Consider the following 138,895-nt stretch of genomic DNA (forward strand, 5'->3'; position numbering starts at 1 on the left):
TCTGATTTCCTTAGCCTCCTTGTATCTATTGAGTTCGCTGTCCTTCACGAACCCACCTTCTCATGCTGTGCGTGACAGCGCAGAGCTCCAGTTCACCTGATTTTCTGACTCCTCCGTGGGTTCCTTCAGTGGTTTCTGTTTGTGCCTCTTAATAACGGGTATCTGCGAAAAGTTGTTCTGCAGTGGTTGTTGTGGTTTACGGGCTGATAATCCCTCTTAGCGTTTATGCAGTAGATGCTCTCAAACATGTACTGTTCCAAATATTAGGGTAATGGCTTTAACTCACCTTTAGCTTTAAGTAATTTCTAGGGCTTGGTTGCCAAAAAAGGACAACAACAAACAAACACGCACACACACACACCTGGCCGGACTTATCTTTAAAAACGGCTGTCATTGGGGCATTCTCATAAGAAAACCACCAGCATTCGTCCACTCACCAAGCATTCGTCAGGCATAGTCTGTGTGCCAAAAACCATGCCAGGAGTGGAGGGCTCGGAGGGTAAAGACTTTAGTCCGTGACCTCCAGAAGCTCAACGTCCAGTGAAAACACTGGTGGGTGCTGTGATGGAGTAGTGCGGACACAGCATGGGAGCAGTGGTGAAGAAGGGGCTCTGGGGCTGGCTTTAATCCTGGGTCTGCCACTTACTAGCTGTGCAGCCTTTGCACAAATGCCCTAAACTCTCTAAGCCAACATGACCAGTAGAAACATAATGCAAACCACATGTGTCATTTAAAAGATTTCCTAGTAGTCATGTTTAAGACAAGTAATGAGAAACAAGTAGAATTAACTTTAAGGATATCTTTCATTGAATCCCGTATGTGTAAACCTTTTTAACACGTAATCAATATAAAAAGTTATTAATGGGACATTTTCCTTTTTTTTTTTTTAATCTTCAAAATCTGGTGTGTATTTTACACAGAGTACAGCTCAGTTTGGCGTGGCCATGTTTCTGGTGTCCAGCAGCCACACGTGGCTAGAGGTCGGTGCACAGGGCTTTATGGGTTTATGCCCCTTCCCTCACTCGTAAAATGGAGACAAAAATAGCTTCTACCCATGGAGTTCCAGTAAAGGATAAGTGATTAAATACATGTAAAGTACTTAGAACAGTGATTGTTCAAAGCATAAATGCTTGTTAAATATTAGCTGTTATTATTTGTAGGAACAATTATTTTATGATGACAGAGGCTAAGAGAACATAGATAAGGAGCCTAGAACAGGTGACGTTAGAACTGAATCCTGAAGAATGAGCAGGAATCGGCATAGCAAACAGTAGGTGGTTCAAGGGCAGTTCTGGACAAAAGATCAAGTGCAGGGAGACGTGAGAGACTTGATAAATGCTAGGAAGTGGACACAGGGTGGCTGGAGCGTAGGGTGTGTGTGAGAGTGACAAATGGTGAGGCTGACTGGTGATGGGTCAGCTCACGAAGGACCTCCATCTCAAAAGTATGAGAAGAACTTAAGTATTTGGAAAAAATTCACACCGTAAGTGGTATTGAGGACTGGAAAGAGGCCAGATGGGAGGGCTTCCCTGATGTCACACAGATAGTCATAGAAAAGTGGGATTAAAGCTCTGGATTTTCTGTGTCTTTAGTCTTTACCCATTATCCTCTGCTCCATCAGGCAGCTCCCTAGGGCAGCAGAGATTAAGATTCAACTCTGGAATTCTGGCTTATGTGTAACTTGAGGCAAGTGACTTCAGCACCCTGAACCTCCCTTAAAGTAAGATCCTGTTTTCCACCTCACAGGGTTTTTAGGAGAATTAACTATGTCAATATTGTGGGTCAGCTCGGAATAAATTCAATAACTGTTAGCTCCACAGCCAAAAGAGTCTTCCAAGTTTCTTTCCCCCCAAGACAAGAAACGGTAACCCTGGAGACACAAATATGTGCACATCAGACAAGGGGTAAACAACAAAAGGCATGGCTTTTAGGTATTGAAATTAGAAGTTGAAACAGTACAGTAAATATTGTGGGAGATCCGGAAAATGGGAGTTAAGACTGTCATGGGGCTTATGTAATTTGAGTGGGGCTCTAAAATATGGTCAAGATTTAGGTGGGCAAAATCAGGAAGGAAAGAAAGACTTTGGGGGCAAGAGAAGGAATGATGGGTTACATGAGGAATGAACGTTGAATGTTGGGAATACAGTTAATAAGACCACTAATTCCTTGTGTTTAATGCTTGCCTGTGATATGCCGTGATCACTGAAAACAGACGTTTAAGTGAACAAATCTGCTTACTATCCCTTCTGGGGAACCTTACCAGCCCAAAGTAAAAGACTGCATAGGTGCTAACACTTGGGGGTCATCTAATGAAACAGCCAAGTCCGTGCCCAGCAGTCCTGCGATGAAACCCATCATTTATCATGTCCTTACACACAAGCACTTAACTTTCAACCAGCACATCGGTAACTCAGTCTTAAGCATGAACCCATAATTAAAAACTACTTCTAGGCACACTAACATAGAAGATGAAGGGTCATCTCTCTTGCTTGTCTTCTATTCATAGTGTTTCTTGTCTTTCTGTCCATGACTGAGAGTAAAAAAGAAATACGTTGTCCTTGGAAAGCCATGAGAATTATTTTTCATTGCAAAAGAGTAGATTTCTCCCTATTCAAACTTTCCTTTTCTTTCCCTCTTCTTACATTAAATGTAAAACAGTAATGTCAGTAGCAGTTATTCACCAAAGGGGAATTAGGTAAAAGTATTGTTTTGTGTAAGTCAAAAAAACAAATTTAAAAGAAATGTTTTTGTTGTTGTTGTTTTTAAGCTTTTCTTTTTTTTTTAATTTTTTTTTAACGTTTTATTTATTTTTGAGACAGAGAGAGACAGAGCATGAACGGGGGAGGGTCAGAGAGAGAGGGAGACACAGAATCGGAAGCAGGCTCCAGGCTCTGAGCCATCAGCCCAGAGCCCGACGCGTGGCTCGAACTCACGGACCGCGAGATCGTGACCTGAGCCGAAGTCGGCCGCTTAACTGACTGAGCCACCCAGGCGCCCCTTAAGCTTTTCTTTTTATGTAATCTCTGCACCCAACATTAGGCTCAAAAAGAAAAGTTTTCTTTTTTTTAACGTTTATTCATTTTTGAGAGAGAGATAGAGTGCGAGTGGGGGAGGGGCAGAGAGAGAGGGAGACACAGAATCGGAAGCAGGCTCCAGGCTCCCAGCCGTGAGCACAGAGCCCGACACGGGGCTCAAACCCACGAATCGTGAGATCATGACCTGAGCTGAAGTCGGACACTTCACTGACGGAGCCACCCAGGCGCCCCAAAAGAAAAGGTTTTTTAAAGAGACATTTACAGAGCTCTTAACGGGCTTTGGGATAATAGTTTCAATGCTGACTAAGTACTTTTCTCACAGAAGACTCCCTAGAAGCCATTTCTCTTTGATCACAGTTCTCCTTTCCTAATACCTCCTCATCTTCATGTTCTTCTTTTTTGTAATCTCTTCAGTTTAGACTTTTCCTGAACCACCTTCTCACCTGACCGTGTTTGCTCCATTCCCTTCGGTCACTTTGATTTAGCTCCAACCCCTTCACACCACTAGCATTTCCTCCCCAGAGAGCAGGTAATATTTACATCCCCCTGTTGTATGATCTCAGTGTTTACAGCTTCATTACCCCATTCCTCACAGAGCAGCTTCTTATATTCCAGCTTTGGACTTTCATGTCTTGCAGATGGCAAGTCTGGACCTGGAGCCGAGAAGTCAACACTACAGCAGCAGGACATTTTCAAAGAAATTCCATCCCGAGGAATAAACACGGAAGAACTTACAAAGATAAAGTCTGTATTGGGAGGTACCTGGAGACCCAGAGAACAGTTTAAGAATCAGCACATCTGGGGGGCGCCTGGGCGGCGCAGTCGGTTAAGCGTCCGACTTCAGCCAGGTCACGATCTCGCGGTCCGTGAGTTCGAGCCCCGCGTCAGGCTCTGGGCTGATGGCTCGGAGCCTGGAGCCTGTTTCCGATTCTGTGTCTCCCTCTCTCTCTCTGCCCCTCCCCCATTCATGCTCTGTCTCTCTCTGTCCCAAAAATAAATAAAAAACGTTGAAAAAAAAATTAAAAAAAAAAAAAAAAAAAAAGAATCAGCACATCTGGGACAAGACAAAGTCACCTGCATGGAAATTCCTGCCCAAGAAAGAGGTATAGAAGCTAATGAATTTGGAAAAGCTGTCACTGTACAATCAATAGTTTCGGAGCAGTGTGATCCTGCAGAACAGCGTGTTCGTGAACATGCTACATGTGGGAAAATCTTCCAACAAAACTCAGACTTAATTATACAAAGGGAGTGTGATGGAAAGAGACCTTGTGAATGTAGTGGATGCGGGAAAGCCTTAAGAGACCACACCACTCTTATTCAACATGAAAGAACGCATACTGGAGAGCGGCCCTACAGATGTAACGAATGCGGAAAGGGATTTAACCAGAGTTCCCACCTAACAAACCATCAGAAGACTCACACAGGGGAAAAGCCCTACAAATGCAATGAATGTGGGAAGGCCTTCAGTTATTGTTCAGTCCTTATTCAACATCAGAGAATTCATAGTGGGGAGAGACCTTATGAGTGCACTGAATGCGGTAAGACGTTTAGTCGTAGCACATACCTTACTCAGCATCAAAGAATTCACACTGGTGAGAAACCCTATAAATGTCTTGAATGTGGAAAGGCTTTCAGCCAGAGCACGCATCTTACTCTACATCAGAGAATTCATACTGGAGAGAAACCTTACGAATGCAGTGAATGTGGTAAAACCTTCAGTCAGAGTGCACATCTTACTCAACATCAAAGAATTCATACGGGAGAAAAGCCCTATGAATGTAATGACTGTGGAAAAGCCTTCAGTGATCACTCCGCTCTTACTCGACATCATATCATCCACACTGGGGAGAAACCTCATGAATGCAATGACTGTGGGAAAGCTTTCAGCTACTGCTCCGACCTGATTCAACACCAGAGAACACATACTGGAGAGAAACCATACAGGTGCGGTGAATGTGGGAATGCCTTTAGTGACTGTTCAGCCCTCATCCAGCATCAAAGAATTCACACTGGGGAGAAGCCCTATGAGTGTAGTGAATGTGGGAAAGCCTTTGGTAACTACTCAGCTCTCACTCGCCATCAAAGAACTCATACTGGGGAGAAACCCTATGAATGTAAGGAATGTGGAAAAACCTTTAGCAGAAGCACATACCTTACTCAACATCAGAGAAGTCACACAGGAGATAAACCATATAAATGTCATGAGTGTGAGAAAACTTTTGCCCAGAGTTCATTCCTTACACAACACATGAGGGTTCACACTGGAGAAAAACCCTACAGGTGTAATGAATGTGGGAAAGCTTTCAGTGACCGCTCAGGGCATATCCAGCATCAGAGAACTCACACTGGTGAGAAGCCCTATGAATGTAATGATTGTGGGAGAGCTTTCAGTTTCTGCTCAGCCCTCATTCAACATAAGAGAATTCATACTGGAGAGAAGCCCTATAAATGCAGTGACTGCGGAAAAGCCTTTAGTGATAGGTCAGCACTTATTCAACATCAGAGAACTCACACTGGAGAGAAACCCTATAAGTGTAACGTATGTGGAAAAGCCTTCAGTCAGAGTACGAACCTCAGAAATCACCAGAAAACTCATTCTAGTGAAAGATCCTATAAATGTAGTGAATGTGGAAAAGCCTTTAGTTACTGCTCAGGCCTCATTCAACATCAAATCATTCATCCTGGAGAGAAGCCTTATTATGCATGCAGTGAAATGTGGCAGAGCCTTCAGCCGGGGGACAGACCTTAAAAAACATCAGAAGACTCATACTGAAGAGAAACTCTACAAATGTAATGAATGTGGAAAAGCCTTTAGCCAGAGCACGTATCTTACAAAACACCAGAAAATTCACAGTGCAGAGAAAGCAAATATACATACTGCCTGTAGGAAAACCGTTAAGCAAAACTCTTCTGTTCAACGCGAAAAATCTCACACTGGAGAGAAATCCTCTGAACGCCTTGAGAGTCTGGCTGCTGTGGAGACCAGGGAAACAGAAGGATCATGAAAACTGTCAACTAGAGTGGCCACATGGCTTAGTGGGAAGAGCGCATTTATGGGTTTTAGAGGTCCTGGGTTCTAATCTCAGCTCTATTACTAACTAAGTGCATTACTTACTTGAGGGTAAGTCACTTTACCTCTTTAAACCTTAATTTACTCACCTGAAAAATTTGAAGGTCTAATTGATCTTTAAGATCCACATTTATTTTATTTATTACCAATGTAGGCTTTTACAGAGGTGATTCTTAAATTGTGACCTATTTATTCTACAACAGTTCTGATTTACATTGTGAGGATGTGGCCGTCATTATGGACTCAGTAAAGATACGGCCTACACACTATTTATTACCATGGGTCCTCCAAAATGAAACATACTATGAATATTCAAGGAAATTAAGAGATAAAGTAATATGAATTCTGTTAATTATTGCAGTAGGAAGGTTGGGATCTTTTCTTGATTAAGAATATGGTGTTGGATAAAACCTCAAAAAGAATGAATCAAATTATTGGTAAAGCCTGGGTTACCTAGAATCCACCCAAACTTAATGGTGCAATATAAATTTTCTCTATTAAGTTCAATTGGTTGCTATCATGTCCCAAGTGAAAAAGAACTGGAAAGCAGTTCTAAAGTCTTGAGCAGATTTCTAAGAACAGATGAAATTGGAAAGTGTATTTGCCATTTCCACCTAAATATGTAAAGGCCACGTGAATGAAAATGAATGTTGATCTAGGAAAGTCCGTTGGTCTCTGGTCTTTTTCCTGTGATTACAGAGACAATAGCCTGAAAATAGGAAGATTTATTTCAGAAGCCTGTGATACTAAGTTGACCATTTAATTTTTTTCCAGATTTTCTGTCATGCCTGTGCATTGTTTTATAATCAAAGAAACAATATTTAAAAGGAATTTGATAACTAAGCAAATTTAATGGTTTTGGAATAGGAGACTACTTTAGCAAATTATGCAATGGATTTAAAAACTCTGAGCACAAGTTTAAGACTGTCATAAAGCTGTTTTGTGGCATATTTGTTGTTGCTTTCTCAGCCTGTTTCCCCCTGCAGCAAACATCGCTTTCCCACTCTGACCATGTGCTAACTGCACTTAGTATACCCTTCTTGTTTACCTTTCTCAGCCCTGTCTCTTTCAAGCTTCATCTTATGGCCTGGCACACACAGTGTCGGGTGGTGGTGGTGATGGTGGTGATGATGATGGTGATGACGATGGTGATGATGGGGTGATGGTGGTGATGGTGATGATGATGGTGATGACGATGGTGATGATGGGGTGATGATGGTGATGGTGGTGATGGTGATGATGGTGGTGATGGTGATGATGGGGTGATGATGGTGATGGTGGTGATGGTGGTGATGGTGATGGTGATGATGGTGGTGATGGTGATGATGGTGATGGTGGTGGTGATGGTATGATGATGGTGGTGATGACAGTGATGATGGTGATGATGCTGGTGATGATGGTGGTGATGGTGATGATGATGGTGATGACAGTGATGCTGGTGATGATGATGGTGATGATGGTGATCAGCACTCATCTCTTTTTTCTTTGCATTTCTGTAACATTTATTCACATGGACTTTTTAGTACCTAGTGGTTCCTTGATGCTCAGTAGGAATATGGAAAGTAGGTTCTATACCTTAGTTTTGAACCTTCACAGAAACTAAGTCAAAGTAGAAATATAGTAGATGTTCAATAATCTTCATTGATTGAGGAAGGGAAGATGCTGTTTACCACTGACTAAAGAAGGGCGGGTACCATGGGAGCACTGACGGAGGGATGGCGGGCCCTGTGGGAGCACTCACTGAGCAAAGGTCGATGCTGTGGGAGCACAGAAGGAGAGAGGGCGGGCCCTGTGGGAGCACTGACTGAGGGAGGATGGATGCCATGGGAGCACTGACAGAGGGAGGGTGGTGCTGTGGGAGCACTCACTGAAGGAAGGATGAAGGGCACCATGGGAGCATTGTCAGAGAGAAGGAAGGTACTATGGGACCATTGAGAGAGGGAGGGTGGTCACCCTGGGAGCACTGACGGAGGGAGGGCAGCCACCGTGCGAGCCCTAATGGAGGGAGGGTGGATGTTGTGGGAGCACTGACGGAGGGAGGGAGGGTGCTGTAGGGGCACTGACTGAGGGAGGGCAGTGCTCGGGAGCACCGCAGGAGGGAAGCAGGTGCCGTGACTCAGGAAAGGAAGGTGCTGTTTACCGTTGACTGAGGAAGCATGTGTTATATGTGTTATACCTAGATGATTTCCTTTATCAACCCCTTAGCAACCAGGTTTGGCTCGGTATTCAGAGAGTTTGCATTTGTTAGGATTAGGGGTGTCTCTCATAACAGACCCAGACCAGTGGTGGCCCACAGATTATGCACATGAGCATGGGGGCTCCCTGGGCATGGGAACTCCAAGATGGCAGGAACACAGGCTTTCAGTCTCGTTGCCCCATCATCCTCGCTGTGTGCCTTGGCCTTGACATCCAGGCATCTTCTCCCTCTTCAAGACGGCAGAAGTGAAAGGACATCTCTCTCCCACTAGAAGTGTGACCTAATCTGGAAGTTTTGTGCATTATATTACTTATATCCCACTGACCGTAAACGGGCCATAGTGATATGGGAACAAAGGCAGGAGGAAATGGCAGGTAAAATCAACTTTCCTTAGAACCTGCAGCCCTTTGACAAATACTCAGGCAAAGACAGAGTACAACATTCCTCCAGGAGCTCCTACTGTCTTAATGCTAATGCTTTGCTAGAGGGGAAGACAACCTTGGCTTGAGGATAGCTGGCTCTCCTGCATCCTGTGAGTCTTCTGTGGGTATGAAAGTCCCGCTGGAAACCTCCCCGTGACTTTACCTCCCCCAACCCCATAGTATATAATCGTCTCTGCTCATGGTCCTGGGACAGTTCTTCCTGCCCACATGTCCTGTCCCCGAGCTTTAATAAAACCACCTTTTTGCCCTGAGGACACCTCAAGAATTCTCTCTTGGCCGTGGGCTCTGGACCCCAGCACCACTCCCAGACCCCACCGCTGTGACCTCATGTCCTGCAGAAGGAGAAGGAGCAAAGTCATGTGTCGTTCTAAAGGGGAGAATGGTAATAAACAGCCAGCTGTGATCTCAGAGTGGTTGTGCTCCTTGTCACTGACATTGCAGTAGAAACGCCCTGGCTTCATAACGCAGGGCCCAGGAGTTCAGTCTGGAGGGCAGGCTGGCAGGTGGCTCCCTAGGGCCGCTGGGGAACAGGGGAAGTAGGGAGACCGGTCTGCACAGGCCAGGCGCTCTCAGGAGGGGCAGGCCGTGCTCCCCATCCGCAAGGGGAAATTCAGCTGATTTCTAGATGCATTAACGTTTACTATAAGGCCTTTCTTACCACGCGGTGCGCCCAGAGCTGAGCACCAAGCCAAGTGCAGACACCCCCAAAGCAGGCACGTGACCAAGGATATCTCAAACGGGTTTCAAGCCGGGTGAAGGTCTGTGTTGGCGTGGGCTCGTGCGCTCTTCGCACAAGTCTGTCCAAGAAACTGGAGCACTGGTTTTCCTCCAGCCTATCTGGAAACCAAAGCGATATGGCCGAAAGAGACCCAAAATCCAGCTGAGCGGAGCCCTCCCCAGCAAGGGAGGAAAAGGCCAAGGCGGGCGGGCAGGGGAGGGGAGATGCGGTTTCACCCGAGACCCCCACCTCCAGGGAGCAGACACAAACCAGGAGGCACCTTGAGGGCGGGGGTTTCTCCCTGAGCAGGGAGGGGCGTGTGTCCCACCGCAGGCACCCCTGAACCTGGGGACCTGTGCTGGGGCGGGGACGCCCCTAGAACATCTGGCTTGGGGAGCAAGAGGCGCTTCTCTCCGGGGGCCCCAGGGGCTCTGGGGCCTGAGATACCCTTGTTTTCAAGGTCCCCGGGCTGACTCCTCCAGAGCTGCCTGGATTCCTTGTAAAGGAGATCACTGCTAATCTCACGGCGGCTGCCGGAGGGGCAGGGAGCAGTTGGGACTATCTCCAGATGATGGAGGTGCTGGTGAGCACCGTCTCGTGACTTCAGGGGCACAGGGGAACACTGCCACCCCGAGTGCGGGTCCCCGGCACCCCTAGCCTTCATCACCTGGGCTCCCGGGAGCCCCTCGCTCAGCCCTGGGCCATGCTCCACGCGGGTGGAGGGAACCAAGTCAGAGAAGTGCTGTCTGATCTCACTTCCTGTGCTTTCTAAAACACAAAGCAAATGAACACACAAAACAAAACTCACAGATACAGAAAGCAGACTGGTAGTTGTCGAGGGGAAGGGGAGGGGGCTGGAGGATGGGTGGAGGGCACCACTTGTATGGTGATAACTTCCTATTGTATACAAATACCAAGCTATTATGTGGTGCACCTGCTACTAATGTTATATGCCAATTTTTCTTCAATGAAAAAAAAAAACCCTCCCTCTAAAACCTCATGAAGGCACACAGCGTGGTGTCCGTGCAAGGACGGACAGGTGGATCAATGGAACAAAGGAGGAGCACATTCTGTATTTAATAAATGGGATGCAGAGGAGTACGGAGAGGAAATTGTGCTGGCGTAATTACATATCTATATGAGAAAAATATACACCATACCTAAGAGCTAATTCCAGGTGCATTAATGCTGAAATGTAAAAGACAAAACTATAACGCATTTAGAAGAGAAGATAAAAAATATACACTGGGGACTTTCGGACAGGAATAAGGAATAGGACACAACAGCACTAAACATAGGAAAAGCGGGGGCTCCTGGGTGGCTCAGTCAGTTAAGCGTCCGACGTCAGCTCAGATCATGATCTCATAGTTCGTGGGTTGGAGCCCCTCGGGCTCTGTGCTGACAGCTCGGAGCCTGGAGCCTGCTTCAAGTTCTGTGTCTCCCTCTCTCTCTCTCTGCCCCTCCCCCGCTCGCACTCTGTCTCTCCCTCAAAAATAATAAACATTAAAAAATTTAAAAAAATAAACATAGGAAAAGTGGATTGACTTAACGAGATTAAATTTACAAATTATTTTAAGAATAAGTGAAATGAAGAATTTGTTCATCAAAAAGCACTACGAAAGAATGAACCAAACTCACAAAATGGGAGGGGATGTTTGTGACGTAAGTAACCTACAGAGGACTAGCGTGAAAACTCAGAATTCAGAAAGAGCCTCAAGGACTATGAAGTCTGTGACTCCCAGAGAGAGAGGGAGCCAGGCAGATGTTTAGTCTGAGATGTCACCAGTGTCCCTTCTGCCTCACTCAGAGATGAGCCACCAGAGCCCCCGGTCAAGGAGAGGGAATTTGGACCACTTTCTGCGGACCCGACAGACTGCCAAAGAATTTGTGCACATACTTTAAAACAACTACAGCAATCAACCTTGTTAGAAAATTAAGAAAAGGCAAATTTTTTTTTTTTTTAATTTTTTTTTTTTCAACGTTTATTTATTTTTGGGACAGAGAGAGACAGAGCATGAACGGGGGAGGGACAGAGAGAGAGGGAGACACAGAATCGGAAGCAGGCTCCAGGCTCTGAGCCATCAGCCCAGAGCCTGACGCGGGGCTCGAACTCACGGACCGTGAGATCGTGACCTGGCTGAAGTCGGACGCTTAACCGACTGCGCCACCCAGGCGCCCCTAGAAAAGGCAAATTAATCCTGCGATTAGATGCTACTGATCTTCCACCAGAATTGCTAAAATTAAAAAGACAAGAAATACTAATTATTGGCAAGGATGTGAAGTAACAGCTTCGATCACTACTATTCAGAGTCTAAACTGACACACATACCGTGGGAGACAGCTGGAGTTCTGTCAGTTGAAGATACACATACCGCGTTATCCTAGACGTATCCCCGGGAGAAACACGTGCACACAAACAGCAGGAGATGTGTATCCGAATTTTCACAGTAGTGTTGTTTGTAGAGCCACAATTGGAAACAACCCGAGTGGACATTTGCACCAACGCCAATAAACAGTGTCAAACACTATTCAGCAGCTTACAACAGATCAGAGCTACAGAGAAGGATACGGATGAACCTTACAAACATAATACTGTGAAAGGAAGACACAAAGGAAACATTTAGTACAATTATACTTATGTAAGTTTCAAAAGGAGACAAAATTAACATATGTGCACGTGGTGAAATGTATTAAGAATGTAACTACGCAGTTACTGTAATGCCGACAGTTTCCAAAATGTAGTTTGAAGTATCAAAAGCAAGGCCCATGGCACGCCTGGGTGGCTCAGTGGGTTGAGTGTCCAACTTCGACTCAGGTCATGATCTCGAGGTTCATGAGTTTGAGCCCCGCGTCGGGTTCACAGCTGTCAGCGTGGAGCCCCCTTTGGATCCTCTGTCCCTCCCTCCCCCACCCCTCTTCCACTCGCGCGCTCTCTCTCTCTCTCTTTCAAAAATAAAAAAATCAGCGGCTCAGGAGTCAGGGTTTATTCCTTGGTGACCTAAAGGTTTGGAAAGGGGGAGAACTAATGACCACGGAGACGACGTGTGCAGACAGGAAGTCTCAGGTGTGAAGTCCCATCCCACCACAAGCTGTGGCTCCTGCACGAGCACCGACCAGCGCGGTCAGGCCACATGATTAGACAGAAGACCCACAGTCGGCAACTCAGGTTGAGACCCACGACCAGGAGCCATGTAAGCAGAGCCTAGAACACTCTACCTAGGAAAAGACCATCCGTGTCCTCTTTCGGTCTTAAACTCTTGAAATGTGTTCACATGTCCTCCTGTAGGAAGCTTGTTTACTGCGTGCTTCCTATGTGGCTGGTAGGCCATTCGTTCAACACGCACTTAACGGATTCTTAAGGTGTAGCGGCAGAGGACATGCGTTCCTCTGGACCCCGGGACGACGGCTGTCAACAAAATGGGCAAAAGTCTCTGTCCCGTGGAATTCGCATGCTAATGGGAAATTCAGACACATGAGTGAAAAAGTATGTAGTATATGCACTTATAAAAAATAAAGCAGGGGGGCGCCTGGGTGGCTCAGTCGGTTAAGCGGCCGACTTCAGCTCAGGGCATGATGTCGTGGTCCGTGAGTTAGAGCCCCGCGTCGGGCTCTGTGCTGACCACTCAGAGCCTGGAGCCTGTTTCAGATTCTGTGTCTCCCTCTCTCTGACCCTCCCTCATTCATGCTCTGTCTCTCTGTGTCTCAAAAATAAATAAATGTTAAAAAAAATTAAAAAAAAAAATAAAGCAGGAAGATGATGGGGACAACTTTTAAAAAGTGGTTTGAGGGGCGCCTGGGTGGCTCAGTCGATTGAGCGTCTGACTTCGGCTCAGATCATGATCTCATAGTTTGTGGGTTTGAGCCCCGCGTCGGGCTCTGTGCTGACGGCTCAGAGCCTGGAGCCCGCTTCGGATTCTGTGTCTCCCTCTCTCTGCTCCTTTCCTGCTCATGCTCTGTCCCTCTCTGTCTCTCAAAAAATGAATAAACGTTAAAAAAAATTAAAAAAAAAAGTGGTTTGAAATTTTACGTATGCTGAGCAGGTAAGATTTCACTGAGCAAGAGCTATTTGAGCAAAGGCCTGAAGGACAGGAGGAAACGAGTTGGGCGCATCTTTGGGAAGAAAGGGCTTTCGGGGCAGAGCACACAGCAAGGGCGAAGGCCTGAGCCCGGAGCAGGCGTGGTTCGTGCCTGTCTGAGCACCAGCAGGAGGCGCTGTGGCTGGAGAAGACGGGGAGGGGAGGGAGGTCACTAGAAGCAGCTGGGCTTTTATCCGAATGAGAGGGGAGCCCCTGGAGAGTTCTGCCCTCATTCTGTGTAGACAGGAAGAAGGCAAGGAAAATTGAAACAGGAGACCAGTGACGAGTCTGTTGCACAAATCTCGGCGGCAGGCAAGGGAAGACGGGCGTTCCAGTGGGACAGCACCGCACAGACGGGTTATAGTTGGGGAAGACGGGTGAGGAGCCAGACTGGGGAGGGGGGTGGGCAGGAGTCCAGTTTCGGACGGCGGCAAGTGTAAAATACCTGTGCAGGAAGCGGTTGCATCTGTGAAGCTGGAGTTAGAAGGCAGAGTCCGAGATGAAAAGAGGCATTTGCACATACGCGGCCTTTGAGGGCTGGGCCCCCGAACATGGCCATGCCCCGGGAAGGGACAAACCAGGGACTGATACCACATCGTGTAACAAGTGCTGTTAATAACACGGAAATAACCCCAGGAATCCTGGGTGTATTCCGGGAGCTGCAAAGCCAGTCTTGAGGCGTCGGCAAAAGCTTCCAGAAGGAGGTAATGGGTGGCGTCCGAACTGAGATCCAAAGCACAAGCAGGGGCTGGCAAATGGGGAAAGGGGAAGGAGTTCTAGGGTGACGGCGCCTGCAAAGCGGAGAAGCAAGGGAGGACGTGAGACAACAGGAAGGTCACTGTCCCCGTGCGCTCCAGCCTCGCTGTCACACTCTCCTGCTGGAGGACTGGGTCTCTTCCACGATTTCTTTGGGGGGCGATGAGGGGGAGGGGGGGTAACGAATTCCACATGCTCGTCCGTTACATCTCCCACTAAGGCAGGTGCAAATAGAACACAACCCACAGGGGGTGTTTTTAACACAGATTTGGGGTCGCAGGAAATAACATCAGATTTCAATGCTTATACCTGTCTTTGGTTCCTAGAAGCGTATGGTAGGAAGATCAAGAAAGACCAAATGCAAAAAGACAGTATTGGGATAAAGTTCCATGGGAGACATGAAGTGGAAATAACGAACTCAAGGGGATAAAGGATCCAAGTAAACTCTTCCACGGAAGATTAAAGAAGGGGTCTCTCTCTCACAAGGGATATCGCTAAGTATGTTTTTAATGCTTATTTAATTATCTGTGAGAGAGACAGCGCAAGCAAGGAGTGGCAGAGAGCAAGAGAGAGAATCCAAAGCAGGCCCCGCTGCCAGCACGGAACCCCTTGCGGGGCTTGAACATACATCCTGTGAGATCAGGACCTGACCTCAACTCTGCCACTTAACCAACTGAGCCGCTCAGGTGCCCGGAGGCATGTGGCTAAGTATTAAGTTACCTTTTAGATTTCTTTGATACAAGTCACAACACCCTTTGCAAGAATTTAAACATGTGAAGAAAAATGTTACATGTCCACTGAAAAAAATGCAACAGGGAACACTAAATTGCCAACATTCTTTCAGGGGTTAAGAACACCAGCCCAGGGTACAAAGTAGGGCCACTCACAGTCACCACGACATTTCTCTTCCTTTTTAATGACTCATTTTTTTCTTACACCAAGAAAAAAAAATTGGCAGATGTTCCCAAATTTCTCAGATTCTTACCATCGTTCTCCCCTGGTTGCTTTTCACATTTCTTCTCTTGTTCTTTGTTAGTTATTTATATTTTTATTGTGTCTTTGTTCCTCTTTGTATCCTTTTTGGTTATTTCTCGGTGCCCCGTAAATAAGGGGTTAAAGATTTCACTAAGCATTCCATAAATATTTACTGGAAACAATCTTATGCATCTGGACAGAGCTATGCTCCAAGAGCCTGGGTAGCTCAGTTGGCAGAGCATCAGACTTTTAATCTGAGGGTCCAGGGTTCAAGTCCCTGTCCAGGCAGTATGGCCCTTGCTTTTCCCTAGGGGTCTGAAGATCCCCAGCTTTTTGTCCTTCAGAGAAGGAAGTTTGGGTTCAAGTTGGACGACTTTTACCTGTCCCAAGTAAAACCTTACCCAGTAGCCAAGTTTGCTATTTATTCTATTCCAAGCAGAAGACAACTTTAGCACATTTTAATAGATTTCCCAGGAACACAGTACAAAATGTTCAAAAGTCCATGGAGTGTAAGAAAACTATCCTCTAGACTTGGGTGTTTTAGAAAAGGAACTGGAAACCATATTTACGGAGTAAGGTGTTCACCGTGTCAAAACCCAAGACCTTCAGATTTTCTGTCCTTTGTGCTCACAACTGAGCCCCTTGGCAGGTGAGGAGAGTCTCTGCCAACCCCCCCTGACGTCACTTTGTTGTTGTTGTTGTTGTTGTTGTTGTTGTTGTTGTTGTTGTTTTTAAGTAGGCTTCACACTCAGCACGGAGCCCAACACGGGGCTTGGGACTCATGACCCCGAGATCAAGACCTGAGCTGAGCTCAAGAGCCAGGTGCTTAACTGACTGAGTCACCCAGGCGCCCATGTCACATTCTAATGATAAACAAAAACGGTGTGGAATTACTCGTCCGATACTGCAGTATGGTCTTAGGTGACATACTTATCCGACCCAGAAACACCAGGACACTTTGCATTTTGCAAAAGTGCATTTTGTTCATTTCTACAATTTTGGCAAAGTGCGGGTTGATGGTGCTGTTGATTGCTCAGTGGATTATATTTTTCTCCAGAAATACACATTTCCCCCTCCCTCTCTGCCTACAGATTGTACTTCCCATTCCACTTGAAGATGTTATGATGGTTCCATAGGAAATCCTAAGGAAACTAAAAACAAACACAAACGTCCTAGAACTAATAAGTATGTTCAGCAAAGTCACAGAATACAAGATCAGAATACAAAAATCCATCGTATTTCTATACATTAGCAAGAAGCATGTGGGCACCAGAACCAAAATACAGTACCATTTAAATGGTACTTAAAAAAATAACTTAGCTTCAAATCTACCTGGATATGTACATGCAGAAAAACACAAAACTGCAAAATGCTGTTGAAACAAATCAAAGACCTAAATAAATGGAGAAATATTCTGTGTTCATTTGATTGGAAGACCCAAAGACGTCAAGTCTTGTCAAAGTTAGATACAGGTTTAACAGGATTCCTACCAAAATCCGGGTGAGTTTTCTGTAGACATGAACACAACTATTCTACAACGTATATGGCAAGGCAAATGAGTTAGAATAACTAAAACAATTCTGAGAAAAAGAGAAATAAAGTGGAAGAAATCAATCTTCTTATTTCAAGACTTATTTTACAGCCACGGTAATAGAGACCGTACATCATTGGCAGACAGACGTGTACATCAAAGAAACAGTAGAGAACCCACAGATCGCCACATACAAGTACAGCTAAGTGATTTTTGACAAAAGTGCAAAAGGAATTTAGAAGAGGAAGGAAAGTCTTGGTCTTCTCAAAAAAAAATGGTGGTGAACGAATTTGATATCCATAGGCAAAAAAGCACAAACCTCAACCTAAACCTCACACCTTATTAAAAAAGTAATTGGAAATGATAAGTAAAATACAAGGGGCGCCTGGGTGGCTCAGTCGGTTGAGTGTCTGACTTGGGCTCAGGTCATGATCTCGTGGTTTGTGGGTTCGAGCCCTGCAACGGGCTCTGTGCTAATAGCTTGGAGCTTGGAGCCTGGAGCCTGCTTCGGATTTTGTCTCCCTCTCTCTGCCCCTCCCCCCTCCCCCCACTCTGTTTCTCTCTGTCTCAAAAATAAATTTAAAAAAAACATAAAAGTATAAAACTTTTAGAAAAAAATAAAATCTGGAGGACGTCGGGCTTGCAGAGTTTTAGACATGACACCAAAAACACATCCATAAAAGACAGATGTGACTAATTGAATTTCATCAAATTAAAAGCTTTTGCTCTGGAAAGGACCCTCTTAAGAGGATAAACAGGCAAGTTACAGTTGGGAGAAAATATTTGCAAACCACATATCTGGCAAAAGACTCATATCTAGACTATGTGAAGAATTCTCAAAACCCAACATTAAAACAACAACCAACCTGGATGCCTGGCTGGCTCAGTGGATAGAGCATCTGACACTTGATCCCAGGGACTTGAGTTCAAGCCCCATGCTGGGTGTGGAGCCTACTTAAGAAACAAATAAATGAAGGTAGGCACAAGACACGAAGAGACATTTTACCAAAGAGGATATACAAATGGCCCGGGAAAAGATGTTCAATATCACCAGTCATTTAGGAAATGTGAGTTCAGACCATGATGAGGTGTCACCGCAGACCCCTCAGAAGAGTTACAATAACACAGTTTAGTTGTGTGACCCTGCTTAAGACTGGCCAGGGCACACAGAAACCGCACAGACTGTCACCCATGGCTGACGGGAAGGGAAAGTGGTGCAGCCGCTCTGGAAAGCAGTTTGGTCGTCTCTTTCAAAAAGCTACACACAACACTGTATGCAATCCAGCAATTCCACTCCTGGGCAGTTATCCCAGGACAATGAGAACTTATGTCCACACAAAACCCCTACATTCTTACTCAGAGCAGCTTTGTTTGTAATAGCCCAAACTTGGTAACAACCCAAGTGTTTCCCAGTGGGTGGTTGGGTAAACACACTGTGGTCCATCTATTCTATGGAATACAACTCAGCAGTAAAAACAAACAAACAAACAAACAAACAAACAAACAGCTCTTCGAGGTATTCACAGAAAACGGAGGGCAGGCTGAATCTCTCCAAAGCCTTTGGATTCATGGGTCCTGCCATTTGAACAAAGGCCGGGAGCAAATCCTATAGAGGTCAGAAGTAAGAATTCTCCAGGTAGAGGGGACCATCAGAACAATATGTTGGATACGGTAAAACAGAGAAAAACCCCAGCGGAATATGCCCTAAGAGGCAAGAATGCTTCCACAGATGAGGGGACAGAAACCGCCTCTCAAATGTAGGACAGAGGTGGGAAAGCTGACTCAGAGAGGACAGTGTGGCCCGTGTAATATCCCTTCACCTGCCACAGGAACACACATACAGGGAGGCATCTGGAGTGTAGACCCTGACAAAGTTCACTTGTTTACTGTGTAATACCAAACGGAAAAGCTGCTGGAACCAGAACCTTTTCCCTAACTCTTTGACTACTGGTCCCCTCCAATATGAAAAGGGCACTGTCTTCCACTCCATTGTTTGACTCCAGGGGGACAAAGCCATTTTTTATTACCATTATACAGGTGACAGTGTTTTTCAATGTACCATGTGTCTCAGAGGTGTAGAAGTGTAAAATCAACAGCGAAGAAAAGGCCAAGACTGGTATTTTAATAAATGAAATAGAATATCAAGGGAGTGGGAACTATCCGAATAAACCCCATGTAGTATAATATTGTGTGATGGAATTTGATTTCTCTTCCTTTCTCTCTCTCTTTCTCTCTCGATTGAAAGATAGATAAGCCAGTAGACAGATTGTTTGCATACTGTATTGAGTTGTGATTTAACATGTATTTCTGACTCGGGGGCGTGCAGTCCGAAAGTTTGAAGACTGTGCGCCCGCGCCCTGCTCCGGGGAGGGCCGTGCGCGCCCCCGCTCTGCCCCGGGACCGGCCGCGCGCGCCCCCGCTCTGTCCCCGGAAGGGCCGTGCGCGCCCCCGCTCTCTCCCCGGAAGGGCCGTGCGCGCACCCTCTCTGCCCCGGGACCGGCCGCGCGCGCCCCGGCTCTGGCACAGGAGCAAGCGTGCAGAGGCCGCCCCTCCAGTGTCCCTGCGGTCGGGCGTGGGGCGAAGGGGAGACGAATACCTGCAGCAAGCGAGCGGCGGCCCCGCGAGCTCGTTCACGCCCGTCGTCCCGAAGTTTCCATCAGCGAGGATCCGAGGTTCTCAGCGATCGGGACGCGCCCTCGGGCCTGGCGGCCTCGCGGGGGCAGCGACGAGCCAGGGCGGTTGCTCCGGGCCGTGCCCAAAGTTCTGCTCTGATCGGAGCCAAGGGAATGCAGCTCCTGTCTCTATTGGTGTCTCGTTTTTTATTTCCGACGGCGTGTGTGAGTGTGACTGTGCGCGTGTGTGTGCGTGAGTGCGTACGTGCGTGAGTGCGCGCGTGAGTGCATGCGTGTGTGTGCGCGTGTGTGAGTCTGAGTGCGCGCGTGCGTGTGAAAACGGCTCCCGGCGGGATCCAGCAGAGACTGTGGCCCCCGTGCAAGCCCGGGAGCACCGCGCTGGGTGGGTCCCCTCTGTTCCCGGCGCGCCGTCCCTGGGACAGTCTGCTTCCTTGCAGCACAAACAGAAAACCTCCCTTTCCTCCTCGCGACGGACTGCGAGCCTTTTGGAGGGGAAGCCCGCGCGGCGGTGGCACGACTCCTCTGACGGCGGCGGGTCCGCTCCGCTATGACTCGGATCGCGATGACTGGGATCGCGCCGAAAAGGCCGCAAGGAGTTGCTCAGCGCACTTTCCCCCGCGGCTCTCTGAGCGAAGAGCGGCTCCTGGAAAGTAAATCAAGTTAAGGTGGGGGGGCAGGGGGGGGAAATCCCGAGCTTGCACACTCTTGAGCTGGTTGGACAAGCGCGGTCCCGGAGGTCGGGGCCCTTGGCCGCCTGGTCGGGGGAGAGCGGATCTCCCACACGCGGAGAGGAGGGTGGCAATCCTTTCGAAGGGAAGGAGACAGAAAAAAAAAAAAAAAAAAAAAAAAAAAAAAAAAAAAAAAAAAAATATATATATATATATATATATATATATATATATATATATATATATATATATAGCTCAGCTCCGACAAGGTGATGTTTGTCATTAATAAAAAGAACAGCAGAACCAGCAGGAAAAGCAGAGTGGCGCAGCGGAAGCGTGCTGGGCCCATAACCCAGAGGTTGATGGATCGAAACCATCCTCTGCTACGATCCTTTTACGCATGCCTTCTCCTGCAGCAGTTTTACTAAATCAGGCAATGAGCCCAAAGAACAATGGGAAATACTCCTTCGGTTAAGGTGGTCGTATATATGCTCCGAGATTTCATGGAGAAGGTGACAAACTCCATACTTACTTCTGCCATATCTTCCAGCAAAGGGATTTCCAAATGTACTAACATCTACCGGTGATGTGTTGATTGCATTGCATAAATGCAAATATAACTCAAGCCAAAAGAATGAATTATGATACAGATGTGTGGTCCTATCAAACAGCAGAGTTGCAGATTGTGATATTTATACTTACATTTAGTGCAGGCTAGTGTAACAGCATGAGCAAAGGAGGACTTGAAGTAAATATACATTATATACATAAAATCTGCATAATGTATACATTATAGACAAAAATCTTTTATATACATAAAATATACATAAAATATACATAAATATACATAAAATCTGCATAAACTCATTCAAGGAGAAAGAGAATCGAATATAAAATTTCCCTTCATAGAAGGGCATGTTTTTCTATTTTTTAAAGGGCTTTTGGCCGGTAGTCAATCACTATGGTTTTTAGACTCCATTTAATGTGATAAAGGAGTGTGATGCCAGACCTCAAAAAACAGTGAAAAGTTTACGATATGCCAGTCATTACAGTCTTCATGCATATCTGATGAAAAACGTTACGTATTTGTTTACAAAGTACATGTGGGCAAAAAATAGTTTGGAAGGTAAAATCATCCCCAAACTACTGAAGTTCAGGGCACAAAGCAGGGTCACATTTGCCAGGACATTCCCTTCCCTGGATGCTTCATTTTTTTTTTTTTTTTTTTACATCAAGAACTATTTGGCAAAACGTAGTAATAATTCCAACCATTGCTCTCTACTGATTGCTTTCCCCTTCTCCTACTTTGTCATTAGTTTTGTTTTTTCTTGGTCATCCAGAGAAGACCAGTGACCATGATAAGTGTTACTAAATATATTCCAAAGACAATCAATTGGTTCCACTTTTGAGTCTCACCCTTACCAACTCTATGTCAATAAGTAAGGGTTGTTGTGTCGATGCTATCTACTTCCTTCTACGGAAACCGGAATGGTTTCTCAGACACGGTACAAACAACGTAGAACAGCTCACTGGTGACTATGACGTAGCACTCAGGATACCTGAATACACTTCCGCTCCGTGAATTCGTCCCATGGACTTGAGCCCGTTTCTTCAACAGTCTTCCCTGAGTCCAAGAATGCATTTACAATACTCATCAATAGCAGCGATATTTGCTGAAACCATTTCTGTATATGAATAAAAGCTACTTCCTGGGGGCCTATGGGGCTTGGTTGGTAGAGCCAGAGACTTTAAATTCTAGAGTCAAAGGTCCAAAGCCTCCTCCAAGTAAGAGAGTATTTTCTCCTTTGATGCGCAAGGTTCCTTTCTTTGTACCTGAAGGAATATGTTCAAGGTACCGTACCCAAGGGACTTCATACCCATGGATTTGATTTAAAGGCTAAGTTCTGGGACCTCTGGGGCCTCTCGGGACCTGGTGAGTGTGTTTTGCACAAGGGAGTGTCGTAGATCACTGGCCAGAGGCCAGACTCTGGAGGCAGCCTCTAAGATGACCCCAATGATCTTTACCTCTTAATGTTCTTGCCCTTGTATAGCTCCTACACCATCGTTTCAGGGTTGGTCTTTTGTGGCCAAACATAGTGGTGGTTGTGGCTCTCGGGGAAGCCAGGTGCCATGTCCTGAGCAGCCCCAGGAAGAGGCCCATGTGGGGAGGAAGCGATTCCCCCAACCAGTACCTTTGGGAGAGCTTGGCACGGGACCCTCCTGCCAGAGTTACGCCGTAAGATGGCTGGAGCTCTAGCTGGCATCTTGCCGGCAACCTTAGGAGGGACCGTGAGCTGCAACCACCCAGAAAGGACACTCCTGAACTTCCGACCTCCAGACCTCATGAGATAAGTGCTTGTTGATTGTTTAAACTACTAAATGTGGAATTGTTCCAGTAATAGATCAGTAATACAAACCTCAAACTCTGTTTGTGACTTGCGGCTCCCTGAACTACTCGGGAACTGCATCTAGGAGGCCTGTCCGCTCAGAGGCCCGCTTTGGGGCTTTGACTTCTTAGTAGTGAGGATGTTTTCCATCTCTTCCACTCCACAGCTCCCAGAGGGACAAGACCATTGTTCCTGGAGTTCACTGGGAGTGGGGGCTGAGTTTTGTTTCTAGGTCATCGTTAGATGAATGTGTACCAGGAGGGATGTGCGATAACACAGAGTGATCCTCTATTTGCAACAGATCCCAATGACGTCGCCTTGCCTCAATTTAGAAGCTGCCAAAATAGAAATGCAATTTTGCCTTACTCAGGAGTAAGAGCCTTAAAAGCAAAAGCAATGTGGTGCCCTAAGTGCTCTCCTGCTCTGTGTTTTTCCTTTTAGATTCCATTTTCACATGTCCCTTAGGTCTCTGCAATGTTTTATTATTTTCATTTTCTAAAATGAACTCTCAAAGAACGGATTTGTAACATATGTATTGATTCATAACAGTCCTTAAGCTTTTAAAGAATTGGCTTATAATATTTTAAATCACACAATTCATATGGATGGCGGTAAATAAATTTTCACACAGAAAACCCGCGAGGAACCGCCATCTAGATCAAGAAACATTTGTTTTAAAGCAGGTTCCACGTCCAACGTGGGGCTCAAACTCACGACCCTGAGGTCAAGCGTCACACACTCCACCAGCGGAGTCAGCCAGGCGCCTCTAGATCAAGAAATACAATATTACCAGCACCTCAGAGACGACCGCGAGGCCACCTGTCAGGCACTTTCCTCCGAAAAGTAATCGCCGCTCTACCTTCTAACACCAAAGTTTAGTTTCCACTGTCCTTAAAATATATGTCAGTCCAGTCCTCTTGTCTATGCTCCTTTGTGTCTGGCTTTTTTAATTCAATTACGCCTGTAAAGTAATCTATGCTATTGAATGTAGCAATAGCGTTCTTCATTTTCATGGCAGGAAAGCATTCCATTGTACGTATATTACACAACTTACCTGTTTGGGACGACTACAAGTAAAAAACCAAAAAAAGGAACATTTTTGTATATGTCGGGGTCTGAGTCTATATACAGAGGCGGAATGTTGGATCAATGAGATTCGTTGACAGGTCCAACACTATAAAATGTTGCCCAACAGACTTCCAAAGTTGTAACAATTTACACTCTTTAATTTTGCCATTCTGCTAGGTGTATGGCTGCAAGTCAAACATCTTAATTTGCATTGCCTTAATTAGTAATGAAGCCAAGCATATTTTAATACGTTTATGGGCTTTCTGCGTACTTTTATTTTGCTAAAAAGCCTTTTCAAATTTTTGTGCTTTTTCTACCGGGTTGTCTGTTACGTTTATTATTGATTTGTGGGTGTTGTTTACGTATTGTGGATAAAAGACTTGTGTCAGTCAGATGTGCTGGAAACATCTTTTCCCACATTACAGTTTGGCTATCAACTCTCTTAACGACGTCTTTTGACGTAGAGAATTTCCTAATTTCAATTTAACCCAGAATATCAATATTTTCCTTTACGGGCGTGCCACTCCGTTTTCTGTTTACGGAATCTTTGCCTACTCCATGCTCGTGAAGATATCCCTTCATGTTAGCTTCTAGAAGCTTCGTTTCACCCTTCATATTTAAGTCTAAGATTAATACGGTATTGATTTTTGTTTATGTGATATAAAGACAGGATTTATTTTTTCAGTATTGTTTATTGAAAAACCATTCATTCCCCCACTGCTATATAGTGCAATCTTTTTCATAAATTGTGTCTACAAATGTTTGGTTCTGTTTCTGGACACTGATTGCACTGATCTATTTTTAGCATACTGTCCTATCAGGGCATTCGATAAGCCTTGATATCTGTCTGTGTACATCCTCTCATTTTGTTTTTTTTCAACAGAGTATTGGATTTTATATTTCCATTCCAAGTATAGAATGAGCTTGTCAATTCTCACAATACTGTCTTTTAATTTTAATTGCATTGAGTTTATAACCAATCATTTTAAGGAGAACTACAATTTTACAATACTGATTCTTTGATTCAATAAACACAGGATATTGTTAATCAGGTTTTCTTCACAGTCTCTTGACAATGTTTTATTGCTTTCTGAATAGAGGTCTTCCCACTTTGGTAAGATTTATGTCTCCAATGGCTTCAAGTCACATACGCACACATGCACACCCTATGTGTGTGTATGTAACTATATATATATATATATATATATATGTATATACACATATATATAATATAATACATATGGGGATGCGTGTATATGTAACTATGTACATAATGTATATGGGAGGTGCATGTGTATGTAACTATATATATAATATAATGTATATGGGGGCGTGTGTATGTAACTATGCATATAATATTATATGGGGGTGCGTGCGTGTGTAACTATATATATAATATACGTACATTCCTCTCACCCTGTTCTAATAATCCTTAGTGGGAGAGTTGATGAAAAGCTAGTCAGTTATGCCCAGAAATGATTTTCTTTCTTGGATGTTAGCTTTTTAGTTCCTACTAGCTTATAAAGTATTTTATAATTTTAGGAAAAATTTTAAATTTAATGTCATTTAGATTAGGAATATTCAGTGAGAGGGTATACTACACGTGGAACTAGAAATCTGTTCCATGATTTCTTCTGGAAATCATAAATCTAACCAACTCTATAAATCTAATGCAAAATGTGTGCAAATAAATGATTTACAAGACAGTATGAAAATGAGAACTAATCTGCTTATTTAAAAATGTATTTATAGGACATCTTGGGCACATACAAATGTTAATAATAGATACATAACCCAATCTAGAAATAAAATATTACAAATGAAAATGTGGTTCCCAACTTTTTGCATCTTCTACCAAACCCCTTAAAGATAACACTCTCTTGGGGCACCGGGGTGGCTCAGTCAGTTGGGCATCTGACTTCAGCTCAGGTCATGGTCTCACAGCTCGTGAGTTCGAGCCTCGCCCCGCGTCGGGCTCTGTGCTGACAGCTCAGAGCCCGGAGCCTGCTTTGGATTCTGTGTCTCCCTCTCTCTGCCCCTCCCCTGCTCATGCTCTGTCTCTCTCTGTCTCAAAAATAAATAAAAACATCAAAAAAATTTAAAAAAAGATAACACTCTCTTGAATTTCATTTTTACCATTAATTACATTTCTTTATTTTTACTGCATTGTAATTTTTTATCAATATAGTTTTCCACGTTTTTAGAATTTATATGTACATTATATTGTACGTATTCATCCACAATGTGCTCTTTTATTCTTGAAGAGATTTTCATAGATTGAATCGAATGGATTCATATTTCTCAAATTTTTTACCTAGATGTAATCAAGACTGCTGTCTAATACTCATAATAATTCTAGGGGCACCTGGGTGGCTTGGTTAAGCGTTGGACTCTTGGTTTCAGCTCAAGTCATGATCTCACTGTTTGTGGGATCGAGCCCTGTGGGATGGAGTCCTGAGTCGGGCTCCACACTGACATTACAGAGCCTGCTTGGGACTCTCTCTCTCCCTTTCTCTGTGCCCCTCCCCTGCTTGCTCTCTCTCTCTCAATATAAATAAACTTTTTTATTAAAATATTTTTTAACGTTTACTTATTTTTGAGGCAATGCGAGAGGCACAGTGCAAGTGGCAGAGGGGCAGACAGAGGGTGACACAGAATCCAAAGCAGGCTCCAGGCTCTGTCAGCACAGAGCATGACACAGGGCTCAAACTCACGAACCATGAGATCATGACCTGAGCCAAAGTCAGACGCTTAACCCACTGAGCCACTCAGGCGCTCCTTGACATAGGTAAACTTTTAAAATCATACCAATTCTAACACCGTGTTCTCTTGCAATTAAAACAATTTTTATCAGTATTTTTTAGATGCAGTAGAAATCCCAGTTGTGAGCAAGGGAAAATGATCATATTTGAAAAGGCACAGGCATATCTGGAAACCCTATTACCATATTTAATCAACACCAAAGCACAGACCATTGGGTAACAAGACAAGAGAAAACTAGTGATGCTCTCCCTCTCCGGCATCAGGTTTTTCTCATAGAAAGAGCCCATATAAATGGAAAGACACATGCTAGCCCCGTAAAAGAAAACAAAAGCAGCTTACTAGCAAGAGGGCGACGTGGGTGGCTTTTGTTTCGGGGAAAAGATCGTGGCGAGAGGCTGGTACCGTGAATCCGTAGGGCTGTCTTGTGGTGCCTGAACAGGACGGTCACCATGTAGAAACTGGTCCAAATCATGAGGAACAAAAAGAAGAAATCTTGCATAAACATGACAGCTCGCAACAACATTGCCTGATGGTACGCGAACCGCCTTGTTTTACAGAACTTCAGGGAATATACGGGTCCGACCCCAGCGGAGTTGCCTGTGACCACAGTGCTTATGATGACCCACGTGTTGATTAGCACCTTGCTGGCCCCGGAGTAAACCAACAGGGGCAGGATTTGTGCGTAGATCTTGGACTTGAGCCATGCCCACCTGGAGCCGGCAGGGCTGATCATAAGGGCCTGAAACGTGCTCGGAAGAGAAGCAGCACATATACAAACACCCCGCGTCACTCTGTGAATGCACAGCACAGCTTTACAAATGTTTTGGACAGCCTCCAAAACATCCCTGACTCCGAAGGAGGACGTTATATACGGGACGCCCCTGAAGGTGGCTGTTGTCACATCAGCCAAAGTTAGATGAACGAGAATCGCATCTAAGGGCTTTTTCTGATGAGGTCGAATGGATGCGACGTGCAGATATACAACGGAGAGCAGGAAGTCCCCCAGGCGCCCAATGCCAGTTTGAAAGGTAATTAAAACCCCCCAAATTACGTCAGTTGAAAAGAAAACTTGCATGATTGTTTGACGGAAGCAGCGTCACTTAAAGGGTCACGTAAATCTATTTCCAGTATGACAGCAGGCGCGGGGGCCCTAGAACGAATGTTCAGGGATCCACAGCACATCTGTGCCGTCTCCAGAGGCTCGGTGTCGTGCCCCGTTCACACTCCTGGAGGAGCGTTTCCCTGTATGGACCAGTTCAGCTTCGCGTGCACACCTTGATCCTTGTTCTAGGCCATTTTCCAGAGGGGGTCTGTTCTACTTTAAAGACAATTCTGCAAAAAGCAAAAAAGAAAGAAAGAAAGAAAGAAAAAATAAGGACAATGTAGAATATAACAAAAGGCAATTTTTCTTCAAATTCCAACATTGTTTTTTTTTTAATTCTAAGCTTTAATTTTAAATATTTTGTCCCTTTTATGGACAACAGTAGTACAGGTGGGGCATCTGGGTGGCTCAGTCGGTCGGACGTCTGACTCTGGATCTCAGCTCAGGTCGTGATCTCACGGTTGGTGGGTTTGAGCCCCGCGTCTGGCTCTGTGCTGACAGCTCGGAGCCTGGAGCCTGCTTCGGATTCTGTGTCTCCCTCTCTCTCTGCCCCTCCCCCCCCCCCCTCTCTCTCTCAAATAAACATTTTTTAAAAACTTAAAAAAATGGTAGTACATGTATAGAATTCACTTTTCAGAATAATTACCGCACGCTGCTGCGTTACGAATCATAAAACATATTTAGACCATACAGTTAAAACTCCTGAGTAGTTTCTGCGGTTAAAATGCTAATTTTGCTTGTTACGACAAATTTCCTTTGCTTAGAGAACACATTTCTCACGTTTACAGATGCCGTGAGGGTCCCACGGAGGTGAGTAAAGGGATCAGCTGTATTCATTAAGGTACCAGACAAATTCGCTTTCCAGCCACCCAACAGAAACGACAAAGTCTCTGTCATGTAATTAACAAACAGCCCTTCTCCTGACACTGACCTAGAAATTGTAGACCTCTCCTTTTCTTCACAAGGTATATGTAAAACTCTTGGCAGAAGACTGAACGGCTGGTCACCACCCACCGCTCCCACATCCTTGCTACTCCTCGTCTTCTGCTGTCCCATTTCTCATTCAGCTTCCTTTTCTGACCTTCCCCCCCGCAGGCCTGTTTTCCGATCCCTGCACCTCCGCGTTTCTCGTGGGTTCTGCCCTCACTCCGTGCTCTTTCCTAGCAATCCCATTCACTCCCACGATTTCAACCTCAACTTAACCATCCTCAATGCCCAGCTCAGTCGGTGGAGCGTAGTACTCGATCTTGGGGTTGTGGGTTCAAGCCCCACGCAGGATGTAGAGATTCCTCAAAAATGAAATCTTCAAAAATATGTATCTTCAACATCTAAAGCAAAAGAAATTACACGCGGAGAGTCTTAAGGAGTTTGGACAATCCTGTAACATGTAGGAACTTGCAACGACTCATTGTTATCCGAGTGATGGTTTCTGGCCAAGACCTTCCTCCCGAATTCCAGAACTACTGACCGCATACACATTTGCCACACGCTACTCACGATTTTACACTCCAAATTTGTTTCTCCTCTCTCAGGCAGGAGCATTAATTGAGTTTAGAGCTGAAAGTGGCATCATTTAAATCTTTTTTTACAACTCCCCCTTCATAGGGGGAAGAAATGTCATACTGATTCTATGTCCTACAAATAAGCACTATAGCCCTCCTTTCCTGGCTCGTTCTTCCAAACTTTTTTTTTAAGTTTTTTTTTTATGTTTATTTATTTTTGAAAGAGAGAGAGACAGAGCGTGGGGGGTAGGGGCAGAGAGAGAGGGAGACACAGAATCCGAAGCAAGCTCCAGGCTCTGAGCTGTCAGCACGTAGCCAGACTCGGGGCTCGAACCGGTAAATCGTGAGATCATGACCGAGCCGAAGGCTTAACGGACTGAGTCACCCAGGCATCCCCCAAACTTATTTTTTAACTCATGACTTGAAAATCTCTTTTCTGGTGTTCTGTGGTGCATTTACAATTAGTTCGATTTTCTTGCTTGACTTTGCCATTCAACATATTTATTTTAATTTTTTTAACATTTTTATTTATTTTTGAGACAGGGAGAGACACAGCATGAATGGGGGAGGGTCAGAGAGAGAGGGAGACACAGAATCTGAAACAGGCTCCAGGCTCTGAGCTGTCAGCACAGAGCCCGACGCGGGGTTGAACTCACGGACCGTGAGATCATGACCTGAGCCAAAGTCCATGCTTAACCGACTGAGACACCCAGGCGCCCCTCAACATATTTAGTATGTGGAAAATAATTACATTCTGTCTGATGGCATCACATTCTTGCTTAAAATTAATCAGGCTATTGGGGCGCTTGGGTGGCTCAGTCGGTTAAGCATCCGACTCTTGATCTCCACTCAGGTCATGATCTCATGGTTTAGTGAGTTTGAGCCCCACGCTGGGCACTGGGCTCACAGCGGGGAGCCTGCCTGGAACCTCCTTTCTCTCCGCCCCTCCCCCACTCGTGCTGTCTTTCTCTTTCTCTCTCTCAACATAAACATAACATAACATAAACATAACAATTAAAAGCTGCACGTTGTCAGGCAGGATAAAAAAAAAAAAGAAAGCAAGAGCCAATTATAACGTACCTGCAAGAAACGTCCTTGACCGGTGAACACACAGGACGTCAAGAAAGTGCCAGAGTAGGGGCTCCCAGAATCACTCCCTCCACGGGAGCAACCAATAAACCGGCCACAAGGAACAGAAGCAACTGTTCTGGAACTCTGAGCCGAACGAGAAAACTCACAGGAACGGGCGCCGTGCCCGCCCACCGTCCAGTTCCATGACCGTGGAGACGGCAGGCTGTGGTCGTGGTGTGGCTTGTCGGAGGGAAGGGGAGGGGGTGTGTGCAATGCAGACAGCGTTCGTCTGTCGTTTTGTGTCGCGACCTGCTTGGTGGCTGTCGGAGGGAATGGCTCAGCCGCCTTGGTTTTGCAAGCAACCCTTCCGGTTGGGGTGCCATTCTGGGTGGCGTCTGTTGAAAGCGTTTAGAAAGGCACGTTATGCAAAGCTGCTCTGGAGAAAGCGAGGGCAGAGGGGACAAGCAGAGGACGGGTCCTGAGTCCCGAGAAGGAGGAGACTGAAGAGGAGACTGAAGAGGAGACGTTCACAGGGAGACGTTCACAGGGAGAGAGCTTGGAAGGGGAGGGGGGGGGGCGGTTAATTTGAGGTGTTGACTTGTCTAAGCGACCTGTGTCCAGGTATTTATTTGGTCAAGCACCAGTCTGGATATTACTTGAAGGTATTTTTTTTAGATGAGACTCATATTTAAATCAGTAGATTTGGGGCAAATCGGGATACCCTCCCTACAGAATGTGGTGGGTGTCATCCAATCAGTAACAAAATTCTGCCCCAGACTGCCTTTGGGCTGGAACTGTGACAACTCTTCCCTGCGGCTCCAGCCCGGCAGCTCCCCCTGCAGAACTGGGACTTGTCAGTCCCCACCGAGGGGTGAGCCAGTTCCTTAAAATTTCTCTCTCTGTCTCACCCTCTCCAGATGCCCTTTGTTCCGTTTCTCTGGTGAACCCTGACCAATCCTACAAAGACAAACTGAGGAAGAAGAAAATACAGTGAACACAACAATGTGAAAGCGGAGGTGTGTAAACCAGCACGAGGTTTGCATCAAGAAGGCCTAAAACATTAAAGAGAAGCCCCAGAAACAAAGAAAAAATTAAGCAAACAGGCAAGGCGCAAAGATAATGGATAAAAAAAAAAAAAAAAAGAATGCCTGGGTTTCTAGACAACTATATACGTACAGATATTAAAAGCTAAAAGAATAATTAAAGGCATAATTAAAACAATACTGGAAATCTTGATTGACATACAAGGATTAAAAAATAATGGGGGAAAAAACCAAGAGAACACATTTAATAAGAAAATGAGCAAAAATAAAGAAGGGAAAGAAGAAATTAAGGGGATCCGTGGAAAGAGGACTAAGAATGAAGAAAGAGAAAATAAAAATGAAATGTGTAAACCAGCGGCAGCAAAGTGGAAGACAAGAGACAGTTGCTATGGTAACGAGAGTAACGATGCTCCACGGGGCTACAACATGAGATGAAAGGAGAATGCTAGACTTTGAAGAGCTGTAGGTAAAGAAATTTTGAAAGGCTCCCGGCAGAAACAGGAATAAAAGCTACGCACGTCCACTGGTGAAATCAGAGAAAATCAAAATCCACTTGCAGAACGATAGAGTGAGTCCCAGGAAAAAGGAGAAAAGCTTGGTACATAAGTGGTTGCAAAAAGCATAAAGAAAATATGTAGAATGTCTGGACGTATGCAAAGCCCCTTAAATGCGAAAGAAAGGGACTGTAATAACGATGAATCAAATATAAGGCAGGGGAAAAAAAAGCAAGCATACTTATAACAGAAGACAAGAGGTTACTCAGCAAAGGGGATTGAGACTCGGATATTTTGTCTTTTGTTTTTATTTTAAGCAGTCTCCACGCCCAGCGCAGCGCGGAGCCCCAACTCACACAGTGAGACCAAGAGCTGAGATCCAGAGTCAGATGCTTAACCGCCTCCTGGGAATTGGACCTTTTAAGTAACGTGAACGTGGAAAAAGACGCTGAGATGGCCTTGAACGCAGGAAGTTTACCATAAAGGTAAGAGAAGACGACTTAAGTATTCGATAAACACTTGTTCAGCGCTCACTACGTATAAAGTTGCGTCCTAATGCTTCACAGAGACTCACTTTAGTTTATTCTCACAAAATCCTCCGAGGGCCGAACGGGGACCGCTCCTACTTTACAGACGAGGACAGGCAGAGAGTCTCGCCCAGGGCCACCCGGCGAAGATGCCGCGGGGACTGAACCGAGGCCAGGCAGTCCGCCTCCTGGATCCGTCCTGCCGAGCGCTGCTCGGGGACAGATGGAGCAGACGAGGAAAAGAGACATAAGGGAAGGGAGCGGGGGGATGAAGAGAAAACAAAAAGACAAAGAGTCGTGGGAAAACATGAGGGGTTTCGAGAAGACGACCGGAAAGGCGCTGAAGCAACGCAGGGCCCTTCCGTCCCCGCGAAGCGGGCGCTAAGTGAGAACAAGAAACGCCTGCAGGAGTCTGCGAACCTCCCTCACGTTCTCAGAGCGGGAGGCTTCGCGGAATCCTCACCGAAGGAAGCTTCCGGGGCCCGCGATCGCAGGCCGAGGCTCCCCACGCGGCGCCGGGAGGCCGGCACCGCGGCGCCGCTTCCAGCGAAGGCCCCGCCCCTCTGCCCCCGCCGCCCTCCGCGAGCGCCCTCTGCCGGGCGCGCCCTGCTCGGCTCGCTCTCCCAGAGGCCGCGCCCTCCTGGCACGTCGCGTAGACTCGTTACCTACAATCGCACCGCCACCACCTGGGCCCGCGTGCTGTCGTCAACGCCCACGATGCGTGGAACCTTCTGTTGGGTTCCCCGGGGCTGCGGGGCTCCGCCGGGGAGATGAGTCGCTTCCGAGCTTCAGCCGGCTGACACACGGAACCGCCACGCGGCTTTCACGCGGGCCTTCTTGCAGCTTCCCAGAGAAGTTTTTCCCCCTTTCGGACGCTGCCGTGAGAGCAAAACGTTCAGCGTGGGTTCATATCTCTGAAGTTTTCTTAGAAAGCGATCTGAAACGCCGTGTTCTGTCCAAGGAGCTAAACCCCCAAACTTTAATAGAATCCCTAGTCCCTCTGTTAGTGGGTACATACAAGATGATTTAAGATTAAAAAAAATTTTTTTTTTTTTTACTGTACCTTAATTGCTTTCAACCGCATAAGATTGACCCGGATACACTATATTCCAGTGTGAAAAGTAGACTGCATAAAATCACATACCCGTCCAAAAATGCAATATATAGAAATAAGTCAGCCAGAGAAAGACAATTAGCATACGATTTCACTCATGTGTGGAATTTGAGCAACACAACCGATGAACATGGGGGAAGGGAAGGAAAAATACGATAAAAGCAGAGAGGGAGGCAGACCGTCAGAGACTCATAAATACAGAGAACAAACTGAGGGTTGCTGGGAGGTGGGGGGGGGGAGGCGCTAGATGGGTGATGGGCATCGAGGGGGGCACTTGTTGGGGTGGGCACTGGCTGTTGTATGTAAGTGACGAATCACTAGATTCTATTTCTGAAATCATTATTACATGATGTGTTAACTAACCTGGATTTAAACTTACAAAACAAAGCCCCCAGATGCATTATATAGAGTAAAACGAATACACCGATTTGCACAAATCAGAGCCTGCCTGGGGCTTTAAAGCCTCAGATCGCTCCTCCTCGATGCCACCTTTCCACCCAGAGGCGTTGCTAGTGTGTGTTCACCATTCTTTTGCGGTTGTTTATAGACGCGCCACAAATCTAGGCGTGGCCAGACACGTGGTGTGCCCGCTTCCGACCTTTACGCAGGTGGTGCCAGCGCGTCCTCGCCTGCTCGTCAGGCGGAGCCGGGGCAGCAAAGCGTCCTCGACTCCTTCGGCGGCGCCAGTGGGACCCCGAGGGGCTGGAAGCCTGGGGGCGGGAACGGGGACTTCTCGGTCCGCGGGTTCCCCGCTGCCGTGCGGCGCACACTCACTCCCGCAGTAGGTTCCGGGAGCACCTGCGTCTTCCAGCCCCTGGGGGTGTTTCCCGCACCCCCAAAACCAGCCCCATCCTAGAGCCTCAGGGAGCACGGCTCCGCGGGCCCCCAACGTCTCCTGAGGGACCTGGGCACCCTCCTCCGGCCTGTCCTCCCTCCATCTCCCACACCTGTCGCACGCGCGTCCCCCTCGGCTGCAGCCTGGGTCACGAGGCTTCCTTTTCGGTCAGGCACCCTGGCTTCCTGGCAATACAGTCCCGGGAGACAGGAACTGAAGCCACCACGTTCTCACGGCCTGAGTCCGCGAATGGGCACCACCCCGCCCCCCAGAAACACATACAAACGTTTTTTTAAAATATAAGTAGCATCATTCTCTATACAGAAACTGGCACTCCTTTTAGAAGAATCTTTCCCTCAGAGGTCAGAGCCTGAGCCGCCGCCGCGCCGGCCCCACGGTGCTTTCTGCCCCAACCTGCCTTACTCTCCAGCAACTCTGCCCGCAGGGCCTGCCCCTCGCCCCCCCCCCACACCCATCCCGGCCCCCTGCACCCTCCCTCTCCCCAGGTCTGCCTTGGTCTCTATCACCCTCACTCTGGAAGCTGCCCTGACCCACCACCCCATCTTCCTAGGCCGCACCCCTCCCGTCTCTCTCTCCCGGAACGAATTTCAGTTCACCCCAAGGCCCTGGCCCCAGATCCCGGGGAAGGGGATCCGGCACAAGGGCAGACAGGTAAAGTGAGCTGCGCTAAACTTTGGCTTGTCAATTTCGCCGACGAGAACTGTCAACAATTGCCTTAATTTCCCGCGTAACTGACAATGTGCTGAATTAAGCATTACTTGCTTAAACAACAAAATAGCGACGCACCTGTGATTTACCTAGTGTGTTAAGTAAATCCTAAGGCGGTTTTAAGGGGACTGAGGCATGGAGTCCAAGCGCCAAGACATTGCAAATTTCATTTTTTTAATAAGTGATTTATTTATTTTTGACAGAAAGAGAGCACAAGCAGGGAGGGGCAGCGAGAGAGAGAGAGAGAGAGAGAGAGAGAGAGAGAGAGAGAGAGAGACCCAAGCAGGCTCCACACCGTCAGCCAGCGAAGAGCTCCACACAGGGCTCGAACTCACGAAGCCATGAACCGTGAGATCAGACCTGAGCTGAAGTCAAGTGTTGGAGGCTAAACCGACTGAGCCCCCCAGGCGCCCCCATTTTAATTTTTAAAATTAGCAGACTTTGTATCTTTAAGAACAGTTTTAGGTTTGCAGAAAAAATGGAAGAGAAAGTACAGAAAGTTTTCTTACACTCTCTCCTCCCCCTGCTTCCACTCCCGATTCCCCTCCCATCCACATCTTCTTGGTGTGGTACATTGGTTACTACTGGTGAATCAATATTGGTACATTATTATTATTAACTAAAGTACATAGTTTACATTCGGGTTCACTCTTTTGTCCTACATTCTATGGGTTTTGCCAAATACACAACATCTTGTGACCACCGATGTGGTTTCACGCAGAATTAAGTCCCCTGTGCCCCACCGATTTCCCCACTTCTCGAAACCACCGATCTTTTTACTCTCTATAGGTTTGTGTTTTCCAGAATGTAATAGAGCGGGAATCAAACAACACGTGGCCTTCTCAGACTGGTTTCGTTTGCGTACCAATACAGCCTTAAGGTTCCTCCGTGTCTTTTTCGTGACTTGATAGTTCATTTCTGTCTGGTGCTGAATAATATTCCACTGTAGGAATGTGCCACGGTTTATTCCTCTAGCGAAGTGCTCCTTGGTTGCTTCCAATTCCTGACAACTATAGATAAAGCTTCTACCAACATTCATGTGCAGGTTTTTGCATGGCCAAAACTTTTCAGCTCCTTTAGGTAAATACCTAGCAGTGTGGTTGCTGGATGGCAAGGTAAGACCATGTTTTCTCTTGTAAGAAACTTCCCACGTGTCTTGCAAAGTGGCAAGTATTCCCCGGTTTGCATTTCCACCAGCAATAAGTGAGACTTCCCGTCGACCCACATCCCCACCAACTTTTGGTGTTGCCAGTGTCCTGGAGTTTAGCCATTCTGATACGTGTGCCTTGATATCTCACTGATGCTTGAATTTGCGATTCCCTAATGACGTCCAATGCCAAGCACTTCTTGCTACATCTGTCGGCCATCTGTACACCTTCCACGGGGAGTTCTCTGTTCAGGTCCTTTGTCCCTTTTGAAACTGGGTTTTGAAACACTCATTGCGAGTTCTAACAGTTCTAGGTATATTTTAGAGACGAGTCTTCCGGCAGATATGTTTGGCAAATATTTTCTCTCAGTCTGTGGCTTGTCTTTTCATTCCCTTAACAGTATTGTGCAGAGCAGAAGGTGTTGTTGTTGTTTTTTTTAATTTTAATGAAATCCAGTTGACCCATTTTTTCTTTCAGCACCAAGAGTTGTGACGCTTTCTGTCTCCTTACCTGGCAGGGACCTCTAACTCAGTTATACTGTCACGCCATCGTGCACACAGGAATGTTCCAAGTAGTCTTCTATTCTCCCCTCTCATTCTCCCTGTGCCTCAGCCAGACTGTTGTCAAGGATCATAGTCCACCTCCCTTTGACTGGATTCCTGACTCTTCCAATGGCCCCCTGCTCATCTCCTGGCCCCAGACACTGAGTTCAAATACATCTTCTTTGCAACTTTTTTTTTCCTTTTTAGCCTTTCTCTTTGAAAATGGAAATTGTTTGATTTTTTATGAGATGTAATCTTGTTGAAAATTTGAAACAGGGCAGGAAAACCAAAAAGAATTCCTTCCAAAGCCACTCTATTACCACCCCAGAGATAACCATTATGTTACTAGTTTGGTCAATATCCTCCCTTCCTCTCTGAGCACATCTTTATCTAAAAATCTACCGGGTGGCTCAGTCCCTTAGCGTTTGGCTCAGGTCATGATCTCACCAGTTGGTGGGTTTGAGCCCCAGGTCGGGCTCTCTGCTGACAGCTCAGAGCCTGGAGCCTGCTTTGGGTTCCGTGTCTCCCTCTCTCTGTCCCTCCTCCACTCAAGCTCGCTCTCTCTCTCTCTCTCTCTCTCTCTCAAAATAAATAAACATTAAAAATCTATAGCCACACTTTCACACCCAGAAAGCCTAGTATTTAAAATTATATGAGATTAAAAGAACCTTATGTATCATGGACATAGTTACACGTGGATACATAAAGGTCTGACTTAACGTTGTTGTTCTATTTTATAGCTGTACCATAATTTATTTAACTAAGTCCCGTTTTGGGACATTCAGGTTATTCCTATGTTTACTTTCTCGTAAAGAGTCCTCGCACAGACCCACCCTGTCCTAGGCCCAGGGAGCTGTGCTCTGTTGTCGGCCCTCCAGAGTCTCATCACTTGCCCGGCCTGCCCCCTGAACCCAGACCCAGAGCCCAGTCTCAAGGCCCTCTCAGTCTGGTCCCTCCCCGGCTCCACTCCTCCGAGGCTGACCTCCTGCTGGGGGCTCTCCCCCACCATCCCCTCTGCCTCCTGGGGCCATGAGCTGGGAACTTCGAGAAGTAACCGTGGCTCACTTGAACGCTGGGGTCGGGAGCCTGGGGCTGACTCTGGTCTCTCCGTCTGTGAAAAGGAGCCTCTGGCATCTGGTTCCGGATGGAGCCTAGAGAGGTCGGCAGCGCATAAACCCTTATAAAAGTGCTGATCTGGAACCCTCCAGGACTCTGGGCGCCCAGCACAGGGGCCGAGAGCAGCCCGGCCTTGACTCGGTGGCACAGGACCCCTTCCCCTTCCCTTGTCCAGGAGTCTTCTGTTCAGAACCTTGTACTTTTAACTTAAGGCAACGTGGAGAATTCTTTCCCGGGGGCACTGAGGTCGTGGGCAGGGGAGACTTCAGGGGTAGATTCATCCACAGACAGTCACGAAGGGCTCAGGAAGGGATACTGTTGGGCACCCGGGAGGAGAGCGTTCCCTCCAACCTGTCACTACTGTCTCGCGTCCCGACCCGCTCCTGCGGGGACAGAAGGCTGCGCCCCGGACTCGCGGCCACGCCCTGAGCCCTCCAGGCGCTGGGTCCCTCTCCATCCCCTCCTGCCTTCCCCCCGACGCCTAGAGGGAGACCGGGATTCGGATTCGGCGGCGGGGAGACGTCGGACGGGCCCGGTAGGTGGCTGGTCACTGGCGGCTAGAGGGTGAGGGCGGCGGGAAAGGGGAAGGTGGGAACCGCCTCGCGGATCGCCAGAGCGGCCTCCAGGGCGGTCCCCGCGCACCCCGATCCCGCGCCCCCTGGACTCTGGCTGCTCGAGCCTCCGTGCGCTCGGGCCGCACCGTCCCCGGCGCGGCGCGCGGCCCGGGGTCCCCTCCTCCTTTCCCTCCGGGCGCCGGGCCTGCGGGCGGGGGGTGGGGGGCGGGCGAGCGCCCGGAGAGCCTCGACCTTTCCTCGCGCCAGGGTCCCAACCGTCGGGGGAACGCGGCGAACGCCGACTCCGACCTCGGGAACCGAAACCCGCCCGGTGGCCCGGCCGCCGCGTCGCTCCGCATGGGCGGCTACCTGGGCAGGCCGGGGTCCCCGCCGTCGTCCCCAGCCCGGGCGCGCGCGCACGCCACCGAGCAGGTGCAGCGCGTCCACCGCGCCCACCCCGCGCCGCGGCACCGGCCCCCCCGGAGGCCGCCCGGCCGGGACCCCGCGGGCCGCGTCGACGAGGCCTGGAGGCGCTTCCCCATGAAGAGGCCCCGCAACGCCATCGTGGGGCCGCTGCCGTCGGACTGGTGGGACAGCTACTTCAGGCGCAGCGTCTGGTCCCTCCGGCACCCGCGGGCGCGGCGGAGCCCGGTCACCGTGAGGATCGCGCCCCCCGAGCCCTGGCCCGCGCTCGCGATCCGCTCCGCTGGGCCCCCGGCCTCCGAGAAGCCCCCGGACCCCTGCGCAAAGGAGACGGTGCTGCGGGCGCTCCGGGGGTGCACGAAGGGGAGGGCGGGCTGGGAAGACCCGCCGCGTCCCGGGGGCCTGCAGGCCACCAGGCGGAGCCCGGACCCCAGGCCGTCGGCATTTCGGCCCTTGCTGAGAAAAGGGGTCCTCGCGTCTTTCGAGCCCCGGCCGGGGCCGCTGAGGAGAAGCCCGGACTCCCTGGGCCCGGACCGCAGCGCGAGCGGGGGCCCCGGCTGCCCCTTCCGGAGCCCCGAGGCCCGCGCGCACTCGGGGAGCCCCCCGCGCTCCCCGAGAAACGCCATCAGCAGCTCTTACAGCTCGTCCAGACCGCTCGGCGCGCCGGGGAAGCGAAGGGCGCCCGGTGCGGCCCTGCAGCCCCCGGAATGGCCGGTGAGAAAGAAAGGAAAGGGTCGCCGGTCTCCGTCTCCAGGGCCACCGCCACCGGCCAGGTCCCCGGCGGCGTCCGGCGGCTCTGAGCCGCAGGGTCAGGGGCCTCCGCGGCCGCCGCGCAGCCCTGGGACCCCGAGTCCACCTCCCGGGCTCGGCGATGCGGACCCTGACGAGGACCAGGCCTCGGGGCACGAAGTCGGGCCCCGGTGGAGCAGTACAGCCCGAGAGGACGGGACCGAGGTCCCCACACGCTGTGTCCCCGAGCCGGGCTCCGCCGCTCAGCCTGCCGCGTCTCCCGGTCCGCCCGGTGCAGACACAGCTCGAACCCAGGACGCGGATCCGCGGTCGGGAAGCTTCGCAGAGACGCGGGAGCCTCCGGCGGCCTCGCCACCGTCCCCCGGCCGGGCGGTCCCTGCGGCGCTCTCGCCCCTGAAGGAAGTCAGCCCGCTGCCCTCACGCGACTGCTCGCAGCCAGAGCCCCTTCCGCGCCCCTCTTCTGACTCCGAGTCCGCAGCCACCTGGCTCCGTCTGACCCCTTCTTCCACCCCGCCACCAGCCTCGGACGCCACCAGGCCACCCCCCGCGGCTCAGGCCGGCGGGACCGCCGCGCCCCCGGAGCGGTCGGCCCTCACCCCCGCACCGCCCGCCGTGCAAAGGGCGGCCTTTCTGGGCGGCCGGGCTCCCCTCCCCCCTGCATCTGCGCCCCCTGCGGCAGCTTCTGCCCACCCCACGCCAAACTCCACTTTGGGGCTCCCGCCCAACGGAGACTCCTTACATTCCAGCATTTCGGCCACCGCCTCGGCTCCTTCACCCCCGGGTCTCTTGGCCCCTACCTTCAGGCCCATCTTTGGCCGCGGAGGACCCCGTCAAACCGGGCCCGGGGTAGCTCCTTCCTCTTCCGAGCACACCTCTCCCCCCGCTCCCCCTGCTCCCCCCCGTCTCCTCCGCAGCCTGCTCAAGGCTACCGCCGTCGTCGTGTCCTCCACCCCGTCCCGCGCTTGCCAAGAGTCTCCTTTCCCGCCCCCCGTGGACATCGGCGCGGTGAGTCTCAGGGGTGCCGTGGACCAGGCTGACCGCGCCCCTGCCTGCCGCGCGTTCCTTCTCGGGGCCTCCTGTGCCTTCAGGGCCCGCTTCTCCCAAGCCACAAGCTTCATCTTCCCCCCACACCCGCGTGCCCCCGTCCCTGCCGTCCACACGGTCACCATCTTCAGCCAGGTTCTTCCCGGCGCTGTGCAGATACGCCCTCGTAAGAGCTCTGCCGATCTGCGGGGCCCGCCTCCGCCGGCCTCCGCGCCCGCGGCCGGGAGCCGGTCGGCAGTAACGGCCCGAGCCTCCGGCGTGGGCTCCGCACTCCCCGCGCCCTCGGGGGCGGGCTCAAGGCCCCCCTTCCCACCCTCCCCCGGAGCCCCTCTCCAGCCGGCACTTGGGGCTCCAGGTGGGCAGGAGCAGGGGGCACCCCCGGCCCCGCCGGGCCCGAGGGTCACTAGTCCTTTCGGTCCGGGGACGTGGGCAACGGCAGCCCCCGCCCCGACCCCGGCTGGGCCGGCCTTCGGTAAGACCGCGCGGTCGGCCTCTGGGGGCCTGACGCCCTCCGCCTCCCCCTGTCGCGTCCCCTCCGCCCCCTCCGGCGTCCCGCCAAACTTGGGCAGCGCTCCGGCGGGGTCTCCCTTTGGCCAAACCGGCGCAGCCGGCTTTGGAGCTGCGGCCCAGACCCGCCGGAGCGGGGCCGCCGGCTCCGTGTTCGGCAGCACGGCCCCCCGGCCTTTTGCCTTCGGGGGATTGGTGACCCCTATGGACTGCGGGGAGTCCGGGGTCAGTGTGACCGCCCCGGACAGGAGCTCCGACTCTGGAGCGTTCGGCACCGCAGCACTGCGAAGTGGGACCACGGGCGCCGCCCTCACGCCCTTTGGGAAAGGCCGGAGCCAGAACACCCGGGGCCTGGCCAGCCAGAGCAAGCCTTTGGTCCTGGGGAGGACCAACACCTCGGCAAGAAAAACTATGTTTGGGGGCCCCGGCATGGGCCCCTTTGCTCAGAGCACCCCTGTCCCCGGGCCCCTTACCAGGAGCAGCGGCCTTGGCTTTGGGATGGCCTCTCCACCTGCCCGGAGTTCCGTTGGGAGAGGACCTTTCAGACCATCGGCCTCTTCATTTTCCATTGGAGCAAAATCAAAAACCCCAAAGAGTCGGGAACAGGGGCATTCCCGAAGGCATCACGCCCACAAGAAGTAGCCGGTGCCCCCCCCCCCCCCCCCCCCCCGTCCCCTAGTCTGGGCCTCCATATTGTGACGAGCTCGGTGCCCTCCAATTCTCTAAAGCAAACATACCCCAGATCTAAGGCTGGAGCTTCCACATACTCACCCTGATCCATCATCTAGAAGAAATCAGAGGACCAAGTACCTTGTGGTAACAGCGGAATGAAACCGGGTGGAACCAAACCTCTGGAGTTGAAGAAAGTCCGCTTCTTGCCCACTCCTCTCCGTGTCAGGTGGGAGCGCAGTCAGGACCCTGCCTCGGGCTCTCTCCTTGGGAACAGATGGGCCGGCGGGAAGGCCGGGAGCACAGCCCACACTCCCAGCATCCTTAGGGGGAGGGGCAGATGCTAAGTCTTAGCCGGCTTCTACTTGGCCCTGAGAAGCAGTGCCCTTTCTCTGGTGCCCTAGGAATGCCTACCCTGACTTGGCGTTGCTTTGTGCTTCGATGAGTCCCGGAAGAGCTTTTGATATAATGTGACCTTGAATCGAACTTGATGAAATCTGCCGTAATTTTCCTTGACTGACCAACCCTCAAGGGCACCGAGATGGGCTTCTCTTGCTGTACCCCTTTCCCCCCCACCCCAAGCTGTTCCAGTCTCTTCCCAGGAGCGGTGTTCCAGGCTCTTCCCCGTCCCTTTCTCTGCCCATTTAGCCCCTAAGAGCTTGGCAAGTCAAGACTCAGTCCCTCTGATCCCAGCGGCCACTCCTCACCCCAGAAAAGGAAAGCCCCGGGCCAGTCTCCTTCCGGGCCGGGCGCTCTCTGGCGCGTCCGTGCGGAGACGCGCGCTCATCGCTCCGCGCATTTCCTGCTTTGAGCTGGGTTTGGAGGAGGGATGGCCTGTAGGGACGGTGCCACGTGGGTAGAGCCAGAGCCGCCTGAAAAGGTCTCCGGGACCTGGCCGACGGTGGGGGGCGCGCCGCCCCACTTAAGGGCGGCGCGTGTTGGTTCCTGAATTCACAGCAGTGTTTTGACGTGAAGGGATGACTTCTCTCTCCCCATTAAAGGTCACGATCCTTGCGGCGTGAGCCAGAACTGCCCAAGTTAGGGAACCGAAGTCTACACTTCATGTTTTTTTTTTTTCTTTTAATTTCTACCTGGCGAAATCACCGCTCCACACGCACATCTCTCCCGGAGGGGACAGGCAGGGGCAGGAAGCCTCTAGCACCTGAGTAGCAAGGGAGAAGAGCAGATACCCGGCAGACCTCTGTTCCCTAACCAATGGGAGTAAGAAGGAACACAGTCCTCAGCACTAGTGAACCCACGAAAGGAGGCGAGAATATCGCCCGTGCTCCGTCTATCTCCTGCCTTATAGATCCCTTGGAAGAGGCCCAAGGGGAAAAAGAATCTTAAACCGGTTGATGACACACAAATAAAATTTTGAAACAAGCTTCTGACACAGGAATCACTGTTAAACTCCCGGCAGTAGAGATGGGGCCTGAGCGCACCCAGTTAGTAAAGGGCTAGATTTGGGATTTAAAGCCTCATGGCTTCAAAGTCCGTGCTCACTCCTCTCCCTCAGCAGATCATCAGAGCCAGAACTCCGCTGCAGGGATGTCTGATTCTAAATATCCATGCTGTCTCGACTTTTATTTTTTTTTTTTTATTTTTTTTTTTTTTTAAATTTTTTTTTTTAATGTTTATTTATTTTTGAGACAGAGAGAGACAGAGCATGAACGGGGGAGGGTCAGAGAGAGAGGGAGACACAGAATCTGAAGCAGGCTCCAGGCTCTGAGCTGTCAGCCCAGAGCCCGACGCGGGGCTCGAACTCACGGACTGTGAGATCATGACCTGAGCTGAAGTCGGACGCTTAACCGACTGAGCCACCCAGGCGCCCCAGTGTCTCGACTTTTAAAGGCATCCCCTGACCCAAGATTGCCATCATACGTGGTGGGGGGGGGGGGGGGTGGGCACAAGAGAAACGTATAGGATTTTGTCTGCTGCCCTTGACACAGTAGCTGAACACTTCGACTCGCATTCTGCCTTCGGGTGTTCCGAGCACCAAGTAGAAAAGGGCGTCGCGGGGCCAAAGACCGAGCACGTGCACAGGCCGGTCTGGGAGACACAGTGGATGTGTGTTGGGATCACCTGCAGGGAGGATCACTTTGGAGGCCTCCGGGCGCCGCCGGGGAGAAGCAGGCAGGTAGATGGGCACGCGGTGTGGACCGGGTCCTAAACACGGCGGAGAACAGGGGAGAAATTTTAAGAAAGAGACAAGTTTGGGTTTGACTGCTGTGGCTGTCACGTGAGGGAGGAATCAAACGGGGGACGGACTGGGCCCCCCCCCCCGAGATGTGGGAGGTTGCGAAGGCACCTGCTACCACCGTTAAGGATGTGAGTTCGAACTCGGTAGCTGGCAGTGAGCGCCAACCAGGAGGTAGGGTGTGTGAGCAGAGGAGGCGACAGGATTAGGTCCCAGCAAGTAAATGGGTGATACTATGTCTTGTAACTTATCCCGTCATCGCATACATGTAACCACGTACCTCCTGTCGCCTTTGCCATAGGAGAGATCGCACAAGGGCATGGGCATCAGGAGGGAGGGATCGTGGGCATCACGTTAAGAGCTGTTTCGCCACACTGGTTTCGCTGGCCACTTCCTTTCCACCCATGACACCAGTGTGTCATATCCTACAGGTCAAGGTCATGGAAAATGAAAGACAAAACAAAGCCCCACGAGGCCGGGGGTGGGTGGGCATGGTCCGTTCAATGGAAGGCACTCGAAAAGGATGTGTTGAAGTAAAGATTAGTTTATTTTACATCATATTTATTGTATATACATGTTTTAACATCTTTTAAATATATTTTTGCATGTTTTATGCTACAGCAAAGGCAGGAGGGTAGCCTTTGGCATCTTCAGAGGCTCCATGTTTTCCTCACACTACGCGCAAGTCTGTGCCCTATTCTTGAGAAATCTACATTTTCACTGTGGTTGTAATTTCTCCTTTTTTGTTTTTCTTTTGCCATCTAAGTGAGATTTCTGCTCAAGCAGACTACCCTGGTTGGGGTGAGACGTGTGTCCACTAAGTGTAGAAGACAAGATATATGTATATATATTTTTTTGGGTTCTCATTTTAAAGCCTTCTAGACTGTTCCAAAAAAAAATACAAATACGTTTCCTATTAAGGAGAGAGAAGGGCATTTTACCCACGTTGATGTTGTCGTTACGGCTGTGGCTGGAGACGGGCAGACGGCTCAGTTTTGCTGAGCATTCTCCTGTGGCAGATGGACGCTTTCTAGTCACATCACACTGGGCTGGGTCACAGAGGAGAGCATGAGGAGGAGGGTGGCGGCGTGAGGGGCCCCTTCTCTCCTCAGTACTTTCTCCGGCCTCCACCATAAAGCACCACACAGATTGTGTTTGGCCTTCCTCACAGAACCAGTTGGCCAGGTCTTAGGCCCCCGCCTTCAGGGGCAGCTTTCCAGAGCCTCTGAGCGCCCGTTTGTGGACACCGTTCTTCCTCACAGGGACACAAGACCACCTCCCCAGCAGAGCAACCGCCGTGAAGCTTCTAGATTGCCTAGTGCCGGTGGAACTGTGACCTTGCGGACAACGTGGAGAAAACCGAAGCCTGTTGTGTGTACACAGAAGTCTTGAAAAATTCTGTAACTGGGTGAAAGGACGTGATTTCTACCTGTCTGAGACTGTGCTTCCAGAAAACTAATATCCATGTTTTAGTTTTGATCTTTCTTGATACACTCTTAGAACTGATATGAAGGAAATGCAGCCCTGGAAGGAACACTTTAGAAGTCAATTTCCTTTCCCTCCTTGAGGAGAATGCGCTCAAATCTATAGGAGCCGCTTTTCCTCAAGGGGCCGTTCTTGCCCGCGCTTGGGGGGGGGGCCAGGGGAGGGTGTGAGGCGGCCGCCATCTTGCCCGCGCGCTTGAGGGCGTGAGGCGGCCGCCAGGGTTCGCCAAAGCGACTTTCTGCGCTGACCGCGTACTGGCTGCTGGAGGCCTGGCTCAGGCGCTTCCCCAAAGAGTGTTGGGGATTTTCTCCTGCTCCCAGGGAGCTCTTCGTGGCTCCACACCTTATTTTGGGAAGCTTTGGGGGCCACTGTTGCCTTAGCTCCCTGAAGTATACATAGAAAGTACTTCTTTTTCTTTGCTCTCTCTCTCCCACTTTCCCTTCCTCCCTGCTTCCTTCTTTCCTTTTCTTTTCCTTTCTCTTCTCTTGCTCTCCCTCCCTCTCTTCCCTTTTGGTTATTACATCTCTGTGGTCCCCTCCGTGTTTTCAGCAGTTTATTGAAGTATATTTTACACGCAGTAAAATGCATAGATCTTGCGTGCATCCCGTGTGACCACCATTCGCATCAAGGCTGAGAACATTCCCCTTACTCCAGACGGTTGTCTCTTGCCACCTTGCCCGTCGGTGCTGCATCCTACAAGCTAATCCCTCTTCTGATTTCTGTCACCAGATAGTTTCGTTTGCTCTTGAACTTCACATAAGTAGAATCCTATAGTACATCATGTTGTGTGGCATTTTTTGCCCAGCGTGATGTTTCTGAGATTGAATTGTGTCATTATATGTATGATAAAATTCACAAAAAAATATTGTTTTTATTCCCGAGTAGGATCGTATTTTAGAAACAAATCGCAATTTACCTATACAAGGAAATGCGATACCTGATCATGTTCATAGGGAGGAAATAGGTGGCCAGCTGTCGCAACTAGCAGAGTGGCGCAGCGGGAGCGTGCTGGGCCCATAACCCAGAGGTCGATGGATCGAAACCATCCTCTGCTAGGGTTCCTCCTTTCCCACCTTAAGGGGGGAAAGGTAGAATTAAAGGCATCCCTATTTTGTTCTTTACAACTCCTGCAATGTTTTTTCACCCTTTACCTAATTTCTACAAATGGGTATTTTCCTTTCTTTTCTTTCTTTTTTCTTTTTGCAAAAGCTGCCCGTCTCATTTCAAAAGAGATGCAAACCTCACCCTTCTTACTTGGGAAGAGGTGACAAATTTACCTTTCATTTCCAGTGGATCAGCATTATATCTTTCAGAATACATGCTTGTCTCTGGTTATAGTTTTCTATTTTCTTTACACTTGAAAGAAAAACATTGTCATTGACTTCTGCCCAATGACTATATTGCATTTTCCTTGGGCATCAGTGTCCTGCTCCTCACTTCTTTATGCAGCCCTGTGCACGGTTTATCACATTTAGGTCAAGTTAGTGGGAATGTTTTGGGAGTCCTTCGCTAAAGCAATGCATGTTGTAATAATCACAAAGACGCCATTTGTAGGATTTTATGGGCAAAACAGATGCAAAGAAGTTACATGTGAAATGGTAGAAGAAAATGGAAGGAATGCATTAAAGTAAAAAAGTGAGTGCATCAGGATCCCGTGGACAAATTCAGGGGGAAAAATGGAAGTCATTAAGGTATTTGCAAAAATGTGTTTATGAGGAAAATTTTGTAAGTAAAGCACTCTTTAGTGAGTCTCTACATTATAGCAAGAAAATAGAAATTCCTGTAACAACAAGGACCTTAAATAATGAAAATGAAGAGGAAATCCTATGGAAAAATAGAAGTAAGGTGAGGGGAGCCGAAGGGACCAGGGCAGGGGGGAGGAGGAGGCACAGCTTTGATCCTTTGCATTTAAAGGTGTGTGCCCTGACTTGTCACAGAACGTGCAGTGTTGGAGCTGAAGTTCCAACATTTTGCAACCGCCTTAGTAAAGATGGGTTCAGGTAAGAATTATTAATGCATGCTAAATCTGAGGGGTAACTTTGGTGGGCCAAGGGCAGGCAGGCTCCCCCAAGACGGGCCACTTTCGCATGAAGATTATTTTGACTTATAAAGCAATCAACTACCCCTGAAATCATTGTTGTACTATATGCTAACTTACTTGGATGTAAATTTAAAAAAAAAAAAAAAAAGGCAAAACTAAATAAACAATCACAGAAGATCAAAAAAAAAAAAAAAAGGAATGTTCTAGAACCTGATAGTGGTGATGGTTACACAACCTTGTGAATGAACTAAAAGTCACTGAATTATAGATTTTGAAATGGTTAAATGGTGAATTGTAATGTGAATTTCATATCAATAAAAATTTATATGTATGTATGCAAAAAAAAACTATCAAAACCCAGCAGGTTCAGGAAAAGCTCTTTTAAAAAAAATTGTTTTTGAAGCCTATTTATTTGAGAGATAGAGCGAGTGGGGGAGGATCAGAGAGAGAGGGAGATAGCCTAAGCAGGCTTCGCACTATCACGAACCCTGAGATCATGACCTGACCCGCCACCGAGAATTTATATAAAAAGAAATTTAAGAAACTTATTAAAAGAAAAAATTTAATTAAAAAAATTTTTTTAATTAAAAAATTTTTAAATGTAAGAAATTTTCTTAAAGAACAACAAAACAAACAACAAAGTGAGCGGCTACTGTATTCTTAAAAAAATGTCAATATCATGACTACAAAGAGAGGCTGCGGTGATGTTTTAGATTAAAGATGGACAACTGAACTTAACTAACTGGAATTGAAGTAAAAAACATGTTTTTGGACAAATGATACAATACCTAATCTGTACTGGGGGAGGGGATGCTCTAAAAGGCATTACTGGGCCAGTAGACAAAATTGAAATACAGGTGAGAGATTTTAAAAACAGTATCATTGTTAAATACACTGAACGGATACATATACTGTCGTCATACATAAAGAATATCCTTACTTTTAGGAAATATCTACTTAAGTATTTAAAAGCAAAAGGCCATGAAACATACAATTTACTCTTCTGTGGTTCTGAAAAAAAAAAAGAAAAAAAAAAAAAAAGAAATGGAGATAGACCGAAGATGGAGACTGAATCAGAGAGGCAGGGAGGGAGAGAGAGGGAGGAAATGGGACAAAATGTTAATAGGTGAATCCCAATAAAAGGTATAGAGGTGGGTTTTGTTCTATTCTTATTCTTTCCAATTTTCTTTAAGATCGAAGTTATTTCCAAGTGAAAAGTTTAAGACCCTTGTTATGGCCGTTTGAAAAAGTAACAGGAACTGTATAATATACACGCAAATTCCCACCAACCACCTTAAACCATTAGCAGTGTTTTGTCGAGGTCGTTTCTTCTCTGACCCGCCCACCGCCCATCAGCATTTTGAAGCGAATTCGAGACAGGAGGTTCCCAAGCGCTGGGCTGTGACGAGACACAAAGAAAGGTAAGGATTCCTCCCCTGCGGCTGGAGGAACCAAGGAGGCGGTGAACAGAGTTGTAAACTGTTCCCAGGAGGGGAAGCCGGCGTCGGACCGAAGCCTCGGCTGCTTTGGTTCTGCGATTTGAGCCCCGACGTGACTGGGGCCAAGGACTGTGCGCCACAGGGATGCTTTGCCTGAGTCCCCAGCTCCGCGACCGCGGAAGGGGGCGGAAGCAGCAGGCGGCGCTCTAAAAGGGAGCACTCGCCCTCCCCCCGCCGTGCAAGAAGGCAAGGAAACCGCCGTCGTAAGGGGATGGAGGGTGTGAAGGCGGAACGTCGCACACCAAGGTGAGGAGTGCAAAACTCACACCCGCGTTCCCGACGGCCAGGACCGACGAGGGTGGGATTCGAACCCACGCGTGCAGAGCACAATGGATTAGCAGTCCATCGCCTTAACCACTCGGCCACCTCGTCCCACGAGCGGTGAGCCTTTTAGGTACCCTCTTTAACGTCTTACTTTCGGCCAAGCTTTGCTCTGTGACCCCGAGCTGTGGCATTGTTTTTCAAATCACAGTCGTGGCAGGGATTTCCTACCTCTAGTCCTTTCCACCTTCCTCCAGGTAGCCTTCCCCGTTTTGCTAATCCCACTTCAGCCCGCCGGGGCCTCCAGCCTCAATTGTCTTCCTTCCTCCATATACTCACACTTGCCTTCCAGAATTTTATCCCGATATGTATTTTACGCTCGAAGACCCTATCCTGCCGCTATGCAACAGGGAGCATAAATTGAAGTCTAATTTTTACTTATTTCCAGGGACAATAGATCTATCTTCTGCCGACTTGAATTAGCTTTGCACCTCATTTCACACAACAAGATCTACATAGATAATGTTTGACAGGTAGTTTATTACATACGTGAAGCAGCATTGCATTGGAAATGCATTCTTTAGTGAAAGGGCCAGGAATATTTTTCCCCATCAGGTCGTGTGTCCACAGAGGAAAACTTACGACTGGAATAAGAAGACTTTGGTGGAGGTTAACAGCAAAAAGACCCCCAGTTTGTGCTTTTGAATAAGTGTGCTTTTATGAAAGTGTGCTTTTATGATTACTTAAGGTGCATTATTTAAAGTAGGCTCTTTAATCCATTTCCTGTCACCGAATTTAATAAATACATGGTGGCAGTGAATAAAAGCGCTAGCAAAGAAGGGACTTGCAACCATGTACAAATAACTTTTACAAAATGTGGTTATCTCTTTTCTTTGACAAAAGTCAAGGAGGATTTTCTTATGAGTCTGAATAAGTAAAAAGAATTAAAGCGCCAACTTTCCGTGATACATGTCTGTTCCCTTTCGTTGAGTGTGATGTTACTCTGAAGTAGATGCGAAGTTTGTCACCTCCTTCTCCAAGAAATCCTACAAAATATGCAACTGAGACGCCGCCCCCTGTCCTGCTTACCGACAATACTTCCAGAATGTCGGAGACGCCAGTATTTCCAATTGTCCTTTCTTGTCAGTGGGGATATTTTTACCCCCGAGGTCACAGGTCGCAGAAGTCTGTCGCATAAAAGGAAATAGACCGGCCTGATTTGCAAGGGGATGTGGAAGCAGGGACGGCTCACATCCATCAGGAGCAGGTGCGTGGTCGGGAAGGGACATTTTAGGAAAGTGTTTCTCTGTGTCCCGATCTCCAGCCCTCTGGCCTCGGTGGCACGAATTCTCCGATCTTCACTGACACTGGAGCTGCTTTTTTCTGACCACATCCGGCTTCTCGCCCTGCTCTCCTCTTCCATCAGAGCCTCCTTCCAAACCGAAAGGGCCCCAGCAGTTCCCAGAGCAGCCGCACTTTTCCAACCTGCACAACGATCTGTCCCCTGGGGGAAAAAGCCAACTTCAAAGTAGGTTAGTCAGTGTTTTATACGTCATCTTCCCGAGGACTATAGCCAGGGAGACTGGTTCAGACCGCTCTGAGAGCTGCTGCGAAGCTGGTCAGCTCACAGGGGGTCGTAGGCAGGAAGGGGAGGGAAACTTGATTGATTGCCGCCGAGCTCCAATCCCTTGCACTCGCAAGATATAGTCTGTTCGGTTGTAACAGTTAAGATGTGCGGATTTCCACATCACTACTTAAAAAGCCCATAGTTAATCTTAATACATACGTTTCTGTCCTATCTGGTTGTTCAAAAATATTGCTTGCGTGCCTGCACTTGACTGGTTTTCTCTTTTTTCTGCGTTGGAGATCTCCTTGAAGTCACTGGGGACGGTCACAGAAGATTGACTTTGGTCACCTGCTCTTGGTGCACAAGGGGCTCCCAGATCTGAGGGCCGGACCGGCAACAGCAGAGAGGGCTGGGGGCGGCTCCAGGCTAAGTCCTCAGGGAACCCGCATCCAGAACAGTCGAGGCCCTTGGAGTAAACACGCTATCCTGGGGAAGAAGTCTCTGAATCAGCTCATTTCCCCTTCCCCGAACGTGTAAAGCTTGCTCGTGCAAACTCGAAGCCTCACGTCTACCGAGTATTGACTATCGCGGATTGGATCGGATCTACCGACCCAGACCTCTGAATTAGGGCTGCGGTTCTCACGGTCTTGTCTGAGGACAGTTTGCTCGACCACCTGTGCCCATAGCTTGGGGGTACATCCTTTTGTCAATTTCCATCCTGACTTTCTGGGTCCATGACTATCACCAGGTTTTCTCTTGCTCCTCTCACAGGCCATCTTTCCTCATGTCTCCATTTGCAGATCTTCTCTAGAAACTTCCAGTTCCAGCAAGGTTTGGGAGGTTTCCTTGCGCATTTCCTGGAGAGATTTCTCCTTCCCCTGCCCTCCTCCCCACAACCAGCTGTGCACCCCAGGCATTAAGCTAGCCTTTGGCAAGTGCAGGGGCCAAGGGCAGGCCACTCCAAAATGTGTCACTTGGGCTTGCAGATTATTTTGAGCTGACGACAATCAAGGCCCAGAAAACTCAGGAAGAAACTGACCCCCCCCCCCCCCCCGCCACTGCCTAAAAGATCCTGCAGCAGGAAGAAAGCTATCAGCATAGAATTACATCATACTTTGAACCAGGGGCAGTAGACAGAGAGGAGGACCCCGGGAAGGCCCGTTTGACCAAAGTTCTCTCTTTGTCCCCTTGCTTCTGAGTGACCCTACAAACACTGTCCACCAAACATTCTTTTTTATCACCCTTCCCTTCCAGGGACCCCTCTCTCCTTAGTTCTGAATAACATATACAGACAGCTTGTTTTGCTGTCTTTGGAATCTCATGTCTGTTTGGGTTCCCTGAAGTTTGAAATTAAATTTGAGTTTCTCCTTTTAATATGTCTCATGTGACTTTAATCCTTAATTCAGCTAAACAACCTTGAAGGGCAGAGGGCATTCTTTTTGTTCCCAATATTGGTGACTGCAGACAGGGGCTCAGTACAGGAAGGAATGCCAGGAGTAAGTTTGGGCACAGGGGTTCCTTTGCAAAAGGGTTTGGCTTGGGGAAAGGAGGAGCCAGAAGTTGGAAAAAAGGCCACACAAGGTCCCACCGAGATTTGAACTCGGATCGCTGGATTCAGAGTCCAGAGTGCTGACCATTACACCATGGGACCCACCTCCTAGATCACTTCCCTAAAGACTTGGATGACCTACTTCTCCTTCCTTAAATCCAGTTGATGGGAAGGAGGGAACACCTTGCTTTTCCTCCTCCGGGATGGAGTCTTGGACAGTCACCTGTCGCACACCTCCTACCCCAGGGTCTTACTGGAAAAGATCAGCTTCCAAACGTCACGAACCCTCTCCCCCTTTTACCTGCGTATTCCCCCCAAGCGGTTCCGGAACGGGGTGCTCCGGGCCCCTAAATAGGAGCACAGGTGAGGTCGTGACCCCGGGCCGAGCCGTCACCGAGGTTCAGGTTTTGCGACAGGTGTTTGTATTGTTACCTCACGTGAGGCTCACACGCGCCCTGGGAGGTGGGGACACCTGCGGCCGAGGCCTGCGGTCCTTCACTCCGCTTGCTTATCAAGGCTGATTTCCTTCTGCGGGCCCTGCACCTGCGCGGGGGACCGGGGACGGGACGGGAGGAGGGTCCCTGCGGCCCTGGGGCACCTGTGGTGGGGAGGGAGGACCGGCGCATCGCACCCCCCGGCCCCCGGCCTCCTGCTGGGAGCTCCACTCGGGACAAGTGAGCAGGAGGGACCCGCAAACGGCCTGGAGGACGACCCCGGGCGGCCCGAGCCCCCGCCGTACGGGTCCACACGCGAGGACGGCGCGTCTCGGCACCTGAGCCGCCCCCGGGGGCCTTTCGCCGGCTCCGAGCGCGGGGATTCCCAGCACACGTTCCGTGAAGGAGTTTGGGGCAGTTTCCCTAGTGGAGTCAGAGTACAGACAGGGCTGCTATTCCTGGGGTTCTCCTGGCCCCACTCCCTTCCCAGAGAGCCCACCGGGCGGATTCCGGGTTAGGCCAGGACCGGCCCGACGCGCTCACCTGCCGCGCCCCGCCCCGCGCCCGGGATCTCTGACACTGACCGTCCGCTGCTGGGTTTTCCTCCACATGGAACCTTCGACCCCCGGTCCCATCCGCGTTTCTTCTGTGGGAGGCTGGGAAGGCCTGAGCCCCGGGCGGTGGGAACTGCGTGCGGCCGCGTCCCGAAGTCTGGAGAGGCTGTGGCCCCGCCGGGCGGTGGGACCGGCCGCCGAGGGATGGCAGCGGCTCCCGCCCAACGCCTGAGCGAGCGGAGACGCAGACACGCCGGGAGGTTCTGTCTCGGGCCCAAAGCAATCATGCTCTCTGCCTTCTAAATCAAGTCTGGCTTTTGCCCTGCGGAACGGAAAAGAGCGCCCCCGCCCCAGCCCCGGTCCCTCTTGGGCACCGCGCGGGGTCGTGGGCCGTGACAAGAAATTCACTCGCGGACAATCACTGATGAGACGCGTGGAAAGTTAATTCTGTAAACTCGACCTCGGACAGTTTGTGACAGGGGCTCCCTTCCCTCTGTGGCACTTGACCCCTGACGGGCCCCTGCCCAGAGTCTGAAGCCGGTGCTGTCCCCGCTCTGTCCCCTGGCCTGCTTGGCGCGGCGGGGGACTCGCCCCTCGTGGTCCTCCGGCTCCACCTCTCCCGGGGTCCTGCCGCCCCCTTGTCTCCACCACGGCCCCCACCCCCACCCCCCTGCCTGCCCAGCCCGGTCCTCTGAAGAGTTCTCAGCGGGATGTAATGGCCTGGGTGGGTCAGGAGGAGGCTCCCCCATTGTGTTCCAGGCGGACAGGGGACAGGCGGGTGAAAACTTCAGTTGACAGAGGTAGGAGGTGAGGTGGAGGAGTGAGGGAGAGCCGCCCCGGGGGACCGTACAGTTGACAGGGACCCAGCTGGACTCCAGGCTTCCAACACGCCCCTTCCGGGCTCTGGAAAATGGATGCGAGTCAGATGTTGTCCGGGTGGGTGTGAATTCCTGGCCCATCAAGGTCCTTGCTGAACTAAGAATCAGATTGACATGTGACACATTAACGGACGAAAATCAAATTTAATAGGAGGAATCCACACAGACCTAGAAATTCCGAAGACAGTCTGCCCAAGTCGCCTCCGGCATCCGGAACTAACAAGGGGGCAGGGGTCTGGGACTTCAGAGGAAAGAAAAGCAATTTGCAGGGTGGTCAGGGGCAGGGCAGATGTTCCTAAGTAGATGTTTGCCCTGTACAGATGGGTCAAGGAAATTGATTTACAAAATCAGATATGTGAAGTGATTCTCGTTTAGGAGAAGGAAGTTCTCCCAGCAGGTCGTAAAAATGGTAAATCAGATTTTCTCTAAATAAATTAGAAAATCAACTACTTGAAACAGTGAACATACGGTTTCTTATCTGGATATTTTAGGACAACCAAGCTAATCAATTTTTATAATAAATATAATAAGGTCTAATTTAATTAGTGGCTAAATATTTACACCGAATAGTCACCTAGGACGCCCTTATTCTCTCGAGACTTCCAAAACCAAATAGTGCGCAAATGACTCCTTCTAATAACAGTGTCTGTACAAGTTCAAGGTCACTTTATAAGGAAGGTCATTTAAAGATCAGTGGCTAATGGGGTGCCAGGGTGCCTTAGTCAGTTAAGTGTCTGACTTGATTTCAGCTCAGGTCATGATCTCACCGTTCCTGGGATTGGGCCCCGAGTTGGGTTTTGTGCTGACGGTGCGGAGCCTGCTTGGGATTCTCTCTGTCTTCCTCTCTTTCTGCCCGGACAAATATTTTCTCTTTTCTCTTGATAGATATGGCATTTTATCCAGGTTGTGTGTGCGTGTGTATATGTGTGTGTTGCTTTATTTTTTATTTAGAAGGTATTTTTGTGATCTTTCCATATCAAAACAGGAAAGTGGTTTTCTTCCTCTTTTAAACCGCCGTAGTCTTCAGTCATATGGGATGTACCACAGTTTAACCGACAATTAAATTTTCCCCACAAACTGCTGTGGCAAACACTGCTCCTATCTATGAACATACACCATATCTCACGTCATGATGTCCTGCACACATATAGAAAATATGTCAAAGAATGTGTGCTCTGATAATTTTGATAGACATTGTCCCATTATGCTTCAGAGGGCTGCCCCAGAATGTGTTTGTTTCCTTTAACTAAATCGAAGACACATAAATAGAATCCTGGCCACATTTCTTACTCCTTTTTTTAAAAAAATAAAAATTTATTTATTTTGAGAGAGAGCGAGTGGGGGTGGGGGGAAGGGGCAGGGCTCAAACTCACAAACCCATGAGATCATGACCTGAGTCGGACACTCAACCCACTGAGCCACCCAGGTGCCCTGATGCTGCTCTGTCTTTCTGAGTCCCCGGCTGCATGCTACACAACTGAGGCAAAACCAGACCATCAGTGAAGAGGTGGAAGAATTCACAGTGGGGGCGTGTTTAATTCAGAAATGTCATCTTATCTCAGGTAGACGAGACTTTGGGGGTGCAGTTAGTGGTTTGACAAAGAGAATGTGGGAGAAGCAGACAGGGAGGGGCTGAGTGAGAGGCAGGAGAAGGGGCCAGCAGTGGCTTCCTTTTTTCACACACCAGAAAGAACCTTGTGGGCAAAACCACCTGAGGAGAGAAAGGCTGAGACACGCCAGTGTGTCTGGGGACGAAGACTGGTGGGGAGAGTGGGAGACGAGACAAAAGAGGAGACAGCAGGTGGGCAGAGCCCATGTAGTTTACGTGTCTATATCAGAGTCCTTTTGTTGATGAAGAGGGTGCTGACAATTACATAATGTACAAGGAGCTGTTAAATGCGATGGAGAGATCGGGGCTGGGTGGGGGACTGTGGCGTGGGGAGTAGGGTGCAGCTCTAAACCGAGGGGTCCGTGCGGGCTTACTGAGACTGCAGGGACACCCAACGGGAAGAGGGGGTGTCAGGTGGAGAGCACGATGCGTCCAGAGCACAAGCAAGAAGGAGAAGAACGGCGATGAGATGGAGAGAAGTGCAGGGTTAGAATGCGCAGGACCTTGGAGGAGATCTGAGGAAGTTGGCTTTGCTTCAAGTACTATGTGAGGCTGTTCAATCATCCTGATTTTAGGAGAGATGTTAGTTGCGACGACTTCTTAGAGGTGTCCCGGATTGAGGAGCGCCTGGCGTCAGACAGGGTGGGTCCGGGGGCTCTGGTCGCCCCTCACGTCCCGTGCACCACCCTGGCCACTCAGAGCCACTGTCTCCACAAAATGAGTTCATGCCGCCAGTAACTTCTCCAGGATCTGGGTGTCCCGTTTTCCTGGCTAAGTTAATAAGAGGCAAGTCACTTTCCTCTAGAGAGGCGCTGTGTCACGGACCCCGCATCGATCTTCCGGTTGGCAGGCTCAGGGTGTGGCTGTAGTGGCGGCGACTCGATCAGCCTTGATTAGTGGCACCCCATGTTATGGGCCCATTCCTGCCACTAGGCTACTCCGTTTCTGGGACCAATTAGCCCGCCAGGGTTGCTGATTACTAAGGCTGACAGGTAAAACCTGGCAGAATCATTCTGGCTCCTGAGCTGTTCCCTGCTTCTGGGTGTAGGCAAGCTGGTGGAAGTTATCATGTGACAGCGATCTTCTACTCGGTGGCCACTCTGACCTGTCAGCCGAACCGTTAGTCGCTGTACGGGAGTTCATGTCTATGCTGATATCCGGGTGAAATGGATGACCAGGTCCCCCATCCAAAGATCTGCCCGTATGGACGGTTCCCCCCACACTGCTGTCTTTCAGCGATATTCCAGGATGCCTGCCGGAAGTGTGTTAGATCCTTTGGAAAACCTACTTAACACCCCAAACCGAGCCACTTTATTTTTAGGCCTGAAGCCCAAAGGTCCGGTTTGGAGGTCTAAGAGGCAGAACAATAAATAAACAGCCTGAAGATGTCTCCTAATGTTTTAAATTGATTTACATTCTTACTAAGTCCAGCTAGGGCATCAACAAAACAAACTGTCTTGCTGAGCTGAACACCAGCCAAACATGAACTCTGTATATGGGCTTCGAACCCACAGGAGCAAACACCTGACCCGATCAGCCAGTTACAAAGGAAGCCTGTTGGGCACGGCTCATAATCTTGGGGAAAATATGAGACTAACACGACCAAGTCACTATTAAGCCTCCCCGCCACGTCCTCACTTCCAAATGCAGCAAATGACCCCACTTGTGAGGTCCCACGTGGGGCGCCTCCCCCCACAGGAACGGTCCAGGCCTGAGCCCGGTGACCTCCTCCCAGCTGGACGTTGAGTCCCGGGCAAAGGTCCCGCAGGGCCCCGGTGCACACGCGTGCAGGGCAACACCCTAACCCTGTCCCACATGCACTACGAGTGTTCCGGCTCCAAGTGCCACACGCGCTGCTCCCACCCAAGCTGAGTGCACCAGGTGGCCCTGGAGGGAAGGGCCTGGCCAGGGCCTTGTGCCACGCGGACTGTCCCCAAGTCTGGCAGCACCCCCTCCCCGGGGCCAGGCGGGCATCGGATCAGCCTGAGGTCCAAGTCCCTGAGATATTCCTGGGGACCTGGCGGGTGGAGCGCAGGCCTGAGTGGGCGGTGCGCCCCTGAGATGTCCCCGCCGATTCCTGTGATTCCTGTCCGCCCCATCTGTACCCCCGACACCTCCGCTCTTCTGTCTCTCCCTCACTCTCCTCCTCAAAATTCACCCAATATCTGGATATATTGATCTGGCAATAAATACGTTAACTGGAGACCTTAGCTCTGAGAAGTCCTGGAGCAGGGGGTGGGGGCGCTTGGGAAGGGGGGGAGACCTATCCCCCCCAAAGAAAGAGGCCCCCAGCGCTGCAGGCTCCAGGGAGGGCCCCTTGGAGGGGGGTCTTGTGACTCCAGCGCAGCTCCAGGGAAACCTCAAAAGTAACACTCCCCCGGGAGAGAGACCTTCCTGTTTCCGCCCGGTTTCGAACCGGGGACCTTTCGCGTGTTAGGCGAACGTGATAACCACTACACTACGGAAACTACGCCGCACCCCGCTCACCTCCTCCCCAGGGGAGACTAGCCGGTCTCTGGGTCTCCCGGCTTTGTTCACACTGGAGGCCTCTTTCCTTCCGGGAAATAGCAACCTTATTCCGCCTCTCTTTGGACTAAAAGCAAGAACCTTCGAGGCAGTGAATCGCTCCAAGGAAACACCGTCTAGGGGAAGAACGCCTTTCCAGATGCAGGACAGAAAGTTTAGGCCGCCTCGGGGTCTGGCGGGTGTCGGAAAATTCCTCCATGGGGGGAGGGGGGTCCTGCTTACGTTTACCTGACCTCAGAGGGCTCCGTGACCTGCATCTCCTGGGTGCCAGACACGGGTCCTGGCTGGGATACTGACCCGGATCCGGTGGACTGACCGTGGAAGGGGCCCGTTGCGTGCGGGCCCCGCTTGACCCACAGAAGCTGAGGCCCGAGAGGGGGCTGTGCCCACCTGCGTGCCGGGCGGAGTGGGGACGGCCGTGGGGGCCAGACCGTGGGACGTTGCCTGGCGGGGCTCGGTGCCCACGACGCCACTGGCCCGGCGCGGCGGGGAGATGTCACGGGCTCCTGCTACGCACTGGGCGCGCTCGGTTCCCATACCCGCCGCCGTCGCTAATCTAACAGCGGGAGGGCCGCGCTCACAGACTGCGCCCCCCACGCCTCAGGGGACTGCCAGTGACCTTTGGGAGGGGGACCGGAGCCCCATCTCCACGGCTCAGCAGGGCCCGGAGCTGGAAGGGGACGCGCCCCCTCACACCTGTGCGTACGAAACGCCCTCTCATTGTGACGGTCGTGGCGTTTCCCTAGGGACCGCGGATGGTTTTACTGTGGGTCGTGGCTCTCCAGTGTCCCCACTATTTGTTGCGAAGGCTACCCTCCCCCTCGTCGACTTGCCTGGCACCGTTGTTGACAATCAGCTGGCCATGCGTGCCCGGTGTTATTCTAGACTCTCGGTTATGTTCTGTGGGTTTGCACACCTATCCTTTCGCCAGGACCTCAGTCTCGCTTTCTGTGTCGGGACAGACAGTCTCCCATCAAGAAGAGAAATCCTCCAAGTCGGGTCCTCGTTTTGCAAAATGACGTTTCCTTCTGGCGTCTTTTGCGTTTCCAGGCGGATTTGAAAGACTGGCTTTTCCATGTCGGCGGGGCAGGGGGAAGACGCTTCCCCGGGATTCTGAGCGGGATTAGGGTGACTGTGGGGCTGTTGTCATTTCACCCGGATGCTCGTCCCTGAGCGCAGGACGCTTCCCCGTGTGCGCCCATCCGCCCTGATCCCCCTCTTCCCCGCGGTGTGCTGCCCGCTCCGCGTGTGCGCAGAGCACTTTCGCCGCCCGACGAGAGCACAGCCTTCCAGAAGGTCCCTGAGGAGCGAAAAGGCACCTGCCCCCTGCGAGTAGGAGCGGAGTCCTAGGGCGGAGTCCCGAAAAGCGGAGTCCCCGAAAGCCGACCTGGCCGGTTAGCTCAGCTGGTTAGAGGTGGTGCTAATAACGCCAAGGTCGCGGGTTCGAGCCCCGTGCTGGCCACGTCTCTTTTTACCGGGAGTTCAACGCCATCTCCAAAGAGGTGGTTTTTCCCCCAAGTTTGCACTTGAAGTCATTCTAAAGAATCCCTCCTACCAGGGTTCCTGCTGCCTCACTTGGTAGCACATGTGACTCTTCCTCATGGGATCATGAGTTCCTGCCCCAATTTGGTCAGTGTTCTGTAAAAAAGCAAAACAAAACAAAAAAACCCCAACTAGTCTTACCATGATTTAAACAAATCCACAATCCACGGCATTTCTTCATTACGTAATTGTGAAACCAGTTTTGTCCATGGTATATTCATTCTATTATTTTACAATCAATTCCCTTCCTTAAAACTTTGCCCTTTAACCTTCCTGTCTTCAGCCTTTACAACAATTTTCAGCCTGGAAGGAGCCTTTCCAACTCCTTTTATGGAATTGCCAAGATACTCATTTTATTCACACTTACCTGGTGAAAAGCATTTCATTTCCCCCCTTTTCATGGCAAGTTATTTCTAGAATTTGTAAGACAGCACTGTGTGTTATCAACCGTGTGTTGATAGCCACATACAGGGGTATTTGGGGTTTTTGTTTGTTTGTTTCTTTACCCATTTATAGGATCTTTTTAATTATGAGGACTATTCGTCATTTGTCTTTGATGTGAAACAAAAACATTCTAATTTGTCATTTGCCTTTTGACTCCCCTTATGATTGATTTCCCTTGCAAAAGAATGGTCATGTTTGTAGTTAGAATTATCAACATTTTCAGGTTTTTAGTTTCTGGGTTTCCACTTTGCGAAGAGTGTTCAGTTCTAGGCTTAAGCAAGGAAAGTATTTTTACTTACAAAAGAGTCTGAAAGGAAGGAAACGAAATAAAAACAGAGAGGGAGGCAAACCATAAGAGACTCTTAAATACAGAGAACAAACTGAGGGTTTCTGGTGGGAGGTGGGGGGATGGGCTAGAAGGGTGATGGGCATTGAGGAGGGCACTTGTTGGGATGTTGGGTCTTACATGTAAGTGATGAATCACTCAACTCTACTCCTGACACCATTATTACAGTTTATGTCAACTACCTTGGATCTAAATTACAAATAAATAAGCAAACAAAGAAACAACAACAACAAAAAATCTAGAAGGACATTTGCAAGTCTAGTGGGGCTTAGGACATCTGTGGGCTCTCCAACAGTTTTCAGGATGGGTAGCACCCCTGGCCTCACTTACTAAATGCCAGAAGAGCCAGCCAGTCGTGATGACAATCAAAATGTGCCCACATTTCTGCAATGTCCCTTAGTGCTGTCTTACACATTCTAGAAACCACTCACAACGAACAAGAGGGAAATGAAATGCTTTGTAGCAAGTAAGCACGAATAAAATGAGTATCTTGGAAACTTCATAGAAGGAGTTAGGAAGGTTATTCCCAGGCTGAAAATCGTTGTAAAGGCGTTGTAAAGATGGAAAGGTTAAACGGTAAGGTTTTTGGCAAGAGAATTGATTGTAAAACAATAGAATGAATGTACCATGAACAAGACAGTTTCCACAATTACATAAGGAACAAACACCATTGTTTTTTAAAAAGTTACAATAAATCGGGGTGCCTGGGTGGCTCAGTCAGTTAAGCGTCCAACTTCAGCTCACGTCATGATGTCACAGTTCGTGAGGGCAACTCAGGTCATGATGTCACAGTTTGTGAGTCCAAGCCCCGTGTCGGGCTCTGTGCTGACAGCTCAGAGCCTTGGAGCCTGCTTCAGTTTCTGTGTCTCTCTGCGCCTCCCCTGCTGTGCTCTCTCTCTCTCTCTCTCTCTCAAAAATATTTAAAAATTTAAAAAATAAAAATAAAAAATAAAAAGTTATAATAAATCCATTTGGTTTTTTTTTTCCTTAACGAAGCCTCGGCCTAAGGTGGGGCTTGAGCTCATGCATAGTCATAGGTGCTAGGAGCTAACTGAGCCAGCAGGGAACCCTGGCAACAGTGATCCTTTAGAACTCCTTCTAGTGCAAAACTTAGGAGAGCGGAACCAAACCTTTGCAGGTAGCATTGAACTCAGGTGGTCAGGCGACCTTGGTGTTATTAGCACCGCGCTCTAACCAGCTGAACTAATTGGCCAGCTCAGCTCCAAAGGTCTCGCTGCAGGTGACAGTTGCACTAGAATAACACCGGGCACGCATGGCCAGCTGATTGTCAACAACGGTGCCAGGCAAGTCGACGAGGGGGAGGGTAGCCTTCGCAACAAATAGTGGGGACACTGGAGAGCCACGACCCACAGTAAAACCATCCGCGGTCCCTAGGGAAACGCCACGACCGTCACAATGAGAGGGCGTTTCGTACGCACAGGTGTGAGGGGGCGCGTCCCCTTCCAGCTCCGGGCCCTGCTGAGCCGTGGAGATGGGGCTCCGGTCCCCCTCCCAAAGGTCACTGGCAGTCCCCTGAGGCGTGGGGGGCGCAGTCTGTGAGCGCGGCCCTCCCGCTGTTAGATTAGCGACGGCGGCGGGTATGGGAACCGAGCGCGCCCAGTGCGTAGCAGGAGCCCGTGACATCTCCCCGCCGCGCCGGGCCAGTGGCGTCGTGGGCACCGAGCCCCGCCAGGCAACGTCCCACGGTCTGGCCCCCACGGCCGTCCCCACTCCGCCCGGCACGCAGGTGGGCACAGCCCCCTCTCGGGCCTCAGCTTCTGTGGGTCAAGCGGGGCCCGCACGCAACGGGCCCCTTCCACGGTCAGTCCACCGGATCCGGGTCAGTATCCCAGCCAGGACCCGTGTCTGGCACCCAGGAGATGCAGGTCACGGAGCCCTCTGAGGTCAGGTAAACGTAAGCAGGACCCCCCCCCCCCCCAGATGGAGGAATTTTCCGACACCCGCCAGACCCCGAGGCGGCCTAAACTTTCTGTCCTGCATCTGGAAAGGCGTTCTTCCCCTAGACGGTGTTTCCTTGGAGCGATTCACTGCCTCGAAGGTTCTTGCTTTTAGTCCAAAGAGAGGCGGAATAAGGTTGCTATTTCCCGGAAGGAAAGAGGCCTCCAGTGCGAACAAAGCCGGGAGACCCAGAGACCGGCTAGTCTCCATCGGCGAGGAGACGAGCGGGGTGCGGCATAGTTTCCGTAGTGTAGTGGTTATCACGTTCGCCTAACACGCGAAAGGTCCCCGGTTCGAAACCGGGCGGAAACAACCGCCAGCTTGCTTTTTCGCACTTTACCCAGTGCTCCCAGTGCCTGAGACCCTGGGCCCCACACGAACACACACCTTTGCCACCTGTCCCAACGCCGCCAGCGCGGACCCTTGCGTCCCCAAAGGCTTTCTGACAACACGCGCCCTCCTGCCCCCCCCCCCCCCCATTCCCCGTTTCCCTTCAACATCACATCCCTCTCCCACGGGCTGCACCCTAAGAGCTCTCAGGTCCCCGCGGATACGCCGTCCCCAACCCCGTAGTGGGCACCCTCCGCGCGGGGACCCGTGTCTCCTCTGTCTTCACGCAGCCTTTTCACGAAAACCTGCTCTGGTTTTTCCAACAGCATCACCTTCTGTGACGCTAAGTGCTGCCTCCTGTCCGGGAATCGCCTGCCTTCCTCGAGGGCACCAGGAGTTCCCCGCACGACCTTGCGTCCACCTACTGCTTTCACCTGGGCCGCGGGCACAGGGCTGACCCGGGGACAGACAGGGGCCGGTGCGCAGAAGTGACCCGCTGCAGCAAATGTGACCACGGGGAAACCGTCGGGAACCAAGGGCGATGCTTCCCGGACGCCGTCCATTTCCCACATCGTGTCCTCTCCGGACGCTGTCCCTGCACCTGGCGTCCGGGCTCTGTGTGCGGAGCAGGGGGACTGGAGCGGACTCGGGGTGCGGAGACCATGCGCACCTTCCGCCTCCATCCTGCCTCTCGCCCCTCCCACCCCCCAACCCCTCTCCAGTGCACCTGCGCCCCCGGGACCCGGTCCGCCTGCGGTTCCGCTACTGTCCGCGCGCCCTGCACCCGCCGCACCTGCCGAGCCGCCCCCGCTGCCCGCGGCCCCTGCTTCCCGGCGGGGCGGCCACGCGCGGCCACCAGCCCGAGGCGGCTCCGCAGACGGCCCCCTGAGGCACCGCGCCGTCCTGGCCGGGGAAGGGAGGGCGCTGAGGCGGGGTTCCGGGCGTGGGACGGACAGAAGGCCGCGGGACACGCGGACACGGCCTTGGGAAGCGGGACGCGCGCCCGCAGGTGTCCGCCACCGCACCTGCTCCTCGCCGGCCCTGCCGGGGACCTGTCGCCCGCTCCGATGCGGGACTCGCGACGCCGCGTGTGAGCTTTCCCGCGGTGACACAGGAGACCGGGACGCGGCCTCATGGCAGGTTGTTGGTGTGTGTGTTTCGTCACAGACTGTTTTTTTTTATGGAGAAGAAAAACCACGACACACGGATCCCAGTGTCTGTACTGGGCTGAGGGCCGGGCCGGGCGCTTCCACATCCAGGGAATGGATCCCTAACCTCTGAGCTCCCAGAGCCCCGCGTTTGCAGGGACAGCCCTGGGGAGTGGGGCCGGGGGCGGGGGGAGAGGGCGGGTTGACCCTGCAGATCCGGGAGGGGAGCTGAGTGTGGGGGGGCTTTCACCCCAGGCCGCGGGACTGAGGGGTGCACGCTGATCCCAAAGGGAAAATGAGAGAACTTTCCCATGAAAATAATCTGAGAGGGCGCCTGGGGGGCTCGGCTGGTTAAGTGTCTGACTCTTGATTTCACCTCAGGTCACACTCTCGTGGTTTGTGGGATGGAGCCCCCCACGGGACTCTGTGCTGACATCTGGAGGCTGCTTGGGATCGTCTCCCTTTCAGAATAAATAAATACACTTTAAAAAAATAATGGGAGAAATCTTCACCATCTCATCGTAGGCAATTTTTTTTAGAGCATCACATAAAAAGCTACATCGAATTTCTCTCTGTTAGCTCTTCTCTGCAGGTGGGGGCTGAGGGTCAGAGAGGCTCTTACAAAACTAGACTCTGCCAACAACGGGGATGAGAGGACATCACAGCAACAGAAGCCACTAACAGAGTTTCACTGCCTGAAGCCTCCTGGTGACACGAAAAATGATAAGCAGCAAAGGCAGGGCCCCAGCCAAGCACCTGCCTCACAGAGAGTTGTGGGCACAGTTAATCTCATGTTTTGTCCGCAAAGGAAACCAGATGATAAGCCAGATACTGAGGGTGGTTACACCGGTGACAATCACAAACTTTCCCCTGTTTCTGAACCTGAGAAAAATCTCAGACTTGGAATCTGTTGAAGGAACAAGAGACACCCTGGGCCCAGGATGCCACAGAAGCTTCACTGGTGAAAATCTGTTGCTTTCATTGAAAAGACTTAAAGTCAAGCATTTGGTTCATATGTGCACTAATGAGGTGAAATTTCATGTAGTTAGACATATCAGGAATGAACGATTAAAATATTAAAGAAGCAGGACGATGCTACTGGATGAGGACAAGAAACTTGGCAAATAAAGAGAGCTTCTAAAGGAAAGGAGTACTTTCTGCCACAGGGAAAGGGATTTATACCTGCAAACCAGCTAGTAGTTACTGTTCATGCAGGGGTTTGAGTTAGGGAGTGTCTCCGTTTCAGAAAGGAGAACGTTGGGAGATAAAATTCAAACTCATATTTGTAGGGATCCAGGTTCCATGCTCCTTTACTCTCAAAGGAACCAGATCACTGCTACTTAAATGTGGAAATGAGCAAGGATTTCCATATAGGACAGCATTTCCTATCGGTGGGAGAAGCAATGGTGGGGGAGGCGTGTAGCCCATGGGGGGGGGGGATGCCAAGGGGATCCCTGCGCAGGAATCATACAGCTCCTGTTAAATAGGCACATTTACCACGGCGGGTCACAGATTTAAATGTAAATACGGAAATGTGAACTTTCCACAAGAACACATAGGGAAAAGTTGTTACGATGGTAAAGTGCAAACGCGGAAACTAAAACCTCAAATCTGAGCATTGTAACTACAAACATGAGCATTTTTGTGCAAGACAAAATCAATCACAAGGGGAGTCAAAAGGCAAATGACAAATTAGGATGTTTTTGTTTCACATCATAGACAAATGACAATGGTCCTCATAGTTAACGAGAGCCTGCAAATCGGTAAGAAAAAGACGAATACCCCTGTGTGTGGCTATCAACACACAGTGCACAGAAAAGAAAATTCGAATGTCCTATATGTATGCCAAGAGACTTAGACTGACTCACTAGAGAACTGTAAATAATGAAACACTCCTGAGCATCCCTTTCTTTGCACCTATCAGATGGCAGAAGGAAAGCATGGGTGGCAGCACTGTGTAGTGAGGACTCATTCATTCAATAAACAGCCGCGGAACACGGACTTTACACCCGGTGCGGATTCGTGCGCTGGGTACACTTGGACCTAGACTCAGTACCATGACACAGGCAGGTTTCACTCGTGCCCCAAAACCAAGTGAACTGCTCTCAGTGACACGATTTTCTAACATAAGCACGTCTCAGCAGGTGAAACAAAAGTCAATGGACCCTCACTTTATAAGTCTGGAATACATGGAAAGCAGGGAAAATGTTTGCATTTACATGCACAGAGAGTTCGTTTTAGGCTCAGGGAAGGAAAGCATTTTTACTTACAGAAAGTCTAGAAGGACATTTGCAAGTCTAGCGGAGCTTAGGACGATCTGTGGGCTCTCCAGCAGATTTCAGGATGCGTGGCACCCGTGGACTCACTTCCTCAATGCCAGAAGAGCCAGCCAGTCATGATGACAGCAAAGATGTCCACACATGTCCCGATATCGCTTAGTGCTGTCTTACAGATTCTAGAAATCGGCTTCAACGAATATTGGGGAAATGAAATACTTTGGAGGAAGTAAGTGTGGGGGGAAAAATTGAGTATCTTGGAAATTCCATAAAAAGAGTTGGAAAAGCTACTTCCTGGCTGCAAATTGTTGTAAAGGCTGAAGATGGGCAAAGGGCAAGGTTTTGGGCAAAAGAATTAATTGTAAAATGACGGAACGAATATACCATGGACAAAATAAATTCCGCTAGTAATAACGAACACCGTTGTTTTTTTTAAGTTATAATAAATCCAACTGATTTCTTCTTCTTTAATGAATCCCCTGCCCAAGGTAGTGGGTGAGCTCATGACCCTGACCCTGTGATCCTTTTACGCTCTACGAACCGACCAGCGGGGAAATGTGGTTGACAGTGATCCTTCACACCTCCAAGTGTAAGACTTGGGGGAGCAGAGGTAACCGTGAACTCAGGGGGTTAGGAGGTAAAAGGAACCACTGGCCCGTACGGGGCTCGAACCCGCGACCTTGGCGTTATTAGCACCACGCTCTAACCAACTGAGCTAACCGGCCACGCCCGCACCCCGGCCCTGTCCCTCAATCTTTCCGCCTCTGCTCCTGCGGTAGCTCTTCCCGGAAAACCACGTTTCCACAGTTTTCTCATTCCACTCAATTTTCCACAACAGAAACACTGAAAGAAAAAGTCCCCTTCCGGCACACGTGATCCGCACCCACTAGCAAATCTCGTCTTCCCCAAATCCTAACGTCCCACCCGAAAAGACGCACAGAAACCGGGCTGGGAAGGGGCGGGGCGGGGCGTCCCGGTTCCCTCTTTTCGGGAAAACACCTGCGGCAAACGCAAGGCTTCCCCAAGCTCTGCGATCAGAGCACAGCAGGTCTCCGCAGGGCCCCGAGGACTCCGCTCCTACTCGCAGGGGGCAGGTGCCTTTTCGCTCCTCAGGGACCTTCTGGAAGGCTGTGCTCTCGTCGGGCGGCGAAAGTGCTCTGCGCACACGCGGAGCGGGCAGCACACCGCGGGGAAGAGGGGGATCAGGGCGGATGGGCGCACACGGGGAAGCGTCCTGCGCTCAGGGACGAGCATCCGGGTGAAATGACAACAGCCCCACAGTCACCCTAATCCCGCTCAGAATCCCGGGGAAGCGTCTTCCCCCTGCCCCGCCGACATGGAAAAGCCAGTCTTTCAAATCCGCCTGGAAACGCAAAAGACGCCAGAAGGAAACGTCATTTTGCAAAACGAGGACCCGACTTGGAGGATTTCTCTTCTTGATGGGAGACTGTCTGTCCCGACACAGAAAGCGAGACTGAGGTCCTGGCGAAAGGATAGGTGTGCAAACCCACAGAACATAACCGAGAGTCTAGAATAACACCGGGCACGCATGGCCAGCTGATTGTCAACAACGGTGCCAGGCAAGTCGACGAGGGGGAGGGTAGCCTTCGCAACAAATAGTGGGGACACTGGAGAGCCACGACCCACAGTAAAACCATCCGCGGTCCCTAGGGAAACGCCACGACCGTCACAATGAGAGGGCGTTTCGTACGCACAGGTGTGAGGGGGCGCGTCCCCTTCCAGCTCCGGGCCCTGCTGAGCCGTGGAGATGGGGCTCCGGTCCCCCTCCCAAAGGTCACTGGCAGTCCCCTGAGGCGTGGGGGGCGCAGTCTGTGAGCGCGGCCCTCCCGCTGTTAGATTAGCGACGGCGGCGGGTATGGGAACCGAGCGCGCCCAGTGCGTAGCAGGAGCCCGTGACATCTCCCCGCCGCGCCGGGCCAGTGGCGTCGTGGGCACCGAGCCCCGCCAGGCAACGTCCCACGGTCTGGCCCCCACGGCCGTCCCCACTCCGCCCGGCACGCAGGTGGGCACAGCCCCCTCTCGGGCCTCAGCTTCTGTGGGTCAAGCGGGGCCCGCACGCAACGGGCCCCTTCCACGGTCAGTCCACCGGATCCGGGTCAGTATCCCAGCCAGGACCCGTGTCTGGCACCCAGGAGATGCAGGTCACGGAGCCCTCTGAGGTCAGGTAAACGTAAGCAGGACCCCCCCCCCCCCCAGATGGAGGAATTTTCCGACACCCGCCAGACCCCGAGGCGGCCTAAACTTTCTGTCCTGCATCTGGAAAGGCGTTCTTCCCCTAGACGGTGTTTCCTTGGAGCGATTCACTGCCTCGAAGGTTCTTGCTTTTAGTCCAAAGAGAGGCGGAATAAGGTTGCTATTTCCCGGAAGGAAAGAGGCCTCCAGTGCGAACAAAGCCGGGAGACCCAGAGACCGGCTAGTCTCCATCGGCGAGGAGGCGAGCGGGGTGCGGCGTAGTTTCCGTAGTGTAGTGGTTATCACGTTCGCCTAACACGCGAAAGGTCCCCGGTTCGAAACCGGGCGGAAACAGCCGTCGACTCGCTTTTTCTCGCTTTACGCAATGCTTCCCAGCGCCACCCAGCACCCAGATCCGCTCCGGTGCCCCCGCTCCGCACACAGAGCCCGGACGCCAGGCGCAGGGACAGCGTCCGGCGAGGATACGATGTGGGAAATGGACGGCGTCCGGGAAGCATCGCCCTTGGTTCCCGACGGTTTCCCCGTGGTCACATTTGCTGCAGCGGGTCACTTCTGCGCACCGGCCCCTGTCTGTCCCCGGGTCAGCCCTGTGCCCGCGGCCCAGGTGAAAGCAGTAGGTGGACGCAAGGTCGTGCGGGGAACTCCTGGTGCCCTCGAGGAAGGCAGGCGATTCCCGGACAGGAGGCAGCACTTAGCGTCACAGGAAGGTGATGCTGTTGGAAAAACCAGAGCAGGTTTTCGTGAAAAGGCTGCGTGAAGACAGAGGAGACACGGGCCCCCGCGCGGAGGGTGCCCACTACGGGGTTGGGGACGGCGTATCCGCGGGGACCTGAGAGCTCTTAGGGTGCAGCCCGTGGGAGAGGGATGTGATGTTGAAGGGAAACGGGGAATGGGGGGGGGGGGGCAGGAGGGCGCGTGTTGTCAGAAAGCCTTTGGGGACGCAAGGGTCCGCGCTGGCGGCGTTGGGACAGGTGGCAAAGGTGTGTGTTCGTGTGGGGCCCAGGGTCTCAGGCACTGGGAGCACTGGGTAAAGTGCGAAAAAGCAAGCTGGCGGTTGTTTCCGCCCGGCTTCGAACCGGGGACCTTTCGCGTGTTAGGCGAACGTGATAACCACTACACTACGGAAACCGGCCTGCTGAAGCTCTTTCTAAAATCCTTCTAGAATGTCCTATGGAACGTATACCCATTTTCTGGGTGCCCCCAAACCCGGTAACTTTGAATGATTTTTCTTTGTACGTATCCTCACTCACGATGACTCTCTTTCTCTTACACTTTTTATTGTTAAAATAACAATACAGAAAACTCAGTAACTCGTAACCACACATAACTGAAATCCAGAGTCCAAATTCCTTCCCAGGCTGCAGGCAGGGGTTCCCGGGTGGGTGGGGGGGGTGCTTGGGGTCCGCTTCTCTTCTGACCTGGAAAAGCTGGGGACCCCCAGACCTGCCGTCCATGCTGGAAACTCCGCCTAGCGCGGGTGGGGGACCGTCCCAGTTTACTGCCGGGCGGGGTGACAAAGGGAGCCCTTTGGGCGTCCCTGTGACTGGACTTCGTGTCCCCGCTTCCGCTCTGGGTGCCAGTGCTCAGGGACCGTGTCAGTCTGCCGAGCGAGTTTGTTTTCCTCCTCGTGTACCCTGACGTCCGTCACTCTTTCCCCCTTCCCAGCATTTGTCTGGGACTAGAAGGTGCTCACTGCAAAATGATCTGTCTTCAAACCCATCCTGAGAAATTCGCGGCAGGACCGCGCTGTGACTGCATCGGTCAGAAACGGCAAAGCTGGAAAACCCCTCCCGTAACCCAAACTCGGACGGGTCTCAATGCTGCCGGAAACAGAAGCGAGGCAGTATTTCCTAGAGGGCAGGATCTTCAGTCTTACTTTTTCTTCTGACATCGAGTGGACAGCATAACTTCTGGTTCATTTTTTTGAAAAATAAGTTGATTAGATATTTATTTTAAAGGAATTAATGAGCAGCCCACAATGTGCCCAATCCTGACCTAGGCTCTGGAGGTACCAGGTGTCCTGAAAAATCGGACAAGCCTGGGGAAGCAAAGGGCATGTGCGCTGATTATTATAATATGATTGCACAAAATAAGTTATTTTATTTTTTAGTGTTTATTTTTGAGACAGGAAAAGAGAGACAGAGACAGAGAAAGAAGGGGGGAGAGGGGCAGAGAGAGAGGGAGACACAGAATCGGAAGCAGGCTCCAGGCCCCGAGCTGTCAGCACAGAGCTGGATGCAGGCCTCAAGGTCACCAACTCCAAGATCATGGCCTGAGGGAAAATTGGAAGCTAAACGGACTGAGCCCCCTGCCCCCCCCCCCCAATTTATTTTGAAGATTGCCAAATAAAACTACAGAGATAAATGCTCATGCTTTTTCACAGATGCATACAAATGAGACAATTTTGCAACTCCTAATGATTAGGAAAGACTGTCAGAAGAAGTGATCACCCATCTGAGACTTGATAGATGAAAAGAGATACATTGGTGGAGCAGAGGTGTAATGAGGCCTGGGGGTGGGGAGGGGGGATCGGCATTAGGGGCAGCAGGGTGGGTCCCCGGCCAGGGCACATGCCATGGGACCTAGGAGTAATGAGCACTCATTAACTTGAGTTGGTAGAGAAATAGGATTTCAGTTAAAGACATGACATAGTGATGAATTTCCAGGTCTTATTTGGGATCGAATTGTAGAGAACAAACATTCTCCTTTATTATATTTAAATACTCACCTCTCCCAGCAGAGTTTCATAGCACCGTTTATGATTTTTATTTCTAACAGAAGTCAGTATTCCACTACAAGAGATCTACAAAATAAGTCTTCTGAGACATAACATTCCTTCCAAATGGCTCACAAAAGGAGACATCAGCCTGTTAGACCTTTATGGGGAGAAGCAAGAAACGAAGGAAATGAAACTGATTGTTTGAGAAATGTTGTGCACATTACCAAGAGTGGGAAGCATGGCACTTATGGAGTATGATAAAAGCTTTAAAAGTGTTTTTTAGAACGTAGAAGAAATAGGGCAGATAAACAAGAAAATCTCAAGTCTTGGGGCTTAAAGTTTTTTTCCAGCTGTATTATTTTTTTAGAGTTATCTAACTAGTAAGTGCACCAAGAGTTTTCGGATTTAAAAGCACTTTTTTATTTTATTTTTTAAATTTACATCCAAATTAGTCAGCATATAGTGCAACACTGATTTCAGGAGTAGATTCCTTAAAAAGCATTTTTAAAAAGCAGTTGCCTCCAGCGTTTTTTTAAAAAAAGGAAGCTTGTGTGCTTTGCCATTCTTTTTTATCCTCTCCTCTTTCAGATACAATCATATTACTCCTCCTTCCAAAATTTCTGGTATATTCCACAGTCCCTTAACACATTAAAAGGAGAAAACGGTTATAACGTTAACTGATTTACGCTAATTTATATTAGAGTTTTCCCCTCGTTCCTTTCTTTCATTTCTTTTGAACTGGATTGGATGAAAGGCAAATGAGTAGACAACTCCAGGTTTACTAATGGGTGTGGAAAATAGTTATAAACATATAAAAAAATAGAACTCAAAACCACAACTGAGGTGCTGGGAAAACTGGACAGCCTTGTGCAAAAGAATGCAGGTAGATCATTATTTATACCACACAAAAATTAACCCAACGTGTGTTAAAGACTTGAATGTAGGACCTCAAGCCACAAAATTCTGGAAGAAAACACAGGCAATAGATTCCTTGACATCAGTCTTAGCTGTCTATGTGTTTGTGCATCCAACTCCACATGCAAGGGAAACAAGCAAAAATAAACAAATGGGACTACATCAAACCAAAAAGCTTTTGCACTGCGAAGGAAACCATCCGTTAAAATGAAGACAACTTCCTGAATGGAAGAAGATATTTGTAAATCATCTACTTGATAAAGCGTTAATACCCCAAACATATAAAGAACTCACACAACTCAACAATAAGAAAACAACCTGATTGAAAAATGGGCAGATGATCTGAATAGATATTTTTCTAAAGAAGTTATACGGATGGCCAACAGGTACGTGCAAAGATGTTCAACATGACTACTGGAAATGCAAATTAAAAGCAAATGAGATATCACCTCACACCTGTTAGAAGAATGGTCATCAAAAAGGCAAGAAATATCAAGTGTCGGAGAGAACGTGGAGAAAAGGGGTCCCTCATACACTGTTGGTGAGAAAGGAAATTGGTGCAGCCACTCTGGACATCAGTATGAAGATTCCTAAAGAGATCAGAATAGATCTTCCGTATGATCCGGCTATTCTACTTCTGGGTACTTACCCAAAGACTATGAAGACACTAATTGGAAAAAATGTATACGCTCTTACATCCATTGCAGCATGATTTTTTTCCTAATTTTTAAAAAATGTTTTCATTTATTTTTGAGACAGAGACAGATCATGAACAGGGGAGGGGCAGAGAGAGAGAGGGAGACACAGAATTTGGAGCCTGTGGGGCTCGAACTCTCGGACTCACGGACTGTGAGATGCTTAACCGACTGAGCCACCCAGGCGCCCCTGTTGCAGCATGATTTACAACAAGCAAGACACAGAAACAACCTGAGCGTTCGTCAATAGATGAATGGATGGGGAAAATGTGGTATATATACAGTGGAACAGTATTCAACCATAAAGGAGAATGAAATCTTGCCATTTTTGACAACATGGATGGACCTTGAGGATATTACACTTACGGGAAAGAAGTCGGAGAAAGACGAATACTGTATGATCTCGCTCATATGTGAGAATCTGAGAAACAACACAAATGAACAAACAAAACAATATAAAAACAAACTCATAGATGCAGAGAGCAGGCTCGTGGTTACCAGGGGGGAAAGGGGATTCGAGAGCAGGCAGAATGGAAGAAGAGGGTCAATTGTATGGTAATGAAAGGTAACTAGAATTTTGGCCGCGATCACTTTGTAGTACATACAGATGTCTAATTATAATGTGCACTTGAAAGTTATCCGGTATTATATATCAATTTTACCTTGGGGGGGGGCAAAAGCCACAACCATTGAAGCTAGATCACTAAGTCACTAGCCTTTCTAAACCAAATAGGGTCCTTGTAACAGTGGCATAGACATCAGTCACCAGAGACTTGTATAAATGCTGGATTTCAAGCCCCATCCAAGATGCAGTGAATTAAATCTTTCATTTTAATGGAACACAAGGTAATTCATGTCCTCACCAAGGTTTGAGAACCATGGCTCTGGTCCAACACACGATTCACTATTCGGTGGGCCAAAGAGCTATCTGATGCAAAATTGGGGATGGGGGAGGGGGAAATGGCCATTCAAGGAGCCAGTCAAGAAAAACAGCTGTTTACAACGTCCTAGTTGGGAAAGATTCTAGGGGGCGAAAATAACGAAGACAGTCACAGAGATCATATATAACCTAAGTGGTGAGTGCCTGAGGTTTGGTCTAAAATGGCAAAAGAAGACCAAGGGGCAAACCCCACTTTTCCTAGGCAATCCCAGTGCCCAGATCATAGTCATAGAACAAGATCTGAGTTTCTCAGCTCTCAGCACAGATAATTTCGGCATTTCTATCACTGTCCTACTGGGAGAAGTGTGTTTTTGTTTTTAAAGGAGAGTCTTCCCCTAATGCTGTCCCTTCCACCTCTGGTGCTTCAGGGATGTGAATTCAAATTCTCTCCACTTCTCAGCTACTAAATCACAAAAGCTCATGTGGAAAGGCCCCGCTGGGAGTCGAACCCAGGATCTCCTGTTTACTAGACAGGCGCTTTGACCAGCTAAGCCACGGAGCCCACGGTGGAAGGAGTCTCCTTTGTATGTAATTTGAGGGTGATGTCACTGTTTGGTCTGACCAATGTGGTTCTCAAGAATGTTTACCCAACAAAAGCGCATCCAAACTAATTCTCAGGATCTTTATCACGTTTTCTTACTTTCTCCTGAAAGGTGCACAGCAGTGTAGATACGCTGCACCAGGAATAAAAACTTCCTCAAGCCACTGGACCGTTGCAGTAGGCAGCCAGACGGTCGCACTTCCCGGAGTCTTTACAACTGCTTGGTATGGAAGGTGGATTCAGCTCGGACTCTGCCACACGGGGGACAATGGTGCCTCTCAGCCGCGCCGACCCAAGCAACGAGGATCGCCGCGAGGCTTTCCTGAAGTGAATCACTTGGCAAAATGCTGGCGCTCAGGCGCTGGCGGTTTTCTTCCCTTTGTCGCTCAGCGGTGGCCGTTTATCCCACGTGAAACTATGTTCCGTATTTGCGGAGAGTGGCAGTCTGCTGTGGCACATGGGAGGCATTAAAAATACACCACGCTTCTTAAATTCCACACCTGGCATGCTAACTGGAATTTAAGTAGAAACTTGGAAAAAAATAAAAAAGAAATTATATATGAATATCAAAACACATTAGAACTTTACTGGCGTATTATTTTCTTACACTTTCCCTCCAAGCAATATTGGATAGACGTTTTCTTCCTCTCACCCTCCTTTTTCCTCTTTAAATAAGTTGACAGCGATCCCCTTCTTTCCGAAAAACGGATACTAAACATTACCCGGGAAAAGGCATATGTTCTCATTCCAAGAAACTGGAGTTGGACAAATCCTTGAGATTGTTTCTATCCTTGGGACAACGCTGGGGGAGTGCGCTGTGACACGCGCCAGTTAAACACACGGATCTATAATACAATCCCACAAACTTCTAGAAATAATTCCTCAGCCCTTGGTTGGGAGCAGAGTCGCTGGGCCCTGGCTGCTCGGCCCGCCCGTGACATCCAGGCAGGGGTGGGGGTGGGGAGGGCAGGTGGCGGTGGTGCAGAAAGCCCTTAGCTGGAAGAGGACAGGAGGTAAGGAAAAGCCCCAAAGGATCAGTGAAGGCGACCTCCAGGCCTGGTCCTGCAAAGAGGAAGTTCAGGTGACAATTTTGCAGCACTTCCTGGGGGCGGGAAGTGCAAATAAAATGGAAAAGAGTGACACGAGGGAACTGGGAAACTGAGGGTTGAGGCTTAAAACCAGCAGAGTCCAGAGTCTGGTGTTGCCGGAGAGGGAGAAGACAAATCTGATATGCCAGACCTACAGGGAGTCCCAGCCCTGCTCCCTGGTAGCTCCCGCCTGTACAATCCATAGGGAGGGTGTAATCAACCATTTGTAAATGTAAATAACAGCCCATACTTGACGTAGAATAGTCAGGAAATTCCACCTCCTCTCTCTCTCTTCGTATTGAGATAAACGTAACCGCTTTCTCGACACAGGTGGAATTAGGTGCTGGGTGTCTTCCTGTACGACCAGAAAGTGGGGGATGATTGGATTAGGGAGGCTTTGTCTTGTGTGCGAACCTTACTTCCACTGTGTAGTGTGGTCAACATCAGGAGAGACGAGGGAACAGCGGAGCCAATTTCTCTCCGAGTCATTCTCTGCTCGCCTAAATCGTGGAGGAAGAAAGACACTTGCTAAAAGGACAAGAGCAAGCCAGCCCGTGGTTGAATCTCGAAAGTCTGGGTTGATTTTTAGACGAGATACTCACTGCGTCCCTCAACCTTCGCCAGGAAACACCTTCAAAACGCCTTTCTCATTAGCAAGCATCTGTGGTCCAGGAAGATGTGATTGGTTTAGAGACACAGACAGACATGAGGTACTCAAATGTGTGATTGGGGACTCAGACCAATTCATCTTGTGCTCAGTTTCCAAGACGTACATTTCTTTATTTTTTTCATAATAAAGAGCAAGTGATGTTATTCTTTAGAACATTTTTATGTATGACAGGATGGATATCATTCCCCTAAGGTCTTTTGCTTTTGCATATATCTTCGTGTCTATCTCCTTTCGAACTTGTGAAATACCATGTTGCAGTTGGTTGATCTCTGCACTTTCACCTAAATTTGATTTGTCATATCCCTGAGGATGTGAATGAATCCTAAGACTTATAGTTTTTAACTCCTAATGGTGACTGCCAAGTTGATTCATTTACTTTTTGGTATCCTATCAATTTAAACAGATAAAATACTGCGAAGATATCGTATGTTATTCTATCATTTGAGAAAGTAACCAAGCAATAAATCCAGCATGCAAGAAACTGTAGCAGAGGTTAGAAATAGCACACCCTCAGAGGACAATTACATGTGTGGGAGAAAACATGTTTTTTAATATGGTAGACTAAATAACAATCCACTATCACGATATTCTATCCTACATGTTTCTCTCTTTTTTTTTTATCCTCTGTGTTTCTCTCTCTCTCAAACTATACTGCAAACAGAGGGACCAAGCCAATTGCATTAGTAAACCTCCCTCACTGCATTTTTGCATATAATAGACACCAAAGGCACTAATATATTTACAACTCGTGTAAGGGTTAAATTGTAGAGTGGGGCTAAGCTAGAGCTTGAGAGATAACAGCTTTGTGCTGACACCGTAGCTTGAGAAATAGCTTTGTTTTGACACTGAAGGTTAAGAGATAACAGCCTTGCTTTACTCTTGTAAATTACACTTCATACTCTTGTAAATTAGGCTTCACCAATTAAGGGAACAAAAGTTCAAAGAAAAGTGGGCCAGAGGCTGGGTCAAGGACATCAACTGGTTGCGACTTAATCGCAGAAAGTCTAAAATTATCACCCCATCCGGGAACTGTTTCCACCTCATCTGGGAACTATTTCTTTGTTCTGTTCCCAGGTGATGATAAGACGATGTGGTCGGCTATAAACACTCTGTACCCCGGCTGTTCGAGGCCGCACTCTGATCAAAAGTGTCGGTCCCGATCGGTCGGCCTTGCCTCTCGTAGCAACAAACTTTGCTGTGACTGTCATTGGTGCCCTTAGCATTCTGTTTCAGGAGTCGTGTGCATGCAACACTGGTAAATAACATTGAAAATGTTTAGATGCACATAAAAAATAAGTAAGAACCCTCAACAGAAACTCTCAACATTCCAGGCTACACAGAAACTAGTTATATTTAATGTTTTTTTTTTCAGAAATTTCTTGAGCTATAGGTCTCACTTGAACAGAACTGCTTTAACTGATTTATATTAAATACTGAAATTTTATAATAAACGATAAGAGCAGTAAAGAAACTGTTTCTTTTTTTTTTTTTTAATTTTTTTTTCAATGTTTTTTATTTATTTTTGGGACAGAGAGACACAGAGCATGAACGGGGGAGGGGCAGAGAGAGAGGGAGACACAGAATTGGAAACAGGCTCCAGGCTCCGAGCTGTCAGCACAGAGCCCGACGCGGGGCTCGAACTCACAGACGCGAGATCGTGACCTGGCTGAAGTCGGCCGCTTAACCGACTGCGCCACCCAGGCGCCCCAAGAAACTGTTTCTAACATGAACACGCAAAGGAACCCCTGGGACATAAAGGGAAAATGCCATCATTTAAGAAGGCCTGATATTATTGTATACAAAAAGCAAACAATTTGAAAAGGGACATCAAGCGCTTTGTAAGTTATCTTAACTCTTAAGTATGTTTGCAGTAGCCCAATGTAAAAGGATTGGTAGGAGATGTGGGTATAAAGTGTATCTTAACTATTTGAAATTCAGTATTTTACACACATTTTATCCTCCTTTTCCATCCGTTCTTAGTTTCTAAATAAATTGGAGTACTGAAATAAGGCACTGTATTTTCTCCTTCGTACATTTTACAAACTGTTACACTTTCAGGGATGTGGGGATTGTCGCTAGGATATTACGGGTGCTCTTGGTCCCGGCCTGGGTGGAGGCTGTCTGGTCTTCCAAAATTCATCTTTCTCACTGCAGCATCTGAAGTTCAAGTTGCCTCCATTTTGGAAGTTGCTTCCACCAAATTCATTAAAACCTCCATGCTCTTTCTCTCCTAGACTTTCATCTAAAAAGAGCCACTCTCTCCTTTCCATGAAAAGTGTCTGGCTGGCTCACACACCTCTGCAATTTACTCTTACTTTTCTAACATGGGTGCCTTGACACCTAGCATGTACTGGAACGTGATATGTATTTGGAACAGCTTCAAGGACTTCACACCTTTTGCTACTGGCTCAGGCTCGTCCTGCTGCCCGCGGGAGTGTGGCGGTATTTCTAGAGCGTGTATTGTAAGTCCTGGAGGGGGATCGGGGTACCGGCCGAAATGTCAGCACTGTTCTGGTCTCCAGGCTGTCGAACGCGTGAGATACAGAGCCCCACAGTCCCGCAGAGGACAGTTTAGATACAACACCTGCTGTAACTCGCTGACATTCCTGGAAACCACACGCGCTCCTTCGTGCCTTCACGTCGCCACCAGACGTACGTCTGGCTCATGTCTAAAGATCCTTTGTGCTCTTTCTTTGCTCTGATATTCTTTGATGCTCATGTCTAATGAAAGATGAAATAAGGGCTATGTGCGGGCCACGGCTGCTGCTGCTGCTCTCTCTCTCTCACAGAGGCAGCCCTGCACGTCCACTCAGTCTCCGTGTCTGAGAACTTTTCCTTCCGTGCACGGACATGTGGGGGCACAAAGAAATAAGCCAGCAGCACACATACTTCAGCCATGTCAAGGCCGCGAACTTGCCATTCGCGGAGACAAGGAACATAAACAGCCTCACGACCCTTTTCCAAGGTCTGCCAGTTCTAAGCTGATTTCACAGTAATACTAGATATTTATGGTGGGGTTGATGCTGATCTTAATGGATGTGGTTTTTGATCTTGTCTATTGAAACATGCAGGAGTTTCAGGACAAGGGGCAGAGAAGGAGTTCATGCGGCTGCTGCTGAATTCAAGGATAGTTTCCATGAAATATAAATGCACTTTTTTAGTGTCATCTCGAGAAGGAGATATATATATATATATATTTTTTTTTACTTTTGTATTTACTGCTGTATCCCAGAGACTTGAAAAGTGTCTGGAGCATAGTAAGCTCTCAATAAATATGGGCAGAAAAACAATAAATGTTGACCAGACTAAGAGTGTCCCAGGAGGATAGAAAAATGGAGGGTGTCTCCGAACATTTGAAGTCATTTTCATACTATATTTTCAGGTGACAGTATTCATGAAGACTTTCAAACTTGTGTATGTAAAGTTCATCTGTCCCACACATGCTCCCTGGGCCAAGTTCACAGGACTTCGTTCTCAGTCATAATAACAATCCATACCGAGTTTTGGTCTTCTTTTCTTACCTTGATTCTAGTAAGAGCACCTGGGGAGATAGGTTGCCCTCAGGTTCCATGGTGTAGTGGTTAGCACATCTGCCTTACACGCAGAAGACCCTGGGTTCGATTCCCAGTGGAACCACAAACTTACCTTGGCTTCCATTCAGGAGAGGTTTGGAAGGTTCCTCTTTTCCTTCCAGACACTTAGATAGCCAAGAACCCAGTGGGTTGTGTGCTCAGTTTCCCCTCTGGACACTCGCCTAACTGGGCTGTGCAGTGTGGGACCATGCTGGCTTGCACAGAGGATCTCCCTGGCTTTCGTGATGGTTGGGGGAAAACCATCAGCAGCAAATGTGGAATATTTTAAATGAGTGCACAGCCAGGGCCTGACTGGAAATACTATTATTTTAATTCCATCGTAGTTACAATGTTAAGGATTTAAAATTTCAGAAACAACATCTACTTTAGCAGGTTTGAGCGTTGTATTAAAGGAAACCCCAAGTGTTGGATGCCAGAAACGGGAAGGCTCCAGTTTTCATGCAATTAGACATGTGCAGTTTCCCACAGAAGCAGATTTTAAGGAGAGCAGATCAGACGTTGTTTTGTGGTTTTGTAAGGAAACATGAACTTTCGCGCTCTAGAGGGCAGAGAGTTGCTACAGTACCCACGTGGGAAAATTTGGCACTATTAAATACAATGGAAAACACACTTATTTTTTTTTTTAAAGCACTGTGTAATTTTTAAATGTTTCCTCATTTTGGTGGTAATTTAAAACCTGAGGATAATAATAATCGCCCAGATCTGAATTTCTCCACGTATTACAACACACGCACACAACATTAAAGCCATACCTTCTCCCTAACTAGAAGACAGACTTCAAGTTCCCTGTAAAGGAGAACTAAAAACACGGACGTCAAGCAGATGTGCCTTTCAAGAGCTCCCAAAGGCGACTCTCTGTGGAGAATGGAAGGAGCTCCAGAAAAGCCATCTAGAAGTAAGAAAATGGGAACTGAGATCCCAACATTCAGCTAAAATTCCCCTCCTCTCAAATAGAAATTTCAGCTTAAAACACTGGGAAGGAACCTGGGCATGCATGCCAGTCCTGAGACGGTAGCAGCAGCAGAAACTTCTGGGGGAGAAGAAAGTGAGGAGAAGCCCTCGGCGGAGAGTAGCTGGTAAAGGAAAAAAGGAAGGAGGGGATTCAGAATCCCCCAAGACCAAAGGAAACATAAAAATCGGAAGACACAGAACTCTTTCCCAGTGGATCCCCAGCCCTCTCCCCAAAGACATCTATTAAAGATACTGTATTTTTATGTAGGGATAGAAGAGGATGGCCTTGAACTAGGAATCCTGTAAACGATCCCAAGTCTCTTCCCACAATATCTGAATGAGCTTTATTTATGCAAAGCTACTATAAGAAAACCCCAAGGCAAAATATTTTAGCTGATGAAAATTCCTCCAAAAGTGAAAAAGCAAAAGAAAACTGTAACACAGCTCTCAAAATTGAATCAGGCACCCTCAAATAAGCATTTTTTTGGATTTGAAAAAAATCACACGAAGTCAGAAATACAAAAAATTAAAACAAAAAGAAAAAGGGTCAATAAAATGTCATAATAATTAAATTTACAATCCAGGAAGTTTCTGTGATAGAAGTCCAGGACCAGATTGGGGGAAAAACAAGTTATATAAGGGTAAATAGATGGGGGTAACTGTTACAACAAAAATTCAAACCATCCTACGTGTCACAAGAAACTTCTTAAATGAGAAAAGAAATATCAGGGGTGTCTGGGCAGCTCACTCGGTTGAACTCATTATTAGTTATGGAGAATGCCAATTAGTGCCACAAGGAGATAATACTTTAAGTCTATTTAAATGTTTCAAATAGGCTGTCTAAAATTTAAAAGTCTGGCAATACCAAATGTTGGAGAAGTCTGGAGCAAATGGAGCTCTCACAAAGTATTAATTGGAAAGTAAAATGGCCTTACCATTTTGGAGAATATTTGGTAGCTTCTTATAAAGCCAAACAGACATTGACCGAATGATCCAGCAATTCTACTCCTAGGTATTTACCCCAAAAGAAATGAAAGCATTGCTGGGTGATTTTTTGTGTCAACAAGGCTAGGCCACAGTATTCAGATATTTGGTCAAACACTAGTTTAGATGTCGCTGCGAAGATGTTTTTTGGATGAGATTAGCATTTAACCAGTAGGTTTTGAGTAAAGCAAATTACCCTTCATAACGTGAGTGGCCTCATCCAATCAGTTGAAGGCCTTGAAAAAAAAAAAAGACCTTTCTCTCCTGAGGAAGGGGGAATTCTGCCAGTACACTGTAAAAAAATTTTTTTATTTATTTTGAGAGAGAGAGAGACAGAGAGAGTGCGCGCTTGCACGAGAGGGGGAGGGGCAGAGACAGAGGGGAGAGAGAGAGAGAGAGAGAGAGAGAGAGAGAGAGAGAGAGAGAGAGAGAGAGAGTCCCAAGCAGGCCCTACGCTGCCAGTACAGAGCCCGACGTGGGTCTTGAACCCGTGAATTGTAAGATCCTGACCTGAGCCAAAAGCAAGAGTCAGGCACTTAACCACCTGAGCACCTTGCTTTTAGGCTGGAGCTTTAACCTCAGGTCTTTCCTGCGTCTCCACTCTGCTGATCTACCCCGAAGATGTGGGCTTGCCCGACCCTCACAACTGCCTGCGCCAGTTAAGATCTCTCTCTCTCTCTCTCTCTCTCTCTCTTTTTCTGGAGAACCCTGACTAATGCAACATACGTCCACACAAAGACTTGTGACATTAATCTTCATATGAAAAAGTCTATTCACATGTGAATGGAAAACAGACGGTGATATGTCTGTACAGGGAGTACAATTCAGCAAGAAAATGGAACAAGCGACTGATACATGCAGCAACATGAATGAATCTCAAAAATATCGGGCTGAGCAAAGGAAGCCGGGAACATGAGACTACGTACTACATGGTTTAGAAGAAATTCTGGACAAGGCAAAGCCATCATGATAGAAAGAACATCTATAGTCGCCTGGGGCTGGGATGGGGGTATAACAGAGTAGAAGGGGTATGTAAGTTTCCTATTGTGATTGTAACAAATTACCACAAATTCAGTGGTTGAACACAACATACACTTACTTTCCTCCTGTCCTGGAGGTCAGTCCAATATGGGTCAGCGGTACTGCATTGCTTGGTAAGCTCTAGAGGGAATTTTGTTTCCTTGCTTTGTCCAACTTCTAGATGCTGCTGGCATTCCTCGGCTAACAGCACTGCACCTCTTCAACCTCTATTTCTATGTCACATCTCCTTCTGTGACCCTGACCCCTCTTAGAAGGGCCCTTGTGATGACATTGGACCCCATCTAGATAATTCAGGAAAATCACCTCATTTTAAGATCCTTAGTCACATGTGCAAAGTCCCTTTTGCCACGCAAAAAAATATATTCATAGACCTCAGGGATTAGGAGGTGGACATCTTTGGGGGGACATTCTTCTAACTACCACAGAGCACAGAGGAGGTTTGGGGGATTGTAACGGTTAAATTGTAGTGTAGGGCTAACGTGTAGCTTGAGAGATAACAGCTTTGTTCTGACACTGATAATAAACTTATCAAATTCTACACTTAAAATGGGTGCATTTTATTGTACGTAAATTATCCCATAATAAAGCTTGTTTTAAAATGGAAGAATCAGAATCTTACACACACCGTTTTGAATTCTGCTTTTTTCACATAATCATACATCTCCAGCATTTACCAGACACAGAATACCGGCTAATTATTGCATTCTGAAGAGTGGAGCGATTTAAACAAATTTGTTAATAATGCACAATTTTCTTTAGGGGTCGGGCAGAGAGTGCTTTGCTTGAACATTTCCGCCTGTTCTCAAGTTTCCCCAAGCTGCCTCCCTGTGTGCATTCCCTCCAACAGTGATACAAAAGGTTAGAACGTTTCAGGTTCAACTTTGCTGAATATGCCAACTTTTTTGAAACTACGCTTTCATTTTTCCAAAGGCACAGTATCGAAAGTGTTGCTTGAAAGCTCTCAAAACACTGATAAGATAAAGATGCCACCTTATATAGCTAAGTGAAGAAGGCAAATTGAGCGCATATGCTGACTCTTAGGGGAAGAAGAGAGAACAAGAGTTTATGTAAATATTTGTGTGTGCAAAGAGAAGTGGAAAGAATACCTAAGGGGTCTCCTATAGAAGTTGGAAATCACAGTTGGGTGCATGACAGGGGCGGGAGGAGACTTTTCACTGTACCTTTTAATATTTTCTAACTTTGGAACACAGGAATATATTTTTACCCCCAAAGTAAACGTTTTAACGGTGAGCCCGCTGTCAGAATGTTTACAACGAAGCTGCCTTTCTTTCCTCCTGTGTCGATATTAATAGGAGCCTGCTTCCCATATAGCTTCAAACATCTCGTTTCATCTCTCATTCAACTAGTGAAGCCCCAAGTGTGGCCGTGCACAAAGTGCGGGTGGTCTTACAATTTCTTCCCAGTTGGAAATGATCCAAACAGGCCAGTTTCCGTTGCAAGAATCAGTTTCCCAATGGAAAAAAAAAAATCGCACAAAGGTAATTTTTTTCTTTTTCCAGGTCCCTGCTGACCTTTGTGGACAGAAATCAAACAAGGACCTACTAAAGCAGGGAAGTCAGAGAACCGTGTTCAAATTCTCTAAATTCCGCATGGGTTGAGGCCCGGGGATGAGTCCTAGACTGGCGGACTCCGGTGTTTAAACGTAACAAAAGCCACCCCCATGTGGCCAGTACGGGGTTCGAACCCGCGACCTTGGCGTTATTAGCACCACGCTCTAACCAGCTGAGCTAACCGGCCACCGGCGAAGGTCCTCTCGGTCTGCGGGACGTGTTACATAAGCCAAAACCAATTAAGTTTTTTTTTCCAACACAAACCAAGGAATTCTCTCTCATCCTGGCCCCGCCTCGCCTAAATGTACCCGCTCTACTTTGTTCAATGTCTTTTAAAAGCACTTTCTATTCTAGCTTTCGTTACTTCTTAAAATCATAAGAATAACAAGACATGAAGGTCCCACAGCTCTCACGCAAGTGTTTGTTTGACTTCTGCAGTCCGGTCCACCCGCGTCGGGTAGGGGAACTGCGCGCGCAGCGACGGTAAAACGGTATCTGCGTGGCCCGTACGGGGATCGAACCCGCGACCTTGGCGTTATTAGCACCACGCTCTAACCAACTGAGCTAACCGGCCACCCGGGGAAGAGGGGGCCTCCATTGTGAAGATGTAGACAAAAATCATGGACACCGGTTCTTCAAGTTGGAGAAGGAGAGGGAGGAGAAGGCGAGGGAGGAAGGGGGAGGGGAGGGAGGCGACGACAAAACAAAAAACCGAAATGCCAAAGGCGGACGGTTTTTTAAAAAAAGTCCCGCCTTCTTCCCATTTCGCTCTCCCCCACCGCGGTGATGGGAAAAGCAGCGAAGGTTAACTCGTGGCTTGAATGGACGAACCCTCCTGTCGCGAGTCTTTCTCAGATCCCGGTTCTGACCCGAGAGGATTCGGACCAAAGCCGCCCCCGGCGGGGCTTCCTTTCTCCCACCCACGTGTCACAGCCTTGTCTTCCTGAAATTGATTTCCAGTTCTTCAATCTGGACGCAGATCCTTCGTCGGACGTACGTAGTGTGCGCGTTTCTCTTCAGTCTTTTCCTTCCCTTTCCATTTCTTAATGATGTTTTATAATGAGTTTTTTTATGAGAAGTTTTAAATTTTGATAATGCCAATGTATCCTTTTGATAATGTCAGTTTGCTCCTTTTAATATATTTTATGCTATGCTTTCCTCCCTAAGAAATATTTGCCTACTACAAGGTCATAAGTGATTTTTCTATTTTATGGCTTTAGCCTTACCTCCACTTGTATTAATTTTTGAGTATGGTATGAGATAGGGGTGAGGTTAATCTTTTCCCCCACACTCTGCAGCTCAGAGAATGCTTGGGAAGAGAAAGTAGTCCGGCACCAAACCCAGACCCATTCAGATACCAAGTTGCAAAGAAGGTTGCAAAAGAGATTGAGAGAAGGTCTGTAGTTTTATCCAGTTGTTCCAGGATTATTTGTTTTAAAGACTTCCTCAACTGATTGGCCTAGGCATCATTGTAGAAAATTAATTGATCGTGTGTGTGTGTGTGTGTGTGTCTGCTTCTGGACTCCCGTCCTGCCCGTTGATCTGTTTATCTACATGCAATGCCCAAACCACGTCGTCTTCATTATTGCAGCTTAGTAGGAAATCTTTTGATCAGGTGGTAGTCCTTCACCTTTGGTCTTCTCTAGACTCAGCGTGAGAGGTCTGTGTGAAGTTGAGAGTCTCTTCTTGTGAGGGCGCCATAGAACAGGCATTTTCACGTGCCCCTGGAGTTCGCGCCCTGGGATAAGGTCATGCTGCACCCGCGCCAGCCCACAAACCTCCAGAGAAGGTGAGAAGCCCCACTGGGTCCCGCTTCCAGGGGGAGTGTGTGTGGCACAAACCAGGGACCCTCAGAATGCAATGTTTCTACATTCCTCGGAACTGTTTATCCTCATTCGAATTCAAGCGTTTTCTAGGATATAGCGCATAACCGGTAAATGAAAGTCACAGGTGGGTGGACCACAAATTTACCAGCCCTCCTGGTCCTGAGAAGTGCTTTGCGATCTTTGATCTGGTAGACCGCTGAGCTTCTGGAGAACCAAGTTCAGGTGAAAACGGCACAGGTTGTGAAACGCAGAACTCACAGGGGTGTGTTTACCAGGAGAGCACCGTCCCCTGGCTCAGGGACAGCACATTCTAGTACAGAGGGGGCCGAATTAGAAAGAAAATAAAACAAGGTAATTTCAGGTGGTGCTTGTGGCTGGGAAGCACGTAAAACAGGTACTGTGACAGGGAGTGACTGGGACACAGAGGCAGTCAGGAAAGGCCTCCTGGAGGTGACATTGGAGTGGAGCCTGAATGTTAAGAGGGAGTCAGTCATTTAAAGGTCATTGAAGGGAACCACCTCCTGGCAGAGGGAACAGCAAATGCGAGGACTTGAAGTAGGAATCAGCTTTGGACCTGAAGTAAACGAGGAGGCCAAGTGGTTGGCCTGCAGTGTGGGGAGTAGTGGGAGTTGAGTGCAGAGAAGAGTCAAAAGCCAAAGGCCGAAGGGCCTCATAGCCCCGGGGGAAGAATTCCAACCTTATTCTAGTTCTAATGGGAAGCACGGAGGCTTTTAAGCAGAGGTGACCTGATCTACCTTTTGCAAGAATCATCGTGGTTTGCAGGTAAGAGAAGGGATAGTAGGGGCCAAGTATGGGCCAAGGACACCAGGAAGGGAGAGTACCTCAGAATTCTCCATCCTTCCCTAATACAGACCCACACAGACAGTACTGCTGTTCGCCCGGCAGTCTCAGAGTCTCAGCCCAGTGAACTGAGGTGGCCCAGCCTGGTGCGCGGGCCGCAGACCCGTGCCCAGAGGGAACGAGGATCTCAGCACACGGGCAGCTCAGCCTGGTGCCGCACTCACCGCTGAGGGAGCTCTGAGAATGCTCGAGGAGGGAGCCGGGCACCAAAGCCAGGTCCATTCAGACGGCAGGTTGAGAAGACGTTTGCAGAAGAGAGTGCGAGCAGCTGCATCCGGCAAAGCATGGGAAGCGCTGACGTTAGACCTGGTTCTTTCATCCCCCACGGGCACCGAGCACCCTCCATGTGTCAGGCCTCGGAGCTGGAGCTCGTGTAAACATACACGCTAGGCCTCAGCTTGGGGCTGTCCCCACAGGGAGGACCCGGTGAACGGAGCTGGGATTAGGGGGGTCAGCGGGGACAGTCAGGACTCAGGGTTCAGAGTCCAGACAGGCGAGCAGGGACTTCCTCACAGGACTGCGGGCTTGTGGCTTCTCTTACCAACCCCAAACCTTGTCCTGACTTGTCTCCCCCTGCCCTCCCCAGCCCCCCAGCGGCACTTGCCTCCCTGACTCGCTACTTCCTGTTCCCAAGGCCGTGCTCAGAGTGAACCAAGGCTCAGCAGACACCCCTGAGGGTGGGCGCACCCCCCCCCAGAGCCTGGGGCTCCCCTATCGTGAAGGCTGGACCAGGGCCCTGGACCCCCAGGGCGGGAAGCTGGAGGTGTGGAACTGTGGGAAACGGCGGTGAGGGAAGGGCTGGGAAGGAGATTAAGAGCCGGAGACAGAAGCACAAAGATTAAATGGCAGGGGAGAAACCAAAAAGGTCTCAGAGACAGAGAAGGCAGCGAGGAGAGACAGGGAGAGTCTGAAGAGAGGGAAACTGAGGCAGAGACGGAGGAGGAAAGGCAGAAACCGGCCGCTGGGGAGCTAGCCGGGGCAGACAAGCTAGAGAGGAGGTGAAGAGGGACACTGACTGAGAGACAGGACACCACGGACATAGACTGCAGCACAGAAATAAACAGGGGGACAGAATGACCCACAGACAGATGGAAATGAGGATATTCAGAGAAACAGGAGACCGGCTGGGAGACAGACAGAGACAGAGACCAGGAGAAAGCAAGAGCCCGAGGAAGAGGGGCCCCGTGAGGGAGACAGTGAGAAGCAGGGACAGGGCCTGAGCGGGGAGGGAGGGGCTCAGCAGGGCACCCAGCCCAGGAGCCGAGCAGAATTTGAGCTGCAGCACATTTGACATCTGACTTAAAATACCAATATTCCTTGGGGCGCCCGGCGGGCAACGTCAGTTAAGTGCCCTGACTCTTGATTTCGGCTCAAGTCATGACCTCCTGGTGGTGAGGTTGGCCCCAGGGTCCCGCTCCGAGCTGAAGACCTGATGTGAAGCCTGCTTGGGCTTCTCTCTCCCGCTCTCTGCCCCTCCTCCGCCCCAGAGAGAAGACGGCTGAGTGAGAACCAGGAAGCGAGTTCTCCCCAGACACCTGACTTTCCAGTGCCCTGATGTCACGCTTCCCAGTGTCCAGAACCGCGTGAGATAAATATCTGTCGTTTATAAGCCACCCAATCCACAGGGTTCTGTTATCACAGCCCGAACAGACCAAGATGGAAGCTGATTCCCTGTCCCTTTGGGACCCGAAGAACCTACCAAGGTTGCTGTGCTTTTGAAAGTAGGACAAAAAATAAGTCAGTGGGAGATCATTCCCGAATTATGTTACACAAAGAGGCTTTACGTTAAGATACTTTACACAATAAAAGAGATAGCCACGAAACAAATAAAATGCTCCCTACAAAACAAAAGAAGATACCAAGATGCACGACAAGAATACTCCTCCACTTATCCTGCCATCCACTCTCGGGAGTGAGAGGTCTGCAGCAACGAGTCTGTGTGCGGATCAGAAGCTGAAGCCCGATTCCTGGGAATTCCCTCTTTCCAAACAAGCTCCGTTCTCCCGTCCAGAGGACACGTCCGGGAAGGAGGTGGCCGCGCAGGGAGTGGCGAGGGTCCGGGCACTCAGTCCCCACCCCTGGCCTGGCTCCGCTGTGCCATCCCGAGCCAGGTCTGCAGCTGCTGGGAGATGCTCTGGGGAGGGGACAATTCTGGAAGTCAGACTCCGACAGTGGAGGGCAGGGGCAGGCAAATTAACGCGCAAATGAATGCGACTAACCCGGCGCGGCCGCCCTCTTACCTGGCGCCCCCGGCGGAGGCTGGGGGAGTCTGACGGCCTCTCGGGGGCCATGTCCATGCAGTGGGAGGCTCCGGGGATGAGAAGGGCCGACGCCGACGGTCCCGAGGCTTGTGTTACGCTTAGCGCGTGCCAGGGGTCTGTGTCCCCTGGAAAGAAAGGAAGGATGGCGTGCCGCGCCGGGGTTAGGTGCCCACCTGGGGCTCAGGTGCTGAGGGGCGCTCACCATTAACGAACAGCACCTGGGTGGCCCCCGGGGTCTGGCCGCCGTAGTAGGAGTTGGTCTGGGTCACGGCCTGGGCTACGGAGGAGGTGGAGAGCCCGAACACCTGCTGGCAGAGCTCTAGCTGGGAGGGCAGTGCCGGGACCTGGGAGAAGGGGCAGCTGGGGTCCTCACAGGTGACATCTGTGGGGGGAGACATCTGTAAGTGTGGGGCATACAGCCTTTAATCCTCACCATAGAGTCTCCTCTGGTGATGACCCAAGCAGCCAGCCCCATACCCTCCCTCCGGTGAGCTCACAATGCTGTCAGAGAGACCCCACCCATCCCCAGTGACAGCCCAGACTGGTCATGGCTGGGAGGGAAAAAGACCTGGGGTGGGAGGAATCCCAGTTGGCATGAGAGGCTCCAAGACAGGAACCTGCCAGGGATAAAACCTTACGGAGTGAGGAAGACAGAAAAGAAAAAGCAGTCTAAACAGGGGAAAGAGCAGGCGCACAGGTCCAGAGAGACAAGGGAGCGTAGGAACTTAAAGCACAAATTGGACCACGTCTCCCTTGCTTAAAATCCATACCTCCCCAGTGCCCCCAGGCTAAATCTAACTCCCTTAGCCTCACATTCAGTCATTCCTTGCTTCACCAGGCATGGAGCACCTATTGTAAGCTCACATACATGGTGACCAGCATTGGGAACGCAAGACGGTCCCAGGCTCTGTTGTCACAGAATAATTAGTACTTAGGGAGTACTCACTGTATACCAGTGTTATTCTTAGCATGCTACAGATATTATCTCCTTTAATCCTGGAAACAACCTTATGAGAGGCACTACTGTTATTCCCATTTTACAGCCGTGGAAACTAAGGCACAGAGAGAGAGCTTAGGTTATTTGCCCAAGATCACATAGCTATGAAATAGAGCTGGAATCTGAACGCTTTGCTTTAAACCATATCCTCATTGCCTGCAGGAGATGGGAAAGGATTTGAACTTAACTCTGGAGTAGGGGACCCAGATTAGCAAACAAAATTACAGGATGTCCAGTTAAATTTGAATTTCAGTTAACAAATACTTTTTTTTGGTATGTCTCATGCAATATTTGGGACACACACTAAAAAAAAAGTTTTCTCAAATTCACATGTAACTGGGCATCCTGTATTGTATGTGGCAACCCTGCCCAAGGGTCACTGAGAAGCCATGGGAGGAAGGACAAGGTCATATTTAGAAAAAGCTCTGTCGGTGAGGAAATTGGATTGTAGGGGTGAAATGAAGGCCTGGAGACCAGAGAGGAGGTGGGGTCAGGGATCCAGGCAGGAGGGGGTGGGGGCCTCTACCAGGGTGGCAGAGCTGGGAATAGAAAGGGGGGTGGGGGTGAACCGGAGGGCTGTCCAGGATGAAGAGTGGGCAGGACTCAGTGGCTGACAGGCTATGGGACAAAGGGAAGGAGGCATGTAAAATGTGCTAGGGTTTCTAGGCCGGTGACTAGGGAGAGAGTGGGGCCACTCCTGGGACAGGGACACATATCACTCATGTGAGGACTGTGTGCGTGAGGGATTCTGGCACACTCTAGTACAGCTATGTACCTTCCAGCCCCACACCTATGGGTAAAACCAGGCCCAGCAGTGTGGCCAGGGTCCTATAGAAATGGAAACAAGTCCAGACCACGTGTGAGACAGCCTGTCTGGGCACAGTGCAGAATGTACGTTTCAGGGGTGAGGGGTGGGCGGGTCACTCACAGAAGCCGAACTCAGTACAAGTCTGGTACAACCACTGGCGGTCGCCCACACCGGACACTTGGGACTCTGTGACCTTCAGCTGTGCCACTGTCTCTGCTCGGGAAAAGCTTAGACACCTCTGGCCCAGGCTGTGTATGACGACCTAGGGGACAACACACACACACACACACACACACACACACACACACACACACACATTACTCCTGTCCCTGAGAGTCAGGGCCCAGGGCCTGAAAGCATACACAGGTCCCTACAAGTCAAAGGTCAGAGGTCAGAAGAGCTACAGAGTTCTCCTGGGAGTCGGGGGTCAGGGCGAGTGGGTGCCTGGGTCCCTGTGGGTTAGAGGTCAAGGCACTAGGTGACTGTGAGACCCTGGGCGTGTGACCATCTCTTGGAACAGCTGTTTCTAGCCGTGGATCCCGAGGCTGGAATCTCGGTCTCTAGGGACGCTATGTCCCCAGGGCTTCTGTCTTCCGTCAACGCTACCGGAGCACCTGCTGTGCGCTAGACTCCGCTGCAGGCCCGGGAGTGGACCGAACGGGAAGCGCAAAAAAGGGACCGGTCGTAGTCGCTAACACCTGCAGAGCGCGCGCTTCCCCTGACCGACTTCTCCGCACCTCCCCCGGCCCTGAGGCGTCACCCCCGCTTCACAGACCGGGAGACCAAGGTCAGAAGGGGTCACGCCCACCGCAGGACACGCGGCGGAGCAGGCGCCCCGCCCGCGGACTCTCCCAGGCCGCTCACCTGCACTGCCCGCCGGAGCCCGCGGTAGGGCGCGGAGTGGCTGCGGTTGCCCCCGCCTTGCAGGAGGAGCCCGCACAGCCGCCGCACGCTCAGCGGCGCTCCCGCCTGCGCGTCGTACTGCGCGGCGCCCCCCACCAGGGCCTGCAGCGCCCCCAGCAGCTCCGCCCGGTCCTCCGCGCGACCCAGTGGCGCGCAGGCGCCCAGCTCCGCCCGCAGCGCCGCGCGAGCCGCCCCGCCCGCGAGCAGCCGCCGCTCCACGTCCGCGAAGGCTGCGGCCGCCGCCGCCCGGCACTGCGGGGAGCGAGAGGCCGCATTGGCGAGGACTCGGGGTCCTGGGCCTCGCCTTTACCGGCCCAGGACCCCGAGTCCTTCCCCCCAGCGCCCCACTTCCTCAGAGGTCCCGCCCGAGGCCCCGCCCCCTGACCGTGCTCCACCCGACCACCTCCCCGGGACCCGCCCCTGGAGGAGCCTCGCCCTTCTGATAGGGTTGTCCCCTTAGGCCCCGCCCCGCGCCCAGTCTCGCTCTCCTGATAGGGTCGTCACCCCGGGCCCCGCCCCACGCTGAGCCTCGCCCCATTTATAGGGTGGCCCCGCCCCGCGCTGAGTCTCGCCCTTCTGATAGGGTCGTCCCCCCTTGGTCCCGTCCCCCGCAGAGCCTCGCCCTCCTGATAGGGTCGACCCCGCCGGGCCCCGCCCCATCCCACGTCCCCAAATCCGCCCAACCTTCCCGGTCTAGGTCCTCTCTCAGACCCGGCCACCTTGCCAGCTTCCCCGGTTTTCTCTGCCCCCCGTTCCAAGTTCTGCCGTCCCCATACCCCCGCGGACTGGCCCCATGTGCTACCTCCGGGGAGCCGCCGACGGCCGCGCTCGTCAGGCTTCGGGACACCACCTGTGGAGGGAGCGCGGGAGGAGGTTTCAGGGGACTCCCTGCACCAAGGACCTCGCCCCCCGCCCCCGCCACCCGCCGCCCTCACCTCGTTGTACTCGGAAAAATCCAGCACGGCCCGCACCGGAGCAGAGGAGGCGACGGAGGCGAAGATGAGGTGGGGGAACTGAGGGAGGACAGCCGTCGTCAGCCCGGGGGGCCCAGGCCCTAGGACCCCGCCCCCGCCGCCCCCGTGTCACCGCCCGCACTGCGGTCGCGGGCAAATCCCTCCCCTCTACACGTGGACCCTGGAGACGACAGCTTGGGGAAAGCCCTTTGGCGGGGGGCAGGAGTGTGTGGGGGGCGCCTGGGGGGCGGGGGTGCCCTTGCCGCCTGAGACCGGGACCCACCCCAGCCCGCCCGGAGAGTCCCGGGGACCTTGAGCCGGGCCCAGGCGGCCAGGGAGCCGGCGTAGGAGCCTCCAAAGCAGATCCAGGGGCTGGAGGAGGAGACGTTGAAGAGGCGGCCGAGTGCGAGGCGGGCGGAGGCGATGTCAGCCAGCCTAGGGGCAGCGGGGAGGTCGGTGGGCCCTCCTCGCCGGGAATCCCCGAGGATCCACCCCCCCCCCGCCTCTGCACGGGCAGGGGTCCAGAGACCCGAATGGGGCGGGGGGGGGGGTCTGGCCAGAAGCCAGGGCTCTTGTCACGGGTGTGTGTGAGCCTGATCTCAGCAAGTGCGCACCTGGGCCAGAGGACCACCCCCTCCCCCCACCGCCGCCAAGCCTCCACCCTCCTCACTGCGGGCTATAGGGGGGAGGAAGGGTCCCCTAGGCAGCGCGGGCAGAAACCTGGGGGATACGGGGAGGGCTGGGGCGCTGGAGGAAGAGGAGACACCGTCAGAAAGGGACATGTTGCCATGTGGCTACATCCTCTTTTCTAGGTGTTTCCGTGTCTTCCCGGACTTTCCGAAGCAGGCTGCAGTTAGTGCCTTCCTAGGGCACTTAGAACCCCGTACAGCTTGTGAAAACGTGGGGAGATAGAGAAGCGTGGAGGCACAGAGACAGGGGTGGAGATAGAGATGACAGAGGCGAGAGTGAGATGGAAAAACGACGAGACTGACACAGCCGGAGACCAGGAGAGGTAAGTCCTGAGGCTGACGGCAAAGCAGGTGGGACGCACTCGGATCTGGGAAGAGCGTCTAGGGAAGGAGGTGAGGGAGACAGGCATACAAATACGGGGGGGGGGGGCGCTCCCCGCAGAGAGAAAAAGGCTCAAGGCAGCAATGTGCTTGTAAGCCTTCACAGCAGCAAGGACGCGGGTGTCGCTGGAGCCCAGTGAGTGTGCGGAAGTGGGGGCCAGAGAAGTAACGGGGACCCAGAGCCAGTAGGACCTCGTGGCCCCTGTGAAGGTTTTGACTTGACTGTGAGGCAGATGGGAGACCCTGGGAGATGTGAGCTGGGAGAGGGTGGTCTGGTCTGTGCTCTAACAGTCACTGTAGCTTCGTGCGTACAATACACTGACGGGCTCAAGGGCAGAAACCGAAGACCAGTGGGGAGGCTGTGTCATCCAGATGCTGCTGGTCTGGACCGGGAGGCTGCAGTGACACAGGAAGAGATGAAAATGTGGCCGGAGAGAAAGAGAGGGAGGGACAGGGACCCAGAGACAGAGAGAGAATAAGACACTGAAAGAGCGAAGGAAATGTGGACCAGAGACCCGGAGGTCGACCTTGGGCAGTGGCGGAAAGCCACACAGATGCAGAGGTGCCCGGATACAGACGGTCTCAGCGCCATGACCCCGAACACTCCCCCACCCTCACTCACGCGTGGCGGCTGGACAGGAAGCGGAGCTGGGCCATGTCCAGGCCCCCGGCAGGTATACTCAGGCCATAAAATCTGTGCTCCAGGCCTATCACGAGGGCCCCCCAGGCTGGGGCCAGGGCTGCGGGGTGCCCTGTGAAGAGTGTCCGGTTGGGGTGATGAGAGAGCGTGGGGCAACCTGAGGGCAGAGTGCGGCCTCAGGGCACCCCCACCCTCAAGGTGGGATCTGTGTGATAGTCCCTGGACGCTCCAGGCTACCCCAAAACAGGAAAGGACAAAAAACCAAATGGTTGAACTGATAAGCGTCTCCACCAGTTTAGGAGAAAAAGGCAACCCCATCAATAGCCTGAAGCCCGGGAAGTCCCTACTGTCTTATGTTAATGCTTTGCTAGAGGGAGAAACAACCTTAGCTTGACCATAGCTGGGCCTCCAGTAAGTCTTGAGCTTGTGAAAGTCTCTTTGGAAACTTCCCTTTTGACTTTACCTCCCCCAAGTCCATGGCGTACAACCAGCCCTTCTACACGACAGTACAGCGGTCCCCGCCCACGGGTCCTGTCCCCGTGCTTCAATAAAGTCACCTTTTTGCACCAAAGACGTCTTCAACAATTCTGTCCTGGCCGTGGGTTCCGGACCCCGCGAACCTCACCATCACCCCAAAACTTCCTCAGGGGGTTACAGCCCTCCCGCCTCACCGCACCACAACATGGGGCGCCCTTCCCGGCCCCCGCCAGCTTCCCAGCCCTGCTTCTTACCTCTCGTCACTGAGCCAGGCCTGAGGCTGCCCTCGCCCCCCAGATGCAGGAACACGGGTCCATGCCGGCTGGCCCAGTGTTGGTCATTCACCCAGTACCGCTGAGAGGTGGGGTGGAGAAGAAGATGAGGATTGAGAGTTCTGACCTGTTCTTTATTCCCAGTTCGCTGCGGTCTCTCTCCCTTATGGGTCTTCCTTTATATACTTAGTAGTGTGTGAACTTGGCTTGTGTAGTTATGTTCCTTTCTCTCCTGTTAGTCTCTTCAGCTAGAATGCAAGGTCTGTAGGAGCAGATAGTTCATCGACGTTTTTACCCTTGTGTCCCCAGGGTCCAGGACACTGGCCAGCGGCGGGGGCCCTGGCTGTATATGGAAACGCTAAGCCGAGGATAAGTGACGGGTGCAGACCAATTTGGAAGCAGGGCCTAGGGGAGCTGACCTGCACACACTGTGCACACAGGAGGTGTGAAAAATGGGGCAAGTGTTCATCCATCAGATCCCTTCCAGTTCCTCTCGTGAGGTAGGTCTGCCTCCAAAGCTGGTCCACATTTCTGCTACGTATTGAGCCCTACATGTTGGTGGTGGATTTGCTGTACAATCTGAAGGACAGGGAGAAGGGGGTCAAAGACGGCGCCTGAGGGACAAGGGAAGTGGAGGCTGAAGAAAGAAAGGGGGGCCCGGGGATCAAGGGCACACTAAGGACCAGAGGGGCTGAACGGAGGCCACAGGGGCACAGGCAGCGGGCACAGGATGAGCCCGTGGGGCCCAGAGATGCAGAGACTGAGGGTAGGGTTGGGGGAGAAAACGTCAGCCGCGCCTCCCCCCTCCCCCTGGCCTCACCTGCAGGAAAGATCGCTGGTCAGATGTGTTGAAGGGGTCCAGCGGCTGCTCCAGCCAGCCTTGTTTTGGGGGGACCAATGCATTTGGGCCGAAACCCAGGCCCAGGCCGGAGCCCTCCTGAAACCGCTCAATGTGCTCAGCCAGGCGCCTGAGGAGGGGGGCTGTGGGACACAGACGGGGAGGGAGTCAGCCAGGCCCCCGCAGGAGCCCCTGCCTGACCCGCGGCCTCTTCCTACCCGGAGCCGAGGACCCCCAGAGGGAGAGCAGGAGCAGAGGGCCCAGCCGTGGGGGGCCAGGCCTGCCGGCCATGCTGTCTGCTCCTCTGCGCTCTGTTCCCCCGCTCACTCAGGACCTTTATCGTGTTCTGGGGCTGGACTTTGAGGTTGTGGCCTTTCAGTGGGAGCTCGGGTTTCTTTCCAGATGCCTCTCCGGGGACAGGCGTCTGTGAGAACCAGTACAGCGGGGCAGGGACGCCAGAGTCTGTACACGGGGCCTGCGGGTGTGGCGCCTGAATATCCAGTTTCCCTCTCTGTCCCGTGACTTTCCATCCAGCCGTCCCTCAGGCTCCCCCTCTCTATGCCTTAGTCTGCATTCTGGCCTTTAGTCTCTGGGTCTCCACGCAGGGACCTCGCCCTGCCCCCTCCCTCAGCCCCTTGGTCGCCCGCTGCCCCACCTCACCCTCTCTTTGCTCCTCGGTCCCTCACCCTCTGTCGTCTTCTCTACTTGAGTGACTCTCTGTCCAGGTCTCACCCTGTCTGCTTCCTAGTCTCCCCGTCTGTCTTATCACCTTATCACTGCCCCCCAGTCTCACCTCTCTTAAAAAAGCCTCCTTTGGAGAAGAAGGATTTCCTTTAGTTTTAAAGAGACACAAGCACGTCAACACCCTTTTTACCCTTTTAAGTAAAAAGGAGGTCTGGCCAGGTGGCTGGTTGGCTCAGGCGGGCAGAATGTGGCGCCGACAGCCCGACGTCCGTGGGTTTGATCCCCAAACAGTCCAGGAAAGGCATCCGTTCTTGGGCTGGAAACAGCCTCTCCAACATAAAATTGAGACTAAAGTTGACTTTACTTCCTAATCCTCAGCAGAGACACCTACCTTCTTTGTCCCCCTTTCCAAGGGGGGTGGTGGTGGTGGGGGGGAAACAGCAACTTGAGAAAAAGTGGCTTAAAGCCTTGAAATGGAAATTTCAGTAAAGAGAACCAGGGCACAAAGCCAGGGGTTGGCGCTGGAGAGACGTGTGACCATCCGAGCGCCCGTGTCCTTGTCCCTTTCCGCGTGGCCCTTCTGTGCTTCATGTACCTGATTGTGCCCGCCTCTCTGCGCTGCCTCTCAACACTGTTGAAGTTGATATTTCTTATTGTTAAAAAATCAAGTTAGACACAGTGCGTACTTTCCTTTTTAAAAAGCTGCCAGTTTGCTTCCACCAGAATTTCCTTCCATGGAAACAGGTTTTGTTTTGCTTTGTTTTGTTCTCTGGATCCCTAAGACCAACAACAGTTTTGAACATACAGCAGGCATTCGGTAAATATTCGTGGAGTGAAGGTATGAAGCTTTTCCATCAGAGGGTGTCGGTACTTTGCCGAATCTGGTTAACACACGGTACAAAGGAACCGAGGCCTACCCGAGTCACTGCTTATGACAAAACCGTATGGTTGTGAAGGCCACACCGCCGCATCCGACACCCAAGAATATCAGCAATGGAAAATGAATCAAAAATGTAATCCCAGCAAAAAATGAAATTGAGGTGTTTGAGATTCGATGAAGGGGCTTTCTCAAAGGATGGTGAAACCACCACCCACTACTTGAAACACAGAGCCAAAACTCATTTGGGGAGGGAGCTGGGTTGGTAAGGCACCGGCCCCTGAGAGAGCTGAGGGGTGGATGATGTTTTGGGGGAAGGGGCTCAGGGAAGCCAGGATGTGCTCGGGCTGAGCGGGTTGACGCGATCTGTGGAAGCGTGACTGTTTGGGAGAGACTGGTTGGTGGCGCTCAGGGGCCTGTTTGTTGGAGCGAACCCGAGTCTGACTGGCTGACCTTCCGAAGGCAGGGGTTGACAGTGATCCATTGCCTTGAAAACAGTTATCGCTGATAGGTTGAGTGGGTGGCTGCTGGTCTGGCTACAGAATAATCAGTCTCTGTTTTTTGGAAGTTTGTTTATTTATTTTGGGAGAATGAGAGTGTGTGCCTGCGTGAGTAGGGGAGGGGCAGAGAGGGAGGGAGAGAAAGAGAACCCCAACCAGGCTGGGCACTGTTAGCGCACCGCCTGACAGGGGGCTCGAACTCACAAACAGTGAAATCATGACCTGAGCCTCAATCGAGAGTCACGTGCTTAACTGTCTGAGCCCCCCCCCCCACCCCCACCCCACCAGGGGCCCCGGATCAGTCTTTTTCTAAGTTTGTGGTAAGTTTATGTTCTCAACATTTACTTCGACCTAATAGCAACATTTCTTCTTCCTTCCTTCCTTCCTTCCTCCCTCCCTTCCCTCCTTCCTGTCCCATCTGTTTGTTTATTTTAATATCCAAGCAATGTATAATAAAAACGATTTTTTCTCTGAGCCTCTCTATCCATCTTGGACACAGTGACGCGATGACCAGCAGAGGTGGAGTTAAGGACACCGTGAGGCATGGGGGGGCTTAGGAATGCTGTAAGTGGCAGGGATGGTCATGATCGTGGGGTGGGTGGTGATGGAGTTAGAGTGAGAAGCTAGAATGCGTGGAGCACATAACCAGGTTTAAAAAAAGGCGATTTTTATTTTGACCTTTTTGCATCAAAATAACTGGAAATAATTCATTACTGTGGTGGGTTTTGGCCGAGCCCTGTGACTGATGTTGGCCAACGCAGTATTAGCAAACTTGACAAAGAAGCTTCTTGAATACGCCCTTTACTCTTTCTGCTTGCTTGTTTTGGTTCCTGTTTTTTTTTTTTTCTTTTTTCTTTTAAGTAGTCTTTATTTTTTAGAGCAGTTTTAGGTTCACAGCAAAATTGAGTGGGAAGTTCTCATATACCCCCTACCCCACCACACACACAACCTCCTGCACTATCAATGTCCCAAATCAGAATGGCACATTTACTACAACTGCTGAACCTACAGTGACACATTATTATCATCCAAAGTCCATAGTTTGCATTTGGACTCCCTCTTGGTGGGCATTCTGTAGCTTTTGGCAAATATGTGATGTATGTCTACCATTATAGTATCATACCGAATACTTTCACTGCCCTAAAAATCCTCTGTGCTCTGCCTGTTCCTCCCTCCATCCCTCCTAATCCTGACAACCTCTGATCTTTTTACTGTCTCTATAGTTTTGCCTTTTGCAAATATCACAGAGTTGAATCATATAGTGTGTGGCCTTTCCAGACTGGCTTCTTTCATTTAGCAATATGCATTGAAGGTCCCAATATATCTTTTCATTGCTCAATAGCTCATTTCTTTTCAGTGCTGTATAATATTCCATCGTGTGGCTGTACCATGGTTTACTTATCTACTCACCTCCTGGAGAACATCTTGTTTCCAAAGGTTGGCGATTATGCATAAAGCTGCTATCCACATCTGTGTGCAGGTTTTTGTGTAGACGTAAATTTTCAACTGATTTGGGTAAATACCAAGGAATGTGGTTGCTGGATTGTTTGGTTGGTAAGAGGATGTTTAATTTTGCCAGAAACTGCCAAACTGTCTTCCAAAGTGGTTGCATTCCCACCAGCAACGTTGTGAGAGTTCCTGTTGCCCCACACCCTCCCCAGCATTTGGTGTCGTCCGTGTTTTGGATTTTGGCCATTCCAACAGGTGCGTGGTGGTGTCTCGTTGTTGTTTTTATTTGCATTTCCATGACGACATGTAATGTTGACCATCTTTCATATGCTTATTTTTTTCTCCTATGTTATCTGCTAGGAGTTTTATAGTTTTGTGTTTTACACTTAAGTCTATGATTCTTTCTTTTTCTTTTTTGCATGTGGACATGTAATTGTTCCGGCACTATTTGTTGAAAAGGCTGTCTTTTATCCATTGTATTGTTTTTGCTCCTTTGTCAAGGATCAACAGGTTAAATTTGTGTGGGTCTGTTTCTGTATGCTTTATTCTGTTTATTCTTATCCATTTATCTGTTCTTTTGCCAATAACACAATGTCTTGATTATTGTGATTTTATCATACTTCTTGAAGTCAGGTAGTGTCAGTCCTCCAACTTTATCCTTCTCTTTCAATATTGTGTTGACAATTCTGGGTCTTTCGCTTCTCCATATAAACTTTAGAATCAACTTGTTAATATCCCAAAACAATTCGCTGGGGGTTTGATTGGGGTTGTGTCGAATCTATAGATCAAGCTGGGAAAAACTAACATCTTGTCAGTGTTAAGTCTTTCTATCCATGAACATGGAATATCTATTTAGTTCTTTGATTTATTTCATCAAAGTTTTATAGTTTTTTTTTTCCTTGAGAGAGAGAGAGAGAGAGAGAGAGAGAGAGAGAGAGAGAGAGAATATGAACAAGTCAGGGGGTAGAGGGAGAAGGAGAGACAGAATCTCAAGCAGGTTCCATGCCCAGCACAGAGCCTGACACAGAGCCTGATGCAGAGCTTAATCCCACAACCCTGAGATCATGACCTGAACTGAAATCAAGACTCGGACGTGTAACCAACTGAGCCACCCAGGTGCTTTTGTACTTTTCTTCGCGTATAGACTTTGTACACATTTTGTTAGAATTGTACCTAAGTATTTTATTTTGGGGGTGTAAATGTAAATCACATTGTATTTTTATTTTCAAATCCCAAATTTTCATTGCTAGTATGTAGGAAAATGATTGACTTTCGTATATTAACCTTGTATCCTACAACCTTGCTATAATTGCTTTTTAGTTCCAGGAGGGATTTGTTTAGTATTTTTTCCTGGTTGTTTTTGCCTTGAGAACTTGCCTGGGTTTAGCATGCTGGAGACTATGAGATGTGTGGAGATTGTGTGATTGTTTATTGTTCACCAGATATGTGAGTCAATCCAGCTGGGACCTTAAACAGTCTAGTCAGTCCTGACCTATATTAGTTAACCACAGGCTAGTGAGATAAATAGATTCTAATTATTTTAAGCTACTGAATTTGGATAGTTTGTTAAGCAGTAGATTTGTGGCAGTAGATAAGTGTTGTGTACATTAAAATAGCATTCATTTTACTCCAGCAGAACTAGCCTCCTTGGTATTCCTTAAATACACAAGGTAGATTCCATATCAGGCTCCCTGTGGGCACTCTATCCTCTGTCTGGAATCAATTTACCTAGACAGCCCCAAGGATCATTCATTTTCTTCCTTCAGATTTTTTGCCCAAATGTCACCAATAATCCATTTAGAATTTGAAAATAAAAATTCACCCCTAATGTCCTTCTCTCAATTTTTTTCCTTAGCATTTATTGTCACATTGTATTGCATTTTATTTTATTTTATTTTTTAACGTTTATTTATTTTTGAGACAGAGAGAGACAGAGCATGAACAGGGGAGGAGCAGAGAGAGAGGGAGACACAGAATCCGAAACAGGCTCCAGGCTCTGAGCTGTCAGCACAGAGCCCGACGCGGGGCTTGAACTCACGGACTGTGAGATCATGACCTGAGCCGAAGCCGGACACTCAACCGACCAAGCCACCCAGGCGCCCCTGTATTGCATTTTATATGTAACTTTGCTTTTAAAAAATTTCTGTAATCCTGCTGCTAGAAAGGAAAGAGATTTCTATTTTGTTCATAGGTGTTATCCCGGTAACGAATAGTGTATGACACAGTATATGCGTTCAATACATATCGATTGAATGAATGAGTGATTAAGTTCTTTGTTTAAAGAAAAGAGGACATAGGCTTGAAGAGAGGGGGTGGAGAAAACCTCACCTTAACTCCTTCCATCGCCTTTCCCTCCTTTTAATATCTAGGGGCTAGATGAAGTGGAAATTACCTAAAGAGGATTTTAGGGTAAGATCACGTATGCTCTAGCTGGAAGGGTCTCTTAATTTAGCAAGATCTATTGAGGGTCTAGATTAATCATCTTGATGTCATTCAAGGGCAGTAGTTCATTGACCTCTATGCTGGCAAATAGGGATTAATGTGAATCAGTAAATCAATGTAATTTTCGCTCTGAATCTATTATGTCTGTGGCATTATTTTTGCTCTTTCCAGTTCTAATTCCTCCCCCCTAAAAAATCCATCTAAATACGTGACCTATCTAAATACGTGAATCATTTTGGGGCAGAGATTTTTATGGAGGATCAGGTTATAGGTCTCCTCACAGGTCACGTGCCAGCCCGCGGATTGGCTGCCTTTGAGAGCTCTGACCTGGGAGTTGAGCGTCAGCATTACACGTGACAAAACATGGCCGTCCTCCAAGACCATGTAGCACTTTCGTGATTGCGGGCTGGTGGTGGAGCGGTACCTATCCAATGAGACTGAAGTCGTGGCCAGCTAGTGGATTGCTAGTCAATTACTCGGAGGTGGACATCTCACGGTTCCTTCAACTATTTTAAATGTTAGCATAGCTCCAGAACCAGTCTTCATATATCTTTGTCCTGAAAAGGGAAAATAACAGAGAAGAGAAAGATGGAATCAAAATCTACTTGTGACCTGTTGCTATTATCGAACTCTGGAATATTCTTCAGTCTCCTCAGGGAAAGGAATTTTTTTGTACTCCTGTCAAAACTTTTTTGTACTCCTGTGTTTATAGATATACACACACACAATGGAGTATCACTCAGTCATCAGAAAGAATGAAGTCTTGCCATTTGCAATGATGGGGATGGGACTAGAGCGTATTATGCTAAGTGAAAGAAGTCAGTCAGGGAAAGATGAATATCATATGATTTCACTCATACGCGGAATTTGAGAAACATAACAGATGAACACAGGGGAAGGGAGGGACAGATAAGAAAAACAGAGAGGGAAACAAACCATAAGAGACTTTTAAATACAGAGAACAACCTGAGGGCTGCTGGAGGGGAAGTGGGTGGGGGGAGGGTGCGCTAAGTGGGCAAGGGGCATTAAGGAGGGCACTTGCTGGGATGAGCACTGGGTGTTGTATGTAAGTGAAGGATCACTAAATTCTCCTGAAAGCAATAAAAGATACAAGTTAGCATGTCTAAAACAGAACTTCCGGAAAGAGCCTAAATGTCCATCAACTGATGAATGGATAAAGAAATTGTGGTTTATATACACAATGGAGTACTACGTGGCAATGAGAAAGAACGAAATCTGGCCCTTTGTAGCAACGTGGATGGAACTGGAGAGTGTGATGCTAAGTGAAACAAGCCATACAGAGAAAGACAGATACCATATGGTTTCACTCTTACGTGGATCCTGAGAAACTTAACAGAAACCCATGGGGGAGGGGAAGGGGGAAAAAAAAAAAGAGGTTAGAGTGGGAGAGAGCCAAAGCATAAGAGACTCTTAAAAACTGAGAACAAACTGAGGGTTGATGGGGGGTGGGAGGGAGGGGAGGGTGGGTGATGGGTATTGAGGAGGGCACCTTTTGGGATGAGCACTGGGTGTTGTATGGAAACCAATTTGACAATAAATTTCATATATTGGAAAAAAAACAACAGAACTTCCAAGTTTTCCCTATCCACGCTGCTCCCTCCCGACGCCCCCATTTCAGTCAAGGGCAAGCCCGTCCTTCCAGTTCTGCAAAAAACCTTCAAGGTCATCGCCGATTCTGCTTTTTCTCACTCTTCCCATCCATTTCCTCAGGGATTTCTCTCGCTCTACCTTTAAAGTATAGACCGTAACGACTTTCCAGCAACCCCACAGCCACCATGCTGTCCAAGCCACAGTTAGCTCTGACGAGCCGCCTGATGACAGGGGCTCCGTAGTCTCCCATTCCCTTCTGCATGCAGAGTATTCTCCACAGATCTGGCAGAGGCGTCCTTCTAAACACGTCGTGTAGAGTCATTTCAGTGCTTAAAACCCGGCGCCTTCCTATTTTATCCGAGTGAAGGCCGAAGTCCTTAAACAGCGGGCTAACAAGGCCGCCCTTGACCTGTCCGCTCCTTGCTGCCCCCTCTCCGCCTCCTGGAAGTCCTCTCCGCCGGGCGCCCTGCTGCGGTTGCAGGGGGCTTCTTGATCCCCCCCCCCCCCCCTTGTGTGGAGGAGCCACACTCCCCTCCCAGGCCTATCCCCTCCGGTTTCTGCTCCAGGCGGATGCAGACGCCCGCCCCGCTGGACAGCCTCCCTCCTCCCCCCACCCCCCCACCCCCGCAGGCCCGCAGAATCTTCCCCCACCCCGTTGGTGAGGATTCAACAGTGTCTGGTTGAACAAGGAGAGGAAGCGAGGCTCAGCTCTGGGCTTGTTTCTAATATAATTCTTGTAATTAAAAGTTCTGGGCTGCAAAGAGAGCACAAAGATTTGAGACTGGGTGGAAATGTGAGTAAATTTAGGTAGACGATTTCTGGAACAGAACTTGGGGGAAAAAGAAAGCAAGCCCGCTGTTTCCGCCCGGTTTCGAACCGGGGACCTTTCGCGTGTTAGGCGAACGTGATAACCACTACACTACAGAAACCCGCTGGCTTGTGAGCTTTACTTTCTTGAATTAGTTAAATTTAACCTTAAATTTAGCCTTCCCTGGAGGCTGTACTCTGGGTGGAGGCAAATGTTTTCCACTCCACACTTTCCAGTTCTTTGACCCCACAACGTCTGCACTGGATAATTCGGAGCCAGGCCGGTGTTACCCCAGGGCCCAGCTACTATGCAGACACCTGGCGGGGAAATCCCGGGCCGACTCCTGGCGGTGTCCTCATCTGCCATTGGCTCCTGCCTCTGACCTTGTAAGACGCTCTGACCTTCACCTCTCCACGACTGGACAGTATCCTGTAGGAGCCGGAGCCGACTGGCGAGAGGACGCTCGTCTCCGGCCACAGGTGGCGTCCACGTGGCCAGCACGCCCGCGCTGTGTCTGAACCGCTGGGCATCGCCGCGCAGCCATCGGTCCGGGACAGGCTGGCCTCGCTTCCGCCGACCACCTAGGAGAGACAGGTACCAGACGTCGTCTCTGTTGCCAAAGGGGCAAACGGCCCCACGGACTCCTTGCTCTGTGGAGCCGAGGGGCCTGGAGAACTGAGATCCCATCAGACACGACATCCACCTGAGCGCTTTTCCTTCGCGCTGGAGGCCTGTCGGGATCCTGGCGGTGAGCTTTGTTAGACACCCGCTTTAAACACTCCCGAATGAGACACTTTACCCAGGTTTGAAAACAAAAGACAGGGCAGTGTTCGTGCAAAGATGTACAACAAGAAATACATCGCCTGGATGGGCTTGGGAGAGTGTAAACACGAGGCAGAAAAAATTTATCCGTGGACTAATCAGCAGTGAGCTAATATGTAGATCTATTTCTCCCACTATGGATTTATTATGGTTTTCATGCATATATTGGCAGCTTCCTCATGCATAATTATCTCAGCTTAGCTTTGTGAACCATATCCAGCGGTTTTTACCGAGCCTGAGGAAGGTTAATAAAAAGTTCTCCTAAGTATGGTTATGGCTTTCATCAAAGAAAGACATATTTAATCAGCTTAGAACTGAAATATAAGTTCCCCAAGGAAAAGGATGTTTTGTCTCTTGTACCCACTGCTTTATTCCGAACTGTTCAACAACGCCTGGCTGGTAATAGGGGTTCAATTGATGTTCCTTGAATGAGTGAATGGATGATGGATGAATTAATGAATGATTAAGCAGGACCAAGTAAAAATCAAGAATGGAATTTCAGACCTCTAAACCTAACTTCTCTCCCAGTGTATTCTAAAGAATGGGCCTTTCACACACATGCCAGATGAGATGCTTTTAAGGTTCCTCAGCACTTAGAATGTCCTCCTCACTTGGCTTGTGATTAGACCGTCCTTGGACCTGTTAGCTGTAACCAATTTTTTTTTTTTTTGTCAGCTTCCTGCTCTTTCTTGCATCTGTGCCTGTGCTCAGCAACGACCTCGTGTCCCAATGTAGTGGCTGTTACCTGTACTTTGCCTGAAGAAGCCTCAGTTTTATTCCCCACATCCAAAATAAACCAACTGCTGACTCCTTGTCCTGCTTTTTTATTTCATAACAGAGAGTCCAAGCTATTATTTTACAGTCTTTCCCATCCAGGGGATGTCTGCTCCACTGGGCTGCAGGGGTCTGGGGTCTGGCAGACTTTTCCATTTCCTTATTTCTTTCTGGCTACCCTAAGGAGCCACCGAAAAAGCATTTTCAACAAAGCCTGAGCACCTGCGACTGGCAAATACTCTCAGAATACAGAACCAGGGGCACTGATTTGGGGGACAATTGTAGAAGCTATGGAGATATAGATGCTGCCAGCTTTAGTTCACAAAGGATAGCTACACCAGCATAAGCTTCCATCAGCAGGACGCGAGGATTATTCTGTCCTCGTTCCTGCGGTAAAGAACACATGCGGTTTTCTGATTTTTCACACTTAACATATGTAGAGTCAGATCTCATTTTATTTTGCATTTGCATACATTACTAGCAATATTAACTGTTTAATATCTTTGTTAATCTTTTCAGATTCTTCTTTAGCTTGGCTTTGATGAGCACCCTGTTCCTTTTTTTTTTTTTACCCATCATATGTTGAATTTTCTGTCTGATTTTGCTGATTTCCACGACTTCTTACTACATAATATAGAGCAGGCTGTCAGTTTTATTTTTTAAAAATTTGAAAGTTTATTTATTTATTCTGAGAGAGAGAGTAAAAGCAGGAGAGGGGCAGAGAGAAGGAGAGGCAGAATCCAAGCAGGCTCCGCGCCATCAGCACAGAGCCCAAAGCAGGGCTTGAACTCAGGAACCCTGAGATCATGACCTGAGCCGAGATCAAGAGTCGGACGCTTAACCAACTGTGCCACCCAGGTGCCCCTAAGCTGTCATTTTTAAATGTCTCAGTTATCTTTTACTTTAGTCATACATGTCCATTTACTGTCCCATTGTGGCCTTCGCTTGAACATTTGATTTGGATGAAGTAAACCATACCAACCGTTGGCGCCTTTGCGTTTTTTTTTCCTTAAGTCCTCCCTGACCTCCAGGTCATAAAGACACTTTTCTACATACATTTCTATTAATTTTTCTCTCACATTTAGGTATTTACACTCTCTAGCTAATTATATTTTATAAACTCTACAGACAATTCTACTCTGTGTTGGGGCGCCTGGGTGGCGCAGTCGGTTAAGCGTCCGACTTCAGCCAGGTCACGATCTCGCGGTCCGTGAGTTCGAGCCCCGCGTCGGGCTCTGGGCTGATGGCTCGGAGCCTGGAGCCTGTTTCGGATTCTGTGTCTCCCTCTCTCTCTGCCCCTCCCCCGTTCATGCTCTGTCTCTCTCTGTCCCAAAAATGAATAAAAAACGTTGAAAAAAAAAATTTTTAAAAAAAAAGAAATATCAAGTGTTGGTGAGAATGTGGAGGAAAGAAAACTCATCATGCACCGTTGGTGGGAATGTAAATTGGCGCAGCCCCTGTGGAAAACAGCACGGAGGGTCCTCAGAACTACCGTGAGATCCAGCAATTCCCCTTCTGGGTATTCATCAGAAGACAACAAAAACACTAACTTGAAAAGATAGATGCATCCCACGTTCACTGCGGTATTGTTTACAATAGGCAGGATGGGGACACAGCCTAAGTGTCCCTCGGTGTGTGAACGGATGAAGACAACGTGGTAAATATACACGAGGAATATCGTTCAGCTGAAAGGAAGAACGAAATCTTGCCCTTTGAGACAAGACAAATGGATCTGGAGGGCATTATGCTAAGTGGGATAAGTCAGAGAAAGACAAATACTGCATGACCTCACTTATGTGCGAAATCTTAAAACGAACAGGCAAAAACAAAAATAAAAACTTGAGTTCATAGATACAGAGAACAGATTGGCAGTTGCTAGGAGGTGGAGGGTGGGGGGGGTGGGCAAAAAGTACACATTTCCAGTTATAAAAGAAATAAGTCATGGGGATATAAGATACACCACGGTGACTCCAGTTAACGATACTGTATTGCATGTTTGCAAGTTGCTAAGAAAGTAGATTTCAAAAGTTCTCATCACGAGAAAGAGAATCGTAACTGTATGGTGATGGACGTTACCTAGACTTATTGTGGTTATCGTTTTGCAATGTACAATATTTAATCATTAAATTTTACACCTGAAAATAAGGTTATATGTCAATTATGCATCAATTTAAAAAATTGGCAACAAAAAGAATCAGAATAATAGAAAAATATAAAAGCCCTTGTGTGTGCCAATGTGTGGGAACTCCTTTCTCCGACATGCCCTTTGTTGCACCCACCACTCACTCTTCCCAGTTCAGCTCTGACCCAGGCACGGACTTGGCATTGACCCAGCCTGGATCTCCCTCAACAGGCAAAGGCAAGAAGCTTCTAGGCCATCTCTTGGCTCGCTAGCACAGAGTATCTAAAAGGCCAGAGACAGAGCTCTGAGCTGATGGGCCAATGAAATGAGTGACGCATTCCTTTCTCGTGGCTTTACCAGCCAATACAGGACATGGTTTTGAACTTGGTGAGCTCTGTGCATTGCCATCAAAAGCTGGACTCTTTCTGCCTCAGTGGTTTCAAGCCGGAGGAGGGCGGTGCTTAGACCTTTCATGCTTGTGTGGTGCAGCTGACAATCTTCTCATATTGCAGTTTTTTCTCCAGGTAACCAAAATAGCACAGGAGTATTTATTATGGTGGCTCTCAATAGGTGTTTTATGATATTTGCACACTAATTCTATTCCAAACCCTACATCAGGATTAATTTCATCTCTGATTCCGGAAGCCTTCACAAACTTTCAAGACAAGCCCCCAAGTCCCCATCTGGAACCTGCTTTAATGAGTTCTTAATCAGCTCACTACCTGAAGTGTCTTACTGACTTAGTATTACGTGCACCTGGCTCAGTGCCTAGCGCACAGTAGGTACTCAGGAAAGAGACTTCATCAGTGGAGAGTTGGAACTCTCGGTTAAAACACTTCCTTTATTAGAACCAATGTCACGTATTAAACTCCAAACTCCATGTGTATGCGGTAGGGTTTTCTAAACTTACTCCAAGGGCAGGTTGTCTCAATATTAACTATTCTCTGGTTCCAGGCCTGAAACCCTCACCTGGACAGTTAGATCCAATGGGCTCGGAATGGGGGCTGAGATTCAGCAGGCAAAACAGTGTTCTCTGATGAGTAATGAAAAGTACATATACCACCTTTGTAGAGTTAGAGACATAGTTCACGCAGCTGCGCTCTCCTCATTCCTGTTCTCTTTGGTTTTCTTTCCAAATCCACTAAAAGAAGGGTCTTCTCTTGAGCGTTAAGTGGTGACAAAGCGAGTTGAATCTGATGAGTATTCCTGTAGCATCTTGTGTTTTTTATGTCATAATATTTCTCATTTTGATGCAGGTCCGTGAGATCAGGCATATTTCAGTCTTTCCCTAACATCCGCCGTAATGTATGGTACAAATTAGTGATTACGTAATAGTTGTTGAAAATAAACATTTTCATTAGTTTTCTTTGGCCCCCAAGAAGCATTATAAGGAATTGTTTCCTCTCGGCATGTTAAAGCCTGGTCACAGATTTCCCAGGTATATTCATAACTTTCCAGGAATTAGCAATTCTAATTAATTCTAATTCAGTAATTTTGACATCAGAGTTTGCATGTGCCACCGGGATGGCCGAGTGGTTAAGGCGTTGGACTTAAGATCCAATGGGCGTGTGCCCGCGTGGGTTCGAACCCCACTCCCGGTATGCATACTTTATGCGAGATAGATAAAAATTCCCTCCTGGGGAGTCGGTCCAGTATTGCAGCTGGGTCTGAGTTTCTATTATCCAACTTGACAAACTCTAATCAGTGGATTCAGATAACCTACATGTAACGTCATCGCTGACATGTTGGTGTTAAAATCCACTGTCTCGTTACCCTGTTTTCTAGGTGTTCCTTTCCTTTATCTTTCTTCCTGTCTTTGACACTTCGGAGCACTCTACGTGATTCAATTTTATCTTCATTATGGCCTTACTGTTTGCCTTTGAAGACAACCTTGACTGGTTTCCCTGGGGTTTCCTGCACCCAGCTGCAATGAACCCAGGTCCACTTTTCAAATGGCATCATGCTGCTTCTCGAGGGGCTCCGAGTTTGCAACAGCGGGCTCCTGGCTCCTCTCTCCTCTGTTATGTGTTCTCCGTCCCACGCCTTGGCTCTCCCGTACATTCCACAGCTCATCAGCACGATTGCTTTATGCAGCCGGTCGTATTTAGAGTGATTCAAATTGGGAAAAAATATTCCTTTTATGTACCTTCTTCACGGGGTAGCCACCTCCTTGGATATTTACTCTTTCTTGTGTCTCTGGGTTCGTATTCCTTCTCCCTGAATTCCTCCTTCTCACGACGTCTCCTGTTGCGCAGGTCTGCTGGTCATCCGCCCTTCAGATTTTGTGTGTCTGGGCAGACCTTAATGTCTTCTTCATGGTTGAAAAATATTTTTTGCGTGATAGAGAATTCATGGTCAAGAGTTTCTGTTCTTTTGGGGTTTTGTTTGTTTTGTCTCTCATCACTTTCAAGTGTCATTCCCTTGTCCTCTGGCATACTTAATTTCTGGTGAGAAGTCTGCTGTAATTTTTATCTTTTTCAGCTATATATAATATGTATTTCGTTCTTTGACCGCCTTCAGCTCTCTCTTTTATTTGTTTTCAGCAGTATGACTATGAGGTAAATAGAGTCCCTCCCACCCCAACCAATATAAAATGCTTAGGGTTCTCTGATCTTGGAGCCGGGGTTGGATGAATTTCATTATTTTGGGAAAGTACTCAGTCTTTATCTCTTCAAATATTTTTTTCTATTTTTTCTCTCTTTCTTTGCCTTCTGGGATTTCAACAATAAATATATGAGACTATTTGGCATTAATCAATAACTCTTTAATGATCTTTTTTTCCCAGTCTTTTTTTCTTGGTGTTTCAGGCTGGGTAGACTCTACTGACCTTCCTTCAACTGCCCCTCAGACCAGAGTCTCCTGGGGAGACATTAAAGGCATTCTTTTTTTTTTTTTTTTTTTTTTTTTTTTTATTTATTTTTGGGACAGAGAGAGACAGAGCATGAACGGGGGAGGGGCAGAGAGAGAGGGAGACACAGAATCGGAAACAGGCTCCAGGCTCCGAGCCATCAGCCCAGAGCCTGACGCGGGGCTCGAACTCACAGACCGCGAGATCGTGACCTGGCTGAAGTCGGACGCTTAACCGACTGCGCCACCCAGGCGCCCCTTAAAGGCATTCTTTATCTCTGTTACTGTGTGTAGGTTTTTTAAAAAAATATTTAGCATATCCATTTGACTTTTAGTTTCCAACAATCTACTGAAATTTCTCATCTGCTAACGTACGTGGTCCATTTTTCCACTGGAGCCTTTAACATAATAACCATGGGTACCTGAAATTCCCTTTCTGACAGTTTCATCATGTGAGACACATCTGAATCTCATTTTGCTGCTTTTTCTCTTGGCAGTGAATGGTTTCTTCTCGCTTTTATGAGCATCTCATAATTTTTCACTAGCTGCTGGACACAGTGTTAGGGCTGTAGCCAGTGAGGTTAGTAGAAATAGTTGTTGAAAATACAACTGGAGACCGATATGTCCCTAAGCTGGAGACCGATATGTCCCTTCTACTAGGCTATTAATGTGTGAGGTTGAAATTGAAGCAGGAGTTGAGATATGTTTGTATTTTATCATTGCTATATTTTCCATCAGAGCACAACCGGCTTCAAATTCTTTTGGCTCTTCTTTGGGTTTGGGGTGAGGCTTAATTTCTTGCTTTTTCAATGTTTTTGCTCTACCCTCGGCTGTATGCCTTCTCTGTACAAGTTTCAGAGAGGGCTTCTCTCCTTGGGTTTCTTGCCTTCCCCCAGCGCTACACTTCTGTTTCTTGATAACTAGCGCTCGCTGGTCTAGGGGGTCGTGTGGGAGGCTTGAGCCCCAGTCTTCTTGTGCTCTGTGATCCTGGGGCTCTGGGGTGTGACTTTCTCAGTCAGCCTGCTCGCCCCCCACCCCCCACCCCCCGCAGCTGACATTCTCTAATATTCTGGGCCCAGTATGGTTTTCTGACACTCCCCCGGGGCAGAGATTTTTATTCTTTGATGCTTTCTTTAGTTCCTAACCGTGTTTGCTGTTTCTCTGTCAGTGTTTAGGAGTTTTGCGGTTGCCAAGATAAAAGCCCGGACTACTGACGGAGGCTTTCTCTGCGCTCTTGCCCTGCCCCCGAGAGTGCTCGGTGAGGTGTGGGTACCCCCCCCCCCCCCCCCCCCCCCGCCCATCCAATACACTGGTCCCAGGGGCCCAGCCCCCTGCTGGCCAACACTTGGGTTTCAGCAATTCACTAACGAAATGATGAATTTTAGCTGGACTTTTCTGACCCTCTCGCCTGGAGGCCCCAACTTCATCCCACTGCTTTTGGGTGAGACAGTGCTCATGTCCTATCTCTGCTGGAGGCAACTGTTTCCCCTAGATTGCATACTATCTGGTCGCTCTGAGACCTCCGCTCTTCATGGATTCACAGAAACTTCTAATTTTTTTAAATGATCTAGATTTTTGGTTGTTAGATTAGGAGCAACAGTCTTGCCAGCTCTATTCATGTTAAGTGAGAGCTGGAGTCCTCTAGGATTTTAATCTGAACATAAATGACGCCATACTATTCATTGCCTATGATATTATTGTACTGATCTTTTGCGAATCCAGCATGATAAGAAATCACAGTAAGTCAGAGATAGATCTACTTATAAGTAGAGATCTATAAGATCTATATAGATCTACTTATAGATCTTATATAGATCTATATAGATCTACTTATAAGTCTACTTATAATGATGGCGTGGTAAAAATGAGCATTTGATGTCTCTCTATCCAAAAATCCACTAAAAAAAGAAAGAAATGGGGGTGTTTTTTACAGCAGAAACACACAAGGACAATCATAGGAAAGTAAAGGGTGGCACCCAAGTTTTGAAAACCAAATGGCAGAAGGACTGGCGAGATACTCGAGGAAAGGTTTGTTTTAAGCCAGAATTGGGAAAAGCTGAATAAAAATACAACCTCTCTTGTGAAAACTGACCTCCTAAACTTAAAAAATTGGCAGCTGCAGGGATTTATATGTAGACAGTGAAAGTAAGAGTGAGAATAGAATTTGGCTGAATGTCACTTGCAAGGAATTTAGAACTGCAGACCCTCTCCCTCAATTTCAAGATATGGGGGGGGGGGTACTACCCCTCCAGACTGTGGCGGGACATCTGGAGGATAATTTCATTGAGAAAAACAGAGGCTCACCTGCCTGGAAGACGCCAACAAATTGGAAAGGTGTATTCCATGGTACAAACCAATGGGATTCTATCTTATCTTGGCTCCGATTCATAGTCAGGACTATCCTATCCTGCAGCACACTAGAAGGTTTGTTCCTGAAAATCTGCTGACGGGGAAGTTTCCCAGCCAACTGGCCCAGCCATATCAACCGAAAATGAATTTCCCCTTTAAGAGCTCCACCAAATGCTCTGAGCTTCTGGTCAGGCGGGAATTGGAGGGAATGGGCCTAGATACTGCCTACTAAGTAAGGGTGAAGGTCTCAAGTTACACCTGGCCTTCTCCAACACCACCTTCCTTGCTGGTCAAAGGTGGGGGTCTGAGCTGTCCACTGGGTCCTTTCAGATGGTGAACGGGAGGGTGGGGGTATTGGGACAGTGTTTCCTGCAGTGTGTTGCTGGAGTAGAGTTTTCCTGTCTGAAAGTTGTCTGTCTTGCTCAGCTGCTCTCTTCCTGATCTTTTGGCTAGAGAGAGATGGCTTTCCTGTAATTTCCTGAGTGATAGGAGTGTCTTTGGTCCTACTGAGGTGCCTCCAGCTGGGCTCCTGGTGGCTCCCGGATGAGGGTCACCAGAAAGACCAAGCCATGATTAGAAGCTGGGAATGCTCGGCCCTGCCCCCAATTCTCTTAAGAAGGGAAAAGGACTGAAAATGGGGTGTGTGATCAATCACATCCACATGATGAAGCCTCCATAAAAATCACCGAAGTGTAAGATTCAAAGAGCTCTAGGTTGGTGAACTCAACTCACTCAACTCACTTGAGTTTGTACCTCAATGTACTGGGAAGGTGACCTCCCCCCGGCTCCCCCGGGGACAGGCACTCCCGTGCTTGAGATCCTCTCAGACCACACCCCACATGTCTCTCCAGGTGCCTGCCCAACCGTTTCCTTTATCAGACCCTTTAATAACCTGCTAGATGTGTGTAAGTGTTTCCCTGAGCTCTGTGAACTGTGCTAGCAAATAATGGGAAGGCGCTCATGGGACCCTCCAATTTGTTGCCAAGTTGGACAGAGTTGTGGGTAACCTGGGGCCTACAACTCGCCTTTGACATCTAAAGTGAGCACAGTCTCGTGAGACTGAACCCTTAACCTGTGGGATCCGACACCAGCTTCAGATAGAGAGTGTCAGAATTGAGTTACACCCAAGACATCCAGCTGGTGTTGAATTGCTTGGTGGGAGGAAAAACCCCACACATTTGGTGACCACAAATGTAAAGTGTTCCGTGTAAGTTGTAAAGGAGACACGCAGGAGAAAAACAGTTTTTTTCCCCCTAGCACACTTCTCAGCCCAAATTCCTCCTTTTATTTTTTCCTTTTTTAAATTTAAATTTTATTTAGTTAACATGCAGTGCCATATTGGTTTTCGGAACAGAAGTCAGTGATTCATCACTTACATACGATGCCCAGTGCTCATCACAACAGGTGCCCTCCTGATACCCATCACCCATCCAGCCCATCCCCCACCCCCCAACTACCTCCATCAACCCTCAGTTAGTTCTGTATCTTTAAGAGTCTCTTTATGGTTTGTTTCCCTCTCTTCTCTCCCCCCCCCCCGCCCACCACTTCCCATCTATTCATCTGTTTTGTTTCTTAAATTCCACATATGAGTGAAATCATACGGTATTTGTCTTTCTCTGATTGACTCATTTTGCTTAGCATAATACACTCTAGCTCCATACATGTCATCGCAAATGGCAAGATTTCATTCTTTTTGACGCTGAGTAATATTCCATTCATCAGCCAACGGACATTTGGGCTCTTTCCATACTTTGGCTCTTGTTGATAGTGCTGCTATAAACATGGGGGTGCATGTGCCCCTTCGAATCTGTATTTTTGTATTCTTTGGGTAAATACCTATTAATGCAATTGCTGAATTGTAGGGCAATGGTATTTTTAGTTTCTTGAGGAAACTCTATACTGTTTTCCAGAGTGGCTGCACCAGTTTGCATTCCCACCAACAGTGCAAGAGGGTTCCCGTTTCTCTGCATCCTTGCCAACGTCCGTTGTTTCCTGTATTGTTATTTTAGCCATTCTGACAGGTGTGAAGTGGTTTTGCTTTGTGTTTCCCTGATGGTGAGTGATATTGAGCATCTTTTCATATGTCTATTAGCCGTTGGATGTCCTCTTTGGAAAAGTGTCTATTCATGTCTTCTGCACATTTCTTCACTGGATTATTTGGCTTTTGGGTGCTGAGTTTGATAAGTTCTTTATAGATTTTGGATATTAACCCTTTACCCAGTATGTTGTTTGGAAATATCTTCTCCCATTCCATAGGCTGCCTTTTAGTTTTGCTGATTGTTTCTTTCTCTGTGCATAAACTTTTTATCTTGATGAAGTACCAATAGTTCATGTTTGGCAAATTCGTCTTTTTAGACAGCTTTTTAAAAAGGGATCTGGGCCTTAAAATGTTTTTCCTTGTAGAGGCACTGAAATTTTGACAGTAGAAGGTGCTGGAGAGGCACTGCAGGAGGAAGAGTTTTGCTTCGATTCCCGAAGTTCCTACAGCCCTCAGCCTGTTCCAGCTCTATTGTACCGACTTCCAAAAAAGTGAAGGAAGGAAATTGGATATTCACTGATCCATTTACAAATAATTATTGGACATCACGTATGGTGACTACTCCAGGATACAAAAAGAATTAATTGTAGTTGTGGGGATCATACAAAATCAAAAAGGGTTTCCAGTAACTGCTGGAGCTCTGATTACAAGCTCTCAAATGTAAAGTCATAGATCAAGGCCAAAATATCCAATTATTGCAAACCAAATCACTGATAATCTCATTGCATCGGGGAGAAGCATTGTCATCAGATGAGAATTCTGAATTTTTTGCTGTCCAGGTAACAGTTTATGGTGGTTCAGTCATGTGCTATGAAGAGTGATTTTTCATGGAACTTTTTACACATGCCATGCAGTCTTCCTGGCTCTTCCTTGAAAACTTCTGTTACTGCCACCTTCAGAAGGTGCATCTACGCAGTAAACGTCAGGCTTTGTCTTCCTCATTATACAGCAGTTGATTAACTCAGGTTTCATCAAGTATAAATCCTCCAAATGGTCTTCAACAAAACTAGGACTAACATTTTCCAGATGACGAAGCCTGTAGACAGAACCTCACCAAGTTGCCATCCACAATCTGTGTACTAAGCAGGCTCTTTAACCAGCCCTCTTGCAAAGAAAAAGAAAAGCAGGTAAAGAAATATAGTAACGAAAAGGTTTCGCTTTCACGCACTAGAAATTGCTTTTGTAGAAGAGCACATTCATTTTTTGAAGTAAAAACCAATTTCTTTGGAATGTGACACCCCCCACAACCCTGGCAAAGTGATGGCACTTTACTGATATTACCACATCCATAACCACAAGAAGGTGTGGGAGTTAACAAATACCATGTAATAAGTAATTTGAATTTTCCAAGTAGCCGTATTTAAAAAGTATAAATAAACAAGTGTGATTGATTGTAACGTTTTTATCCCAAACATTATTCCATTAATAAGGAATTGCACATTCTTGCTTTTTTGAATTAAGTTTCAGAAACATGTGCTAATGGCTATTGTTTTGGACAGTGCAGCTCTAGAACATTCTGAGGGAAAACAAAAAACTTTTCTCTTCTCAGCAAAATAATCTCAGCTGATGCTTTTATGGGGAAGAGGAGTTCCCAACCTGCAGATTAGAGAAAAGAAAAGAAAAAGCCTGTTTCCTCCTTTACGCCCAATAGTGTGATTATTCTACGAAAGGCCTTTTTGTTTGTTTGAGGGGGAGGTGGAAATAGACTTCTTTCTAAAACAAGCCACCACCACCAACATGAAATAAAGTATTTGGTGAAAGGTACACGTTTAGAACAAAGTCTTGAGGAAAACCAAAACTGAGGATGGAAACGATCGGTTCCCTTAACAGTAATTAGCTTGGTTAAAGCACAGCGGAATAAAGCTGAAGTGGGGATTTTCATCTCCGTGGAGGAGCTCTATTTTTCTTTTTTCCATCCTCTGGTGGATGGATGTCCCCCGTCGGTGTTGGCTGCACAGAGCGGGTAGAGGAGGTGCCACTGCAGGGGTGGTCTGCGGGACGGTCGCGTGCGCACCTCTCACTGACGGGTCCCGGGCTGCACCCCAGGAACCGGCGTGGAATCCGGGGAGCGAGACGCAGAAAGCCGGGTTTTCCCCCTTCCGTGGCTTTCCGGCGCGCTAAACTTTGAGGAGCACCGACTCTAGAAGCTCCCAACCCCTTAGACCATCCGTCCCTCCTTCCCGCCTTGTAATGCGCTTCCAGCCCGACGGCCCGTGTACCTATCGAAGGAGGTCTGGACGCGTGGCAGGGTCATTCTCCGCGCTAGCACCCGCGACGGCGCACGCCGTGCCACCGCGTTTTTGTGACATAAATCCGTGCATATCCGCAAGCCGAGGTGCCCGTTGCTTGTTCGCGCCTTCCCCGCCCGGGCTTCGGCCTCTCCCCTGCCCCGGCTGCGGGGTCGAGCGCGGGAGCGCGTGTTCAGGGAGGCCCACCTGTTCGGGGAGACCCCGCCCACGGCCGCCGCCCCCTCGTCTCCCGACCCCCTCCCCTCTCTCTCGTCCGGCCCCCTTCTCGTCCGTCCCGGACCCTCTGCGACTGCAAACGGTTCCTCAGTCTCAGCCTGCCGCGGTCAGGCGGCCGCGCCGTGGGTGACCTCGCGGGGCGCGGCGGGGACAAGGAGGCTCAGTCGCTTTCGTGCGTGTTCGGGGCGGGGGGACCTTTGCGGAGAACGCAGAACTGAGGGTCCACGGGAGGCTCTGGCTTCGTTCGTCCGCGGTGGCGTCTTTCTCGGTTCCACATGTCTCCGGTTGACGTCCCTTCTCTTTCCTCCGGGCCGGGGGACGAGGGACAGAAAGTGTGCAGGAGAGAGAGCCCGAAGAGGGAGAGCCCTTGCCCAAATGGGGGACAACCTAGCGAAGAAAATACTGGCCAGTTTTTATTTTTTGACACTTCTTTGGTTTTTAAAAATTAAGGTATAATTCACATACCATAAAATTCACATGAAAGTGCACAGTTCAGTGGTTTTTAGTATATGCAGACTTGTGCAACCATCGCCGTTATCTAATTGCAAAACATACTCATCACTCCCAAACACATTCCGTCCCTTTCCACCCGGTTCCCCCGCTCCTGGCAGCTACTAGCTCTTTGAATGTGCCTGTTCTTGACATTAAACAGAAATGGAATCATACAGTAGGGCCTTTTGTGTCTGGCTTTTTTTTTTTTTTTTTCCCACTTAGCATGATGCCTTCAAGTTTCATCCAGGGTGTAGCATGTACCAGAACCTCCTTCCTTTTTATGGTCGAATGATATTCCTTATTTGATCTTCGAGCTGTCTTTCCAAAGATCCTTCAGTATCAGCAAAAGGAAGCAGGCGAAGAGGAAAGTTGAGAGGAGAGACAATTCCAGCATCCATTCAGACTTGTTGGAGAGCCCCGACCGGGTGGCGTGGCAGCACCACGTGAGCTCAAGAGCCAGACCAGAGCAGGTGCCTTCCAAAGGACTAAAAATCTGTTTCTCTTACCCACTTGAAGAACTTACACAGAAAGACATTCTTACCAAAAGGGAGGAAAAAAGAGAGGAGGTACGAGCCAGCCAGGAGTCGAACCTAGAATCTTCTGATCCGTAGTCAGACGCGTTATCCATTGCGCCACTGGCCCCCTCGGCTGCCGTGTGTCATTTATTCATTATTCATCGGAATCGTCGAGCACGCAGTTGCTTCGTGATGCAGGCAGAAGTGAGTTGAAGAAAGACCTGTGGACTCCGGCAAGGCTGACTGATGGGGTCTCTGTGGTTAGCTTGTGTAAGTTACATCCCCTGAAAATAGTTGCGTGTATGAAAGGGTTTTCTGCCTCGAAGCATCACGTATGTGACAGGATGACTGGTGTTTGCATTTTTCCATCTATGTGCTTGCCTGTTTCCACTTGTGAATGTTCCGTCAGTTTACGCAGCTGGTCCATGGCTCCGTCAGCCATCTCGTTTTCTTTACGCGCTTAACACTGATGCTCTACGTGTGGCTCAGTCATAGCGAGCCATATGATGTAAAATTTTGATACCGTGAAAAACAAAGTGGAATAAAATACCTTATTTGAGTGATGAATCATACGTTTCCACCTCACCCTCTGAAGACCTGTAACTCAAGACGGAGAGATACTTGCTGACTCTATGCTGAGAACAGACATTCGGAAACACCCACCCTCCCCAATTAGGCCAAAGGCCGGCAAGAATTCAACAAAGGTAAATGTTGTCAGAACCAGATTCACATAGAAGCTTCGAAGTTTGGGTTTACAGCTATAAAGTGAAAGAATACCAGTCACCATTACGTAAAACAGCTGGGTATATTAAAGGGCTCGATACAGGCGAAATAGACACGTGGAAACACCAAAGTATTTCTAAGTGAGGGTGGTTCTCTCCCCTGAGAGCCAGAAGCATGGGCGCCGGGGTCTCAGGGTGCCTTTATGCAGACTCCTGGCCCACTGGGTTCATTGCCTTGGCCCAGTTGTCACTTTCTCTTTGCTTCGATTTCCTCGTTTCTCTACGTTGTTTTAGGGAGCAGTTGACACACACTCATGGATATTTCTTTTTTTTAATTTTTTATTATTTTTAATTTTTTTTTTAAATTTACATCCAAATTAGTTAGCACATAGTGCAACAATGATTTCAGGAGTAGATTCCTTAGTGCCCCTTCCCCATTTAGCCCATCCCCCCTCCCACAACCCCTCCCGGAACCCCCAGTTTGTTCTCCATATTTATGAGTCTCTTCTGTTTAGTCCCCCTCCCTGTTTTTCTATTATTTTTGTTTCCCTTCCCTTATGTTCATCTGTTCTGTCTCCTAAAGTCCTCATAGGAGTGAAGTCATATGATTTTTGTCTTTCTCTGACTAATTTCACTTAGCGTAATACCCTCCGGTTCCATCCACGTAGTTGCAAATCTCATGGATATTTCTGATCCTAGAGCTTTGTGTTTCCCACCAGCCTGCGTTAGGTCCGGCCCCTTCCCTCCACTTCCCTCCCCTCCCCTCCCCTTCCGTTTTTTCAAATACCAGAGAACTCTTTAAGGACGTTTACCTACATCTCTACTGTCAGCACAAAGACTTTTATTCAAGAGTTTTAAAAACAAAATCTCCTGTTTGTCTTTGCCCCTGGGGTCTGCCTTCGGATTTTCCAATCTCAATACAAAGCAAGCGGCTCTTCCGAGCGCTAAACCTCAGGCTTCGCTTCCTGGGTCCGTGGAAGCGGTGCCCGCACCCAGGGAGAGATTCAGGGGTGCGCGGCTCAGACGAGGACGAGGACCGTAAGGGTCCCAAACACCCGAGTGGTGCCTAAGCCAAGGTGGGGGGACCAACACAGCCCTCTGGATAGGTAGCTCCCCGCTCCCCTCCTACTTCTCAGTTCGTGGAATAAGATGAGAAGCTGAGAAGACTGTGCTTTGTGAGAATTTCATCCTAGAACTTGGATAGAAAAAGCACCACAGAGCGCTGTGAGCAGGATTTGAACCTGCGCGGGAGACCCCATTGGATTTCGAGTCCAACGCCTTAACCACTCAGCCATCACAGCCTGGCACGCAGGCCTTTGTCTACAAAGAAACACACGTTCGTGCAAGGCCCTGACTGCTGCAGTCTGGTTGCTTCTGTGCCTTTGGCCTATTTACTTTGAGTGGACGCGACAGGAAACCATGCCCAAGCCCCTGCATCAGGCGTCTCCATTCAGCACCCCCAGCCGCCTTCACCTCACCCCCATCCTGCCAGGCCCCAGGCTGCGAAATCTCACCTCTTGGAGAGGAGGCGATCTTCCAGCATCGCAAGAATCCTTGATTTTCAGACTTTTTCTACAGTCTTCATGGATTGCCTGGTTGGATTCATAGTTGGTAGGAAGTGAATTAGGGAGCTGTATTATTCATGCCCAACCTCCTATTTAATCGTGCTCTCCATGGAATGTACTCTGCCTTGTTGCCCGGAGGGCAATCTGACAGGATCTTACCAACATGTCAAACGCCCACACCCTCGGGTCCAGCATTTCCACAGATATACCCCGTAGACTTGCACACACGACAGACCATATTGTGCTGAAGTTTATTCTCTGTGGCATCAATTGTAATAACAAGATTGGGAAAAACCTAATTATTCAGAATTATTTATTTGGATAAATTATGGCCTAACTCCACAGTGGAGTGCTATGCATATTTCGAAGAAAACGAGAAGGGTCGTTATGTACAAACACATATTTTAACATAAAAGCGACGGTCAGAGCAATCTGTATCCAGTGTTACCATTGGAAATCTATTTGTGTTAGAGCATAGATAGATTTTACACAACACATCCCTCAGGATGACAGTAGTCATTTGAGGGGCTCATGGGCAGGAGGCAGGAGGTGCCCACGGGCCACTTTAGGCTTTGACGCACCTACTAAAAAAAAATGAAAAGCTCAAGAAAACACTATGAACGAGGAGGTGGGGGACAGAATTGTTTTTCCCAGGGGCCTCCTCTGGAAGGGTGAGTGGGCCTTCCCTTCTGGAACTCAGCGATCGAGGGCTCTGAGGGAGGCCTCACCCGGAGCACCAGAGGGAGCCAGTCGCCATTCCAAGTCGGTTGAGGAGGCTGGGGCCACAGGAAGAGGGCTCTGGAAAGTGTCCTAGGGGCACGGACACCTGGAGTGCACACCCTGGTTTCCAGGCCCGCTGGGGAGTGGTCTTGATTTGCTCTAGGTGTTCCGGGAGAAGTGGAGAAGTCCTGTCTCCACGGTGCAACCTTGGACTATTTTTTCCCAATTCACAGAGTTCAAGTAGCTTAAACTTCCTCCTTTGGGTCTGGGAGTACAATTTCAAATATCTGTAGGGTGCGTGTGCGTGCGTGTGTGTGTGTGTGTGCGCGTGCGTGTGCGTGTATTTTATTTTTGCAGAGAAAGGAGTATTTTCTGTCTGGGCCTGCATGCAGTTCTCCTTACAGTGTAATTTCCAGGAGTGGTTTTCACTGGGAAATCCTCTCGTGGCAAAGAGCACCGAGTGGAGGAACTGTGTGGTGGCAATCTCCAGTCTCTGTCCCCAGCTTTGCCATTTAACCAGTTCACAGCTCTGCAACAGACCCAGGACCAACCCAAGGCTGGCCACGGGGCAGTTTCATTGGTTTAATTTTCAGGGCCTTTGGCAGAACCCTTTGGAGGCTCAAGTTGTCTTGGGACGAACACGGTGGAATCCAGCCACAATTCAAGTGTCTTTTGAAATGTCTGTGGTTCTTTCTCAGCTAGATCTTGATTTTCCCCTAGTCCTACTCTGCCAAGGAATTCAGATGTCCCTGCAGAAAAAAACAAAACAGAGAAAGGAGGCTGTTTGTTAAAAAGGACCCATCCACAAGCTGTCACTGCTCACCCCTTCCTTCCTGTCTCCTCCCCGGGAAATTTAATTTCCAAATTTCTCAGACTCTCGGTGTCGCCGGGAACCTGCCGTGTTCTTGTCAAACTCAACGTCCCCCAGGAGATGTTCATTCTCTCTCCTCCTGGACTGACTCCCCAGCCCAGAGCCCTGAGAAGCTGAGCGGGTGTAGACGCTGCTGAACTGGGAAACAGTTGGAAGAGAACGTACTGGTAAATGATCATAATTTTCTTTAAAGCATCTTTGATTTTAAACTTTGCCAGAGTCCTGCTCAGTCAACTTCCTTTCTCAGTTTCAGGAAGAAGGGGGAGAAGGAAAGAAATCTTAGAAGATGGCTCCTTTGGTGCCTCTAAATGTCCTCAGCTGACAGCCGAGACCACTGTGGGACAGTGGGTCCGAATGCCTGCGGTCAACTCAGATGACTTCCTCTCAAGATGTTTTGGTAACTCGTTTCAGCATTAGTTTTAGCGTCACGGTTCAGTATCACTTCTTTGGACGATGTAGGAAGAAAGATGTTTTTCACAAGAGAAAGGAAAGAAAACTGAGGCGGCCAGGAGTGGATGGTGACTCTAGCCCGACCTGTGACCCCTCGTGTCACTGGCCACCGTGCCCAGGAGGCTCGCATCAACTTACTCTGCACCAAACCTATTTGAAGTCAGAAAAGGAAGTGGGTGTGCGGGGGATTGCTGTGGACTATGCGTGTTCCTCCCAAATTGGTGCCTTGAACCCTAATCCCCAACAGGGTGATGGTACCTGGGGGTGGGGCCTTGGGAGGTGATGGGGTCACGAGGGTAGGGTCCTCAATAAAAGAGACCCTGGAGAGTTCGCTCACCCATTCCTTAAGGTGTAGACACAGAGAAAGACTGCCCTCTATGAGCCAGGAAGCCAGGAAGAAAACTTCACCAGATTCAGAATCTGCTCCTGCCTTGAGCTGGGACTTCCCAGCTTCCAGAACTTCGAGAGATACATGCTTGTCGTTTAAGCCACCCAGTCTATGGTGCCTCTGTTACAGCAGCCCGAGTGGACCACGACTGGGTTGGAGACACAAAGGAGGCCCACAAGACCGAGCCAGTTCTGGAAAGGCACACCCGTTCGCCTTGTGGTCAGTTTGCAAAATATACATTTGCCCCAAATGTCCATGTGTCAAACAAGAATCAGCTTTCAACTTTACGCCATGGTAATGTGGGTGAAGGTCTCCATGCCTAACTTAGGCCGTGGGATCGGAGCGTTGATATGCCCTGAGGTGGGGTAGACAGGGGTGCTGCTGGCTGAACCAGCGGAAAGTCCACTGCTTCCGGCGGGTTCGACGGCTAGGCATAGAGAACACAGCACCAGCCCTGCCCGCGGCTGCACACTAGGTGCCCGCGTTAAATTTCTCCACGGATGAAATGGCGTCTGGAATCGCACGCGCAATGGGAACAACCCCTCGACGACACTGACAGTAGCTTCTGTCACCCTGCACGAGCGACCTCTCTTCTACGATGACAGATACAGATACAATCACAGAATAGCGAGACGGAGGGAGTCTCTACCCTGTAGCTTTCTAGTCCCCGATGTTGGCACTAACCTCTGTGATCCCTGCTGTTGCTTCACTGTTGTCATCGTTAGAGGAGTTTCTAGTGGCTTCCACTTGGCCTTTCCTGCCATCGTAGCATTCACTCCATGAGCCATGGAAGTAATATTAAAGTTACCGCCTGGAATTAGGGAAATGGGTTCAGGGAAGGTTTCGGGACCCACCATGCCCACAGCGAGACAGATGGGAAGCAAGACTTCACTGAGTCCCTGTCTTGCTCGGTGGGCAGCCATGATGCTTTGTATCTCTAGGAATCAATGCCAGCTCGGAGCCATTTTCTAGCAATCCCCAAAATCCCACTTCCTTTTCCCTAATGCACAGTCACTTTGGTAAGTGGACACAGGTCCTTTTAGGAAAGGCTCGGAGGAAGAACAGGAGTGTACATTTTTGTCTATGTGCCAGGGGTGTTTCTCAAGGGACACTGGACTTCTCTGCCTTCAAAACCGGCTACCATCTGGGAGCTCATACAAACCAAGTCCAAGGTCTACGTGCGTGCGGGACTGCTTTCTGGGGGGACCTCTAGGCCCGTAGATGGCCTTTCCTCTGTGCACACTTGGAGAGAGATTTCCAGTGTGTCTTTGTCTTCAAGCAAGGACACCAGTCCAGTTGGATGAGGACCCCACCCTATGACCTCATTTAACCGTATTTACCGCCTTAAAGTGCCTGCTTCCAAACACAGGCACATTAGGGGTTAGGGCTAGAACATGTGGATTTTCAGGAGACACCACCGAGTTCGTGACAACACCCATCCAGTCTTTGGCAGTTTATTGCCAACATTTGGCCCCTATCACCCTGGGCTCCAATCATCTCTGTTACATGTGGGGATTCCAGGTCAGGGTCAGCAAGGCCCCCCTGTCATTTCTGGCCTATGAGGAAAAGCCACCCGAGAACAACTCAAGGATCCTGAGGCGCTCCTCATGAACTTACTTCTCACAACCGGGGTGAAAGTTGGTTCCCCCTGGAGAAGCCCATGACAAATTCCTTCTAGAATTTCAATCTTCTTAGGCCTTGGGTTTGCTCTCCATACACGGAGGAAATACTGATGTTTCAATTTCATTCTGTTGGTTCACCCTACCTTTGGGTCCATACATTAATCACGTATGAATTATAATGTTTTAATTAATGAAAATTTGGAGCTGCTCCCAGGCCCTTGAGTTAAAACACTGAATTGGATACCTGTGCCAAGTAAGACTGTGTCGGTGAGCTTGTGTGATGCAGCTTTATTTTCCTGCCACCTTGATCCTGTCCACTCGAGAGCCATTCCCATTCAAACCTGCCAGGGTCATGGCAATGTACTGGGAAAATCATGCAGTTATTTTGATGTGTGCCACACCTCCTCATGGGTCACACTTTGTACTTGACCCTCTGGGGTCTCAGAAAAGGAGAGAGGTGGTCGTGACAGATCCGGGAGAGTATCAGCCGAGCTTAGCAAGACAAGGAGCTCAGAGAGGCCATTACCAATACCTCAGACAAGAGGACACTGACCTTCTTCAGGTTGGGATAGGAAGCTTCTGCCAGTTACTAGGGGATAATCTGGAAGTGGGGAACAACGTCCCTAAATATGGGTGAGAGATGTGATGGTTCCCCCTTCTAAGCTTATTTCATTCCAGAAAAAAAAAAATCAAGTCTTCGATATTTCTAATCTTTAGCAAAATCTCTGACTCAGACGCAGACCCACGTATCACTAAACTATTATGCAATTTACTCCTTGCCTTTTTCACTACCCTACCCTTACCCATTCCCCAAGACAGACATTTACCTTTTACCTGAGTCGGCTCGTTTGTATTTGAGTCCGTTCAGCCTTTAACAGTGAACTTAGAAAGATTTGTTCTCAGGCTGGGAACATGGTCTCATCAAGAGCAACCGTGGCATTACATTTTGTGGCCAAATATGGCCCATTTGGTTGGCATAATAGCGTGCGTCCAGTTCAACTGTGATAGAGCGTGAGACCCAAGGGCGAGATGACATAACCTAGGGACGCTTGTCTCTACCAGCTGTAAGTTTGGGCAAGCGACAGTACAACAAAGGTATCGTGACTCTATGACTCTGTAAAGACGACTTATTATGGACTCCGAGTTCCTTGAGGACAAAGACGTCTTGCATTTGCATTCGGCGCCTGGGATGGTGTTCCCTAAACACTTCACCTCCTTTGTGGGTCCCGGAAGCCTGGCAGCGAGGTGAAGCCACGTGACTACTTCTACTCAACCCACCTGCAAAGGAAGAGGCCAGGGCAGGAAGCGGCCGTGGCTTCTGACCATCTCCTGTGCTCAGGCCGCTCAATCCTGGTTCCCAGAGTCATTTTCTGTCACCAAGAGAGGAATCCCCATTGCAGGGACAGAGAAACAGGTGTAGACAGCCTGGGGTGGTCTTGAAATCAAATTCTCCAGTTGTAATCATTTCTTAATAGGTGGAAGTCAGATCATTATGCTGTACACCTTAAATTCATCCGGTGCTGTATCCCGATTCTATGTCAAAACTAGGAACAGTTTTTAAAAAATAACAACTTATTAATTCACCCCCCCCCCCCGAATTCTCCAGGATGATGCAAGAATTGGGGTCCTGGGTGAAGCCTTTGTAAAAAAAAATCTTAATTATGTGCAGTCAGAGGCACAAACACGGGAGAGAACCCACGGCCGTTTCCGTAGTGGAGTGGTTATCACGTTCGCCTCACACGCGAAAGGTCCCCGGTTCGAAACCGGGCGGAAACAACTATTTTCTCAAAATACGCTTGACTTGACTTCGGGGATTTCAACTTCCTTATACCTCACAAACAACATAAGAACCAAAGGGTCGCCCCTGCCGCCCGCTCCCCTCTGCAGCCCGGGGGTGAGCGGGTAACAAGGGGCCGAGTCTGGGTGTCCAAGGTCGTGCGCCCCCCCCACGCCGCGCGCGCCCCGCGCTGCACCTGCTGCAGACCTGGCGGCCGGTTCTCTCCCCGGGAGCCCCCTCGGAGCCCAAGGGCGCTCTGCCGCGCTCGGAGTATTTGTCCCGTCCCTTCCCAGCACCGCGGAGTTGAGTGTGCCCGCGAGGCCAGCTTTAGAGAGCCGACCCAGGACAGAGCCGTGCCAGGTGGAAACGAACAAACATAAACCTGAAATACAAACGGAATACTTCCAACACATGTGTATTGTTACATTACCATAAAAATATGAAAAAGAAGTGTTTATTTGAAATTATATTATTCTATTTGCTGCTCTGTTACCTGAATACTGTTATTTAATCAAAACAATGGGACCAGTTAAAAGTGGCAATTGGTAGTTAACAGCAGGACTTAACAAATATACATGTGACAAAATATAACAATAATTTTATAATGTTTCTGTCCTCTGATAGAGAAACGTAAACTTCTTATTGGGTATTTAAGTTGTGCAGACGATGTTATTGCGTATGCATAAGATACATACGTGTAATATTTTTAAAAAAGATGATTACAATAGGACAAATTAAGCAGATGATCTATGTTTAATAAAACTAACAACATGTTTTTTTTTTTTTTTCCTGTCCCATAATTCTGTAGGTTATTTTTACTCTTTGTTTCCTGTTCCAATAATACTTCACTGAACTGCCTGCAGCCTTTAGGACATTCTTCTCTTCTTCGATGTAGTGGTGAAGACCGGTTAAAGAAAAATCACTTTGACGTGCAGCTCTGTTCTTCTCAAGCCCACATCACACTGTCCTTTGTGTCAGCTCAGTGTGAAGACATCCAACTAAATATCCGCTCGATAAAACCGAGCCTGGAATCCTTGGGATTTTACTGAATACCAATCACAGGTTCCTGGACAGGTGGGAATTCCTTTCCAGCTCTCCAAAAGCGTCCACCTACTTTACAGCTAGCTTGTTTGCGTTGACCTGCTGGTTCTCATCAGGTTTTTCACATCTATCATATCATATCATATCATATCATATCATATCATATCATCTCATCTCATCTCATCTCATCTCCACGTCAAAAATTTCTACACAGCCAAAAAAATCTCATTGTTTCTGCAAATTCTGAGAAACTGAAAAGTGGGCAAAACCCTGATGGATGAAGGCTTCACTATCATAGTGAATAAACCACGCCCCTGTGAACAGGAGACATGGTGTACGGGCTGCGAGGGACATTTAGCAGGTATCATCTTTTCGTTGTTTAATTTTTTTAATGTTTATTTGTTTTTGAGAGAGAGAGAGACAGAGACAGAGACAGAGCATGAGTGGGGGAGGGGCAGAGAGAGGATCCAGAATGCGAAGCAGGAGCCAGGCTCCGAGCTGTCAGCACAGAGCTGGACGTGGGGCTCGAACTCACAAACCGAGAGATCATGACCAAAGCCGAAGTCGGATGCCTAACCCACTGAGCCACCCAGGCGCCCCTCATCTTTTCGTTTTCTTAAGATTTTTACAACTCTAAGAGACAGAGTGGATGAAGGGCAGAGAGAGCAGGAGAGACAGAATTCCAGGTAGGCTCCGTGCTATCAGCGTGGAGCCTGATGGCAGGACTTGAACTCAGGAACCGTGAGATCATGACCTGAGCCAAAACCAAGACTGAGCCACCCAGATGTTCCCTTTTCATTTTCTTTGGTAAGAAACTTGTTGGCTGAATTTGCCAAAATTTACATTTGTGCTGTCAGCTGAATATGCAGATCAATGAACGAAGCCTAATTTTTATTTGGGCAACAGATCATGAGGTTACAAGTGATGTGGGCCATTCTGACTAGTGGATCCAATAACTGGGTATCTTTGATAGGACGGGGATGAGGAACTATTTTCACACACAAAAAATTACCGAGACCGGGAGGGAAAAATCGTATTTCATTCAAGGAAGAACACGTAAGCCAAGAGCCGCATCTCTGAGCGTCTTGGCTTCGTTCGGCGATCATCTGGGAGGATGAAAATTATTTACTGGTTGTGATCGTTAATTTTTATGTTTCAACTTGAATGGGTATTTGGTCAAACATTATTCCGGTTGTTTCTGTGAGGATGCTTTTGGATGGGGTTTACATTGAAACTGGTGGGCTTTGAGTAAAGCAGATTGCCCTCTATAATGCAAGGGAGTTTTGTAAAATCAAGTGAAGTCTTGAGTAGAAACCAGGGCTGATCTCCAGTGGACGAGAGGGAGTTTTGACACCACGGTGCCTTCGGATTTCATCTGCAACATCAGAACTTCCCGGTTTGCCAGCAGATGCCTTTGGGCTCCAACTGTAACCCCTTCCTGGGTCTCTGGTCTGCCAGCTCCCCTTTCAGATTTTGGACCCTCTCAGCTGCCACAATCACGTGAGCCAGTTCCTTACAATGTATCTCTTTCTATATATGTAAACGTCCTCCTGGGTCTGTTTTTCTGGAGAAACCTGACCAGCATCCCAGTCGGTATTTTAAAGTATTGAACTTTGCAGGAGTCAGTAAACGGCACCTGCTGCAGGTTCCACAGCAGCGTTCTGATCCAAGTGGTCTTTGGAGAGGTGGTCGTGCTCCCCCTGTCCACGCAAATAAGGGGTGTCTTTAACAGCACAAGACAGCTCACAGTCAAAGGTGCCAGTCAAGGAGCAGCAGCGTCTCTGGTGTTGGCGGGCGGAGCGGGGGGGCGGGGGGCACGCAGGAACCTCTGTCCCCTCCTTCGGCGGTTGGAAGTCGCTGCCCTTCCCTGGTGGTCTCCGTGGAAGGCAGCTTGGGAAGGGGGTCCGTGGAATATTCGTATTCTCAAGGGGACAGAAGAGCTAGAAAATCTAAGGTGCACTGATGGAGAGGAGGAGAAGACTAAGGGATTATTGCAGTTCATAATAATGACGTCAGTCTCTGCTCCAGAAATCTTATGTTTGCTGTCACAGGATATACACAAACACATGTAAGTCCATGTAGGATAATAGAGGCATAATACATGTATAGTGTAAATAAATAGTAATATGCTATGTTATGAATTACATATAAATTATATAAGTATCTTATTGTAGTCTATTAATAGCAATAATAATATAAAAGTTAATCAGAGTTTCTGGGAAGAAGATGTACTTATCTCTGTCCTGTAGTTGGTAAGTGTAACCAACCCCCCTGGACATTATGCATAAAATAAACCTAAGAACCTGAAAGGTGGAGAGAGGAAGGAGACTGGCTGGGGACCCTGGGGCCAGAAGAATGACACGATGGCAGGCTCCCTATTCTTGTCTCATGCATCCTAGACTTGGAGCTAAATAAACCGGAAGCCTGAAATAGCAGTGGGCACATACAGAAAATTCTAACAAAATCTGCCCTCTCCAGCCAAAAAGCCATCAAAGGGACAGCCTAGCAAGACAAAACACTTGTAGACAATAACTGCTGACCTCTAGCCACACATCACATTCCACTGTAGCCTTACCAGTGCCTGGGGCAGCAAAGGCCAAGCAGGAAGCCAGGACTTGTATCCCCCACCCAGCAGTGTCTCTCCCTCTCCCTGCCTGCTGGGGTGGTGATAGAGGAACCCCGTGAAGAACGGGACTTTCATCATTGCCCAGTGGTAACTGGGTCCTGCCTCCATCCATCTCTGGGCCAGTGGAGACCGCATGGGAGCCAGAATTCTCACCACCTGCCAGCAGAAATAAGACGCTCCCTACCTCTGGTGTCAGTGGAGGCTGAGTGGGGGACCCTGGACTTCTGGATTGCCCGGCTGGCAGTAATGAACAGATGCCCCCCCCCCCACCTCCCTTGGGGGAAGAGAAAGCCAACTAAAACAGAGTTTAAATAAGAGCCAGAGTCTCACAACACAAAGCACATTAGGTCCAGACGTTAGTTGAAAAACCACTTGTCAAACCAAAAGCTGGAAAAATCTCCAACTGTGTAAAAGAAGACATTCAGCAGAGCGAGTCCAATAACAAGATGTAAGGGATTCAGGGTTATCCGACAGAGATTTTAAAGCAGCCACCTGACAATGCCTCAGTGAACAATTATGAACATGACGGAAACAAATGAAAAATAGAAAGCTTCAGGGAAAAAAAAAATGAAAGGAGTACAAAATGAAAATTGTAGACTCGAAAAGCTCAGTGACCAAAATAAAGATCTCAGAGCCTGGGCTCAACAGCAGCACACAAGGGACAGAGGAAAGAATGTGTGAACTGGAAGACAGAACAACAGAAATGACCCTTACCGCAGCCCCAGCCAACGAATACGCCATAAATCGCTAGCGGGAATGTAATTCAGCCACTCTGGAAATACACTGGCAAATCTTTAGAAACTAAATACAAAATCACCATGCGGCCAACAATGGCTCTCTTTGGCATTCATGCTAGAGAAATGGAGATTTATGTCCACAGAAATAACTGTGTAGGGGAGGAAAAGCAATTTTCCCTCTACCCTTCTAGATTCTTGGCTGAGACCTCCCTGCAATAAAGGACAAATTAGCAAGAGAAAAAGAATAGAAGTTTACAATACGTACGTCTTCTGTATACGTGGTAGTGACACAGTTTTCCCGGGTCTCTCCCATGTACGCAAGAGGTATATATGTTATCAAACTTCTGTTTCTTTTACTTCTGTCAGTCTGTCTTATATAACGGTGGTGGGAGGGTCTCAGCCAAGAACTGAAAAGACTAGAGGGAAAATTATTTTTTCTCTCCTTCGACTGTATGTGAATGTTCACACCAACTTTATTCATGATAGCCAAAACCCAGAAAAAACCCAGATGCCCTTCAAGGAGTGAATGATGAACCATCTATACAATGACTCAGCAATAAAAGGGAATCAACTACTGATACCTGGAAGGATCTGCATGAATTTGCAGTGAATTTTGGAGTGAAAAAAAATTCCCAAAGGCTATATACTATATGCTTCCATTTATAGAACATGCTTGAAACGGTAGAACTATAGAAATGGGGAATAGATTAGTGGTTGCCAGTGGTTAAGGAGGGAACGTGGGTAGGAAGGAAGTGGATGTGGTTCTAAAAGGGCAATCTGAGGAATCCTTGGGCCGTTGAAATGTTCTGGATCTTGACTGTTTGAATGTCAACATGCTGCATGTAATATTGTTTTGCAAGATGTTACCACTGGGAAAAATGGTAAAGGGCACCTGGGAACACTCTGTATTATTTCTTACAACTGTATATGAATCCACATTGATCTCAAAAATAAAAAAAAAATTAATTAAAAAACAAGTATTTAACGCTTTCAGATCTCAAAACGTTTTTTATATTGTTTCACTTGCTCTCAGCCTTTGTTAAGTGTTTTTTTCTTCTGCTCATCTGCTTGCTGTTGCCAAGTAAGCTCTTTTCTTCCAGGATATCATCTGGTTGCTTCCTGGGTAAAACTTTCACGATAACCAGAATCTAATGTGCAGCAATTTTCACAACCGTGTCCACGTCCGGTCCCACCTTTACTCTTGATAACCTCCTATGAATTCCTCCCCCCATCCGTCTGCACTCGACTGGGCTGATGTGGAACCTGACCGCTCTGTCTTCATTCACAACCAACCTGTGAGTCCTCCTTCCCTCCACTCAAAGTCACTACGCTTTGTAGTGTTAGGTCATGTTGCTGATGGCATTTTTCACATCTGGGTACCAGGAATAAGTAACCGATAAACAGAACATGAATACTCGTTTGCTGTCCCGAAATGATCATTTCAGAGACAGGTTTCTTTGACTTACTGCTCAAGATGCCTTCACCCGACTTTTGTGCGAGCTTTGGGTGGACGATGGGAAATTGCATGGCACTTCCAACTTCTGTTAGGAATGACTTAAGGTCTCCCTGTCCCCGTGGCTTCAGAGAGATTAGTGCACAGGAGAGAATCCTAATGTGAGTCACCAATTTATACAAATCATACCAGATTTGTTTACTTTTCTTATTTTTCTCATGTTCCTTAGAGGTCAATGCTCACATTTGTGGGAATTTAGGCTAAGCCATGTGAAAAACCCTGTGAAGACATACTAGAAATCTTGCCTAAAACTAATTTGAATATGTGTTCCATTTCCTTCCTTGAGGTTGAAAGAAGAAATTGGCCATTCATTGTCCCATTTGCAAAAACTGGTTGAACAGCAACTTACTGTAGGTACAGTGGGTGCTCTGATGGTGGTAAAAGGAAGCAAGAAAAGTCAAGGAGATGAGGTGGAAATAGAATGGTAACGCAGCTGACGGCGCAGAGCCTGAAGCAGGGCTCGAACCCACAAGCCACGAGATCATGACTTGAGCCAAAATCAAGAGTTGGATGCTTAACCGACTGGGCCACCCAGGCGCCCCTCAACTTGTTCTGATGCCTGCATTCAGACTCCAACCGGCCTCCGCAATTTATTAGTGGTTACAGAATGAAAATCCTGCACTCCACAGTTTCCAAGAGCAAATTGAAGCTACCTTCTTGAGGCCACACTGGGAGTGATTTTTCATACCGACTTTTACATAGACCAACCCTTCCCATTAGCATTTCTCTACAGAAGACCCCATGGTCATCTCCTGACCTCAAAATCCTTCTTTCCCAGTTGACTTCAAGGTTCACATTTTCCTCCATTGCTTGACTTCTAAACTTGAGCATTCCATAGTATACTCTGTCAAGCTAATCTTCAACATTGCTGGTGACAATACTCTCCAAAATTACAGAAAGAAAGGGAGAAGGGTTCTAACACAGGATATTATTCTCTTTAACCGGATGTGCTATGAACCCAAAATACGGAAGTTTTCTGTGATGCACAGTTTAAGAGCTTTCACTGGGCAACGCTGCTAATCTGTCCTGATCATTTGCATAGAAAATACATCAGCGTCAGACCTGAAGAACAAGAGAAGATCCTTCTTAAGGTAAAACAAAGATACTGCCTATGTGGGAAAGACCTTGCCTACACTTAGACAACTAACCATATACCATGGGTGTTACTAGATTTGAAGCTCTGGGAGGTGGGGAGGAGGGACCATGTGTGTCTTTGGGCCATGTCTGTGGGCTGCCATCATGAAGACTAGACTGGATCTTGGCAGGATATCCATAAACATTTGTGAAATCAGTGAACAATATTATAGGTAACTTTCTGAAATGTATCCTAAACTCCACATGACGCAGGCCCTCCCAGGCACCCAGAAATCTCACCCAGAAGTCTAAGTAAAGCCTGGCAACGCACCTGTAAGTGGTCAGCCACTTCACTTCTGGCAGTTTCCATGGCAACATGTATATATTATTTCTAATTTTTCCCAACTTCAGTATAAGGACAATCATGGCTGTCTCTTCATATCCATTGAATAAATGACGCGTGATGGAAAGTTCACTCGAAACAACACACAATCATGTGGCACAAAGCAGGCCCTCAAATGATTCCTTTCTTTATTGAGAGTGGCCAGGCCATATATATTTTAAATGAAGTCGTTTCAAGGATGACAAAGCAATTTTGGCACAGAAATCTAGGCATGTTTGGTCAGGCTATGCAAAGTTGCCAGTGTCTCCCTTTTAAACCCGCTAATTAAAGCAAGCCCATAGTGTCTCCTTCTCAGCCTGCTTATTAAGCAGGCCCATAAACTGCAGAACATCAGGTTTTGTGAGCCCGTCAGGGAGTCAACGATACAAAAGAACCTGAGGAGACTAAACTCCAGAAAGAGGCCTTTGCAGGGTAAAAAAAGGCCTCTTATCCCTGGCAGATGGGCAGAGGCGCGAAGGAAAACTGTGAACACCCGATCAGAAGAGACTGGGAGAAAATCTAAGGGATTTTTAAAGTTTGTTGGTGGGCTTGCTTGACCCAAGCAGAGAATTCCACGTAGCCAAGACCACTGCCAACTGTCTCTGTGGGAGAGCAAGCCAAAAAGGGGCCGAGGGAAAAGGCTAGAAAGTGGAGAGAAATATCTACTGAGGCCCCCCTGCTCGGGGCAAAGTCTCTAATGTCAGAGGGCAGGGCAGGAAAGCTAAGGGCAACCGATCCGAGGCACTTTGTATTAAACAGCCAAGAGCCACGGCTGAGAGCTGAGAGAAATCTCTCCAAGGCTCTCTGGAAGGAGAGAGATCTCCCAGGCACCTCTCAGGGTTTGGAAAGCCAGGGGTGCGGTAGTAAAGCACAAAGAGAAGAGAAGGGACCCCGGAGAGCAAAAAATCCTGGTTTTTCAATTCAACGTCCACTGATTCTTTACTACAGGACGAAGCAAATGAAGACAACTTACCAGTTCATGTGGAGGATGCGGATTCAAAGTTAAAGAAATGCGCCAAAGATAAGGAGCATGCTCTCACAGCTCTTATTTTTAAAGTAAAAACAAAATTTATAAATTGCATGATGGAAAGTAAGTAGTTGATCCGCCTTGTTGAGAGCTACAGCTCTCCTTTCTCAGATAGAAAAAAAGAAAAAAGTGGCTTTTGAGTCTTACTCGGATACATGTGTGTATAAAGTGGGTCAATGAACTTGAGAAGCAACAGAGAGTAGGAAGTTAGAAGAGAAATGGGAGGGTCGTAGGGTCCAACAGAGAAAGGAGGACAAGCAGAGGGTGGATCTGCGGCTGCGCGGCTCCCTGACACCTGCCGGCAGGTGGATCCGGCCGCGCGGCCAGGCGCGCGCTCCGGGGACAAAGGTTTCCCGCCTCCCTTCTCGGAGTTGATCCACCCGGGCCTGAGCTCCTCTGCTCTCTCAGGCCCAGCTAGCGGCCCAAACTACGAACTCGCCCTGGTCTCGACTTCTTTTGTCATGGATTTGGGGTGTCTGAGTTCTCTGGGGACGGAGAAGGGTCGGAGGCTCTCGAGAGGGGGCGGTGCCTTCCCGCCGACGCCAGCCCAGCACTCGGGCGCCACCACGCGTCCCGCGGGCCGCCCTGCAGCACCGGCTCCGGGACACCGTTTCAGACTCTGGGCCGCGCGCCGCGGGGTGCGGAGTCCCGGGCCCCCAGGGTCTGGGCGGAGCCGACCTGCTCCAACCTTTCCCGGGAGCCGGGAGTGTGCGCTGCGCGGCGGCGGCTCCGCGGCCGGCCCCTCCCGGGCTGGGTAGGAGAGAGGAAGCCCCGCTCGGCGCCGTCTATGTGCTTCTGCAGTTTGGGAAGGACCGTGTTTTCCCGGGAAGGAGCCCGGCTCAGCTGTGTCGACCCTGGGACGTCTCCTTTCCCTTTCCTTCTAGAAGAAACAGCGTGTCCTAGCCCTCCGTAGGGAAAGGCGCTCGTCACCGTTGGTTCGTGGTGACTTTAAAGTACGTAAGTAAAGCGAGCCTGCCAAGGCGGGCCGGTTAGCTCAGTTGGTTAGAGCGTGGTGCTAATAACGCCAAGGTCGCGGGTTCGATCCCCGTACGGGCCACGCTGTGCGCTGTTTTTCCTTTTGCGGTTATCCCGTCACGTGGAATCTGCAGCCCTACAGCCGGTTACGGAGAGTCCTACGCCGCCACTGCCGAGCGGTGCTTCTGGAAGCCTTGTTTTTGTGAAAGAAGCAATGGCGCCCGAGAGTCCGGCTGGAAGGGCTTGTAAAGGAACGGAGGGAGGGAACGCGGGGCGGTAGGGACGGTCACAGGGCCTGCGGCAGTCCGGGCTTCCGGAGGCGCTCGCCGCCGCGGCCGCTCCCTCCGTCCGGAGTGGGGGCCGCCCCGGACCCCCGGAAAGAGCAGGAGCTCGGGTCAAGGCCGCGCACGCTCGGCGGGCGCGCGGGAAGCCTCGGGCCGCCTCGGGTCCTAGCGCCCGCCCGGTCCTTTTCCGGAGGTCCTGCCCCGGGTCCTAGCGCCCGCCGATCTTTCCCGGAGTTCCTTCCACCTGCTTCTCCAGGCCGCTGGCCGCCCACGTGCTCTGCGCTTCCCCCTGTTGCCGAGTTCCGCGCAGCCACGAAAGTGACATGAGCCATACTGATTAAATAGTAACGTAAGCAGTGCCTGGAGCGTGGGGCCGGGGACGTTAGGAGATGCTCAGTGAATCCCAGAAAGCGGGGCTTCGTCTGTGTGGTCAGTGCTGCATCCTCTAGGTCAAGAACAGTGCCGGGCTCAAAGCTAAAGGTTGAAAAACCTATTTTAAAAAACTAATAAGGAATATTCAGTACTTCATTGTATGTGAAATACCGCACCCACAGATGTGAAGTACGAGGACTGGACAGGCCGATGCTGACCCGGGCGGACCTGCGCTCGCCCACAGCCTGCGAGGAGACTCAGCCCCAAGCCCACAGCACGGAGCCCGGCCCTTCTACCCCTTCCTGCGAGCCTGATGAGCCTCCCGTCTGGCTCGGGATAAGGTAATACCTTCTCGGATCAGTAACTACATGGGCTGCTCCTCGGGTCACTCTGCCACCTGTCACCACTGTCTCCCCTGTGGAAGGAAGTGCCACCCTCACTTTCTTGTATATTCTCCTCTATGCGTGCAGCTGTAAATATGAATATGCATTTCTCTCAGTGTGGCATAGAGTGTTACATTGTACGCACTGTTTCGCATCCTGCTTTTTCCTACTCTCTGTGTCTTGGAGCATCTACACAGAGCCGGCACACGGCACAGCCACTGTTATACGCTATTAGGACACAGCCTATTTTCAGTCGAGTTGGTCCAGCTGGCCAGAAGCTGAATGAGAACTTTTCAATCCATTTCCCCCCTGAGTCGGGAGGTACACAAGCAGGGCTGGAGAGAGGACGGGAAGAGGACACCTTCCTTCCATTTTCTGTGATAATGTGGATAAAACACTTTCTGTGCGAAACCGTAGGATATTTCAAATAGTACTGAAGTAAGAGCTCCAAACACACCGTTGATCGAAGGAAATTTTGTGTTGATGTGTTCAAAGGTAATTTTCGGGAAAAGGTAAGAGGATGAGTCAGATAGATATACAAATGAGCGTGTTGCTAGACAATAGGATATTTTCAACTGTTTCAGTTCACAAAAGTGAAGTCTACTAAACTGTTACAACTCCTAGCATAGATCCTTAAGAGGAAAGAGAAAGGGCTTCTTTGTAGATCCAGAAGGTAGAATCCTATAGCAGCTTGCACACTATTCCAAACAAAGACTAAGTCATCCCTCAGTCAGTCCTATGTAATTCTTGTTCCACCAGATCTTGAGTTAACAGGGTGTCAGGGTAAATGACAACGTGTTTCTCTGTTTCTATAGGGAAAAGTGCCCTTGTCTCCACTCCCTGTGCTATGCAGGGTCTCCGTGGACACCTAGTCAATCTGAGTCTTTACTGGAATCTTCAGAATAGAGATAGATATCTCTATGGATTAAGTTCAGTCTTCAGTGTTTACAGTGTAGAATATCTCTGAGGCTATGGGCCAGATAGCCTCTAGATAGGTAAAAATGTGCCTCCAGGATTAGCTCAGGGGTCCGTCATGAGATTTCCGGGACACCGTCATAGGGTGCAGCCACTGGCTTCTCAAGGAGATACAGAGAAGTTCCTATTCTTTCTTCAGCTTTATTATAAGCAAGGAGTGAGATTCTGACATAATTTTGTTGTCACTTTGGTGCCGCCACGTACATAACGCGAACACTTAGTAAAGTGTGTTCTCTCTCTTCTCTGATCAGGAAGCATCTTTCTGCTGGCTGAGTCCCTTCGTCGCCCCAGCACAGTTTCCAGAACTCAGGGGGCTTCTGGAGCAGAATTCTGGAACCCCGGGCTCGGTAGGATGGTTATGGGCGCAACGTTGTTGAAGCCACGCCATCGGGAGTCTATAGCCAAGCATATCTGGTGGCGTGGTCTTCTCCTGTGAGGCTTTGAAGACTTGTGCTTTGTTGAAGATAAAGCTGGCCTGTGGCTGATTGCAGATGCTTTCAGGGAAGTGAAGTAAGTCAGAATGACTATGTATAGGCGTCAGAAGATTTCAAGGGGCCGCAATTAGTTTATTACTTAACGATTTTCAAAAGCAAAGGATCTGGTGAGAATTCATAACGAGGAGACTGCCACTAA

The 138,895-nt window shown here is 49.1% G+C and overlaps 3 protein-coding genes, 6 long non-coding RNA genes and 20 other non-coding genes across 37 annotated transcripts in view; 15 read left to right on the forward strand and 14 right to left on the reverse strand.

The window, feature by feature from the left end:
* Nucleotides 1–4,081: 4,081 nt before the first annotated feature.
* Nucleotides 4,082–7,053, forward strand: LOC131513645 (zinc finger protein 184-like). Its single transcript, XM_058732772.1, has one exon. The coding sequence runs from the start codon at nt 4,114–4,116 to the stop codon at nt 5,782–5,784; it is 1,671 nt and encodes a 556-aa protein (XP_058588755.1). The 5' UTR covers nt 4,082–4,113; the 3' UTR covers nt 5,785–7,053.
* An 8,432-nt stretch (nt 7,054–15,485) lies between these two features.
* TRNAK-UUU (transfer RNA lysine (anticodon UUU)) lies at nt 15,486–15,558 on the forward strand. Its single transcript has one exon. It is a non-coding gene; the product is annotated as a tRNA-Lys (tRNA).
* A 4,858-nt stretch (nt 15,559–20,416) lies between these two features.
* TRNAM-CAU (transfer RNA methionine (anticodon CAU)) lies at nt 20,417–20,488 on the forward strand. The gene has a single exon. It is a non-coding gene; the product is annotated as a tRNA-Met (tRNA).
* A 17,918-nt stretch (nt 20,489–38,406) lies between these two features.
* POM121L2 (POM121 transmembrane nucleoporin like 2) lies at nt 38,407–42,874 on the forward strand. The gene is made up of 2 exons (XM_058732773.1): nt 38,407–41,719; nt 41,895–42,874. The coding sequence occupies exon 1, from the start codon at nt 38,455–38,457 to the stop codon at nt 41,461–41,463; it is 3,009 nt and encodes a 1,002-aa protein (XP_058588756.1). The 5' UTR covers nt 38,407–38,454; the 3' UTR covers nt 41,464–41,719; nt 41,895–42,874.
* A 3,281-nt stretch (nt 42,875–46,155) lies between these two features.
* On the forward strand, nt 46,156–46,227 carry TRNAM-CAU (transfer RNA methionine (anticodon CAU)). The gene has a single exon. It is a non-coding gene; the product is annotated as a tRNA-Met (tRNA).
* Nucleotides 46,228–49,002: 2,775 nt separating this feature from the next.
* TRNAS-GCU (transfer RNA serine (anticodon GCU)) lies at nt 49,003–49,084 on the reverse strand. The gene has a single exon. It is a non-coding gene; the product is annotated as a tRNA-Ser (tRNA).
* A 3,035-nt stretch (nt 49,085–52,119) lies between these two features.
* On the reverse strand, nt 52,120–52,191 carry TRNAQ-CUG (transfer RNA glutamine (anticodon CUG)). Its single transcript has one exon. It is a non-coding gene; the product is annotated as a tRNA-Gln (tRNA).
* Nucleotides 52,192–55,770: 3,579 nt separating this feature from the next.
* On the reverse strand, nt 55,771–58,862 carry LOC131513651 (uncharacterized). Of its 2 annotated transcripts, none has more exons than XR_009262688.1 (2): nt 58,481–58,862; nt 55,771–56,335 (listed from the first exon to the last, which is right to left on the reverse strand). It is a non-coding gene; the product is annotated as an uncharacterized LOC131513651 (long non-coding RNA). The 2 variants fall into 2 exon arrangements; XR_009262687.1 differs by having other exon boundaries at nt 55,771–56,816.
* On the reverse strand, nt 57,960–58,032 carry TRNAV-AAC (transfer RNA valine (anticodon AAC)). The gene has a single exon. It is a non-coding gene; the product is annotated as a tRNA-Val (tRNA).
* A 3,758-nt stretch (nt 58,863–62,620) lies between the features above and the next one.
* TRNAV-AAC (transfer RNA valine (anticodon AAC)) lies at nt 62,621–62,693 on the forward strand. The gene has a single exon. It is a non-coding gene; the product is annotated as a tRNA-Val (tRNA).
* A 4,093-nt stretch (nt 62,694–66,786) lies between these two features.
* On the reverse strand, nt 66,787–66,860 carry TRNAI-AAU (transfer RNA isoleucine (anticodon AAU)). Its single transcript has one exon. It is a non-coding gene; the product is annotated as a tRNA-Ile (tRNA).
* Nucleotides 66,861–67,776: 916 nt separating this feature from the next.
* LOC131513649 (uncharacterized) lies at nt 67,777–74,735 on the forward strand. 2 transcript variants are annotated; one of them, XR_009262685.1, is made up of 2 exons: nt 67,777–68,320; nt 74,272–74,735. It is a non-coding gene; the product is annotated as an uncharacterized LOC131513649 (long non-coding RNA). The 2 variants fall into 2 exon arrangements; XR_009262684.1 differs by having other exon boundaries at nt 67,777–68,158.
* On the forward strand, nt 68,610–68,682 carry TRNAV-AAC (transfer RNA valine (anticodon AAC)). Its single transcript has one exon. It is a non-coding gene; the product is annotated as a tRNA-Val (tRNA).
* On the reverse strand, nt 69,405–69,477 carry TRNAV-AAC (transfer RNA valine (anticodon AAC)). The gene has a single exon. It is a non-coding gene; the product is annotated as a tRNA-Val (tRNA).
* On the reverse strand, nt 74,047–74,120 carry TRNAT-AGU (transfer RNA threonine (anticodon AGU)). The gene has a single exon. It is a non-coding gene; the product is annotated as a tRNA-Thr (tRNA).
* A 4,745-nt stretch (nt 74,736–79,480) lies between the features above and the next one.
* On the forward strand, nt 79,481–79,553 carry TRNAV-UAC (transfer RNA valine (anticodon UAC)). The gene has a single exon. It is a non-coding gene; the product is annotated as a tRNA-Val (tRNA).
* Nucleotides 79,554–84,170: 4,617 nt separating this feature from the next.
* On the reverse strand, nt 84,171–84,244 carry TRNAI-AAU (transfer RNA isoleucine (anticodon AAU)). Its single transcript has one exon. It is a non-coding gene; the product is annotated as a tRNA-Ile (tRNA).
* A 313-nt stretch (nt 84,245–84,557) lies between these two features.
* Nucleotides 84,558–84,631, reverse strand: TRNAI-AAU (transfer RNA isoleucine (anticodon AAU)). Its single transcript has one exon. It is a non-coding gene; the product is annotated as a tRNA-Ile (tRNA).
* A 3,873-nt stretch (nt 84,632–88,504) lies between these two features.
* Nucleotides 88,505–96,301, reverse strand: PRSS16 (serine protease 16). 2 transcript variants are annotated; one of them, XM_058732775.1, is made up of 12 exons: nt 96,182–96,301; nt 95,946–96,106; nt 95,108–95,207; nt 94,359–94,488; nt 92,978–93,101; nt 92,649–92,726; nt 92,516–92,563; nt 91,675–91,965; nt 90,931–91,072; nt 89,208–89,387; nt 88,985–89,130; nt 88,505–88,878 (listed from the first exon to the last, which is right to left on the reverse strand). In XM_058732775.1, the coding sequence occupies exons 1-12, from the start codon at nt 96,252–96,254 to the stop codon at nt 88,810–88,812; spliced, it is 1,542 nt and encodes a 513-aa protein (XP_058588758.1). In that variant the 5' UTR covers nt 96,255–96,301; the 3' UTR covers nt 88,505–88,809. The 2 variants fall into 2 exon arrangements, with proteins under 2 accessions (XP_058588758.1, XP_058588757.1); XM_058732774.1 differs by lacking the exon at nt 91,675–91,965.
* On the forward strand, nt 92,617–101,331 carry LOC131513650 (uncharacterized). The gene is made up of 4 exons (XR_009262686.1): nt 92,617–92,717; nt 93,479–93,678; nt 95,435–95,625; nt 99,604–101,331. It is a non-coding gene; the product is annotated as an uncharacterized LOC131513650 (long non-coding RNA).
* A 3,051-nt stretch (nt 101,332–104,382) lies between these two features.
* Nucleotides 104,383–104,455, reverse strand: TRNAV-AAC (transfer RNA valine (anticodon AAC)). The gene has a single exon. It is a non-coding gene; the product is annotated as a tRNA-Val (tRNA).
* Nucleotides 104,456–109,570: 5,115 nt separating this feature from the next.
* Nucleotides 109,571–109,653, forward strand: TRNAL-UAA (transfer RNA leucine (anticodon UAA)). Its single transcript has one exon. It is a non-coding gene; the product is annotated as a tRNA-Leu (tRNA).
* Nucleotides 109,654–118,812: 9,159 nt separating this feature from the next.
* Nucleotides 118,813–118,885, reverse strand: TRNAR-ACG (transfer RNA arginine (anticodon ACG)). Its single transcript has one exon. It is a non-coding gene; the product is annotated as a tRNA-Arg (tRNA).
* A 1,815-nt stretch (nt 118,886–120,700) lies between these two features.
* TRNAS-CGA (transfer RNA serine (anticodon CGA)) lies at nt 120,701–120,781 on the reverse strand. The gene has a single exon. It is a non-coding gene; the product is annotated as a tRNA-Ser (tRNA).
* A 501-nt stretch (nt 120,782–121,282) lies between these two features.
* On the reverse strand, nt 121,283–132,380 carry LOC131513653 (uncharacterized). Its single transcript, XR_009262695.1, has 5 exons — nt 131,543–132,380; nt 127,081–127,255; nt 125,341–126,466; nt 124,159–124,285; nt 121,283–122,514 (listed from the first exon to the last, which is right to left on the reverse strand). It is a non-coding gene; the product is annotated as an uncharacterized LOC131513653 (long non-coding RNA).
* TRNAV-CAC (transfer RNA valine (anticodon CAC)) lies at nt 126,800–126,872 on the forward strand. The gene has a single exon. It is a non-coding gene; the product is annotated as a tRNA-Val (tRNA).
* LOC131513654 (uncharacterized) lies at nt 127,303–132,694 on the forward strand. Its single transcript, XR_009262696.1, has 2 exons — nt 127,303–128,275; nt 132,378–132,694. It is a non-coding gene; the product is annotated as an uncharacterized LOC131513654 (long non-coding RNA).
* A 3,187-nt stretch (nt 132,695–135,881) lies between these two features.
* Nucleotides 135,882–138,895, forward strand: part of LOC131513652 (uncharacterized) — a 10,683-nt gene continuing 7,669 nt past the window's right edge. For 4 of the 6 annotated variants that reach the window (XR_009262691.1, XR_009262692.1, XR_009262690.1 and 1 more), the window contains exons 1-3: nt 136,090–136,226; nt 137,087–137,245; nt 138,514–138,895. The exon at nt 138,514–138,895 is cut by the window's right edge and continues 1,542 nt beyond it. This is a non-coding gene — a long non-coding RNA (uncharacterized LOC131513652). Of the gene's footprint in view, nt 136,227–137,086; nt 137,246–137,473; nt 137,783–138,513 lie in introns of all 6 variants that reach the window. The other 2 variants (XR_009262694.1, XR_009262693.1) reach the window with 2 other exon arrangements.
* On the forward strand, nt 136,257–136,330 carry TRNAI-AAU (transfer RNA isoleucine (anticodon AAU)). The gene has a single exon. It is a non-coding gene; the product is annotated as a tRNA-Ile (tRNA).

This window comes from Neofelis nebulosa, chromosome 6, assembly GCF_028018385.1.
Source record: "Neofelis nebulosa isolate mNeoNeb1 chromosome 6, mNeoNeb1.pri, whole genome shotgun sequence".
Lineage (NCBI taxonomy): Eukaryota > Metazoa > Chordata > Mammalia > Carnivora > Felidae > Neofelis > Neofelis nebulosa.

Excerpts from the sequence above, each read along its gene's own strand:
- POM121L2 (XM_058732773.1), top strand. The coding sequence starts at position 38,455 with ATGGGCGGCTACCTGGGCAGGCCGGGGTCCCCGCCGTCGTCCCCAGCC.
- LOC131513645 (XM_058732772.1), top strand. The coding sequence starts at position 4,114 with ATGGAAATTCCTGCCCAAGAAAGAGGTATAGAAGCTAATGAATTTGGA.
- PRSS16 (XM_058732775.1), bottom strand. The coding sequence starts at position 96,254 with ATGGCCGGCAGGCCTGGCCCCCCACGGCTGGGCCCTCTGCTCCTGCTC. Across the intron at positions 95,208-95,945 it reads ACCAGCGATCTTTCCTGCAG|CGGTACTGGGTGAATGACCA; the intron begins GTGAGGCCAGGG and ends CCCACCTCTCAG. Across the intron at positions 93,102-94,358 it reads TTCCTGTCCAGCCGCCACGC|GCTGGCTGACATCGCCTCCG; the intron begins GTGAGTGAGGGT and ends CGCTGCCCCTAG.